Source organism: Notolepis coatsorum, assembly GCF_963971535.1.
Source record: "Notolepis coatsorum genome assembly, chromosome: 10".
In the NCBI taxonomy this organism is placed as follows: domain Eukaryota; kingdom Metazoa; phylum Chordata; class Actinopteri; order Aulopiformes; family Paralepididae; genus Notolepis; species Notolepis coatsorum.
The window spans coordinates 88532130-88653116 of NC_140174.1; the positions used below are offsets into that span (position 1 = coordinate 88532130).

Here is a 120987-nt window from a genome sequence, read left to right on the forward strand (position 1 = left end):
ATTCGTTACGGCGAAATCAATACTCCATTTGTATAAATTGCGTTAAACGGAGTTTAGTATTCCTGCCTGGCTGAGGAGCGCGTTGCGGCTCTTGCGCATGCGCGCGATCGGCCAATCAGAGCAACGCGGCAGGGCTTGTTGCTTGCCGAAAGTATTCACGCTGCCGGCGTCGGGCTGCAGCTGGATACTATTGGTGCCATAGATATATATTGATTGATTGATTGGAAACTTTATTAACAGATTGCAGAATGGGTACAGTACAGTACAGCTCAATACACACAATTTGTTAAGGGGATGCAGACCAGAGAAAGACTTTCGTCTTGTTTACATCAGGGTCCCCCATTTTCAATTCATCAGGACATATATGACATACATGACATGCAGATAGACAGTACTGCTACATCTATACATTTATGACATACCAGATTTGCAAATACAGTACTGTTTGTGATACAAAAAGAGTCAAGAAAAGGGAGTATATACATTTGACGTAGAAACTGTACATTGGAGGAGGTTGGGTGGGGGCCCGGGGGGTTGGGTACATTGGGATATTGACAACCATACTGGGTAATTTACATTGGAGGTGGTTGGGGGGGGGGGCACACTGTATAAACAAGTAAAACTGTACATTGAGGGGGGGGGGAGGAGACACTGTACATAGCATGGGCCGCAGCAACAAGCCTGCCCATATCTGATTGGTGCCGCCGGCGCGCTATAAAAGAGATAAAGCTGGGAACGAGGTTATATAAAAGACGGTATTATGTTCCGTGACTCTCCTTCTGATTGGGTGACAGTCAGTCTGCGCTTCCGGTTAGCACTCGTGATAATAATAATAACAATCATACCGAGTCGACTGAGGCGCACCGCGCACACACCTTACATACTGTCTGTTAGCTGCCTGCCACATCCATGCGCGCTGTCCTCTTTCTTGCAACATGGTTGTTTTTGTCTTTAGCCTGGCGATCTTCGTGGTATCACTAAACCCTGGTAAGATGACGGCTACAAACATTTACCTTTATTAACGTTTACCTCGTTGTCACCTGATCAACTGACATGATTATTTGCAGTGTTGTGCTATTTTTGGAAGTGGATGCGCTGTCTGAGTGACTGGGTATAGAATGTAGACTGTGCCTACATTTGGTTTCTCATTTGAAAACACTATTCTTGCACTCCCCCCCCCCCCCCCGATTTACTCTGCCATAAATCTGATTATTATTTAAGGATCTTTGATGAATGTATGTTTCAATAGTGTGTAGGAGGATTGCTGTAAATTCTTAGTCACGTGGTTTTCATTGTGAAGGAACTTTGCCATAAGAAACATTTGTTTTTGAAGGACTGACTTTGTTTTAATAAGCAACCACCCGCCACCATCCTCATCCCTCCTCCTCCTCTCTCTCTTCCAAAGGATATCCCAGGGTCATAAGTGAGCCTGCCTCATCCATATGGGACATCACGCAAAAATCTTTGGTGAGATGTTTTAATTTATTTTATTGTATTGCGTGTACAACTTTCTGAAATTATGAAACTGCTTTTTACTTGTTCAAATGCCCAACACACACCGGTTATGCCAACGATCTCTTTCACATCCACTTTTTCACATTGATTGAATTGATTGAAAACTTTATTAACAGATTGCAGAATGGGTACAGTACAGTACAGCTCAATACATACAATTGTTAAGGGGATGCAGACCAGAGAAAGACTTTCGTCTTGTTTACATCAGGGTCCCCCATTTTCAATTCATCGTAGTCTAGGTGACACACACCAGTTTGTTCAAGTTTAAAAACTAGTTTGATATATTTGATATTTTTTATTATGACGGGACTATTCAAGAGCAATTGTCATCAGCTTTGTCAGCATAGCCATATTCGGCTATTAGGCTAGTGTGTATAGCCTCATGGTTTCAAGGGGGGAAATGCTCTTCAGTGAACACTTTTTATAAGAAAACTCTTGAAAATACCGAATGCTGTATTTTGTATCCGCACTCATATTTAGTATGAATGCGTCAACACGGGGCACAGTGTCTTGAGGCCTAAACATTTCTCTGACCCATGACCTTTCCTTGCTATAGACATCGGACCTCTGCTCGGACTGCAGCCAGATTATAGAGCTGTTCACAGACACGCTCTCCAACAAAGACACCCAGGTGAGGATGCTGCACTGCTTTATGTTTCAGAGTAACTTGATGAAGTGTAAAGGTATTTATTATTAGCCATGCTTAAAACATTCAGCGGGAGGCAGGGGTGCAGTGCTGGGCAAACGCGGTCAAACGGCGTTTGGCCTTCGTCACTGAGGCCGAAGTGCGCGCATCCTATTATTATGCAAAGTCTAGGTGATAAAATGACTCGTCGCGCCACTTATCACCTAGACTTTGCATAATAATAGGATACCGACAACCAAATACAAGCCCTGTAGGTGTGGTGGGGGGTTGCTTGATCTCCCGACTTCACTGGAAGGATGAGACAAGGTGTATCATCTGTTTTGTGCGCAACAGAGGGAACATGTATGCGCGTGCGCGGGCGTTTGGCCTTCGCCCATATTACGACTGCACCCCTGGCGGGAGGCACGAGTGGCAAGATGGTGCATTTGATATCCAAGAACCTGAACCTGATTTTAAAAGTACACAAATAAATAAAAGAAATGCATTGAAATAGATGACTAATATTTAAATGTCGGAGCATAGATATATATTTCTTTAACTTAATTAATTTCTTTATGACATTCATCTACTGTAAAGGTTTGAATGAATAAAACGTGTCCTTATACCCCTCTGCTTCCTCTTTCACTTCTGCTTAGTTCTTCTGCTTATATTTACGAGAATAGAAAGGAATATTCTTGCCCAAATAATTTGACATATTACATGAACTATTTTGTGATTTATTATTTTATTACATGTGATTCATAGACATGCCACTACGTTACTCTGTAACAGAGCTTCTATGTCCCTGGTTTTACTCCAGGACCTCTCCAGCTCTGCTTGCCCACCATCATTGCATTCTAAAACGACCAAGATATATTCACTGTGGATCTGGACAAAACTTTTAATACACACAGCAGAACGGTAACAAAACAATCTGTTCCTTCTGGTCCACTGAACCACGCACTGCCCGTGCTGTTAATCAGTGTGTTATCCCCTTTGCTTAAAGCAGCCACATACGCACCACTCAACTGTTTGAAACTATGTCTCTTCAACATAAGATCACTCACTAATAAGGCCCTGCTGGTCTCTGATTTTATTGTGGACAGAAAGCTTGATTTTTTTTTATGCCTCACTGAGACCTGGCAACAGCCTAGTGATTTCTCCCAGCTCAATGCAGCTGTCCCTCCGGTATTCTTATATTGGTAAACCCTGTGGCACTGGAAGGGGGGGGGGGGGCTTGCTGTGCTTTACCATGCTGTCACTGTCCCCCACCACTCCTATTTTGAATGCTTAGCTGTAAAACTCACAGGCCCCAAACCCACCATCATTGTTACCATCTACAGACCACCAAAACCCCTGGGCGACTTTAACATCCACATTGACGACCCATCCAATGTTTTTGCAAACGATTTCACCTCACTCCTGGACTGCCTCGGTATCGCACAACATGTCAACCTCCCAACACATAACAAGGGTCACATACTGGACTTACTCTGCTGCACTGGTATCACTCCCACTAACCTGGCTTTCACAGAGATTCCCATCTCAGACCATAAAGCTGTGCTCTTTGACATTCAGGCCCCCCTTTCCTAAGCCAAAGAACAACAGCGCATCTCCTTCAGAAACATCAAACGCATAAACCCCACAGATCTCACCACCCTGATCAATTCCTACCTCAGCACTCCCCCATCCCCCTCCCCTGCTGACTTGGTGAATCGCTATAATAACTGCCTCTCCTCTTCCCTCACCGCCCTGGCTCCCCTGAAAACTCGCACGGTTTCATTTATCCATTCTGCCCCCTGGTTCACCTCTGACCTCCGGCAGTTTAAAACCACAGACCGTCGACTGGAGCAGCTGTGCACAAAGAAAGCGTATGTACTCTGATCACCTTCACCATTACAAGAATGCTCTCTCCACTGCCAAATCCTCTTACTACTCCAACCTCATCAGCGCTGGTAAAGGTAACAACAGAGTCCTCTTCTCCACAGTCAGCCACATACTACAAAATTAACACCATTAACCTACAGCTGGCCTCATCATGCACCTCTCCAAGTGATCCACCCTGGATGGTTACCACTGGCCAACAACTTCAGCTCCCTCTCCAACTTCACACCATCTCGGAGCTCATCCGTAAAGCCAAAACTAGGGATGCACGATATTGATTTTTTGACACCGATACCGATATCTTTATGCTCCTCAAGCCGATAACCGATATCGATAACCGATATTTATTGTATTGTAATTTTTTTTTTAAATGTATATATATATATAATTAAAAAAAAAAATTTTTAGTATTTATAAGCTCCGACGTCATCGGTACTGCTATCGGTACTCGAGAAATTATGGAGTTTTTTTTTTGAGGAATTTAAACGTCGCAAACTAATCTTGTTGGCCGTTTTCTATCTCTCCTCCCTGGGTCTCTCTCTGCCTACGCGAGCCAGCCGGCTGTGCTCTTACACTCACTCACTCACTCACACACACACAGCTCTGCTCTCGACAGCACCCGTGTGCGTGTGCGTGTGCGTGCGTGCGTGCGTGCGTGCGTGCGTGCGTGCGTGCGTGCGTGCGTGCGCGTGTGCGTGTGTGTGTGCGTGTGCGTGTGCGTGTGCGTGTGCGTGTGCGTGTGTGTGTGTGTGTGTGTGTGTGTGTGTGTGTGTGTGTGTGTGTGTGTGTGTGTGTGTGTGTGTGTGTGTGTGTGTGTGTGTGTGTGTGTGTGTGTGTGTGTGTGTGTGTGTGTGTGTGTGTGTGTGTGTGTGTGTGTGTGTGTGTGTGTGTGTGTGTGTGTGTGTGTGTGTGTGTGTGTGTGTGTGTGTGTGTGTGTGTGTGTGTGTGTGTGTGTGTGTGTGTGTGTGTGTGTGTGTGTGTGTGTGTGTGTGTGTGTGTGTGTGTGAGGCGCAGGCAGAGAGAGACCCAGGGAGGAGAGATAGAAAACGGCCAACAAGATTAGTTTGCGACGTTTAAATTCCTCAAAAAAGCCACAAGTGCAACAAGACATTTGCCAGTAATGTATAAGCGCTGGTACTTGTCAATGTGGCTGGCGGGGAGCAGCTAACGTTATAGCTCAGAGTAGAATAATGGTCGACAATCCGGAGGTAAATAAACGAACGAGAGCTTCTGATTGGTGGTAAGAAGAAGAGGTGGGTGCAAGCGGAGGGACGTAATTGGCAGATCGACTGTCTGTCTCCGAATGTAACGTGACTACGTCACAGCCAAGAAGGGGAGCGCTTGATTTGTGAAAAACTCCCTGTTCCTAAACCACACGCTATCAGTTTTACCACAGTACTGGCAAAACGGGAGGAGGCTATAATAAAAACAAGCGCCCTTCATCCAAATCCACCCACACCGGATTTCTTTTAACCAAAACATTTATTATGTTATCGGAGCTATCAATAACGTTATCGAGTTTATCGGGATGACGTCATAATTGCTGATATCGGCCCGATAATTATCGGCCCGATAATTATCGTGCATCCCTAGCCAAAACCACCACCTGTCAGCTTGATCCTCTTCCCACCACCCTCGTCAAAGCCTGTCTGCCATCCATTTCACCCTTGATCACTGACATAATAATTTCCTCCCTCACCTCTGGAACTGTACCCCCCCCACTCTCAAACTGGCTGCAATCACTCCCATTCTCAAAAAACCTGGTGCTGACCCAGCTAACTAAACCATATAGGCCCATCGCCAACCTTCCCTTCATCTCTAAAAGCCTTGAGAGGGTGGCTGCTGCACAGCTTCCGTCCCACCTTGACACAAACTACCTCCACGAACCCTTTCAATCCAGTTTCCGCCGACAACACGGTACCGAAACCCTTGCCCTTGTCAAAATCACCAACGGCCTCCATGCAGCTGACTCAGTCTGGACTTCTCATCCTCCTTGACCTCAGCGCTGCATTTGACACCATCTCCCATCCACTACTCCTGGACCGCCTGGCTGGCATTGGGATCACTGGTGTCTCACTCTCCTGGTTCACTGTCACTGACAGACAACAGTTTGTACAACTCCGGACTCACAAGTCAGGGTGTTCGGCTGTTTCACTGGGTGTCCCCCAGGGATCAGTATTGGGGCCCCTCCTATTCACCATCTATCTCCTCTCCCTGGGCATAATCCTCCGTCACCATGGGGTCCATTTTCACACACATTCCGATACACAGGTCTACATCTACTCCAAACCCACCACTGCCCTTCCCCCTACCTCCCTCACCACCTGCATTGAGGACATCAGGAGCTGGATGAGCAGAAATGTCTTGAAATTAAATGGCAGCAAAACTGAGGCCCTGCTCATCGGCTCCAAATCCACCCTCACCAAATCACAAAACACCCTAGTTCCGAACATCACCATAGACTGCTTCCCTGTACCCTTCTCCCCCCAAGTCAAAAGCCTCTGTCATTCTGGATGGCTCCCTCTCAAAAGTCTTAAATTAGTTTATCAACTATTAAGGCCTTAATTTGTCTTAAAATTTCTTAAATCCGACTTTCGGAGGTCTTAAAAAATGCCATAGACAGGAAAGATAAAATGCCATGTCATCTTATGTTTCATTGTGAAATCTGGGGGAAAACGGTTAACGGGAGATAGTTTGACTTTTTTCTTTCTTTCACACAGACCGCAGTGGAGCGGAACCAATTAAGAGGTCCTTAATGTTTGTCGGGAACTATTTCAGAGCACCGGAGTAATAGGTAACACGTTATCAAGCCGTAGCGATAACGCTGATGTTTAGTTTCATTCCTTTGTATTTATTTGCACTTGTTAATTTAATATCATGGGAAAGTGCAAATTTAATGAGAACTGGCTCGACAACCCTCTGTTTGTACCATGGTTGGTCCCAATGAAAGACATTTACGAGGCCCGCTGCAAAATTTGCAAAAAGGATTTTAAACTGGGGACGATGGGAATAAAAGCAATCGAGTCACATGCACAGCGCTAAGCATGTTACCTCTGCAAAAACCCGCCTGCAGACAACTACAATTTCACATTTCTTTCCGGCCCCTGCCTCCACATCAACTGCTCAGGTAGGTCTACCACCAGCGACACCAATTGTTGTAACATCTGCACCTGCCCGGGTAACGTTCGGCTCCACGCCAACGCTTGAAGCTGAGGTACTGTGGGTTCTAAATACGGTCGCAAAGCATCAGTCCTACAATGGAAATGAGGGACTAGGAGAGGTATTCCATGCGATGACTCGGAAATCGCTAAAACATTCACATGTGGCAAAGACGAAACGTCCTACAGGTTTGGATTGGCCCCTTACATCCAAAATAATCTTATTCACGGATGTATACAAGGACACATTTGTGTTGATGTTCGATGAGAGCTTCACCCCACCGTATGTATTTTTTTTGTCTCCCACCCACCCACCCCCTCCTAATGTACAGTCTCCTCCCCATCATATGTATATATATATATATATATATATATATATATATATATATGTTAGGATCTCTGGGTAACAGTACTGTATATTTGCATATCGTATATGTCACAAATGTAACAGTACTATATACCTGTATGTCCCTATGCCATAAATGTCATGATGTCATGTATGTTGTGTATGTCATAAATGTCACTATGAATTGAAAATGGGGGACCCTGATGTAAACAAGACAAACGTCTTTCTCTGGTCTGCATCCCCTTAACAATTGTGTGTATTGTATTGTACCCATTCTGCAATCTGTTAAATAAAGTATTCATTCATTCAACCAAACCACAAAAACAAAACAACTGAATGAATGAAAAACTTTATTTAACAGATTGCAGAATGGGTACAATACAGTACGGCTCAATACACACAATTGTTAAGAGGATGCAGACCAGAGAAAGACGATCAGGGTCCCCCATTTTCAATTCATAGTGACATTTATGACATACACAACATACATGACATCATGACATTTATGGCATAGGGACATACATGACATACAGGTATATAGTACTGTTACATTTGTGACCTATATGATATGCAAATAATATACAGTACTGTTACCCAGAGATCCTAACAGAAAATATTATATACATATGATGGGGATGAGACTGTACATTAGGAGGAGGGGGGGGGGTTGGACATTACGGTGGCCAGTTTCTAATTGCAGCCTCCCGTAGGTGCTCTTTAATAAGAGCGGTTATATAGTCGTACTGAGGAATCGCGTCCTGCTCTTTGCCATCGAGATGTACCTCATCTCCAGTACCTACTGTACTTCAAGCCGACAGTCTATCAAGGAGAGACTGAAGGAAAGCAAGGACAGCATCCAGGGGGCAGGACACTGGGTCCCGCCCCCCACCTTACACCACTCTTGGAACATACGCCACCTACCCGCGTAAAGCGCGATAGTGGAGGGAGCACGCGCATTCCGGATGGTGTCAACCACAGAAGGGTCCATCCTCTCCAGACTCACCCTCTCACCAGCCAAACCATCAGAGGCTGGCCCAGCACAGGGGGCTGCCACAGCGACCCGGCCGCTTGAGAGAGGGCCCGCGATGACCAAGGAACAGGCCACGGCGGGGCTACCAATAGCTGGATCAGGACCGGGAACCACACAGCTGTGCCCCGGTCCGGCGCAACCAGGATCAAGGTCCTGTGCTCCCACCGTACCCGCTCCAACAACTGACCTATCAGGTGTGAGGGGGGGAAGGCGTACAGAAGCCCGGGCGGCCATGGATACACTGAGAAGGCATCCACCCCCAAGGGAGGGTCGTCCTCCCAACTGACCGAGAACCACAAGGGGCACTTGTGAGATCGTCTGCTCGCAAACAGATCCACTGAAGCTTCCCCAAAGCGATCCCAGATCTGCCTGACTACGTCTTGGCGCAGTTCCCACTTGTCGTGATGAGGACCGCCCCGCGACATCACATCCGCGCCCACATTCTCCTTGCCAGGGATGTGGAGTGCCCTCAGACTGCGCAGATTGTGAGACGCCCATAGCCAGAGCTCGACCGCCGCCCGGTGCAGACGGGTGGAGCGTAGTTACTCCACCCTGTCTGTTGATATACGCCGCTGCTGTCATACTGTCCGTCCTGACCAAAACGTGCTCGCCTACCACCAAGTGGGCGAGCCGTCTGAGGACCAGGAGGACCGCCTTCAATTCCAACACATTGATGTGCAGGGCAGACCGGGCAGCATGGATCGTCCAGCTGCCCCCTACTGCGTTGGTCCGACACGTCCCCCCCCCCCATCCCGTGAGGGAGGCGTCGGTGAAGACCGTGACGTGTGAATGCCTGCTGCCCATGGGGACCCCATTGGTGAGGATACCAGTCTTCCTCCAGTGGGCGAGATCCCCCCGTATCGACAAGGGAACCGTCAACCGTTTCCACTTGCCCCTCACCGGGTCTATTTTCATACTGGAAAACCACCTCTGTATCCTCATCACCTGCAGCGCCGTGACAGTCCCTCCAGGACGGAAACCCCCGATAGACACTCTCTGTTGCTCCGAGAGGGTTGCCCTCATGGGCTTTGAACTTAGAACCAAGCCCAAGTACTCCACCTGTTGACTGGGAAGAGGCGTACTCTTCTTCCAGTTCACAGCAAAACTCAGCCTGGTGAGGAATTCCACCACCAGCCTGGTATGAGACCTGGCGACCTCCTCCGACCGGCTGAGGAGCAGCATGTCGTCGAGATAGAAAATAATTCGTATCCCCTGACGACGTAGAGGCTCCAGCGTGGCCTCTACCCTCTACGCACTTGGTGAATGTGCGGGGGGCCAGAGAGTAGCCGAACGGCAACCTCTGGTATTCGTACACTACGCCCTGAAAAAGGAACCGTAAGAACTTCCTGTGAGGAGGGAAAATCGGGATGTGAAAATACGCATCCTTCAGGTCTATGGAGATGAACCAGTCTCCCACCCTGACAGCGAGTAGCAGGTGTTTGACGGTCAACATTCTGAATGGTCTCGCCACAATCAGACGATTGAACGCGGACAGATCCAGTATAGGTCCGACACCTCCCATTTTTTTGGGCACCAGAAAATAACGGGAGTAGACGCCTGACATTGCGTCCTCTCTTGGGACCACGACTACGGCCTGCTTCACCAACAGAGATTGGATCTCGTCGGCCAGAGCTGTCACTGCTGCTGACCCTGACAATAGGGTCTGCACCAAACCTGAAAACGGAGGGTGGGGTTGTGCGAACTGCAAGACAAGCCCCCGCCTCAACGTTCTCTCCATCCATCTCGACATATGGCACTGTTGTAGCCATATGTGATAATAATCCCAGAGCGCACCCGTCGCCAACTGGCGCTGTGCCGCAAGGAATTGTAGATAGGCGGCCCGGTCCCTCCCGCTGTGCGTAGCCTCTGAACCCGCCAACCGTGTGGGCAGGGCGTTCCGTGGAATCGGGACAACTGTCCCTGATACAACCCACGAGGCAATCGCACCCAAGGGGGGACCCCGACAGAAAGGGCCCGTTTGATACGGGAGAAGCCGACATCAAACTAGGTGACACAAGCTCCCCCACTGAACACCCCTCCAGAACATGCTGAGGAGTTGTTCTGCAGCCGGACATGCAAGGCGGGAGAACCCCATGGGTTCCTACACACCGTAGCCCTGCAGTGATATTACTACCACCCAAATCACACGCGCCTCTTCTTTTCAGACCACTGCCGATCTCGCGGGAGTGGGAGGCATCAACGTGATACCCCGCCTGGCGAAGTCGGGGTAACCCGCGCTGAGCATTCTTTCGAAGAGGCCTCGAGTCCCCCTGCTGACCACCGTCGACAGTGGCAGCCGTAACACCAGGCTCACCAATCGCACAACGCGTGGCGAGGGAGCCACGTGACGGCACAACATTCTCACGGACAGACCCAGACTCAGCCATCAACTGGGTGTCAGCCCCTGTCCCCATGAGAAGCGAAACGTGGGGCTGCATGCGCTTCAACAAAGGCTTGCGGCCCGTAGCCAAAGGAAAACGATCAGAGCCCCTTTTCCGCTGGTGTTGGGGGAGGGAGTGATCGGGGAGCGGCCTGCTCGCGGCAGGACGGCGACGGCTTGTATATTCCAAGCCGAGCTCATCCAACATGGCCAATCCCTCGGCCGCCAAGGCTGTCGGCCTTGTGGACACCTGTTGACTCAACGCCCAGGGTACCACTGGCGGGGGAAACATGGCCGCCTGTCGAGGGCCTCGCCATAGTCGCTGACGAGGCCGTGCTCCAACTGCATAGCGTGAGGCGGTGTGGGACCTAGGTCAACAACCGCCCGCGTCTCCGCAGAACGACCAAAGAGTCCTTCCGCGGAAAGAGGAGCCGTGAGGAGAAGAAACCTTTCTTCCTCCCCAAGAGGAGACTGCTCCAACCAGAAATGCCTATTAACAAGTGTTGATAGCATCCTAATCCTCCCCGCAGTTATAGCTTGCGACTGATTCAAGATCTCTAACACCAAAAACATGCAAAATGTTTTCAGCGTCGGCTGGTCCTGTAGCCCCAATACCCGAATTTAGCTGAGCCACAACACTGGCCGCAGCTAAATTCCATCCTGTGGCAGTATAACTCATCAGTCCATACTGCCACCTGCCGGGCCGACCTGCTCTCAAGCGTCGGCTTCCGGGTGGGACACCGTTCAACCCCGCCGGGGCACAGGATCGATGCTACCTGGCTCTCTAGCCACGGCACACCCGCCCTGCGCCCTGTTGTCAACCCATTCACCCGTAAAAAGGGTAAATAAGTCTCAGCAAAACCCCCCACATTAGCTACCGACTGACCTTCATCAATGAACCAGGAGGGAAAAGCAGTGACATCCCATGGCGGGGAACATTAAAACAGTGACCCAGCATTATAGCATTAGTGTTAGCAGCGCGCTCCAAGATCGCCTGGAAAACGTCCAACTCAGAGGGACGTTCACCCAGACATCCCGCCCCTGGCGCCGACACACAACTCTGTTGTCTAACATAACAACAAGCAGCATTACTAACACCAGCGTTAATGCCTGATGACACAGAGCCTACCTGTGTGCGAGTCAGCTCGATAGCCAAACCTTGCACGCTGTCCCTCGAGCTGCTGCCACAAGACGAGGAAACACCATATATATGAATTGAAATGGGGGACCCTGATGGAAACAAGACAAACGTCTTTCTCAGGTCTGCATCCCCTTAACAATTGTATGTATTGAGCCGTACTGTATTGTACCTGTAACTGAGGGGTACAATTCCCTGACTGTATTGATAAGTATGGTATCATTAAACCACTACCGTCTTTATGTACATTCCTACTGGCCATACAGTACACAGGTATCTTAATGATGAACACTTCCCCACAATGAATCGGTTCTACACAAAGTTGTAATTAAGTATTTATTGCAGCAAAAGGTACATAATATACTTTACTACTTCACTTTGAATGCGCTTATAAGGCAAAGGAATGTGCGTAGGCAAATCAATTACGAATGTCCATTCTCTGGTTACGCAGGAGGTAATCATACAACCTGAATCTTAGGGAATTATATCTATGGTACACTAGTAATATAGCGGGAGATACTGGAAGGGTCCCCCCGGTTGTAAGCCAGCAAGGGTAGAGGATCTGTCGGTAGTAGAGTCTGGGTCAACGATGATAAGGAGACTCCGAGTACGGGAGACGGTGCAATAAGATCTTGATCCACAGACGAATACAGCTGTTCTCCGTAGCATGTAGCTCCACATGGAAGAAAGCTAGCCTGCCTCAGGCTTCTGAGGGGCAGACTCGACGTGGCTCCTCACAGGGTAAATCCCACACACTTGTGGGTGTCGGCGATTCTCCGCTCCATTAATTACAGGACCAAAAGCAAATATAATCCAGCCGAAAAGGGCTATGCAGTCGTCGGGTAGATAATCCAGTGTACATGTCCACACGATCCTCGTCTAGGGCCCCTCGGGTGAAAGCGCCATGATAAGCAGCCCAGCCTGGATAAGCACTCTAGCTGATACGAGGAAAACGTTGGTGATGCTGGTCACTGTAGAACTTTAGCCGCACGATACACTATACACAAATAGACTATTACTGACTTAATAGAATAGGTCGCACTCGACGGTACAGCGTTAACCCTTTTAGGTCGCGGGGCTTGTTTGGACCCGTGGGCGGAGAACAAAGGGATTTAGAATGACTCATAAATGCTCTGGAAGTCGCGCTTTTCAGAAATCTGTAAAAATAGAAAAATGACAATTTCGAGTGCTTTGAGATTTACTATATATGTCTCCTTACTTGCTAAACATAATACGATTTGTAAATACGTTTAATTCTTGCTAGATGTTATGCTTGTAATTATCTGCGTTTGCCAGAGAACTACAGCGCGTCACGAAAACGCACGTCACCCACGCGCGCACACACACAAGAGAAGCGTGTGCGCTGTGAAGGTGTTAGACCCCCGCGCAGAGGTGAGAGGTATCAGAGACTCGCTACCCCCCATCCAAATTCTAAACAACAGATCGGCATCGGCTTTTCATAATATGTATGAAATATCTCTTGCAATAATATCCACGGGACACTGAGCTGCTTCGCAGAATAATGTGGTGTGTGTGTATGTGTGTGTGTGCGCTGAGACGCAGCGTCAAGACGAAACTTGTGTCGAGTCTGCTTCTATGTATTCTGCTTCTTCTGCTTCGACAGTCCTGTATACCCACGTCGCGCTAAAACATTAACTAAGTATGGCAGAGTGCGTGTGTGTATATGATCAGCCACTGGCTACTGTGTGACGAGTTTGGTGTTTTGGTCACCCGCGCTGAGTAAACACGGTGCTTTAGTTGACAGCGCGAGTGAAGGAAAGATGACGTCGCCTCTCTCTCTCTCTCTCTCTCTCTCTCTCTCTCTCTCTCTCTCTCTCTCTCTCTCTCTCTCTCTCTCTCTCTCTCTGTCTGTCTGTCTGTCTGTCTGTCTGTCTGTCTGTCTGTCTGTCTGTCTGTCTGTCTGAGAACCCAGGTTGCTTTCTAACCTATATATATCTCTCTCCCTCTATCTCTCCCTCTCTCTCTCCCTCTCTCTATCTATATCTCCCTCTCTTTATCTTTATCTTTATTACGGATCCCCATTAGTCATCACCGCAGCAACAACTAGTCTTCCTGGGGTCCACACACAACAAAAACAGTACATACATACATAACATTATAGTAGCATACATTTAAAAATAATTATATTCCAATATTCCTACATATAAAAATATAAAAATATTTCCAAATAGCATTACAGTACACAAACAGAGTATCAGATCACAGACAATACAATAAAAGGGATTAAACTCTCAGACAGTCATTTCTTTACAGTGTAAACTACAGTATCTGTGTTTTTCTTTAATGTAAACTAATTTCTTTTTCTCTCAATGCTCTTTTCAAATTATTTTTAAAACTTATCTTACTGGTTATCTGAGTAAGATGTACTGGCAGTTTATTCCAATATGACATGGCTCTATATAACACAGTTTTCTTTGCTGCATTGGTTTTTGGTAGTAGCAGTGTGAACGTTTCCCTACAGGCATGCCTAGTATTATACTTATGTCGATCATGTGTACATGTTAGCTGTGAATACAAACAGATAGGTTCTCTTGAGATATATATATTCCTCATGAACAAGATCAGGCTGCAATCCAGTCTGTCTTCCACCTTCAACCACAACAGCTTGGTATGCATCCCCTCCACACTGTTTCTCATTGAGCAGTTCAGGGCCAGACGGGCCGCTCTGTTCTGAGTGAGCTGGATCTTATTGAGCTCTTGTCTTGAGGCATTAGACCAGACAGCTGGACAGTAGTCAAGGTGAGAAAGAACTAATGACTGTATCACTTGCTTCAATATCAGATCGGCTAGAAAATACCTACACCTTCTGATAATTGAAATACCTCTGCTCATTTTGGCAACCACATTGTTGGTGTGAGTTGACCATGAGAGTGTTCCATCAAGTGTGACACCCAACAGCTTTGCCTCTCTAACTTGCTCAATAGCTGTTCCGTCTAAAGATATACTTAGCTTCACGTTTTTCTTATAGTATGCTTGGATCCCAATATTAGGCTCTTGGTTTTTGAGATGTTTAACTTCAGCCTGTTTTCAGACACCCAAGTGGACACTAAGTTCAAATCTCTCTCTCCATCTCTCCTCTGTATCTCCCTCTCTGAGACTACTTCTGTGTGTGTGTGTGTAACCAAATGCATACCTACATGTATGACCTATATCTATCTAATACTTTTGGATATGAGAATTCTTTTCAATAAGTATGGAAGCCTGAACACAGAATGACACCAGTATCACTGACTACCACGGCAAGCCTATAGAAAATTATTCTATTTAATAATAATAATAATAATAATTATTATTATAAATGTCTCTCTCTCTGTTTCTTTCTTTCTTTCTTTCTTTCTTTCTTTCTTTCTTTCTTTCTTTCTTTCTTTCTTTCTTTCTTTCTTTCTTTCTTTCTTTCTTTCTTTCTTTCTTTCTTTCTTTCTTTCTTTCTTTCTTTCTTTCTTTCTCTCTCTCTCTCTCTCTTTCTATTATATTACTATTATATATCTATCTAAATATCTAAACCTCTGTCTATCTAGTGTGTGTATATGCATGGCATCAAATCAAAGTGTGTGTTGCCTGTATTGATCAGTCACACTATACCCCCATTCAGCTGTAATTGTTCCCTGCTGGGCCTTTGTTTCATGGTGTGAATTAGTCATTGAAATTAACATTGACATCACATTGAATTCTGGGAAGGAGTGTAGTTCCCTTATCATTAGCTGAATTCACTGAATTCCCTTCAGAGGCTCCTGCTGCAAATTGGTAATGACTGTACCAGAATGTTTGATAGGACATTGATTGAAAACTATCGTCTCAAATTTGACAATTGATGGCTTATTTTGAAGGTATGAATCTGTAATTTTATATTATGTAACAAAAAAAAAGGGGGAAATTCTCAGGAGGAGGAGCTATTTAGGTTAGACTTCTAAGGGTTAAACTATGACACTTCAGTTATTAATTCGCACGCGGTCTCAATGCTCTATTTGGGGCCAAACAGGCCATACTTCACCGCACGTTGTATCGTGGGTGAGGCTTCAACTTATTGGGTAACATACTTCTGTATTCACCTGCGCCGTATTTATACGCTTAGATGAATAAACTAGTACCAGCTTTATTCCTGTCTCATATCCTTGCGCAATACCATTCATGTCCAGGCATGTCCCCGGCGGTGACTTTGAACCTGACTTTGGAGGCATGGCCTTGGCGCCTGTGGACCGCTGTCCAATAGGAGAATGAAATATTATGGTCTGTACTAGGCTAAAGGGATATTCCGTGTATATGTACAAGGAATATACAAGGGATATCAAACTATATACAAATATTATGCAATATATATCAATCAATAAATATATATATTCGGTTTAATCTGATCCTTTGTAACAGCCGCCTCCTAATTAGTCCCACCTAATTAGCTAAGCAGAGACAGATTAACCGCACTGTCCACTACTCAATGTCTGTTGTGAGGGGTAGGGCAGTTCACAAAGTCATGGGGTCATGGTCGTATCGGGGAGCCTTGGCAACTCTATTAGCCTCGCCACGGGTCGGGTGTAGATCCGCCCTTGGACGAGCACTTCGGCTGCTCGGACCTTTCCGTCGGCACCGGTGATCACTTTGCTTACGCGGCCAGCCGGCCACATAGCTCGGGGTAGTGACTGGTCGATAATCATGACGACTGTTCCTTCTGTCAAATTGTCTCTCTCTTTCACCCATTTCTGGCGGGTCTGTAGAGACGGTAGATAGTGGAGTAGGAAGCTGTTCCAAAACTTGTCAGCCAATACTTGACTGTACCTCCACATTCTTCGGCCGTTCGCTTCTTCAGGCCTGTACACTGTCTGTGGTAGCGCGGGGTCCAGCCGCCCCATCAAGAGAGTGTTGGGGGTGACTGGGTCGACATCTGCTACATCACTTGAGACGTAACCGAGGGGCTTTGAGTTCAATACTCCCTCGATCTCCGTGAGGACTGTCATTAGGACTTCTTCCGCCACGGTCTGGGCCCCAAGCACGGCGTACAGGGCTGTCTTTATTGAACGTACTTCTCGTTCCCAAGTTCCACCGAAGTGAGGTGCATTCGGGGGATTAAACTGGAAATCAATCTGGGATGGAGCGAGGTGGGTCTTAAGTTCTGGGCCCATAGCTTGGAAGCTCTCTCTCAGCTCTCTTTCTCCGCCTTTGAAGTTTGTCCGCTCCATTAATTACAGGACCAAAAGCAAATATAATCCAGCCGAAAAGGGCTATGCAGTCGTCGGGTAGATAATCCAGTGTACATGTCCACACGATCCTCGTCTAGGGCCCCTCGGGTGAAAGCGCCATGATAAGCAGCCCAGCCTGGATAAGCACTCTAGCTGATACGAGGAAAACGTTGGTGATGCTGGTCACTGTAGAACTTTAGCCGCACGATACACTATACACAAATAGACTATTACTGACTTAATAGAATAGGTCGCACTCGACGGTACAGCGTTAAACTATGACACTTCAGTTATTAATTCGCACGCGGTCTCAATGCTCTATTTGGGGCCAAACAGGCCATACTTCACCGCACGTCGTATCGTGGGTGAGGCTTCAACTTATTGGGTAACATACTTCTGTATTCACCTGCGCCGTATTTATACGCTTAGATGAAAAAACTAGTACCAGCTTTATTCCTGTCTCATATCCTTGCGCAATACCATTCATGTCCAGGCATGTCCCCGGCGGTGACTTTGAACCTGACTTTGGAGGCATGGCCTTGGCGCCTGTGGACCGCTGTCCAATAGGAGAATGAAATATTATGGTCTGTACTAGGCTAAAGGGATATTCTGTGTATATGTACAAGGAATATACAAGGGATATCAAACGATATACAAATATTATGCAATATATATCAATCAATAAATATATATATTCGGTTTAATCTGATCCTTTGTAACAGTACCCATTCTGCAATCTGTTAAATAAAGTTTTCATTCATTCATTCATTCACCAGGACAGACCCGATGTGCCGTTGGAACATGCCGAGAAGATTCCAGGGGTTGGCAAATCTCTGGCGAATACTCAACATTGCGCAATTTCTCTATACTTTTCATAGCGCTAGTTCACAGGGTGCAAGCATCCGCCATGATGGAAACGAAATAGAGGAAGGGCGAGTGGTGACCACGCCTGCTGCCTTATAGTACGGCATTGGGGCGGGGCCTGGTCAGATGCTGGGTGCATTTGTTTTTTCGTTAATGAAGTACAGTAGGTACTGGAGATGAGGTACATCTCGATGGCGAAGAGCAGAACGCTCAGCCAGTACTCTTATATACATAACCTATCGTTTTGAATGTGGGCAGGGGTAAAGTGGGTTTTAGGAGTGAGGTTAAGCAGTAGTCTGACCAGTTTGTTTTGTGATGTTTGTAATCTTGTTTTTAGTGCCTTTTGAGGTGCTTTGGTACCATGAGGTGCAAGCATAGTCGTAGTACCCTTGGATGAGTGTACTGAGAGTACCCATGATTTTTGTTATTGTGAAATTGGTATTAAATGTAATTCTGAGTGGCATTAAAAAGTCTTAAAAAGCCTTAAATCTGACTGGGCTAAACCTGCAGATACCCTGCATTTGCACCACACATTAAAAACATCACCCGGACTGCTTTCTTTCACCTCTGTAATATCTCCAGACTCCACCCATCTCTGTCCCAATCTAACACTGAAACCCTGGTCCACTCATTCGTCACATCCCGGATCGACTACTGCAATGCTCTCCTCACTGGCCTTCCCACCAAACTCAACAGACTCTTAAGGGTGCTTTCACACCAGAGCTGTTTGGTCCGGACTATCGGACCAGAATTCGATAGTCCGCTTTTTTGGGGTGGTGTGAATGCGCAGTCGAACTCTGGTGCGGACCAAACACGCAAACTCTGGTCCGCCAAAAACATAGGTCTCGGTTCGCTTCATCGGACCAAACGCGGACCAAATATAGGAATTCACCTGATAAACTGTGCATCTTGGGTAGAAGGAAGAAAAAAACACAGCGGCTTATTATTATTATTACCGCGGCGTGCGGCATTCACTGCAAAACAAGCACACTGTAAACATGTCTCGTGGACAGACTGATAAACTGCATCTTGGGTAGAAAGAAGAAAAAAAACACAGCGGCTTATTATTATTATTACCGCGGCATTCACTGCAAAACAAGCACACTGTAAACATGTCTCGTGGACAGACTGATAAACTGCATCTTGGGTAGAAAGAAGAAAAAAACACAGCGGCTTATTATTATTATTACCGCGGCGCGCGGCATTCACTGCAAAACAAGCACACTGTAAACATGTCTCGTGGACAGACTTGGGCGAATGATGAAGTGAAAGCCCTGATCGACATATGGGCAGAAGACCAAATAAAACAGCTGCTTGTGAGCACTCACAATAACAACGAGGTGTACAAGTTGTTTAGCGAGAGGATGGCGGTAATGGGTTATAATTGAACGATGGATCAATGCCACGTCTCTTCTACTATCACGCTTCTTGCGGCTGTTTGTGTTTTCGCGGATTTCACTTCCTGAAGGGGAGGGAGTTCCACTCTCCATTGTGTCCAATAGACGAGCGCCCTTTTCGACCGCGTGACATTGTTCAGAAAGTTTGGTGCGCTTGACAAATTGCAATGTGAATGCAGACGAACCAAATGACTAATGCAACAATGTTGCAACTTCACCACCAGAACCGCACGAGTCCACAAACTATATGTGAAAGCGCCCTAAATCATCCAAAACTCTGCTGCCAGGATCATCACCCGCACCAACTCATCCGACCACATCACCCACATCCTCATTCAACTACACTTCCCCCCTGTGCACTACCGAATCGAATACCAAAACCATCTACTCGCCTTCAAAGCCCTCCACAATCTAGCCCCCATCTACATCACTGACCTCCAGGAATACACCCCCTCCCACACCCTCCACTCATCCTCTACTGAACTTCTATCCATCCCCAGCTCACACCTCAGCACTATGGGTGCTCGAGCCTTCAGCTCCCAGACTCTGCCCCAACATGTCGGATAGTCTGACTCCATCTCAACTAAAAACCCATCTGTTTAAACTTGCATATTCACTGTAACCACTGTTTTATACTCCCGGTTTGTTTTGTTTTGTTTTTGACTTGCCAAGACCACTATTAACTTTAACTGTCTTGCTTTGTGTTTATGACCTGTAAGGTGACCTTGAGTGTCTTGAAAGGCGGCCCCAAATAAAATGTATTATTATGCTGTGGCTTCAACTCTTAAACCTCTAGACCCGGTCTATCATTCTGCCCTCAGAGATTCATTACTGGTGACAGATATGATACCCACCACTGTGTCCTGTTGGATGGCCTTCCCTGGTTGAAAGACATGACTATCATTGGTATTTGTTTATTTTTAAAGCCCTATTCTACACATTCAAATGACTGGAGGGTTCTTAGGATTCCTCCAGTTTGCTCTGAACTAGGAAACTGCTTTTTCAAAAACGCATAGAATGCCCTCCAACTGACTCCGAAGCTGAAGGTTCTTCTTGCTGCATGTAAAGTATGCAAAAGTATGATCTCCAACCACTGTGTCGACTTGTAACTGTTCTCAACTGATTTGTATTGTTTATTCTTATTTGCTGTGCAGTATGATTCATGACTCTACTGATAACTGTCTTTGTTTTGTAAGCTCATCGTCACTGTAGGGTAACCTCAGTGTCTCACGATTTGAAATGAAATGTTTCCACAGGAACCAAGCAACGCCCTGCACGCTCTATGCACGCGCCTCCCTCCAGGACGTGGATCATACTGTATTTCACAAGTGAAGAAACATTTGCCCAAAGTCCTACAATACGTGGTGAGGGGGACTACATAGACATTTATTCAGACCACAGGTTGCCCTTTCTTTTACGCATGTGCAAACACGGTGCAACACTCGGGCTCCGATATGATAATCTTTCATGAAATATTGTCTCCATCCATCCAAACGTCTCTTCATCATTCCGTCTGCTCATCTGTAGAAACCGGTCAAGGCGTGCACGGCCCTGGGACTATGTGCCATCCAATCGGAGAGGGAACTGCCGGACCTTGTCCAGTCGACGAGGGAACTGCTGCAAGCGGTCCACTCTGTCATCGATACGGATATGGCACGTGCAGTGTCGGACGCTGGCACTAACACGCAGGTCGGTGGGAGGAAACGGCAGTGGCAGTCTTTTTTTTTTTTCTTTTTTTTTTTTAACTAGCTGAAGTGAAGGCTATTTTAACAGGGTGATGTGTGCTGCTAATCATCTGATCCTCTCTAGATGGATGATATTACCCCACAGTGCACCCTATGTTTGCTCGCCATCAAGAAACTGGAGGACATGTTACCCAAGAATAAGACTGAGGTGATTCTCATTTTCATCTATGACCAGCAATGTCACTAACTCACTCACGGTTATCTGCCCCTGGTCACAGCACACAGGACATGAGCTTCGCATCTATGACACTGTGTGTCCTTGTTCATATCACTAATATACATAGTATATAGATATTGCACTGTATATTAGCTAGATTACCATCGTTGTTTTATTAGCTTGATTTTACACTCAATATGAGAGAAAGCTAACCTTTAATTTAGTTTAAATTGTTCAGATTTTTGTTAATAGTCAAGAAATAATCATTTTAAGTCACAATTGTTATGAACTCAATTTAATAGATGTACATTCTGATTAAGATATTAAGTTATTCAGAATATTTGGGACATGGCTATTAAATGTTTCATATCTATGCTTTGGGACATGTGGTCATTCATGATATCATAGTATTTTGTCTTTCCTGCCGAGTGCCAACAAAGCAAAGACAAAATGCCCCTCAATACATTTGAGTGGGACTTAATGGGGTTTTAGGTGTACAGTGAACTCTCCACCAGAATTCTCAAACACAGTATGGGATACGTAGTTAGGTTGACTTCTGGGTGTAAATATAAACCATCACTAGAAGTGAAAGTACAAATGCAGTAGGTGCCATTTCAATGACGGAAAATAAGACGAGTCACTGAAATGGCACCGATCTGACCTCCTCTCTCTCCTTGCAGGAAGCTGTACTCAAGCTCCTGGGAGATGTGTGTACTCTTCTGCCTGGCAGCTACAAGGACCAATGTACTGATTTCGTCGTCAAATATGGCAAGGATGTCGTTGTCTTCCTCTTGTCGACAGCTGCCCCTCACTCCATATGTGCCATGCTGCACCTCTGTCTGCTCGGTGAGAAGCCTAGCGAGGGTAAGTGGCGTGTGTAGGAAGACCATATGTGGTGACCAAGTGCTGCACAATACAAATCACAAAAGTACTGTAAATACAATACTAATAAAATATACAACACAAGGTGCACAATTTACACAAACGGAAATAGTACTGCAAACGGTACTACAGTATAACAATACAAAGTCAAAATAGAAACATAGATTTTACAGCTCAAACCTGAATGAAAAGCCAGTGAGAAGAGGTGAGTCTTTAACAAATAAAAGTTTAACAAAAATAGCTTTGGTTGGGGCAGATCTAATATGTAAAGGTAAACCATTCCACAGCTTTGGAGCAGCCGCACCAAGTTCAACTAGATACTGAGGGGCCGGACCATTTAAAATCTTAAATACTAACAAAGGATCTTGAAATGGACAGGAAGCCAGTGCAGGGAGGTCAGAACCAGTGTAATATGGTCACACTTTCTTGTGCCGGTCAAAAGGCGAGCAGCAGTATTCTGCACTAGCTGTCAGTGTCGTTGAGAGAGCTGGTCTCGGCCCACATACAAAGAGTTACAGTAGTCAAGCCTAGATGTAATTAAGGCATGCATGACCCTCTCCAAATCAAGCCTCAACTGAAAGAAGGCACCTTTTGACTACAGAGGCAATTTGTTAAACTGCACAGGTTAACCCTTTCACTACCACACTCCAGACGGTTAACCTTTCACTAACCACACGTCTGTAGTGTGGTAGTGAAAGGGTTAACCTCTTATCTGGCGGCCAGAAAAGTGGCAATTTTTTTAACTTTAACTTGAGGACTGCATACTTTTTTTGAAAAGCGTATCTTTATACTTATAGCGCATGCATAAGCCTGGTCTCTTTTGAAAGTTTCTGATACAATAAAAGATCACTTTTGGTGCTAATGATATATTATAGAGTAACATAGGTCTGAACTTGAGTTGTAGAAAAACTTGTTACTCACGTTTTTCTGTAGTAGTTGCAATATCCAAATATAGTATTTCCATAACAATTGGTATGAGCTGGAAAACACCCTGGATCCATAGCCTGAAGTCTTATGTAGTTCAGAAATGAGTGATTAGGAGCGATTTTGGTAAACTGTGGAGAAAAGAAAAAGCTCTCCAGTAAACCATTTCCTCATTGACTTAAATTCATTCTGTGTTTTTTTTCTCCCTGTTTTCGCTCGTGACTTCTCACCTAGGTCCCTGATTCGCAGATCCCCTCTTGGGGTATCATTGGAAAGCCACACTCATTGGTTACAACCCTGTCCAATAATCTTTGAGATCGCCAAATGCTTGACAGAGCTAGAGCCCCGGGAGTCGGGGGTGGTCATTAAAAAAAAAAAAAAAACGCTGCTGTGTACTTTGGCACACGCCTCACATATCTGCATGTAACTCGAGAACCGCTGAACGGATTTTGTCGCCTGAAAGGGCAATGGACAGGCAACAAATAGCGATTTTATTCTTTATATATATATATATATATATATTATATTGTTTTTAAGAAATGCAGACCCGAGCCGCTAGAGAACGGCAAAGTGGCGCGTCGCGCCGGTGGGCAAATCGTCCTCAAGAGGTCCCAGGGCCGGGTCGGTGCCAGTAGTGTGGTTGTGAAAGGGTTAACCCTTTGTCATGTGGTAGTGTGAAAGGGTTAACCTTCTGTATTATCGCAGTGAAAGGATTAACTCTTTGGCCTTGTGGTAGTGAAAGGGTTAACTGAAGGAAGGCATGTTTTGACTACAGAGCCGATTTATTAAACTGCATGGGTTAAACCTGGTCCGTCTCTTGTGCTTCCTCAGTGTAGTGCCTCATAAACAACTGGTGCTGTTGGGAGGAACAAGAACCTCTGCTACTTATCTTTAGGAAGTGCACACCAACTTTATTGTAACTTGTTTACTTCTCACTCTGCAAACACTGCCCCTACTGGCCGCTTCACGCCTACCATTCACTTCTCTGTCAGCCATTCAGCTATGTGGAGGACATGTCATTCTATTGAAACAATGCTCCTTTTCTCTGAACTGAACAAAAATTCAGATTCACATACTTTGTAGACCGCTAGAGGCCTTGCACAGAATGTGTCTACTTCCTGTAACTACTTTCAAAAGAAAATGCCTAATTTCTGTACACAGTGGGAGAGTAGGTGAAACACTTGAAAAGCATATTACTATTCTACTGTGACTTGTTTACAATAATTATTGTGTTTTTGTTGGTATATTTCTCATATCAACCGCTGTCTTTCATTACCATGTACAAAACGATGGTTGCTATGCTACAGGTCATTACCATGTACAAAACAATGGTTGCTATGCTACAGGTCATTACCATGTACAAACCAATGGTTGCTATGCTGCAGGCGGCCATGCTGGAAGAGAGAGAACTACACAAGTGTTCAGTGCAAAGCCTCTGTTCCCGCCATACAGGAAAAGAAAAGTACAAACAACTGAAAGAGTCTGTGGTATTTTCCATCTACCCGCCAACTTCCTTTTTGAAGTATAAATGGCTCTTTAATGCTCTGCCTCACTCTCCTAGATGTGTTTCTCCCGTCCGACTGTGACTCGTGCCGTACTCTGGCTGTCCTGAGCCGCCTGCATCTGGGCCTCAACTCCACTGAGTCTCACGCCTCCTCTTTCCTCCAGTCTGTCTGCCTCCATCATCCCACTGCCGTCCCTAAGGTCTGGCCCTCCATTACTACTACCTCTCCATTATTACTATTACCACTACTACCTCTCCATTACTACTACTATTACCACTACTACCACTCCATTACTACTATTACCACTACTACCCCTCCATCACTACTACTATTAGTATTACCATTACTAGTATTACCACTATTACCACTCCATTACTACTATTACCCCTACATTACTACTATTACCACTACTACATCCATTACTACTATTACCACTACTACATCCATTACTACTACTACATCCATTACTACTATTACCACTACTACCCCTCCATCACTACTACTATTAGTATTACCATTACTAGTATTACCACTACATTACTAGTATTACCACTACATTACTACTATTACCCCTACATTACTACTATTACCACTACTATTACCTCTACTAAATCCATTACTACTACCCCTCCATTACTACTATTACCACTACTACCTCTCCATTACTACTATTACCACTACTACTATTATCACTACTACCTCTCCATCACTACTACTATTAGTATTACCATTACTAGTATTACCACTATTACCACTCCATTACTACTACTATTAGTATTACCATTACTAGTATTACCACTATTACCACTCCATTACTACTATTACCACTACTACATCCATTACTACTATTACCACTACTACATCCATTACTACTATTACCACTCCATTACTACTATTACCACTACTACATCCATTACTACTATTACCACTACTACATCCATTACTACTATTACCACTACTACATCCATTACTACTATTATCACTACTACCTCTCCATTACTACTATTACCACTACTACATCCATTACTACTATTACCACTACTACCTCTCCATTACTACTATTACCACTACTACATCCATTACTACTATTACCACTACTACCTCTCCATCACTACTACTATTAGTATTACCATTACTACTATTACCACTATTACCACTCCATTACTACTATTACCACTACTACCTCTCCATTACTACTATTACCACTACTACATCCATTACTACTATTACCACTACTACCTCTCCATCACTACTACTATTAGTATTACCACTACTACCGCTCCACTACTACTATTACCACTACTACCTCTCCATTACTACTATTACCACTACTACCTCTCCACTACTACTATTACCACTACTACCTCTCCACTACTACTATTACCACTACTACCTCTCCATTACTACTATTACCACTACTACCTCTCCATTACTACTACTACCACTACTACCTCTCCATTACTACTATTACCACTACTACCTCTCCATTACTACTACTACCACTACTACCCCTCCATCACTATTACCACTACTACCCCCCCATTACTACTAAACCTCCATTACTACTATTACCCCTACATTACTACTACCCCTCCATTACCACTACTGCCACTCCATTAGGGATGGGCGTGAGTAATCGATTATCGATTTTTGTTTCACATGTATGTGTAAGATTATAACTGTTTGTTGGTTTCCTTAAACACATACGTGAATGAACAAAATTAAGTAAAAAAAAAAAAAGATCTATATATAATTTTTTTCCCCCTTTACGAGTAATACACGATCACTCGAGTATAGCATGCGATCAATCGATCTGGATTTTTATTTAAAATGCCCATCCCCACACTCCATTACTACATATATCCCTCCATTACTACTAACACTACTCTCAAAAATGAAATTTAATAATATATCCCATCACTTTTTGGAATATTTTTGTGAATGGCCAGATTTGGCTTACAGTCCCTCCTTTGGACAGCCCTGCTTCAGCTCATTCAATTCTCCACGGGACACATAATTAAACCCCACACGCCATCAGTCACACATTCTGGTCACTTACTCACTTATGGACTGTAGGTGGACGCTGATTATGGGCTGTAGGTGGATGCTGATCTCGCTGCATTCTTAACACATTTGCGCCCTCTAGTGACGCCGGCGAGCATTGTTGTGATGAACCTGCCTTTTGCGCCGTAGAAGTGAATGCATTCAAGCTTGTTAACGTGATCATCATGTAGAAAGTGACTCATTGTCCCTTTGCTCATGCTCTTTACAGTGTGAGCTGTTTACTCAACTCTATGGCTCCCGGCTGCAGAAGGTTTTGGGAAACCAGATGAATGCTCCAGATGCCTGTGAGGTACAGTAATAGGTTGCTTTACCCTGGCTGACGTAGAGTACATTGACTAGGAGCATACTGCCCCATGATTGATTTGCATGGACTACTCCCCACATCCACACATTATTTGAAAAGCTAACCAGGGCCATGTGACGGACACAGGGCTCTGGAAGATCAGCCTACGAGTGACCGGCTGTAGTATATCTAGTATAGTATACTAGAGACTGCATATATATAGTATACTAGACTGTATAGTATATCTAGTATAGTATACTATAGACTGTATAGCTTATCCATCTGACTACTCTTAACCCTTTCACTGCCGCACTACAGAAGGTTAACCCTTTACTATCGGTTACCCCATCGGTAGTGTGATAGTAAAGGGTTAACCTTCTGTAGTGTGGCAGTGAAAGGGTTAACCTGCTGTCATGTGGCAGTGAAAGGGTTAACCTTCTGTAGTGCGGCAGTGAAAGGGTTAACGCCTCCCAGGGTTAACGCCACTAATATATATATATATATATATTAGTGCTGTCAGGCGATTAAAAAAAATGTATCTAATTAATTACAGGATTTGTAATTAATTAATCTAATTAATTGCATAACCATTTTATATATTTTATAATCATATTTCAAATTGCATGTGTCCGGATGGCAGAATTCAGTACTGTATCTACAAAACCTTCTGTTTAATCATCTTCCATCTATTAATTTGCTTAGATTTTTCAGGTCTGGTCAATTTGAGCATGGTGTTATTCAGTCAAAGATAAAAAAAAATTGATATTCTCATTTGGTTCATTACAATTTACTCAAAATAAAATTTGTATTCAATCAATCAGCGTGCAGATTGATTGATTGAATGCAAATGTTATTAACAGATTGCAGAATGGGTACAATACAGTATGGCTCAATACACACAATTGTTAAGGGGATGCAGACCAGAGAAAGACTTTCGTCTTGTTTACATCAGGGTCCCCCATTTTCAATTCATAATGAATTGTAAGTAAGGGTGCAACTTGCACCGTGCAATCCATTCTTTGTGGATCTAGCCCACAGTATTTCTGACACTGGGAATACATTCCCTGAGATTCATAGATGTCCCTAGAATCAGATACCAAGAACATGCAAATGGACCATATTAAAAAAAAGTCTGTAAATGTGTATTCTACATTCTTATGGAATGAATGAGATACAAAAAAGAAATATATATATTTGTAATTAATTTTGAGTTAATTTTCATAACGTGATAATTTGCTGTGTAATTAATTAATCTAATTAATGCGATAAACTGACAGCCCTAATATATATATATATTCATCCACACCTGTACATAATCCTTCTCTTCCATCTATATCTGTACATATCCCTTACAAGTTACGCTGCTGGCCAGTATGACTACTACCATACTGTATCACTGTATATATTATATTACAACTCTGTAAATTGCATCTGATTAGTACTAATTTCTATATTTTATACCCAGTTTAATCACCTGTACATTGTATATTACTATTGCACTTTACCGTTACATTAAAGTACAGTACAATACATTTAATCTAAATCAAGGAATGCCCAATTAACCGGTCTCAAACCCTGCCCTCTTTTCTTGATCCTCCAATCACAACTAATTCTTCCCTCAAAGCAACAGTTGTGATTGGAGGATCAAGAAGAGAGGGCAGGCTTTGAGATGGGTCAACAGTGTCATGACATCTCCGTTTGGTCTAGTTTTGTACAGCTTCTTTCTTCTGATCACCAGAGAGTTGATCTGTGTGTTGCTGTGAAGAGGCCTGAACACATGGGCGTCAACCCCTGTACCTGGGGACCCAGCTACTGGTGCCAAGACATGCCAACCGCCCAGAAGTGTGGTGTAAGTCATCTCAAATAGAATAATGGTTCCATTATCTGCTCAGTAAATGGCTTAAAAGCCATAACAACTTATTGAAGATGTAGCAATGCCCAGGTCAGCTCTGCAGGTCAGGTTCACCCAGCTTTTTATTATCTCTGCGACAACCACATCTCGGGGGAGATGACGTGGAAATCACAGCCCTCTGGTCAGGCTTTGAAGGCAGTCGACAGGAAATGGGTATTTAACCCTGCAGATAATTAACTTTTCATAAACAGAATGGTGTTTAAAGTCTTCATGAGAGGCCATGACTTTACCATAGTGGTGGCACAAACAATTTGTTGTGAATTAAAACTGGGTCTAATATAGCCTTTGCACAAGGGATTTGGAATTAATTTAATATTGAACTACTTGCTTAACTCCCAACAACCCTTCAAGGCTGTTTTGTGACCTGAAACATGCATAATACACCGGTAAGGTATAACTGCTTTGGATCAGGTGTCGACCAGTGCATCTCTACTGAATATGCTTTTATGTCTCATCTAATGCATTTACTTTTTTGACCCTAGAATGTGGCCTACTGTGAGGAGTCCATGTGGAACTAGAGTGAGAACCAAACTACCAGAAGCACTGAAGATGTAAACGCTACAAGATTCGTTTTTTTTTCTTTCACAAATGTATTGCACTGATGCTTTTAATGCCTTTAAGTGAATCAAGACATTTATTTCAACATTAAACAATTTGCATGAAAAATGTTGTATATTATTAGCAGACTGAGGCTGGGATTCAGTAAAAAAAGTCAGTTTCTGTCATGATGAATATAATTCTATTATGTATTTAAGCATGGGAATGTCAATGTAAAGTCTTAAAGTGCACAGCAAATAACTTTAGTCTCATCTGATGAGTGCACCTCATCTGAAATAAAGAGCTAACTGGACCATCGAGTATCCAAGTACTGTATGTACCGAGCTGTGTGATCGATGTACTGAAGATCCTTGAAGTTGAATTTTTCAAATGGGGAAAATATCTTTGGCCATCGATATGGAAAAACAAGTACAGGGGGAGGGGGGGGCACCACGTTAAGACGCGCACTGTGCGACCACAATGTCCTGGGTTTGAATCTCCTGTCTCTCTGACTGTCCTGTCCACAATAAAGCACAAATGCCCTAAAAATATCTTAAATGTCAAGTACATGGTGAGTACCAAATGTTGGATTCTGGCAAACCACAATCAGCCACTTATCACCTCTTTATCTGTTGGCTCAGGTAGTTTCTGAGTTCGTTTTATTTTTCCGACGTCTTCTCATACTGGCTGTATATCGTGGTCATTCCCCTTTAATGCAATCCGTAATCATAATAATTCACAGTCAGACATATTACCTTTCTCGGAACACGTTTATTACATAAACAAAAGCCTCAGATGTTACCCATTTCGTATAGTCTTTAAAGTCTTTGATGGAACACTAAATTCATTATTCTATCGTCTCGTCTGCTGTTAGTCCGATGGTTCTGGGCCTTGTCGGAGCCAACCACCATTTCCCGTTAGCCGAAGCTAATGATGCGTCACCTCCCCTCCCCCACCGGCGAGGGTGAGAGAGAGGGATGAACGTCTCTGATCAACGCGTGCGCTCTTCGGTGTGGTTCGTTTCTCATTCTAACGTACACCCGGAAGACACGCTCATTATAAATTCTCCCTAGCAACGGGGGCCCGCCCACTTTCCTCGTTACTATGTGATGCTGCCATGGCAACTGCTATTCACCTTTAAACACACTAGACGTCTGTTCTATGGATGTCAACCACTTTTCTATTCTGACCATTCTGCAGTCCTTATCAGTAGGGATGTCCCGATCTCGGGATCGGGGCCGATCACGTGATTTTCCGAAGATCGCGATCGGCAAAAAAAAGGATTTTTTTTTTTTTTTTTTTATTCAACAAACATGACCATGTTCACGTCTTAAACTCATACTGAGGCATTAGTTTTGGTTTTAAATTGCATATCATTCATTTATTTATTGTCACACAGAGCAGAAGAATTTTGCCAAAACAAACCAATAGTATCCAACGGCAGACCAGCCACACTCTCAGACCCAAACGCATTTCCTTTGATTTAATTATACATCAAATGATTTATGTCAAGGATTGCAATGCCTCGCTTGAATGAAGTTAACTTTTCACCTGGATAACGTCAACATTCAAGGTGAATGTAATGTGAGAAATGGGGATTACATTTTTTTTTTTTTATCGGATCGGGAAAGATCGGTATCGGTAGATACTCAATCATCGGATCGGGAGCAAAAAAATTTGATCGGGACATCCCTACTTATCAGTTATGTGCTCAACGACCTCGGCATGCACACACACTGCTTACTATCGTGGAGACAGACTGCCTGCTACACTCTCTGACCGCATCCTCCTCCACCACCTCTACCTCTCTGACCTGGCTGCTCTCAGATGGCTATAAGCAGTGCTGTCTTCGACCACAGCTATTTGACCCAGATCACTATAGCAACCGCTCAATTGTTGATATTATTCCCCCCCTAGTTCTCTCTGTTCCACCCAGCTGATAACGGCCCTCTGTCTGCACAGTTTTGGCTGGAAACACACATACATGATAATGATATTATCCTCTTAAAACTCATCTCTATATAGGTCAAACCAAATGCAAATCATCGATTTCCTTCACAAAGGTCATGCTTTAAAAAAGGTAAAACATAGAATGGAACAGACTAAGCTGGTTTATTCAGCAAATTCCAGACAGTCAAAAGATAAAACAGTGAAAGATTGACATTTACATCATTGCTTTTAAATGTATCCACAAAGGCAGGCCAGTCTTGTTTCCAGACTGTCTTCAGCAGTGGATGCAGCACCTGCAACGAGGCGCCCAAACTCCTGCGACTCCAGTCCTGCTCCACTTATGCACCTGTGTGGCTGTTTGTGTCGTCTTCATTCTCTCTCCTTTTCCAGATCTAAAATTATAAATAATTTGTTATCAAACTAGGGCCGATATTCATGAAACGTCTAGGCAGTAGTATGACCATAGGAACTTTACTAGGACCTGAGAGGCAAACTGGTGTCAGATCAGCATTTATATTTTTGAGACACGTGTACTCGACACTGGTATGTGGTAGGGATGCACGATAATTATCGGGCCGATATCAGCAATTATGACGTCATCCCGATAACGTTATTGATAGCTCCGATAATATGTAATACATTTTTTGGTTAAAAGAAATCCGGTGTGGGTGGATTTGGATGAAGGGCGCTTGTTTTTATTATAGCCTCCTCCCGTTTTGCCAGTACTGTGGTAAAACTGATAGCGTGTGGTTTAGGAACGGAGTTTTTCACAAATCCAGCGCTCCCTTTCTTGGCTGTGACGTAGTCACGTTACATTCGGAGGCAGACAGTCGATCTGCCAATTACGTCCCACCGCTTGCACCCGCCTCTTCTTCTTACCACCAATCAGAAGCTCTCGTTCGTTTATTTACCTCCGGATTGTCAGCCATTACTCTACTCGGAGCTAACGTTATCTCCCCGCCAGCCACATTGACAAGTACCAGCGCTTATACAATACTGGCAAATGTCTTGTTGCACTTGTGGCAACGAGCGTTGTCAGCATCGACTTTAGTAAAATAGACCCAGACTTTTGAACGTTTCGTTCTGTCCGCCATTATAAGAGCAGAGCTGTCTGTACTCGGCAGCAGCGGCACCCGTGTGTGTGTGTGTGTGTGTGTGTGTGTGTGAGAGTGAGTGAGTGTGTGGGAGGGGAAGAGAGGAGAGAGCACAGCACAGCCTGCTCAGGCAGAGACACCGAGGCAGGAGAGATATAGACAACGGCCAACAAGATTAGTTTGCGACGTTTAAATTCCTAAAAAAAAAACTCCATAATTTCTCGAGTACCGATAGCAGTACCGATGACGTCGGAGCTTATAAATACAAAAAAAAAAAACGATATATGGTACATTTAAAAAAAAAAATAATACAATAAATATCGGTTATCGGTATCGGTTATCGGCTTGAGGAGCATAAAGTTATCTATCGGTGTCAAAAAATCAATATCGTGCATCCCTAGTATGTGGTGCCACTAGCATTTTCAATTGGTGATACCAGCAATACCAGAATGTGTTATGCTGTATTGATTAGGGATGGGTACCTTTCACATTTGAACCGATACGGTACCGGTACCTGTGAATCGATACCGGTACCCAACAGTACCTTTTTTCGGTACTTTAGTCTCAAGAAATTTAATTTACCTACCTCAGTCGTGAAAAAAATCAAAACTTCAAATAACTACAATTTTGACAGTTTTCGGCTTGCCATTGCTCCAACTGCTTTGGTTGTTGAATCAAGTCAAATCCTAGGTAAGCATATATTGTGCGTGTGAACGTTGACGTTGAAAAAAGGTTAAAAAAAAATATATATATATTTTTTTTTCTGTATCACTTGAATCGATACTCTGTAGTACCGACGTGTTTCGGTTCGGTAACGTCACAGTGACCAATTGCAGTCACTCTTATTGTCTGGGACCAAATACGGCCACGCCCCACTCCCAGTAAAAAGTGGGAATCTCTAGAATGGGTTTGGGGCGACGCTAGTATACGGAAGTGGCTCAAGGTGACGACTTTACTGTCGTCAGTAGATGGCAGCATTGGTTTAAATTTAAAAGGTGAAAATGTTGAAAACTACAATAATGCATTTCCCAAGAGCGTTAGCACAGGTCGCAGGTCACTGGGATGTGTCTATTCTCCGACGTGATCTGAACAGCGGTAAACTAATACTGCGACCTCGGTATAGCGACCGCGGATGGTCAACTAATTATCTTACCAAAAGTGCGCTGGTAGCGTTACATATGTTGTCTAAAGGGGGACATATGGTACAATTTAAGATTCTAATGATAATCGGCATATAAAGGACAACATAGAGCATCGTTAATTTGTAAGAAACCTCAATGAAAACGGCGCAGGGTGCTATTGTTATGAAAATGTGATAGAATCCTATACAAATGTGGACGCATTTGGGTTACGTTCCGTTACCTCAAAAGTACCGAATTCGGTACCCATCCCTAGTATTGATTCAATACAAGTAAATAATTACAACTCAGTTCACACACTCCTTAAATATTTGTTTGTCATTAGTCAAGAATTTAAAACTTTAGGATTATCTTGAATAATGAAAAGATATCCCTCTTATTAAATATGGATCAGCCAGTGTACTTGAGCTTATCCAGTTAGAACAAAAAAAAAAAGGATCACGCAAACTTTTCCAGTCATAAAAGAAGATAGACACCAATTACCTCTCTGTGCGTTCAGTAGAAGGCTATCCAGCTGTAAGCTAGCCTAGTTTAGCACAAATTAATGAAAGTGGATATGGATCAGCTAGCCTAGCTGTTGGCCAAAAACACCTCCTGGAGTTTTAAACTAGGCTAGCTGATTCGTATCCGCTTCCATTAATTTGTGCTAGACTAGCTTGCAGCTGGGTAGCTTCCTACTGAACGCACAGAGGAAATTAGTATCCATCTTCTCGTCCGACTCTGGAAGAGACTATGTGCATTTCCCATAAAGTCGTTCCCTTAAGGGTTCTAAATGTGTGTGATTTTGAATCCTCTGGTGTCACAGTGGAGAGACACTCACCTGGATGTAGGCCTCCGACAACGTGATCATCTGGGGCAGGATGTCTGTCACCTGCAGGTCCTGCATCTCATACCATTTCCCAGTTCCCTGATGAACCAGAATAGCACAACAAATATCACAGCGTGGGTTTCTATGCACATTCATATTCTGGATATACAAGCCAATATCCCAGTTAAAGGTCTTATCCAAACATTACCATGGGAACAGAACTAACATGCCTCAGTATCCTGATTATTAATGACATTTCTCAGTGAGTGTTCATAATTGGGTTTCTCATAGTCGGGATATAAGCGGATCTCAGTTATTGTAAATGTGATAAAACGTGATATTTACATGCACTAAGTATCCTGAATAATAGAGCATAATGTGCATGTGAACACACCAACTGAGATTAAACAAAAAACAACTAAATAGATTCTGTAATAACTAGTCACTAACTTCTGCTTGGCCACAGAGAATAGTTCATACACACCCCCCCAAGTGACCTTATCTCAGTGCAGAAAAAAAAAAAAAAAAAAGGGAGTTGGATTAATTGAGACGCATGCGACCGCCACCTACGTGATGCAAGACGTGTATTCTGTACGCTCCCTCTGTGGGCTTCCCATCATGCACTACGTTGGCCACCAGGTCATAGGTTGTGTCCTTCTCCGTAAGTTGGGCTTCCTCCGTCAGATACTCACGCAGGTCTACGTTCCTGGAGGAGCAGAACACAAGACACACAGAAGAAACGACTCGACTCATTAGAGCCCTCACAGAGAGAGAGGAGACAAGTTCCATTCAGGGGTGTTAAGTACTGAAGTACAATTACTCAAGTACTGTTTTGGGGGATTTGTACTTTACTTGAGTATTATTAGGTTTGTATACTTGTACTTTTACTCAATTACATTTCAGAGAAAAACAATATACTTTTTACTCGTTACATTTAAAATGCAGACCTACAAAGTACAAATCTCGCAGGTCCAACCATTTTAATTCGTATACCGTACTTTTCGGACTATAAGCCGCGGCTTTCCCCCCCATTTTTCGACCCTGTGGCTTATATAACGGTGCGGCTAATCTATGGATTTTTACAGCTAACTGGGCGCGCTCCCTCAGCTCTGTGACCGTCAGATCAGACTCCTAAATCTGCTGCAGCAGTGCACGTCAACCACGTCAACAAACCATTACGGCAAGAGTCTAGTGTATGAGCAGCTCAGGGCTCCTCTTTCAACATGCTGCCTACCTACTGTACCCAGCGCTGCTAACTGGCTAACGTTATGAGAGCTAACGTTGCTAACTGGCTAACGTTATGACAGCTAACGTTGCTACCTACTGTACCCGGCGCTGCTAACTGGCTAACGTTATGAGAGCTAAAGTTGCTACCTACTGTACCCGGCGCTGCTAACTGGCTAACGTTATGAGAGCTAACGTTGCTACCTACTGTACCCGGAGCTGCAAACTGGGAGCTGCTAACGTTATGAGAGCTAACGTTGCTACCCACTGTACCCGGCGCTGCTAACGTTATGAGAGCTAACGTTGCTACCTACTGTACCCGGAGCTGCAAACTGGGAGCTGCTAACTGGCTAACGTTATGAGAGCTAACGTTGCTACCTACTGTACCCGGCGCTGCTAACTGGCTAACGTTATGAGAGCTAACATTGCTACCTACTGTACCCGGAGCTGCTAACTGGCTAACGTTATGAGAGCTAACGTTGCTACCTACTGTACCCGGCACTGCTAACTGGCTAACGTTATGAGAGCTAACGTTGCCACCTATTGTACCCGGCGCTGCTAACTGGCTATCGTTCCTGTTTAAACAAACATTTTAATAAATGGGAGCTTCCTCAAACAGCCATCTCTTTCCCGACAATCCCCTCTGTGCACGAACCCTTACATATGGTAATTAAACATTAAAACACCTGCGGCTTATAGTCCAGTGCGGCTTATATATGTACACATCATTCAATTTAGCTGCTGCAGCTTATATTCAGGTGCGGCTTATAGTGCGAAAAGTACGGTATTTGTTTCTCTGGCTGAACTAACGTTAACGTTATTAATCCTGCTGCCGCACTTTATTTAAAAACAGCCAATCAAATCCCCATCAATGGAAAATTAACCCACCCATACCCATGCTGATTGGTCCTTGTGCAAGACTAGAAAGCGGGGATCTTTGATTAAACCCCTGCTATCAGAAGAATACAGTCAGAAAAAAAGTTTAAAGTAGAAACGTTTTAACTTTTACTCAAGTGTGTTTTTAGCCAGATACTATTTTTTTTATCCACTTTTTCTCCTTATTTTCTATTTTTCTCCCATCCCAATTTCGCCTCGCCAATTCTCCCTTTAATTCTCCCCTCCCCTGTCTCGAACGTTGCTAGACTATGCCTCCCACTGGTCGGCTGCAGTGAGGACGAAGCCTTGCATCACGTGTCCCCTCCGGTACACGAGGAGGCAGCCGTCGCATCTTTTCACCTGTACAGCGCGATCTCTCAGTGGCGAGGAGTAACGTGTGGGAGGCTCACGCTGCCCCAGTTACTTCCTGATTCTGCTGTACAGGCGCACCAACTGACCTGTAGGAGTCGCTGTCCACAACGTCCAATCCCCACCCACCAGCTTTCCCACCCCTAACACTGCCAATTGTGTTAGTATGAACGACCAGCCAAGCTGGTAGCAACGCCGAGAGCTGGGCTCGAACCCAGCATATCCTGCATTAGTGGCGAGCGCCTTGCCCACTGCGCCACTTAGCCGCCCTTAGCCAGATACTCTTGAGTACGATTTTGAGACGGTACCCATACTTTCCCTTAAGTATAATTTCTGGGTACTTTTTACACCCCTGGTTCCACAACTAAACTCATTAGAGCCTCACAGACAGAGAGAGAGGAGACTGGAGCTCCATGACTAAACTCATTAGAGCCTCACAGCAGAGAGAGGAGACTGGAGCTCCATGACTAAACTCATTAGAGCCTTACAGAGAGGAGACTGGAGCTCCATGACTAAACTCATTAGAGCCTCACAGCAGAGAGGAGACTGGAGCTCCACGACTAAACTCATTAGAGCCTTACAGAGAGGAGACTGGAGCTCCACGACTAGCTTTACAAGCCACTGTTGTAGTGGGGAGCTGGGAGCTAATAAAGTGTGATTAAAGTGTAGCAATCAATCATTCATCTTGAAGGAACATTGAGAGCGAGCTCTCATTTACAATGACGTAGAGAAATACAACACATAATAAATAGAAAGAAAAGAAAATATAAAAAACAGAAAGTCAATCGCTTAAACTCAATTAACTGCAAACTGTGGTGAAGTGGTTTGCTATTAACGACTTAAACTGACCAATACATACTAATGAATTGAGTTTTAAAGTGCATTGCAAAACATTCCATGTTTCTGGGGCACAGAAGCCAAAAGCAGATGTTCCTAATTCACTGCAAACTCTAGGAACCTTAAGCGTAAGTCAATCACCAGAGCGAGTATGATAAGGCCCAGAGCTCCAATCCAGAAGTGAGGTGATGTAGGGTGGGAGATAGGGTTGGGTACCTTTCACATTTGTGAATCGATACCGGTACCCAACGGTACCTTTTTTCGGTACTTTAGTCTCTAAAAATGTAATTTACCTACCTCAGTTGTAAAAAAAATCATATATAATATTGCAGCAAGCGTTGTCTGCATCTAGCTTTGTAAAGTGTAACACTTGCGACCGTTTTCGGCTTGCCATTCCCCCCCCCCCCCCCCCCCCCCCCGACTGCTTTGTTGTTGAATCAAGTCAAATCCTAGGTAAGCGTGTATTGTGCATGTGAACGTTGACATGAGGCACACTTCATAAGTTTCATTTCGCGGTAAACGAAACATTGATGTCGTCGAACTTAAATTTTTTTAAATAAATGTAAGATTTTTTATTTTTTTTTGCAGTACCGAAATGTGGCACCGGCGGATCTCACGTGAATCGGTACTCGGTAGTACAGACGTGATTCGGTCGGTACCCTTAAAAGTACCTAATTCGGTACCCATCCCTAGTGGGAGATCACAAATAATAATAGCCTTCTACAGAAACAGATGCCAATGCAAGTCACGTCTCTCTGCCAGAGGACCACCCAACCTTATCATACAATGATGGGTACCATAACTGTCACCGGTGATGAATCGAAGTACAGAATGATGGAAAACTGGTTTCAATCATTTTGTATGCGGGAGAGTTGTGGCTACCTTCTTTGAGAATCAGTAGTTGGCTAAACGTTAGCAAGCAACAACAGAGACACTATATATAATGAGAAGATGGAGCACTGCAGTATTTTGTGGAAAAGAGAGGACGGCAACAACTAAACTTCTTGCTACTAAACAAACCCATTCAGAGAAGATTATTAAATGTGTTTACGTTGTGATCAAGTGTTCCCAATAGATGTAGAATAGCGTCTGCCTTCTTGGTTCTACACTGTGGGACACCATGTCACTAATTCACAGGATTCCCTACAGACACATTGGTAGCAAAAATCAGGCGATTGTAAATAAAAGGTGATCATCATTAAATGACAAACATGGCCAATGAGCTGCATTGAGCCATATTGGTAGGAGATGACACATCACAATATTACTATGAATTGAGTTTAACGGAATCATACCAAATAGGAGCAGAATAAAATGCATGCTCTTATCGAACTGCATCGAATCGTGACATGTTTAACTCTTTGCATTTGTGTATCATATCGCAGATCATGTATCGATTTGAGATGCACATCAAATCATCCGAGAGGTAAAGATACACCAGCCAAAAAAAAATCTAACCGTACTGTCATGCACTTGTCCTAATAAACTAACCTACACTGTAACACGCAACACTTTGATAAACATTGTTACTCAGCTGATAGAGTTGTACCCTTCTTGCTGTCTTGTCGTACAGAACTTGTAAGTCGCTTTGGATAAAAGCGTCAGCTAAATGACTAAATGTAAATGTATTAAATAGATCCAGGTATACATGCAATGGTTCAGAATAGCACTTACGTGATGGGGAAGTTGACAATGGTAGGGTTTTTCTCCACAAAGAAGTTGTTCTTGGTGAATCTTTTGATGCAGAAGATGAGGTACGGAGGCAGCTTCGTCAACTGGAACTTTTTGAGGAAATTCTCCTTGTAGGTCTTGTACTCCTAGGAGCAAATTATATGGAAATGGATGTTCAGTCTTTATTAATGCAGCGATTTAAGGCTTTGTTTAAATATCTACTTAATGTTAGTTGGTAATGCTCACATTTCATCCAATATGTGTTTAGTTTCCCCTAGAATTCCAGTGCATTTCGCCAGTTTAGCTCGGACATGGCTTACATGGGGTTTCCAGCTTATTTTGTGGTCCATGATCACTCCAAGAAATGTATTTTCATAAACTCTTTCTATGTGTTTGTTTATCATCATTACCTGTACATTGTGTTATGTTTTCCAAACAGCATGATCTTTGTTTTCTCCAGATTTAGTGATCATTTGTTTTTGTCTAACCATAATTTTAATATTTCTGTAGTGATCACCCCCAAAATCTCCTGCAAATTTTCCCCAGAACAAACAATATTTGTATTGTCTGCAAACAAGACAAATTTTAGAATTTTTTATACATTACATATATTGTTTATGTATAATATAAACCGTTTGGGCCCTAATACGGACCCTTGTGGTACCCAACAAGTAATATCCATCCATATAGTTTGATTTATTTTTTCACCTATTTGCACAAATTGTTTCCCGTTTCTTAGATAGCTCCTCATCCAGCTCAACCCAATCCTCCTAATACCATACTTTTCTAATTTATTGAATAATATATCATGATCAATGGTGTCGAATATTGTCAGAAAATTGTTATTGCAGCTTTAACCTCTCAACTCTTTCTCTGCCATACCCGAGATTTCTCTGGTTATCTCGCCATGCGTTGAACACCAAAACCAGAGATTTCCTTTGATCTTTTCCTTTGATCCCCATTCTATACTGTCAGCCGGGGCCATCTAGGTGTCTCCGATTCATATGCCTATGTTGGAATTGCAATGCCGATCGAATCTCACCAGGTGGCAGTATCGCCTACCTTTGAACTGGAATGGCTTGGTGTGGATACACGTTTTCCTTTTTTTGCAAGGGCTCATCCTCCTGCCTGAACAGAGATACACAGCGATCGCCTCGAGATTTTGTTGTCTGAAGCGTATTTACATTTACATTTACACATGCCAGCTGGACCAGCTACCCTCCCCACTCCTCCAGACCATAGCACCGGACATCCTCCCATTCCTAACTGCAACCATCAACTCCTCACTCAACTCGGGGGTGGTCCCCACCTCCCTAAAACAAGCCAGTCACGCCCCTCATAAAAAAACCAACCCTGAACCCCACCGTCATAGCCAACTATCGTCCTGTCTCTCTTCTCTCCTTCCTTTCTAAAACACTTGAACGTGCTGTATCCAACCAACTTACTGCTTATCTCTTATAGAATAACCTCCTAGACCCCAATCAGTCTGGCTTCCGGACTGGCCACTCCACAGAAACGGCCCTCATTGCGGTCACAGAGGCACTTCACTTAGCAAAAGCGAAAGGCCTCTCCTCTGTCCTGATTCTCCTAGATCTATCTGCAGCCTTCGACACAGTCAACCATCAGATCCTCCTCGCGGCCCTCGCAGGAATGGGAGTGGCTGGATCTGCGCTGATATGGCTGACATCATACCTCAATGACCGCTCCTACCAAGGGTCATGGAGAGAGACTCTGTCGGCCACCCGCCCCCTCCGGACGGGTGTCCCCCAGGGCTCGGTCCTAGGACCCCTTCTCTTCTCCCTCTACACTAAATCACTGGGTAACATTATCACGTCTCATGGCTTCTCATATCATTGTTATGCCGATGATACTCAACTCTTCCTCTCCTTCCCTCCCTCAGATATCCACGTCTCTGAGCGGATCTCGGCCTGTCTGTCCGACATCTCCGCCTGGATGACGACCAACCACCTCAAACTGAACCTAAGCAAAACAGAATTGCTCCACCTGCCGGCCAAATCCTCCCCCCTGACCGACCTCTCCATCACAGTCGAGAATGCAGCTGTGACCGCGTCCCCGACCGCCAAGAACCTTGGTGTTGTCCTCGACGACCAGTTGAACTTCTCTGCTCACATCGCAGCGACAACCAGAACCTGCAGATTCCTCCTGAGCAACGTCAGAAGGATACGCCCATTCCTGACAAAAGAAGCCACCCAACTCCTCGTCCAATCAACAGTCATCTCCCGCCTCGACTACTGCAACGCACTGCTAGCTGGCCTCCCGGCCACTGCCACCAAGCCTCTTCAACTCATTCAAAACGCAGCGGCCCGCCTGATCTCAAACCTACCGAAGTCGGCCCATGTCACCCCACTTCTTAGGGACCTGCACTGGCTCCCCATTGCTGCACGTATCCGCTTCAAGGCCCTCGACCTAGCATACCGTGCGGCAAAGGGAACCGCTCCCGCCTACCTCCGGTCAATGGTCTCTAACTACACACCCTCAAGACCCCTACGCTCTGCATCTTCTGGCCGCCTCAGATCTACTCCTATCCAAGCTCCCGGAGGGTCATCAAAGAGAAGCCGCCTATTCTCAGTCCTTGCCCCACAATGGTGGAATGAACTACCCATCCCAGTTAGGACAGCCGAATCCCGTCCAATCTTTCGCCGTCGACTAAAGACTCACTTCTTCAACCATTATCTGAAATGATAAAAAAAAAAAAAAAAAAAAAAAAAAAACCGACTAACCTTACTGTCATGCACTTGTCCTAATAAACTAACCTACACTGTAACACGCAACACTTTGATGAACATTGTTACTCAGCTGATAGAGTTATGCCCTTCTTGCTGTCTTGTCGCACAGAACTTGTAAGTCGCTTTGGATAAAAGCGTCAGCTAAATGACTAAATGTAAATGTATTTCCCATATAAACGAGTATAGACATATACACAGCGATGAGATCACTTGGAATTATTCTTTTTGGAATACCTTCTGGCTAAGGTAAGATAAATTCTATGTCTATTTTACCGAACCTGAAACATGATTTTGTAACGATCACAGTTTTGTGGTTTACCGGACGTAAAACATGCTCGACAAACACGATCACAGTTTTGAGTTAAAACGACCCCTCCCCCCCTTGATGATTTTGTGAAGACCCATATGTACATGGTATATACCTTTGATTTGGGAGTATTTGGGGCTTCAGGGGATCAACCAGAAAGATTTGGGCTTATTGCATATAATGTGTCATATCTCGCGATCTATGGAAAAATACTGGATTATTCCGGAAATGGGGCAATGTTTAGCATGTAGCGTGTAACAAACTACAGTGTGTAGAAATTAGCTGATTATATGAACAATGCCTGTCAAATGAGCCATACTATTGTCTCCATAGCTATAATACAGAACACACGATGGGTCTACAAACATCGCTAAAATTGTCAATACCACTGGCGCCATTTAGTAAAGATAGCGAAAGGTTATGGCAGTCAATGAGTTAAGCCCTAGCCATATTTTCTGAAAATCTGCCTAAAAGTACATGGAAGATTGCTCCACTTCTACAAGGTCCATGTTCCTGGTATCTAGGGACATCTATTAGGGGTGGGAATCGCCCCACCTCTAACATCTATGGACCTCAGGGAATGTATACCCAGTGTCAGAAATATTGTGTCCGTTACTATGCTTGAGTAAATTGTAATGAACCAAGTGAGAATATGGACAAAAAAATATATTTTCCCCATCTTTCACAGTGAATAACACCATGCCAACATTGACCAAAAGTGAAAGATTCTTCCTCATTAGGGTTGCAAATTGTAAGCACGTTCCTTACTCGATCATTGATAACGTTAACGGTCAATTAATCAATAATTTGTAACTAAGAATACCCAATTTACCAAACAATAACAAATGTATTCGTTTCCTCAATCAAAAGGTGTATTTCCGCAGCAGCGACATATTGCATTCTCGCAACATTGCATGGCATATCAAAGATAGAAATATAGAGGCCTAGACATATTAAAACACATTCGTCTCGACTTTAAGCGGGCGAGCTGCATATGTGGCAAAACTAATTTAAATCACTCGCCACAGCATGTATTTAACAAATGAAAAGAAATTCTAAACACTGTTTTATATTAACTTAATAAATAAACAAAAAATCTACTTATAATAATAATAATAACTTTATTTGTATAGCACTTTTCATACAGAGGTTGCAGTTCAAAGTGCTTCACGACAGTAAAAAATACAGGCATAAGCGGGCATAAAAAAGATACAGGTAGCAAGGTATGGCAAATCACAGTGTTTCACATTAGGATCTAGCATCCCAATAGGCTCTCCGCTTACAGTTTTCAGTAACACAAATAATAAAAATAGTTTAAAATGATTCAGTTTAAAAATAGTCTAAAAATTATAAAATAGAACGGACATAAAAAATACAGGCATGAGCGAGCATAGCAAGGTATGGTAAATCAGTGTTTCACATTAGGATCTAGCATCCTAATAGGCTCTCTATTCAGTAATACAAATAATCACAGTGTTTCACATTTGGATCTAGCAAATAATAAAAAATAGTTTAAAATGATTCAGTTTAAAAATAGTCATCAGTAAGAAGTAAAAAGTGCAATAACCGACACATGAATTTGATAGGCAGTGTATAAGAGTAGGCAGGGTAAGAATAGTGCAGGTAAGTACAAGTTGTGTCAGGATATCCCTGATGTTTCCTCTTGCCACTAGGTGGTAGCAGATATCTATCAGTGAAATGCCTGAGCAAAGAGATAGGTTTTAAGCCGTCTTTTAAAGATGTCTAGCGAGTTGGCTTCCCTGATGTTTTGGGGTAGTTTGTTCCATAGTTTTGGGGCATAGTTGATAAAGGCTGCATTACCGATCCTCTTTTGACTGCTTCTGGGAGCCTCTAGTAGTCCAGCAGCTGATGATCGCAGTTCTTGCTGGTGTGTAATTTATTAGAGTGTTGGCGATGTAGCTAGATCCCTGTCCATTTAGAGCTTTGTATGTAAGGAGAAGGACCTTAAAGTCAATTCTAAATGTTACAGGAAGCCAGTGTAAAGCAGCTAAGACTGGACAAATGTGCTCTCCTTTTGGTTCTAGTTAGCAGTCGGGCTGCAGAGTTTTGGATTAGCTGAAGCCTCTCTGTGGTTTTCTTAGGGAGACCTGTGAAAAGTGCATTACTGTAGTCTAACCGGCTAGATATGAATGCATGAATTAGCTTCTCAGCATCGTTCTGATTAATAAATGGTCGTACTTTTGCTATATTTCTGAGATGGAAGAACGATGTTTTCGTCACTTTGCGAATATGAGAATTGAAGTTCAGTTCTGAATCTATGATAACCCCAAGACTAGTGACCTCAGATTTGATCCAAGGGGTTAGTCCCCCCAGGTTCTTTATTAATGTTTCTTTTTTAGTTTTGGAGCCGATAATTAGAATTTCAGTTTTGTTCTCGTTTAGTTTCAGGAAGTTCTTACTCATCCATTTATTTATTGCCAGTAAGCAGTCTGTAATGGAGCTAATCGCTGTATCATTTGATTCAGCAGATATGTACACACAGTTGTGTATCATCCGCATAGCTATGGAAATCTACATTATGTTCTCTGATGATATCACCCAGCGGTAACATGTAAAGGGAGAAGAGTAAAGGACCTAAGCAACTCCCTTGTGCAACTCCATAGTTGTTGTCGTATATATCAGACATGTGATCTCCTAGTTTAACATAGAATTTCCTCCCTCTGATGTATGTTTTAAACCAGCCCAGCACATGTTCTGAGAAACCGACATGGTTTTCAAGACGATCGATTAGAATATCGTGATCGATTGTATCAAATGCTGCACTGAGATCTAACAGGATAAGGATGGAGATCTTATTCTCGTCAGAGTTTAGTCCGAGGTCACTGATTATTTTGGTGAGGGCAGTTTCAGTGCTATGATATTTTCTGAATCCTGACTGAAATTCTTCTAAGATGTTGTTTTCTTCAAGAAAGGAATTTATTTGGGAGCTCTAGTAGCTCACAGCGTACCTCGGACGCTATTTCGGCGTCGGGGACAACCGTGCGCGTCACGGATCTGGGGTAGCGAGTTCGACTCCCGGACTCGCCGTATTTCCTCAGAGTGTCTTTCCCCCGATCTATACCCCATTCAACCAACCTGTTTCTGTCGGTCATGCTTGACCAGAAGAAGAAGAAAAAAATCGATAAACGCTAAAAGAACCAGCCGACTGGTCAAAGTTTTAAAAAAAAAGAAAGGAATTTATTTGAACTGAAACTATCTTTTCAAGTATTTTACTAATGAATGGTAGGTTGGATATTGGACGATAATTTGCCATTTCATTACTATCCAAGTTAGGTTTTTTTTAGTAATGGCTTTACAACTGCTGTTTTAAAGGCATCTGGGAAAATACCAGTCCTAAGGGAAGTGTTTATGATATCTAGCACAGGGCTTGAAACACTATTAAACACCCTTATGTCCAATAGGCCTAACTAAATAACAGATTACATGCATAAAACTCTGAAAACAACTAACTGTACTAACGAAGCCAACAGCGGGACGCCGTCGGAACGTTAGAGATAAAAAAAATCAAAAGCATGTATTTAACAAACTCAATGTTCTAAATACGGTTTTATATTAACTTAATAAATAAAAACTAAAGATCTACTTGTGTCGATGAAAATGTCCAATAGGCCTAACTAAATAACAGATTACGCACAAACGCTGAAAACAATCAACGACGCAACAATAGTATTTTTAAATGAGGTTATTATTATTATTAGATAGCCTACATAGAACATAAATAGTCTGTCTCACATGCATGGTCCCAATTCCAGCATATCGACATGGTCAGACGGGAGCGCATCAGTCACAATCAGTCCAAAAACACTGGTGTGCCAGCTTTGCCAGCCTGGGGAATCTCCCCGCATTGACTTTCCAGTCGGATTTGTATCCAGGGATGGGGAATGGCTTCTTTTAACTGTTATGCGAGGTAGTCTGCCATATGCCGACCTGGTAAACTTCTAGTTAGCAACACAGCAGTGATGACTCGCCAGTCCTCTGTGATGTAGTAGCAAGTGACAGTAACATCGCTTCTGGTCGTCAGGGCAGTCCAGCTGTCTGTCGTCAATGCAACCTTGCGAGCACCGGTAACTAGGGTTAGGTACTGTTCACATTTGAACCGGTACCTGTGAATCGATACCGGTACCTTTTTTATGTACTCGAGTCTCTAAAAATGTAATCTACATACCTCAGTTGTAAAAAAAAAAATCCAAACTTCAAATTATTTATCATCATTATTATTCATTTAAAACAATTTGTTAATATATATATAATATTGCAGCGAGCGTTGTCTGCATCTAGCTTTGTAAAGTGTAACCACACTTGCGACCGTTTTCGGCTTGCCATTGCCCCGACTGCTTTGTTGTTGAATCAAGTCAAATCCTAGCTAAACGTTTATTGTGCACGTGAAAGTTGACGTGAACATGCGGCACACTTCATAGGTTTCATGGTAAACAAAACATTGACGTCATCGGACTTAAAAAGTATTACTACAATTGTATTTCTTCTTTTATTTTTTACCAAAAATTTTCATCAGTGGATCTCACGTGAATCGGTAGTACCGACGTGATTCGGTCGGTACCCTTAAAAGTACCGGATTCGGTACCCATCCCTACCTGTAACGTTAGCTAGCTTGCGCAAGCAACTCTGAACTTCGCATCGGTGTAGCTCTCCTCGATGCACGAGGTGGTTGTGCCTCAGGATGGGATATGGTACGCTGGCTCAAGCAGGTGTATCATTTGCCGAAATCCTTCGCCGTCAACCATATCGATCATGCCGTTTGATAAATGCGCGTCTTGGGTTATTTTTTCAAAATCAACGCTTCTTAGCCCGCTTAATTTTGCAAGTTGCCGTCGCTCGTGTTTTTTTCCCCTCGCTTATTTTCCAGACACAGAGGTAGTTGCCTCCTCGTCATAGTTATATTGCACCCTCTATCTGTTCATTGAAAGTTTGAAACATGCTTTGAAAATACACCATTCTACTGACGGCTACAATGTAATAAGAGACAGACAACATTGTAACATTGTTTGATAGTAGATAGAGTAAATGTCATGTGTTCGAGTAAATCCTTAAGGATCAATCAATCGATCTTCGATGAATTGTTAACATCCCTATTCCTCATAACATAAATCTTTCAAAAAGCTCATTCAGCACCTTCTTGAGATCAAGTGTGCTAAAAGTCTAAGCAAATGAACAAAGGGCAGATGATTTACACGGGTTTTTGTAGATACGGTACTGAATTTTGCCATCCGGACACATGGCAAAATTTGAAAAATGAATATAGAATATCAGGCCTATAAATTACCTTATTATGGCCAAGTCATACATCTATGGATCGGGCCAAATCTCCTCTTTCCAGTGGCAGAGTTAGATCTGGATTTAGTACCATCAGGCTCCCGTTACAGGGCAGCAAAGACCGTGAATGAAATCTAGTGTAAGTAGTTATATTATCGTACTTGGCCATCGCGTCCCGCTCTTAAGCCTATCGAGATGTACCTCATCTCATGTACCTATTGTACTCCACTAACGAAAAACAAATACGCCCACACCTGCCGGGTCCCGCCCCTATGGAGGCGTAGCCTATAAGACACTAGGCATGGTCACCAAACACTCTTCCTCTATTTCGTTTCCATCATAACGGTCGCAGTGCGCCTTATGTAACTAGTTGTTATGAAAATATTTGAGAAATTGCGTAATGTTGAAAGCTTACCGGAGGTTTGTTTACCCCTGGAATCTTCGGGGCATGTTTCAGCGACACGTCGGGCCTATGTTGATGTTTCCTCGTCTGACGGCAGCAGACCAAGGGGCAGCGTACAAGGTTTGGCTATCGGGCCAGCTTGTACACAGGTAGGTCATCAGGCATTGATGTTGGTGTTAGTAATGCTGTGAAGTGTGTTTCGGCGCCAGGGTGGCTTGGTGAACGTTCCACTGCAGTGGACGTTTTCCTGGCTATCCTGGAGCATGCTGCTTACACTAATGCTACTAATGCTACTGCTAATGCTAATGTTGATGCTGAAATGGGTCGTTGTTCTAATACTCCCCGCCGAGGGACGTTGTCGTTTTTCCCTCCTCTTGCCCGGTTCATTGATGAAGGTCAGTAGGTTGCTAATGTGGGGGGTTTCGCTGAGTCTTATTTACCTTTTTTACGGGTAAAGGGGCTAACAACAGGGTGCAGGCCGAGTGTACCGTGGCTGCATAGCCAGGTAGCTTTGATCCTGTGTCCCGGCGGGGATGAACGATGTCCCACCCGGCCGATGCTTGAGAGCGAATCGGCTCAGAGGGTGGCAGTATGGACGGATGAGTGGTATACTGCTGCAGGATGGTTTGTAGCGGCGGCCAGTGTTATGGCTCAGCTGGCTAGTTTCCTATCCACATTGACGTCGGGTAGTGGGGCTATGGGTCCAGCCGACATTGTGAACATGTTGCATGTTTGTGGTGTTATAGAGATCTTGACTCAGTCGCAAGCTATAACTGCGGGGAGGATTAGAATGCTATCAACGTTTGTTGTTAGGCATGTTTGGTTGGAGCACTCTCCTCTTGGGGAAGAGGATAGGTTTTCTCTCCTCACGACTCCTTTTTCCACGGAAAGTCTTTTTGGTCATTCTGTGGAGGCGCAGGCGGTTGTTGATCTGGGTGCCACACCGCCTCACGCTGTGCAGCCAGAGGTGGGAGCACGGCCTTGTCATCGACTGTGGCGAGGCCCTCGACAGGCGGCCATGTTTCCCCCGCCAGTGGTGCCCTGGGCGGAGAGTCAACAGGGATCCACAAGGCCGACAGCCTTGGCGGCCGAGGGATCGGCCATTTTGGGTGTATGCAGCTTGGATAAAACAAGCCGTTGTCATTCTGCCGCGAGCAGCCCGCTCCCCGTTCAATCCTCTCTCTGTTACCCACGGAAGCAGGGCTCTGATCGTTTTCCTTTGGCTGCGGGCCGCGAACCTTCTTTGAAGCGCATGCGGCCCCATTCTTCACTTCCTGTTTTTTCCTTCTGTTTGTTCCCCTTTAAAATGAATAAGGCATTAGAGTGCATCTATCTAGCCATACATACTAGATGTTATTTTTGTTTTATTTGTGCTTCTAGTATAACAACAATTTTATGTTTATATATTTTATATCTACATTTATTATTTCTATATTGTGGTAATTTTGACTTAAGAATGGACTCTTGGTATCAAAGTACTTCCTGGGTCAAATTCGACCTTATAGCAACTCTCAACACACCTGTGGATGATGTCACTTCCTGCTTTGCTTGGTATATAAACATTATTGTCGGTGAGAACATTTGCTAGCCATCAACACTGAGGAAGGAACATAAATTGTTCCGAAACATGTTTGTTTCAGGCTGCCATTAAATAATCAAAATCTGTGAGTGCTGGTCCAAGCGTATTGCTTTCTTTTTCTAATATACTCCACTGGATTTCAGCACCCAGTGTTATATTTTGTGAGCGCAGTCTATCTTGACTTACCCATTCTTCACTTCTCATGGAGACAGGGGCTGACACCCAGTTAATGGCTGAGCCTGGGTCTGTCCGTGAGAATGTTGTGCTGTCGCGTGGTTCCTGCACCACACGGTGTGTGATGGGGGAGTCTGGTGTTACGGCTGCCACTAGCTACAGTGGTCAGCAGGGGGACTCGAGGCCTCTTCTGTTGAATGCACAGCAAGGGTTACCCCGGCCTCGCCTTCGCCAGGCGGGGTATCGCGCTGATGCCTCCCACTCCCGTGAGAGCGGCAGTGGTCTGCAAAGAAGAGGCGAGCGTGATTTGGGTGATAGCAATATCACTGCAGGGCTTCGGCGTGTAGGAGCCCATGGGGCTCTCATGCCTTGCGTGTCTAGCTGTGGAACAACTCCTCAGCATGCGCTAGAGGGGTGTTCAGGGGGGGGTGTGTGTCAACCAGTTTGATGACAGCTTCTCCCGTATCAAACCGGCCCTTTCTGTCGGGGTCCCCCCTTGGGTGCGTCGCACAGCGGGAGGGACCGGGCCAACTATCTACTGTTCCTTGCGGCCCAGCGTCAGTTGACGGCGGGTGCGCTGTGGGATTATTGTCACATATGGCGACAAGAATGCCGTTTGGGGGTGTGGATAGAGAGAACGTTGACAGAGGGGCTTGTGTTGCAGTTCGCGCAACCCCAACCTCCGTTCTCAGGTTTGGTGCCGACCCTATTGTCAGGGTCAGAAGCAGTGACAGCCCTGGCCGACGAGATCCGATCTCTGTTGGCGAAGCAGGCCGTAGTCATGGTCCCGAGAGAGGACGCGATGTCAGGCGTCTACTCCCGTTATTTTCTGGTGCCCAAGAAAAAGGGGGGGGGGGGGTCAGACCTATACTGGATCTGTCCGCGTTCAATCGGTTGATTGTAGCGAGACCATTCAGGATGTTGACCGTCAAACTCCTTCTGCTTGCTGTCAGAAGGAGAGACTGGTTCACCTCCATAGACCTGAAGGATGCGTATTTCCACATCCCGATTTTCCCTCCTCACAGGAAGTTCCTGCGGTTCCTGTTTCAGGGCGTAGCGTACGAGTACCAGAGGTTGCCGTTCGGCTATTCTCTGGCTCCCCGCACATTCACCACGTGCGTAGCGACTGCGCTGGAGCCTCTACGTCGTCGGGGTATACGGGTTCTGTTCTATCTCGACGACATTCTGCTCCTCAGTCGTTCGGAGGAGGTTGCCAGGTCTCATACCAGGCTGGTGGTGGAATTCCTCACCAGGCTGGGTTTTGCTGTGAACTGGAAGAAGGGTACGCCTATTCCCAGTCAACAGGTGGAGTACTTGGGCTTGACGTTGAGGTCAAGGCCCATGATTGTAACCCTCTCGGAGCAGCGGCAGGTGTCTATCCTTCGCGCGCTCAGGGGTTTCCGTCTGGGAGGGACGGTCACGGCGCTGCAAGTGATGCGCCTGCTCGGTATGATGGCATCTGCTCACACGGTGGTTCCTCTTGGCCTCCTCTTCATGAGGAGGATACAGAGGTGGTTTTTCTCTATGGGAATAGATCCGGTGAGGGACAAATGGAAACGGTTGACAGTTCCTTTGTCGATATGGGGAGATCTCGCCCATTGGAGGAGGCTGGGTATCCTCACCATTGGGGTCCCCATGGGCAGCAGGCGCTCACACGTCACGGTCTTCACCGACGCCTCTCTCACGGGTTGGGGAGGGACGTGTCGGACCCACGCAGTGGGGGGCAGCTGGACGAAGGTCCGTGCTGGCCCGTCTACCCCGCACATCAATGTGTTGGAATTGAAGGCGGTCCTCCTGGTCCTCAAACCTGGTGGTAGGCGAGCACGTTTGTCAGGACAGACACTATGACGGCAGCGGCGTATATCAACAGGCAGGGTGGGACTCGTTCCATCCGCCTGCACCGGGTGGCGGTCAAACTTTGGCTATGGGCATCTCGCAGGCTGCGCAGTCTGAGGGCGCTCCACATCCCTGGTGCAGAGAATGTGGGTGCGGATATGATGTCTCGGGGCGGTCCTCATTACGACGAGTGGGAACTTCGCCCCGACATAGTCAGACATATCTGGGATCGTTTCGGGGAGGCCTCGATAGATCTGTTTGCGAGCCGACGCTCTCACAAGTGCCCCTTGTGGTTCTCGGTCAGTCGAGCAAATCATCCACCCTTGGGGGTGGATGCCTTCTTGATCTTTCTTTTTGTCTGTCACGGTGGTTCTCGTGCCGGTAAGGCACTATCGAAACAGCGCCTGTCCCATTGGTTGTGCGAGGGCATTGCCCTCTGCTACACGTTGGCCGGGCTGGATCCCCCTGGGGGCGTCAGGGCGCACTCCACTCGTGGGGTGGCTGCCTCTGCCGCTCTGCTGGGTGGGGCCTCAGTGGAGGACATCTGTGCTGCAGCTTCATGGTCCTCCCCGGGCCCCTTTGTAAAGTTTTACCTCATGGACATGACCGGGGGTTCTGTCTCCCAGGCGGTTCTGGGGTCTGTGGCCTTTCCTGCTTCCCGTCCTTTGGTAGGGTAGCAGGAGTGTGTGGGTATGGGCCACAGTGTGTTAGTTCACACGTGGTTCCGCCTGTGCTGTGTGTTCAAGGGGTTCTAGTTCCCTCTTGCTCGCACTCGGTGGAGTTGACTGCGCCCCCCCTTCATTAGGAAGGATGGGGTGACGGGACTCCCCAACCCCTTGATGTGGGCTTACGGGTCCTCAGGGGGTGCATTTGTCGGGCCTCGCGTCCGCTCTACCCCATATCTCGATAGGCTTAAGAGCGGGACGCGATGGCCAAGTACGATAATATAATGTAAGGTTATGTATATAACCTAGTTATATGAGTACTGGCTGAGCGTCCCGCTCTTAACGGCCCTGAGTCCCCGTTTTGAGGAATCTTTTCCTGGAAACGGGTTTTTTGGCGAGGAAGAGTGTTTGGTGACCATGCCTAGTGTCTTATAGGCTACGCCTCCATAGGGGCGGGACCCGGCAGGTGTGGGCGTATTTGTTTTTCGTTAGTGGAGTACAGTAGGTACATGAGATAAGGGATATCTCGATAGGCTTAAGAGCGGGACGCTCAGCCAGTACTCATAACTAGGTTATATACATAACCTTACGTTACTTTTGTATAATGTCCATAGCTCCGCCATTTTTTACCGGATTGCAATGCATTTTTTCCCTAGGCGTTCACAGAAAGGTATATTCCGTGAGATATAAATACGGAAATCACGCCAATATTTATTCGTTTACTTTTATTTATAGCATTTTCAGGTTTTTCTGGCCACGCAGGACCGATAGAGGGAGAACGGGAGGAGAGGTAGGGAAGACATGTGGCAAATGGTCGCCGGGACTGGGAAACGAACCCGGGACGACCGCTTCGTGACTCGGCACGCTATGTGGTGTGCTACTGGAGCGCCCCTCACATTAGGCTTGGGCGGTATGACGGTATACCAGGGTATTTAGAAATCCCGACGTATTGAAAATCAATACAGTCAAAATTACAGATGCGTTTCAGTTTATATTACACTGAAACGGAGTTGACAGTGGTTCGTTGTAGTGCACACGCGCCAGCAGAGGGCGAGACCAGTCCTCACTAGTGGAGCGAGCCGCAGAGCTGGTTGTCTTCTACACACAGGAGGAGGGGAAACCCGCTTCAGTGGTGGAAATTAAATGAGACACGCTTACTGTTGCTGCGGGCTAACTGGCTATTCTGAGAGCTAACTGTTGTGTATGTGGATCACAACGGCGTTCACGCTTTACGGTAAATGTTGCGACAGTGCTGTGAAAATACCGTAAAGCGTTGTGGTAACGAGAGTGCGTGTTGTTGTGCACTGGTGGAGCAAGCAAATAAACGGTAAAACGTTACGTCGCAGTCCGGTGCGTTTTTTAATACACAATACTAGAGCTGCCGCGATTACCGCATTACCGCGGTATCGCCGTTACATCACGGCCACCGCAGAGTAGGCTGAATACCGCGTCACCGCTGTTTTTTATAATAATAATAATAAATTATCCTCCTCTCGTTGGGCTTGCGGCTCTGCAGATATACCCTACTCCTCTCTCGAGGTTCCAAGCGACCCTATTGGGTACCAGAAAAGTCACGTGAAACATTGCAGACCACTGATTGGTCAGAAGAGAGTCGCGTCACACGTTGTAGCGTCATGCAGTGTGTTACCACCAATCGGCAAGCGAGTATTAGGTTTTTACTTCCTGAATGTCAAATCATCACAACACGGCTAATAACGTTAGCTTTAACTCTCCGCCGGAGTGGACTACGATCGCTCCTAAGGAGTACTAAACGAGACATAATGATTTTACTGTCTGCAACGAATGTTATAATAAAAGCCCTTCGTTCTATACACTTGTCTGATTGAAAACTTTATTAACAGACCGCAGAATGGGACAACTCGGCACGCTCTGAGCAAAGAAAGGAACTGAGATATGAATAGAGTATTGCTTGCCTTGCTATTGTCCGGTAAATACGCTGATGTTATTGAACGTATAACTATATAATGTTAATGCCACAAAACGAATGCCTTTATTATAAAGTAGTAACTTTATAGTAATAATAATAAGAAAGGGTCGGGGGGGTTAGGGGTAACCACCCCTGCCCGCGACACCGAGTGAACGGCGCACGACCAGAGGGTAAACCAGCGTTTCCGTTAGAACATATTCGTGCCGGTCTGAGTGTCCTGCAAGATTTCTATCACCGGACATATTCGAGATATTCCGGTCAGAGTTTTAAACAGCAGTCTATTATAATCACATTTTTATGAGCTAACGAATTCCGTTATAATTGGACATGTGTATTAATTACATCAAGCGAAGAATGAGAAATTGATTTGCAGAATCAAATTACTATCTCTCGCCTCTCAAGTTAGTGCGATACGCTACCAGCATCAAGCTCCCGCTGCAGCAGCTCTGTCACACGCACCCCCAAATGAATCTCGAGTCGACATCGCTTCACCTCGTTGTATCAGACACGTCACACATATCATAATGTTCAACTTCACGTATACAGTCATTAATATATTCCAAATAAAATAAGTCCCTCGATACTCCGTGCTGCTGCTGACTTGAAATAAAATAGACCGATACGCAGTCGGTCCGACACTAAACAGCAGTCTGTTATAATCACATTTTTATGAGCTAACGAATTCCGTTATATTGGACATTTGTATTAATTATATCAAGCGAAGAACTGAGAAAGCAGAGAGACGGCAACATTATCGTGGGTTTGCGTGACGACTCTCTCCACCTCGCAACGACTTATTTGCAAAGAGTATGGCGCTGCAGAGAAGCTGTTCAGCTGTTATTGGCTCTTTTCTGGGAACCGCACAACAGCGCCCCCCACCCAACATTGGCTGAAAATGGCTGAATTGGAGTACTGCTGGAATATTGCATTGTACTGCTGGTACTGCGGCTCTACAGCTTCAGAAAAGTCCGCACACCCGGCCAGCACTAAGCTCTCGCCGACAACGTCGTTGTCATTATTAGAAGCAACGAGGAAACAAATGTAATGATCGTTTCGTTCATCGCATAGGCTATTTAATTTTAGCCTATTTTAATACAATTCAAATAATCAAATTGTGCTTAGACTCAGGGAATTATTTTCACCGGACATTAAGACCGGAGAGATAAAATATGTCGGACTTAAACAGATTTTGCCGGTAAAATACCGGTAATTACCGGCTAACGGAAACGCGAATCCGTGTTTCACTTTCAATAACTAATGCGTGCTTGCCGAATCCCAAACAATATTCATGCTGCAAAGTCATCCTCTAAAAATAGACATTTAGACTAGAGGCAGGCTATATGCTATAAAGAGTAGACTACTACTAAAAAAAAAATGCATTCAAACTTTTTTTTTTAATTTTTTGTGTGCATGCGGTAATAACCGCGGCGGTAGGAAATATTTTGCAAATTTGTGCGGTAAGGAAATAATCAATACCGCGGCAGCTCTACACAATACTAACGTTACTAGTACTAGGGTGCTGTGGGCTTCTGGCTACCATTCTGAGAGCTAACGATAGTAGCACTCTGATGCTGTGGGCTAACTGGCCATCTCCGTGATTTGTTTACTTGGTAACACGGGTTCCCCCCCCCCCCGCTGATGAAAATGAAAGTCATACCGTCATATACCGTATACCGGGGTATTAGGTCATCAGAGTATGACGGTATGAAAAAAATTATACCGCCCAAGCCTACCTCACATCAATATATTATTTTTTATTTTTTTATCCTCTTTTTCTCCACCTGATTTTCTATTTTTCTCCCCATCCCAATTTTTGTCGTTATGCCAATTCCCCCCCTCCCCTACCTGGTTGTTGTGCGCATGTTACTCCTACTGGTCGGTACAAGGGAACCCTGAAGTCCACCACATGCTTCCTCCGACACATGTGGAGACAGCCAGTGGCTCTCTTCTCACCTGGCAGCGAGGACTCTCATTGGTGAAGCGTAACGCGTGGGAGGTCACGCTGCCTTCACCATTTCCTGCCTTTCGCTGAGCAGGCTCCCAGACCTGACCTGTAGGCGTCGCTGTCCACAACGCCAGATTACCACCCACGACTTCCCTCCACCTAACTCAGCCAAACGAGTTAGTATGACGCAGGGCAATGCTGACTCCCGGGAGTCGAGACCGCAGCCTCTTGCATTGGTGACGAGCGCAATCTCCGCTACGCCACCCGACCACCTCCTTCACATCAATATTTCTAAGAGAAAATGGCTGGACTTCCGTTGTCGGCGGCTGGTGTGAGCTGGGTAGTGTAGTTTTATGAAATTTTGTCGTCCATCGAAAGCCCTAGGTCTCCTCTTTCTTAGGACAACAACGATTACATACATGAGTGATTCTTCTTCTCTCGTCTAAATCGTCCGTTTTCCGGTGCAATGCATAGAGATTTTTAATAAGCTCATATTTTGCTAATAACACTTAAAATCATTGGTAAACAAACGTAGTGTAGGGCTGGGCGATATATCGAGTATACTCGATGTATCACGGCTTGTTCTACATGAGATGTAGTAAATTACTATATCGAGTATATGTTGTCACGTCGCGGCTGAGATGAGACTTGCTTTAGCGCAGAGCTGTCCTCTCATTTTCATTATAGACACAGACCAGCGCGGACCTTAAACGACATGCAATTGTAATTTCATTAGACACAGACTAGCGCAGACCTTTAATGACATGCAATTTAATTGACGCGAGCAATGGGCTAAAGTTAGCTGCTAACTTATCCCATGACTAGGCTAAGCTAACTAGCGTTAGCTGCTAACCCTGGAAACGCTCAAAGCGGACTCCACGACACTAGTTCCATTCGTGAGGAAAAGGGGTGGGTTATATTGACGACGCTTGACAACAGAGGTTTAAACATAACTTCATATTTATTGGTTATTCGTTTCTTTATATCGGGCATCCAGTTCCCATCTCCGTGTGTTAACATTCGAGTGTGACATCATCACCTACGGCAGCTTAGACGCTCAAAACGCAAACCTAGAACAAAACCCGAGGGGGCTGGCTGGCTGGCTGGCGCTCGCTCTCTCTCTCTCTCTCTCTCTACATTCAATGATTTAGTAGCCAAACGTTACAGTATAAATACTAACTGGATAGTTGATATAAACATTTAATTTCATTATCTGAAATATTCTAAAATCATTACCGGTAAGTCTGCTATAAGCCATTATCCCTTTGTGTGTGATTATTATTTTCTCACAGTAGTGTGTATATATATATATATATGTGTGTGTGTGTGTGTGTTTGGCTAAAGTGGATAGGTAACACAGTACTGTGCAAAAGTCTTAGGCAAGAGTTTATATAAATTGTCTTAGATGTAAAAAAACATTTCTTATTGGTGCATCAGTAGACTACTCTTAGTACATTTTCATTTAATAATTTTTTAAAGCATCTTCATGGTTTAATAATGCAAACATATGTTGCAGGGACTTATTATAATCATCATATTGGCGTGACTATATGCATCAAAGGGTTAAATGAAGCATTTTTAAGTGCTTTAGAGGAAATGTCAAAATATCGCAATATATATCGTGTATCGTGATATGGCCAAAAATATCGCGATATAATTTTGAGGCCGTATCGCCCAGCCCTAACGTAGTGCTGAAAATATACACTTTGACTGCTGTTTTGATAGGGTTAGGGTCTTTACTCTTGGCAAAATTTGAAAAATAAACGCAACATCACTTAATACGGACTGTATTGATCTATTTGGTACCGGTATCTCAAAGAATTTCATCCCGCCTTGTCAATAAATTAATTATCCATGCATTTTAGTCTAGTAGTGATTATCTTAAGTTCATGGTGTCTATATTGCGTCATCATCATCATCATGTAGGCTATAACATGTCACAGGAGGGAAATTTGTCATAATAATAACCCATCTCAAACCCTGCCCTCTATCTCTATCCTGCAATCACAACCATGGCTTTCCTCAGCACCAGTTGTGATTGGAGGATAAAGAAAAGAGGGCGGGGGTTTGAGAGATCAACGCTGGAGGGCAAAGCAGTACCTTCTCTGTGTTGCCGTTGAACTTGGCCAGGATGCTGAAGAGCGGGACCTGGGGGATGATGAGCTGCTCCTTCTCATCCTTGTACAGTGGAGCTGTGGGGAGGTCAAGGGTCAAGAACAGGAAGGTGGACTCAGACATCTCCTCCTGGTACTCCTTCTCCTGGAGAAGGGCCTCCTTCTCCTCTGGTGGCTGGGAAAAATATATAAAAACCACTTAACCCTTTCACTACCACACTACAAAGGATGTAAGTAAGTAAAACTTTATTTGTATAGCGCCCTTCTCAGCACGAGTGCACAGAGTGCTTCACAGCATTTTTAAAACATCACAACAACATGTGGGGGGGCTGCAAGCTAACCTAGCTTAGCACAAATTGGAAGCGGATACGGACTACTAGCCTAGCTTAAAACTCCAGGATAAGGGCGCGGCTGGGTAGCGCAGTGGACCAGTGCATGTGAGCGGATCGGAGCGTGAGCGGCGCGGGGGGTTTTGACGTGAGCGAGGAGTGGGTTTTAAAATGTGTCAGCGCGACGTCCGGAGCGAGAGTTCTCCTCCGCTCCAATCCACTCCAGGCCGCTCACAGTGGTTTAACACTGATGTTAATATACCGTACATGTAGTACAATGCCAAAGCAACAGATGGCGATGTACAAACATGAAGGCCATTTTCAACCAATGAGAAGGGTGAACCTGTGATATCCTGTTCAGGCTTTGTCACTCACTCCTGTTAGAAAAAGTATCGACACCATTGTTGTTGTCGTTAGCTTACATGCTAACGTTAATGGCAGCGACCATAACATTGTGGCTCGGCTAGCTATCATCGCTTAATAGAGCTAGTGAATGGATAAACAACGTTATTTAACATTGCAGAATGGGTACAATTACAATGCGGCTCAATACAAACAATTGTTAAGGGGCCCAGGGGGTGTAGACTGTTGTAGTTTGAGCTAATTTACACCATGCTCCAAAAAAAATTAAAAAAATCTGCCGAGCGATCTGGCGCGGGGAGCGGTCGATTCAAGGTGAGTGGTGAGCGAGCGGAGAGCGACTTGGGAGCGGGGTCAACATGAGCGATTAGCGGAGCGGACCAAGCTTTAAAGAGCGAAGAGCGGATTTCTCGGCCGCGCCGATCCGCTCACGTGGCCTGCAGTGGACTCCTACCACCGCAGAGACTCTGGGATCGAATCCAGCTGTCAGCTGTACCTCCGGCTTAATCAGTCATCCCTACTAACAGAATTGGCAGTGTTAGCGAGTGGGAAGCCGGTGGGGTATGTGTCCTGGTCTTTGTAAACTGCGACTCCTACTGGTCGGTCGGGGTGCCTGTCCAGCAGGGAGGGGATCTGGGGGAAATAGCGTGAACCTCTGCACGCGTTACGTTCCCCCAGTGAAACTCCTCGCTGTCAGGTGAAAAGAAACGGCTGGCGACTCCACATGTATCGGAGGAGGCATGTGGTAGTTCTACACTCTCCCGAGGCCGACAGTGGGGCAATGCGTGCAACGACCAGGAAGGGAATTGGCCCAACGACTAAATTGGGATGGGTGAAAAATACAGAAAGCCCCCCCAATTTTTTTTTTTAAATCCAGGATAGGCGTTTTTGGCCAACAGCTAGGCTAGCTGGTCCATATTATCTTTCATTAATTTGTGCCAAGCTGGGCTATCTTACAGCCGGATAGCTTTCTACTGAACGCATGGAGGAAATTGGTATCCCATCTTCTTGTCCGACTCTGGAGAAGACGGTAAGCACATTTCCCATTAATGTTGGTGTGTTTCTTTAAAATTATACATAATTAAAATAATAATAATAAATAAAAAGTAGTAACTCACCAAATCTGGGTGTGGAAGCTTCTTGGAGAAGATCCGCATGGAGCCTTGAAATGCTTTGGTAATGCTTGCTGAAATGACAAAGATAAGAGAACAATGTTCATCGGAGGAAGGTTCCTTCTTTTATGGAAGTACAACTGCAAATAAAATGTCCCAAGTGTTCGTGCTGAATGGAAGCAAGTTTTGGAGTAAGTGTGAAAGTGTGTTGCTCCTATGACTCATGTTCAATTAGCATTAGCAAGGTTTTACTAATCAGAAAACCAAACCATCCAATGCCCCCAAATCTCCCTCTGCCACTCACAGGGCTTTTTCTTGGTGCCTCCCAGAGCGCCGTGTAGGGCATTCAGGAACCACGACAGGAAGTCCACAGCATCCCCTGCAGGACAGAGAACAAACGGCCATGTGGCTTATTCTCCTAATTGTAACGCTGCCTATTAGTATTAAGTATTAAGATTCAATTCTAATTTATTGTCATCATACAGCACAACAAAAAGAAGTTTGGCATCCAACTAGAGTGGAAATGTAACAGTAAAGTACAGGGATTAAAGCAAAAAAAATCTCCTGACTGAACTTTTCTTCTGGCCAAGTCATATTCTTATTTTAACCTCCACTGTATTTTTTTTTTAATAGCGTTAGCGTTTTAAGGGAGCGTACTTGTACAGCCTACTATCCTGACTGTGACTATAGATAGACCCTACTGTTGTGGTTGTTGTGCCAGGCAGGGAGGCTGTGTGCTGGAGAGCGTGAATGCAAGTCTTGTGGCTAGCTTCTGATTGATGAACCAGCTTCTGATTGATGAACCAGATTACTTTGAACCATGAACTAAACGGCTTGTTATCATACAAACAAGGGACTAAACACGTTTCGCAATTATGCCACAACAACAATGGACAGTCTCCTCCCCACCATTTGTATATATTTTTTACCACCCACCCCCTCCTAATGTACAGTCTCCTCCTCATCATATGTATATATTTACTGTTAGGATCTCTGGGTAACAGTACTGTATATTTGCATATCGTATATGTGACAAATATAACAGTACTATATACCTGTAAGTCATGTATGTCCCTATGTCATAAATGTCATGATGCCATGCATGTTGTGTATGTCATAAATGTCACTATGAATTGAAAATGGGGGACCCTGATGATGTAAACAAGACAAACGCCTTTCTCTGGTCTGCATCCCCTTAACAATTGTGTGTATTGCTACTGGATTTACCAGATCCAGAGTGAATGAATGAATGAAAACTTTATTTAATACACAAGACCCTCTTCTTGGGACCAAGTAAGGTTTTCGTCGATAATCCAATGTACGGTTACAACCCCCCCCATCCCACCCACCCAACCACCTCCAATGTACAGTCCTCCCACCCCACCTACCCAACCTCCTCCAATGTACAGTTTCTTCATCAAATGTATATACTCTATTTTTTGGACTATTTTTGTATCACAAACAATACTGTATTTGTAAATCTGGTATGTCATAAATGTATAGATGTAGCAGTATTGTCTATCTGCATGTCATGTGTGTCATATATGTTATGATGAATTGAAAATGGGGGACCCTGATGTAAACAAGACAAAAGTCTTTCTCTGGTCTGCATCCCCTTAACAATTGTGTGTATCGAGTGTATCATACACGGAAAGCTGTATTGTACCCATTCTGCAATCTGTTAATAACAATCAATCAATCAATATTTAACAGATTGCAGAATGGGTACAATACAGTACAGCTCAATACACACAATTGTTAAGGGGATGCAGACCAGAGAAAGACGTTCGTCTTGTTTACATCAGGGTCCCCCATTTTCAATTCATAGTGACATACTACAGGTATATAGTAATGTTACATTTGTGACATATACGATATGCAAATATACAGTACTGTTACCCAGAGATCCTAAATATGATGGGGAGGAGACTGTACATTAGGAGGGGGTACTGTGAAGTAACACGACAATGACAAATGTGTTGTTTCCGTTTTTCTTTTTGAAATAGTTGCGGCACACGGAACAACTCACCACTACAGACAGCCCACAGTAGCCTAGGCCCGGGTTTCCGTTAGAAAAAATGTGTGCCGGTCTCCGTGTCCTTGAAGATTTCAATCTCCCGGACAAATGGGAGAAAGAGTTTATCGAGCTTAAAAACAATTGATAACGCAAATAACGTTCTGATAAAGGCATTCGTTTTGTGGCATTAACGTTACCTAGATTTATCAACATTCATATGTACATTTATCATACACGGAAAGCGAGCGGTGCAAGCACACACGCAACAACAACAACAACCCACTGGTTGTCACGTAAATAACGTTCTGATTAACAAAAGGCATTCGTTTTGTGGCATTCACGTTACCTAGATTTATCAATAGCAATAGTAATATATATGTTTCTTTAGACTAGAATAAGTAAAATGAACTTACTGTCTCGGAAAAGTTGCCGCATGTCAGTGTTGTTGAGTCAAATTTACTCTCGAGTAGAGCTAAAGCAATCGCCGACTTTCAGAAACTCAAAAAGCAAATAGTCGCTTCCCATTGGTGCTGAGCACAGCAGAGGCGGGTGAAAGCGCTGTAAACTCAGAACAATCTCGCCTTCTGGTTGGTTGCATTTGCCTGAGAATTTGCCGATTGCTCGCAAATGACTGCTTGGCGCAGCCACGGTAGGATTTCCTCCCCCCTTTTTCATGATATTTGACGCCTCTGATTGGCTCAGGTTAAAATCCGTCACGATTCCGAATCAAATGACGGAATCTCCTAATCAAATGGACGGATATCCGTCTCAAGACGGAACGCTTTAATGCCTGAAAGTGCAATAGTCATATTTTAACAATGTACAGGAGATTAAACTGGGTATAAAATATATACAACAGCGAATTTCCCCAAGGGGATCAATAAAGGAATATCTTATATTAGTAATACTGAGTGTAGTGCCAATGAGAACACTGATCTGCCAGCACAGGCTGCCCCACCTTGCTTGGTGATCTGGAAGTTCTTCTTGCTGCACAGCACCACGGCCTGCAGCATCTCATGAGGAGACACGTGAGCCTTGAAGTTCCTCGGGTTCCAGAGTTTGCGTATGAGCTCGCCGAACCTCTGCACCAGGATGAACATGATGTCACCCGGAGGCCTGCGGATCGTCCGGTAGTTCTCCACTTCCAGGAAGTAGTTCCGCAGCGGAGGCACATTAGACAGAGCCTGGGGAGAGGGAACAAAAGGATGATGATACCAATTAAGATAAGATATTCCTTTATTGCTCCCTGGCTTGAGGAAATTCGGGCGTCATAGCAGCATGGGGCAGGGGAAGTACAGGTATGGGCAGGGTAACAGTAGAGACAAAGGCAATACAAAAATAAAGGTGCAGATGAGGATCGGTATGCCAAGTAAAAGTAAGCAAGATACCCCGAATGCTAACTGGCATTATATACGTCATACATTGTAGTCCGTGCAGGTTTTGGTGATTAGGTTATCAGTGTGAGGTCAGAATGAGGGAGTGGTGGTGCCCGATGTCAGACCTACCTGTAACACCACATTGGCATAGTCGTTGGCCTTAATGTTGTTGAGTCCAACGATGCCTGGCAGGTAGGTGGTGCCATCATAGGCTCGATACAGCTTCCCCTGTTTGTCAAACCCCGAGATGTGCTGCTTGTTGAACGTGGGCTTCAGCACATACTATAGTAAAAAAAGAAAAGAAAAATATAGATAGATAGATAAGCAAAGTAATGTAATAAAAAGGAAAATATTAATAAAATATGCCCACAACAGCAACCACACGGCACACACTGTGACATACTTTGCAAAACCACAATGCCACCGTTGTAACTAAAGGGGCATTTTGACCATCGACATGAGGACATGTGACAACATGACCGGTCGCTCTGCCACACCGGCCATCCGAGAAACTCTGCCAGGTGATGTCATCTGGCGGAGACCAGACCTCTAGTGAACTGCAGACATTATTTCCTCAACTTTCATTGAGTTGGGCCCACTACAGGTCGAGTTGGGCTGACTACAGGTCGAGTCGGTCGAGTTGGGCCCACTACAGGTCGAGTCGTGCCCACTACAGGTAGAGTTGGGCCCACTACAGGTCGAGTCGGTCGAGTTGGGCCCACTACAGGTCGAGTCGTGCCCACTACAGGTAGAGTTGGGCCCACTACAGGTCGAGTCGTCGAGTTGGGCCCACTACAGGTAGAGTCGTGCCCACTACAGGTAGAGTTGGGCCCACTACAGGTCGAGTCGGGCCCACTACAGGTCGAGTTTGTTTATTATTTGTCACAACAAAATACAGAATACTTTATGATGAAATGCTTGTTTCTGTATGAATGAGGTATGAATGAAGTGCAAATCTCTTTAATAATAGATAAATATAAAGTGTGTTAAAGTGTCTAAAGTGAGTAAAGTGAGTGGTAAGGTGAGCGTTTGTTTAAAGTGAGTGTAGATGATGGATTGTTACATAGTGTCGTTGTCATTGAGCATCCTGATGGCCTGGGGATAGAAGCTCCTTCTGAGTCTCTCTGTACTGGCCATGAGACTCCGGTAGCGCTTGCCTGAACGCAGCAGTTCAAAGAGGCAGTTGTTTGGGTGACTAGAGTCTTTGATTATTCTCTTAGCCTTGGCCCTGCAACGTTTGTTATAAATGTCCTGGAGAGTGGGAAGCCCACCTCCAATTGTGCGTTCTGCTGATCGAGCCACTCTCTGTAGTCTGCTGCGGTCTTGTGCGGTGCTATTCCCAAACCAGGAGGTGATGTTACCAGTCAGGATGCTCTCTTATCGAGTTGAGTCGGGCCTACTACAGGTCGAGTCGGGCCTACTGCAGTTGAAAATAGTTGAAGAAATAGTATCTGCACTTCACTAGAGGTCTGCTCTCTGCTTGGTGTTGTCACCCAGCAGTTTCTCACGGGGGAAGATGCAGCTAGGCTCTCAAGACACAGAACATGGTACGTTTTATGTCCGATTATCATGTCCTTCTCCCAACATAACGATAGGATTTAAGGTAAAAATCGGTGAAATGCCTCTTTAAAACCATCACGTCTAGTTTATGAGAGTATCTCATCACTCACTGTAATGTCCTCCAGCGAAGAGTCAATGATCTCGTAGTTGTCTGGTAGACAATAGAACTTCAGTGTGTGTAGATTGAGGAACACATGATGGGTAAACTGTACACTGTGAGTGTAGGCATGGGACTTCAGACCTCTACCTGGAGGAGACACACATACACGTCACACACCATATCAAATCACCACTTCAGAGATCACCTCTGGGCTCTATGATTTCCAGCTGAAGCATCAAACATACTTACCTTGAAAGTATTTCCCGCATATGAGACAGGCATACACGTTGATATGGGAGAGAGAGATTGAGCACAACTTCTCAAAATCAAAATCCAGTACACTCCTATATAGGGTTGACAATAAAAACAAATGAAGGATTGAATGGAATGGCCTGCGATCTAAAGTTAATGTAATGTTAAGTCAAACAATTTTGGCCCAACTTTACCTGTTTATAGTGTCGAGATATGGACAGTGGCGGCTTCTACGGTCCTCTACGTCACGTCCTCTGCCTGTTTTGGCTGTTACTGTAAGGTCATGTTAAAGTTGAATGAATGAATGAAAACTTTATTAACAGATTGCAGAATGGGTACAATTACAGTACGGCTCAATACGCACCAGTGTTTCCCCTATATGCATTCAGCAGCGGCGCAGCATTAGGACCGCCGCTGCTATGAACTAGCCTATTTTTATTTAAAAAAGTTTAATATTTTAAGTTTTTTTTATCATTTCATTTGGGCTGTGGGGCTGGGGGGTGCTTAATATAAAAGACTGACCTGAGGAAAAGGCTGCAGGGAGAAAGCACTGCAGTCTAGTCGATTTTGTGTTTTGAGCACAAAGTTCATCATAGATCTAGTCTCTTTATTTTGCTCTCAAAATGCACCAGATTGATTTAACTTTAAAATGTAGGGGGGGGGGGGTAATCCGGGGGGGCATGCCCCCGGACCCCCCTAGAGGCACAGCACCGCTGCTCAGGGGAAACACTGCGCACAATTGTTAAGGGGATGCATTGCAGACCAGAGAAAGACTTTAGTCTTGTTTACATCAGGGTCCCCCATTTTCAATTCATAGTGACAAACAAACATAACAGAATGTAAGGTTAGTTAGCTAGCGTTCATATCTGTAAAAAGTTAGCTCTAGCGTGTAGCTCGTTTGGGGGGCGCTTGAATATGTTGCCAGTTGCGTCGGGTTGATGATGGTTGTCACGTTGTCTCGTTATAAACCAGGCGTGTTTGCATACTGGAACAGCAACTAGTACAAATCGAGCGCACCTTCAGTTTGCCACTATAGCTAGTAGCCAAGCTAACCCGATTAGCAAGCGTAGCCAACGTTACATTGTATTACTTGCCTCCTTCTTCCTCGTCGTCGTCCAATTCAATTTCTCTTTCTCTTTCTCGCTTCAAAGATGCCATTGTGACAATTAGTTAAACAAACGAGACGGAATAACGTTGTTTTAAGTTAACTGAAAGGGTCGAGCAGAGCTCTAGCTAACGTGATGTTGACTCCTATCTGCAGATATACCCTACTCGTCTGCACCCGCGTCGCTGGACGTAACACGGTAAATAATGGCCAACTACAACTAACCCGGGGTTTTAGGCCGTGTGGAGATAGCTATTTATTTCCAAATATACAACTCAGTTGCCGATATGGCGAGTTTTTAGTTGTTTTTTATAGCTGGTTTGGGACGTTTAAACGCCGATTTTTTTGCCATAATAATGTTGAATTTGTATCATGACTGTTCTGTGTTTGTTAACCAAGGAAGCATTGTGATCGGACAGCAATTAACGGCTGTGCTGCTTTGTGTGGGGTACAGTAGCCTGAGAGTTGTAGCAATTACTAACATTTCAGTTATCCCATCATCACAATGGATATTTTAAGGGACGATGAAGTGAACGATCTGAAATACAAACGTGGGGGTCGTTTGGATATGAGCCATGGTTTCGTACACCATATTCGGAGGAACCAGATTGCGAGGTGATGTCTTATTTTAGCTGTTTAGCTAACAACCTTTATCTTGGGCTAACATTGGCTAGTAACCAACCATGTTGTGAACCTTTGACATTTGGAGCACATGAGATATTTTGAAATATGAATTGATCTTATGTGGAAAAATCCAATGTTGAGTGAATCGATTGATAGACAAGCTGCACACCCACTCACGCAGGCTGCGCATGTACACAAAGTCGAAACATGACGGTGAGAGAGCTAGGCCTGCCTACTGGTGATGGTAACATTTGTTTTTGAGTATTTTGAGACTATTATGCTGGCACTTTTATTTAATTACAAATTGTTCTAAACAATTTGCATTTGATAACCAATTACATATTGTGCTAATATTGAATATTTTACTAATCAATACAACACAATTCAGTCTAATGTAAACATGTTGATTCCCTGTCTTTTTAGAGATGACTATGATAGGGAGGTGAAGAAAGCCAAAGAGCTTCAGAGGAGGAGGCAGGCTGCGACCTCTAGACGCCCTCGTCGACCCGACATCGAAGTGTACCATCCTCGGCGAACAAGTAACATTAACCTCCTTTCCTTTCAACCTTTTTATTGATTAAGTCGTGTTTACCATATAGATTTATCTGTTTAGCGAGATGCCACAAGTAGACTTCCCAAACTAATGGAAAACACAACTAATGTTTTTAGCCTTGCATGCACACACACACACACAGTCCTTTCCACAGCTCAGCTGTGTATAATTGCCCACAGACTGCCACCACCGCAAATAGCCTGACCTAAGAGGCTGTGGGAAGCACTGGAGTGAGAATTAATCTACCAACAATGTGTTTCCATGTCCAGATGGATCAGAGCCAGGGGCCGGTGCCGACACCGAGGAGTGGAATGAGAGCGGGTCAAGTACGGAGACGGAGAGCCATGGAACCGAACTGTTCTGGCTGGACTACCAGGCGGACTCTGGCGCCGTCACCTCCTTCATTGTACACAAGGTTTGTTTGTAACGTTTCACCCCTTCTGATTTAATATTTCTCTCAGTCTCTCACGGGTTCTCAAACTCTGCCCTCTTTTTTTGATCTGATTAACTGGCGTTACTTTCCTCCGACTTGAGACAGACTGTCTGAGGAAAGCGACGGTTGTGATTGGAGGGTCGATAAAATAAGGACATGGTTTGAGACGGTTCATTTGTGGTTGTGGAAGGCTGGAGTGGGTCAGGATATACATTGTGATCAATGGGGAAAAGCCACAGAAGAAGCCCCGTTAGTACATCACTGGAGATTCTGTTTGGGGGTGGCTCTGTGTCATAGTGCGGTGGGCCTACACAAATCAATTTAATTATTGGGGAAATTATCTGCAGGATTTTAAAAGTCTTAAAAAGTATTAAATTCATAATTCTCAATTTAAGGCCATAAACTGTATTAAGTCTTAAATTGAATTTGCACAGGTATTGAATATTTTTTGGGGGGGCAACCTGGCTGTCCGGATATTAAATAATATTGTTTTTCTATTAAAGTATTTTTTTTTGCAGGGCTATTCCATACAAGCATCTGGCGAGAACTTGTATGGAATGCGCAAGAATTTAAATTGGCGTGCAACCGCCAGTTCAGTGTCGCTATGTGTTTATTTAAAAATGTTTGCCAGTATGGTTGTGAAATTGGTATTAAACTTGGCTCTGAAGTGTTATTTAAAAGGTCTTAAAAGTCTTAAATGTAACTAGTTTAAACCTGCAGATACCCTGTTTATGCCCAGCTGCCTTTAGTACTTTCCTCCTGTTGGGACAGGCCTGCATTTCCTTTTACCTCATTTCCTTGATTGATTGATTGATTGAACATTTTATTAACAGATTGCAGAATGGGTACAATACAGTACAGCCAGTACCAGAGAAAGACTTTCGTCTTGTTTACATCAGGGTCCCCCATTTTTAATTCACCTTATCTCTCCGTATCTCAGGAGGACAAGCCAGAGAAGGTGGCGGAGCTTGTGGCAGAGAAGAACGTCCTGGACCCGGCCATGATGGCGGCGCTGCAGGCCCGGATCAGAAGGGAAATGGACAAGAGAAGAGACAAACGCTGAGCGGTGTTTTCCCACAAAACGGGGGAGAGGAGAAAAAAAAGTTACAGATGACATAGGATGCTGGAAGGGAAGTCCAGTGGAACGAGACGATGGTCTCCAAACTCCTGATGATCACAACCACATTGACTCCCATCTTGACGGGGCGTCGACGGTATGAATGAGATGCTGTCGGGCGACGAGGCGGCTGTGGTGAAGGGTGACGTCACACGAGCAGCCTGACGGGGACTGTGCTCATCCCTCACCGGCAGTGTGGATGAGACTTGGACCGCCCTCTCTGGAAAAACCTTGGATCCTGACCTGAGCTGGGACATTCGGTGACACCGATGTCCACCTTTTTTAAATGTTTTCGTTTGACTGGACCCTGTTGACCATTATTTGGTTGTTGATCCACTCGCTAAAGAACAGAGCAGGAGAAGGACAAGAACTATTTCTCTCTGATTTTAACCCATTCTCTGCCGGGCATTGTACCCATCATTGTACCCTCTCTGCCAGCGCTATAAGTCTATGGAGATGTTCACCTTCTTTGCAGGGCTATAACTTTTTAAATTGTATTGCTAAATTGACATTACTATGGCCCATTCAACATCAATTATCTATCGTTCAGGATGTAGGAACGTTTTACTTTTTCATTCACACATTCATACTAAAATACAGCCTAGAGTATAAATATGTTTTTATCGTTTTCTGCAGTATTTCATAGAACGTGAGATATAGGCATAAATGCATATTAGATGTAGGGCTGGGCGATATGGCCTCAACGTTGCAGAGTTGTGATGGCTCAGACAGCATCACCCAAGACTCCGTGGGTGAAATATGAATACCATGACGAAAATATGAAATATTGATCTCAAAAACGCCTTACAGAGTTATTGGCAGACAACGCATGGCGGAGAAACCCGCCTTAATGTGATTGGCGGAGAGATGGGTTAAAAAGAATAAAGGAATTCATGGTTGGAAATGACTGGGGTTCTCGGTTATCCTACTCCGTGGAATGTGTGCTGTGCGTTTACAAAGATGTGACATGTTTTTTTTTTTTATAGATGTGATTCAAATTATTTTCTTAAGGTGCTGTGAATGAAAACCAGGTTCTGAAAAATGTGAGCATTTCATTTTCCCTCCTCTGCGGTTACATTTAGTGTAATCTGTTGTGGCAGACATTTTCTTTTGTGGAGGAGAGTTTAGTGGATGTAGCCGTTGTTGTGTTTACTTTCGTGTGACAAATTTGTTTCATTGCATCCTATATTCTAATTTATTTGAGAGGTATATTTTTGATACTATATTTTTAAAGACATTGGTCCTTAGTTTCTGCATGTATGAAAGCCATTTATCATTTCAGGTGTCTGGATGTTTTATGTATGGAATTTCATGGCCATAGAGTGCATTATTCACTCCTTTCTTTTTTTAATGGATGTGGTATAAATGTTCAAACTCAGAGAATTTCATGATTTTTTTTACTGAGAATACTAATACAATTAGAGATAATACAATAGTTTATCAAAATTGTCGCAAAGCTATTCCGTCTTCTTAAATAAATAAAATATGAATACCTCAGACGAAGAACCATGTAACTCAGTTTTGTTTATGTTTTTAGACTAACAATGTTTACTTTTATATAAAGATGGCACGTTAGGGTGTTGTGTACATTCATAGTTAAAAATCATAGAGGTTGAGTACTTTTTCATGATGTATCACATTCACACTCAAGTAATTTGGCTTCACTTTACAAATGCAAATACATGGGCTGTGCAAATAATTTTCTAAACAGACTTTGAACAAAAGAAGTGCTATCAAGTGTTTCTCCACTAGGTGGCAGCATGAATCAGAATACTAACTCTAGAACCCATAGCCACCCCATTCCCTGCCTAATTGTCCCCCCTTCACGTGTTATCTTCAGAAGGGAGTTTGCACAGAATGATAGTCAGCTGTGTACAGCAGTGGCGTTCTTTCAGTAAAAGGCAAGGTATGGCGAGGAGGGGGGGGGGGGTGAAGGTTTTTTTTGTTGTCAAATCAGTTGTGCAATAGTCACTTTTGGTGAGTTGTTTCTATACAATTCAGTTATATGACATTTAGGTATGACACAGGAGTGGACTACACAAGCATTTTAGTGTAGAAATGTGTCAACAGACTAAAGCAGGGAACCACAATATTTTGCATACGAATTATGCAGAATGTAATATCATAACTGTCTATTACTTTTCTTGCAATTGAGCCAATTTTCCTTAGGTACGGTTTTGAGGTGTGTGTTCAACAGAATGTAGTATCAAAAACACATTCACAAAAAGTATGGGTTACTGAATGCTGAACTGCACTATTATAATCACTAAGCCAGACCTTACCTGTGTCCCTGTATCACTTGTCTCTGCTGCCCTTTGATAAAATAATTTCCCTATGTCCATTTTCCTTTTTTTGGGGCATATTTCAGTTAGTCACAGTAAAAGTCACCTAGTAAAAGTGAGATAATTGCTTCGTTCATAATGTTGACATTCGAATTATAAATCAACATAAAAAATTGTAAAAAAAAAAGGGATTTTTTTTTTTTTTTTTTTACATTTTTATGGACGCCCCTGGTGTACAGTGACATAATGGTTACACAACATTCTTTAAGTACAGATGATTCATTTTATTTTCCTAGAACCATATTCAGTGTGTGTACAGTATGTCATAAGATTAAACATGTCTCACTTTTGTTTTAGTATATAGTTGCAATGCCTGATTTAAATAGCAGCCCTAAGGAACAGAATGACCGCGCGACCAGCCAGGGTTGACCCTCCACGTGGACACAGGCACTAAAGGCACAGCAGAGGTCAAATGTGCTGATGTCCTATCTGACAGATAAGGGACAGCAAAGCTTTTCCCAGAACTGAGCCGGAAAAGACGGACAGAATGTCCCCCGTGACAGGAATACTCTACAATCCCCCCTATATAGAAAAGAAGAGGACAATTTGAGGAGAGATTTGGACGGACAAACTGCTCATTCCCACCATTGCAAGGATATTAAATTAATTGTTTTCATCAATGCATGAAAATATCTAATTTCATCCTGGGGTCCCCAGCAAGGAGGAGTGGTCTCTGTGATGCTATTGGTGGAATAGAGCGGCACACCCCCTCTGAACCCCCACCGTCTGATCCAACCTGACTTCTTTCCACGGTGGGCATGTGACTGATGTTGTGAGAGGGGAGTCTGGAGTTCCCACATCCTTCGGCCCCCCCCACGTAGGCTGGTAAAGCTATGCCTCCTAAAATGTGAATCGGAAATACAGAAATACCGGCTACAGGCTTTCCGGTTTCCGGGCACCCCCTGATCCGTTTATTCTCGAAGTCAACTTCCTGCCTGTTGTTGCTACGCAACTGCAGCGTGGGGGGAAACTGCCCCGCCTGGTACATTGTGTACGGTTCATTTAGTGCAGAAACGGATTGTTAAAGCGGCAAATTAAAGACAATCAAGCGGAATTTTCTTCAGTCCTTCACAATGCCAAAGAGCTGCTGTGTTACACGTTGTACTAATGACAAAAACAGAAATCCAAATCGCAAGTTTTATACCATCACGGAGGAAAAAGTGGCTGTGGCTAACTTTCGGCTAACTCGCTCTGCTGTTGTGGTTGTGGTAGCTACATGCTAAGCTAACGTTAATCACATCATATCGAACCGATAGGAGCTTATCTTATCTAATCTTACGTGGATGTTTGATCGGGTAGTGGCACACGTGGTACCACCACGTAAGATTAGATAAGATAAACTCCTATCGGTTCGATATGATGTGATTAACATTAGCTTAGCATGTAGCTACCACGACCACAACACCAGAGCTAGTTAGCCGAACGTTAGCCGCCAGCCACTTTTTCCTCCGTGATGGTATAAAACTTGCGATTTGGATTTCTGTGTTTGTTTTGTTATTAGTACAAAACGTAACATAGCAGCTTCAATTTGGGTATTCGAGAGTTGGCCATGTCTGTATGTGTTTTGTATGGACATTATGTCAAGTCAATCAGGGGGAGCTTCTTTTAATCATATCTCGCCTTAGAATCACCAGAAAGGCTTTCGAAATAGTGAAATGCCATGTTGGCCTCAATATTTTCAAAACAAATCGTATGAAAATGTTATGAAATGAACAAGAATGTGATAAAACATGTAATAAAAACGGACCTCAACACATGCATTTAATACTAGAAATCCGTATGGCCCCCCTATACCAAGATGGCGGCGGTCTCGTGACATCAGAGTGTCTTCGAGATAGCGAAACAAACAACAAGCAGGTCTGTCAGCCTGTCGAGGGAGGCGATAACGAGGTTGTTTCTGGGGGGGATACATTTTCATGAGCACCGTGTCGTGATTTCAGGGGCGGGACTTCCCATAGATATATATATAGATATCTATGGGACTTCCTACCTGATTCCCACTTTCGGCCGTAGTGCTTTACCAGGCTTTATCTCTCGAGATAAAGCTGGGAACGAGGTTACCCCCCACGCCCGGATGCCTGTAGCTGTTCCGCAACCGTTCCTATTTCCGGGGTAGGCCTGATTGGCCCCGACAGGCACGTGACCCGCCGCGGCCACGCCCCGCGGCAGCCCCAGGACGCGACGCGGCGGCAACGAGGCTGCTGTGGTTCACCTCACCGCCGCTTTCCGCCTTCAACGCCGCCCGCAGCATTAGGAAGGAGTTTGCGGCGCCTTTCACATCGCAGTCATCAGTCATAATAATATCATCAGTCATCTCTAATAATATTAATCACTGTTCAATGTACTAATATACAATACGGCTCACTTTTCCCACTTCAATGACAGAGCCGCTGTTTAATAATATTGTCGCGGCGGAGCATTATGTAGCAGTAATCCCCCCTTTTGTTTTGTTTGATTCCCTTAAGTTTTTTTTTTTTATTTTTTAACGTGCATTGCACTATAGCGTATTGTATATTGTATATTGTATGGTACAGTAACGGTCTCTGGAGCGCAACAGTAAGAAGCATTTGCACTGCAACGCATACACCTTACTGTAAATTGTACCATACAATATACAATATACAATACGCTATAGTGCAATGCACTGTGACAAAAAAAACTTGTCACAAACGGACCATAGGATCCACAGCCAAGCAGCGTTACCAATTGAGCTAGTTTGTCGATGGTAAAAAAGGGGGGATTATTAAATATTCATAGTTAATATTATTAAACAGCGGCTCTGTCATTGAAGTGGGAAAAGTGAGCCGTATTGTATATTAGTACATTGAACAGTGATTAATATTATTAGAGATGACTGATGACTGCGATGTGAAAGGCGCCGCGAACTCCTTCCTAATGCTGTGGGCGGCGTTGAAGGCGGAAAGCGGCGGTGAGGTGAACCGCAGCAGCCTCGTTGCCGCCGCGTCGCGTCCTGGGGCTGCCGCGGGGCGTGGCCGCGGCGGGTCACGTGCCTGTCGGGGCCAATCAGGCCTACCCCGGAAATAGGAACGGTTGCGGAACAGCTACAGGCCACCCGCCTCTCGGATTTACCCATCTCCCGATTGGCTGAAAGCTACTCAATCAACACCCACCCTCGTTCACCATTGTTGTAGACGTTCACATGGTGTGTTTATGTAACAAGAACTTCAAGTTTGACAGCAAGCCGTGTTGCCCTGTCTAATATGCTAATTGAGTACCTCAGATGAACCATATAATTAAAATTTTCATTTTCAGAGTAACAGTGTTTTCAAAATGTACTATCTAAAGATTTATTTAACCATTTAACCAGGAAGTCCCATTGAGATACAAGATATTTTGCAAGGGAGACCTGGCCAAGATAACAGCAATAATATGTGCGATACATCACACAAGAACATAATAAAAGTGCATGTATACAATATACAATAATAATAATAATACATTTAATTTATAACGCACCCTACATTCCTGAGAGTCTCAGAGTGCTACAGAGTTAGTTTCAAGTTTCTTTAATAGTTGTCATACAGAAGTACAGAATACTTTTATACAAAATGCTTCTTACTGTTACGCTCCAGAGACTGTGCTAGACAAGATAAGTATGAAATAACATAGTATAGCATGTAAATTAGAAGTAAAAAATTAGGTCACAGTGTTCAGTATAGACATATGTACAATGTTCGATGCAGAATAGACGTAACTGAGTTACCATATAATATACAATATACTATGCAGTGTACTAATATACAATACTATATAGTGCAAAGCAGAAATGGGATGAGGTACAATTTAGGTACAATTTACATTAAGGTGTACGAGTTGTAGTGCAAATCCTTTATCAATAAATATAAAGTGTGGAGAGTGGGTGCTGCAGTGTGTTTGTTTAAAGTGGGTGTGTGCGTGTGGATGTGTGTGCTATGTGCATTTGATGGTTGTTGTGTAGTGTTTATTGTTCGTTACAATACATCACATGAAAACACAAAACAGAATAGTCCACATGATAATAAAAGTATGTGACAGTATAATACAGGTTAATACAGTAATTTTGCAGTGGGGACCAGAGTACAGAAAGCAGTGACATTCTTCTTGTAGGAAGTTATGTAATAGAGATTTGAATTTGCAGAGAGAGACCAGGGTGTCTAAGTGGATATGGTCCTGTAGCCCATTCCATGCCCAAGGTGTGAAGCGAGAAAAAGCTGTCCTTCCTAGTTCAGTGTCTTTTTCTTAAGATAAAGATAAAGACAGTGGAGGTTGAGTAGTTTCTCGTGTTATTATCACATTCACACTCGAAGTCATTTAGATGAACTTCACAACTGAGAATACATGGGCTATATTTAAAAAAGGACATATGGTTCTTCAGTGCAAGATTGTTCCATATGCCTTCAATGTCCCCTGTTTGATATCAATCATGTCCAGGCCTTCCGTTACTCAAGATTTTGACACCCATACTCCCACCCCTCAGTCCGGGCTTGGGCTGAATGCCACACAATACACTTACTATCCCGCCGGCCATTCATGATAAAACTGAGGAAAACAAAAACAAACCCTGTGAGCTTTGGAAATTACTCAACAACCAACTAGGCTGTGGTAAGAAACTGAAAACCAGATTTACAAACATCAACATTAAGACAGATGACACTCTCATCACAGACAAGCTGGATGTGGCCAATCACAAAACATCTTCTTTACAAACATAGCCACAACACTGGTTAATAAACTACCCTCCCACTCTGGGCATTTTGGTGTAGAACACATTCTAGCCTTCTACAAAAACCTAGGGGTTCGCAAAGACGATTTCAAACTCGAAATGGTAACAACTGATGAGGTGTTAAAAAAACTGAGCGCCCTCCAATCTAACAAGGCCACTGGCTATGACAATATCCCCTCCAAATTCCTCAGAGACTCAGCAGCCACCATCCCCCCAATCATCACACACATAATAAACCTCTCCATAAAACAGGGACACGTGGGGTCGGCCGGGGGGGCGCAGCAGTCTAAGCGTCTGCCCACCACCACAGAGACAGTGGGATCGAATCCAGCTGTGGTGCTTCCGGGTTGGCCGACCGTCCATACTAACACAATTGGCAGTGTTAGAGGGTGGGAAAACCCGGCGAGGGTGGGTCCTGGTCGTTATAAAACAGCGACTCCTACAGATCGGTCAGGGCGCCTGCACAGCGAGGTCGGATCCTGGGGGAGGTAATGTCCTCCACACGTCGGCTGACGACACGATCAACGGCAAAATTCCTCCTCTACCACCTCTACAAAAGAACCCACGAGAGGCCACAGCGAGAAGGAATGAACCGGGGTTCACAATCGAGGCGCCCATCATGTCGCGGGACCAAAACAGCGAGGCAGCTCCCGATGGCCGGTGAGCTAGCCGGCGAGCTAACCGGGCTAACGGAGCTAACGGGGCTAACAACAATGGACACAGGACCCCATCCCCCCCTCCTAACAACAATGGACACAGGACCCCATCCCCCCCTCCCCACCTACCGCCACACCGACAACCAGACACCACAGTCAATCAACACTTTGAACTCGACGACATAAACCAAATAACGAACACAAATGGACTTCACATATTTCACCTAAACACAAACAGCCTGAGACCCAAACTGGCTGAAATCAGACATTTGTTTTTAAACGGTAAGGCTAACATATTGTGTTTCACAGAAACAAAACTTGACTCATCTGTACAGGATCCAAAGATTGAAATCGAGAACTATTCAATAGTCAGGAGGGATAGAAACCAGTATGGAGGTGGCGTCTGTGTGCATATTCACAAAGATACCAAATTCATCAACCGTACTGACCTTTACCATGACGAGATTGAAACTGTATGGATTGAAATCTTATTTGAAAGGGCGAAATCAGTACTAGTAGGCACAATCTATAGACCACCAGAACACAGTGGCTTCTATGACACACTTGATGGGTGTTTAGCTGGGGTGGAGGGAGTAAAAAAATCCTTATTGGGGACTGGAACACGGACATGCTACGCAAAGCAGCACCCGTCTTCAAGGCCTTCAGTAGGTTTTGTGATCTGCACGGCCTCAGCCAGCTAATCACCCAACCCACAAGGGTATGTGAATCAACTCAGACTACCATTGACCTCATCCTGACCTCTGACAAGTCCAAGATCTCCAATAAAGGGGTTATAGCATGCAGGTTAAGTGATCATTATATGATATTCTGTACCCGCAAAAAGCTAAAGCAAAAGGCTGGCTGTCACAAAACAGTCACATCTAGAGACCTCAAAACCTACTCTAGCGAGGCCTTTAACCTTGAACTGGAGAGCCTGGACTGGTCAGATAGATGAGCTCAATGGTACACTGGTTGAAGAAACCTGGCTTGGCTTCAAAACCAAATTTTCAACAATATTAAACAACATGGCCCCCCTAAGAACCACCAGGGTAAAAAATTGCACTGAGCCGTGGATGCACACTGAAATACTGACCGCTATGAAAGCCAGAGACAAAAAATGCTCTGAGTTTCGTAAAAGTCAGTCAAAGCTTACCAAAAGCACGAGCAGTGAACTCCAAGCCCACGTGACTGAACTCAAACTAGAAAGAAACAGACTAAGAAATGACGTAAACTCCATCACCCCAGTCATCACACACATAATAAACCTCTCCATAAAACAGGGACACGTCCCCAAGGACTTCATAATTGCGAGAGTAACACCCCTGCACAAAAAGGGCAGCAAATTAGACCCAGGCAACTACCGCCCTGTTTCTATCCTTACATCCATCTCGAAAGTCATGGAAAAAATTGTATACGAACAGGTCGAAAAGTACCTCACGGAAAAAAATCTAATCTACGAATTCCAATCTGGCTTCAGAACATCCCACTCCACTGACATGCCTTCTCTATTTGAACGACCACATCAAACAAGAGGTGGACGCGGGCAAATACTGCGGCATGGTCATGCTGGACCTACAAAAGGCCTTCGACACTGTCAATCACACCATTCTGATTGACAAGCTAAAAGCAATTGGTTTTGATAGTCTATCAGTGAGCTGGATACAATCCTACCTGGAGGGGAGAGAACAGATGGTGGAGGTAAACGGTATATCCCCCCCTCCCAGTGAGCTGTGGTGTTCCACAAGGAAGCATACTAGGACCGCTACTGTTCCTAATTTATGCAAATTACATGTCGTCAGCTTGTGACTGCAACTTGTTCCTGTTTGCGGATGACTCAGCCCTGCTGGTCTCTGACAAGAGCAAGTTACAGGTTGAAAAAACCCTCAGCTCGGAACTAGGCAAAATCTGCATATGGCTCGCCGACAACAAACTATCATTACACATGGGCAAAACAGAGTCCATTCTCTTCGGTTCAAATAACAAACTCAGCAAGACCGACGGCTTCTCAGTTACAGTGGGTGACAATATTGTCACAAGGAAAGATGAAATTACCTACCTGGGTTCCATCCTAGAGGCTAATCTTTCCTGTGACAAAATGGCATCCAATGTAATAAAAAAAGTCAACCAACGAACTCGATTCTTGTACCGGAGCTCCTCTCTGGTAAACAAGAATACCCTGAAGACTCTGGCAGGAGGGTACTACGACTATGCTTGCACCTCATGGTACCAAAGCACCTCAAAGGCACTAAAAACAAAATTACAAACATCTCAAAACAAACTAGTCAGACTACTGCTTGACCTGACTCCTAGAACCCACTTCACCCCTGCCCACTTTGACAACCTAGGATGGCTTAGAGTAGATGACAGAGTACAGCAACTTGCAATGGGCCTGGTCTACAAGATACACTACACGACCAAGGTACCCATGTACATGTCAAAATACTTCCCAAAGGTCAGTGAATACCACAATCACAACACCAGAGGGAGCTCCACAAATCATGTTAAACCCAGATTCGGCTCAAACAAGGGACTAAACACGTTTCGCAATTATGCCACATCAATGTGGAACGCCCTACCCAAAGCTGTAAAGGCATGTGAATCACTACCCACTTTCAAAAACACTCTCAAAGAGCACCTACGAGAGACTGCAATTCGAAACTGGCCCCTGTAAATGTCCTGTGGAATAATATAATGATTCCCCAACTCTCTCATGTAAAGACATCCCCCTCCCCTGATATTATACAGTAATCTCACCCACATTATGAAGAGAAAAGTGAGTAACTGTGGAATACTATAATGATTCCCCAACTCCCTCCTGTAAAGACATTCCCCTCCCCTTTCTCCCCAATCCTGTGTCCCCCCCCCCCCATTTGACCTATCAAATGGGACCACCTCCCCCCTTTTAACTATATAATGCTCCTCCCAACAACATTCCAGGGTCTCTTTACCTGGGTCATTTTCAGCTGATCACCTGGGGCGAGAGCCTCAGCCATCCTCTCTATGTACTATGTATATTTCTATCTGTTTGGTTAATAAACCTTTGTTATTATCCAAACCTCGGTTGACTGAGAACATTCTTCTTCAGGATATCCACGAATATCCCACAATTGGCGTCTACGAACTTGTGACGGACTCTTTGCGTCCTCCCAGCGTGCTGTATTGTTTCATCTATACAGAGAAAAGTGAGTATAATAGAATGGTCGACCAAAATGTATGGCAAGGAATTAAAACCTTCCCGCTTTTCTCTGTGCCAGGTGAATGTTACAGAATGTGGCTGAGTAAGAATAGCGTGAATTAAATCTGATCTGTATTGAGAATCGTTACCGGGGAAACGCATGTACCCGGGTCCTAATCAGGCGGTTCTGAGAGGATTTGCGGGGTTGTAGTGCTATTCCCGGATCGAGCTGGTGCCGACCAAAAGCTAAGGCACACCATAAGGTTGTTGGATTGCTAACCCTAGTCTAGCTGGTGCAGACTGAAATATAGGCAACAAGGTAAGATATGTGGGCTTATTAGACGTGATATCCTTGGAAAACGCTACTCTGTTAGAAACGTTCTGTGATTCTTCTGCAAAAGGCGGGAAGTAGGACCGAGAGCTGATAAAATCATAATTAGATTTACCAGAGTAACGTCATAATATTCATAGTTTCAACCTCAAACTAAGCCCACGACCTCTTCCATTCCTGAAAACGATGTATTCGGATTAGGTGAACCAATTGATCACTACCGATAGCGGGAAGCTGACTACGGGACGTCCCGGTAGTATATATACTACATTAAACGGGACATTAGTCGCGGGTTGAAGGGGCCGTGAGTGTGATTAAACAGTATATTCAAATCTAATATAGCGCTGTTAAATTTCGAAGTTCAGGTTCGGTCGTTATGCGTTAATAACGGTGTATAGTGTATATCGAGGGTATAAAAGCCTTATCGCAGCATGGTGCTGGTCGATTAAACGAACAGCGATCCGATACAGATCAGGTATACAAACACGTTATCTTGTATGTATTATTGTTTGTCTGTTTGTTTACGTTTCACATGGAACCGCATATGATGCACAGGCGCGTTCATTCGGTTACAAAACGCTGGTTTTAGGTGAATTCCAGGCTATTGAGAGCTTGCGGAAAAGTACTGCATGGATTGAAAAGCGTTATTTCCGAGGTGAATGGGAACGCATGAACGTCGCTTGGAGCGATGATGTCATACAAATGTGCGCCATGAAGTTATGATTTTGATATGAAACTATCCATGGGCGAACGTAAAGTTTAATATGCCCGAGGCCGAGGGTATATGAAATCCACGTGTAGTATATGTTTTATTTGTATGTGTAAATACGCGCTGCAAGGGGGTACGATAATATGGTTATTCAATAACTGAACTGAACTGTGAGGATCCGACGTGAACACAACAGCTTTTTCCGGTAAGTATGAAGTCCTAATGTAGCTGCATGACATAACTATCTTCTCATTTGCAGTGAATTACAGCTATCCCATATCGCTTGAGTGATTGTTTTTCATTACTGTACACGTTATAAGTCACATAAAGCTAACCTCAATGCCTGTTTCAAATTTGTAATGTATCTGTGGGCGCGCCGGTAGGCTCGCTCCTCATAAATAGGTTTCTATATCTTAGAATGTGCACAAGGCTAGTGATAAGGCAAACATGCTATGTTTATTCAACTAATCATTTCTATCACAATTTATGAGTAACACACTTACTCCCAGTATATGCGATTAGACTTTATAAGCTTTTACAATTATGAATGATCTTAGAGGAGTGGGAAATTAACATGTTTTTTGTGTTTACAGGAGAGGCAGACTGATTTAACTCTAAATTGAATTACAGAGCAGTGTTTAAACACTCACTCGTATCACAAAAGACATACTACATTGAAACTCCAGTGATTTGCACATTAACACAGACAGGACACAGAACCATTGAAATACCTGCTGCAGTCATGTAAATTGAGACCCCAAAATAATCTACATTTGAACACGAAAATCAGCTGAGGACGATGTGGAGCTGAAAGACAATGCAAATGCCTAGAGAGGACTCTGACCACACCTAGGGACTCAACTTAGTATCTCCACTATACTTAGTATAGTAGGAAGTATCGCTTTAGATGCAGATTTTCTCTTTGTTACCACCGAGACTCACCTGACAATGGATAACAACAGGGAACCACAAAACGCATTGAATGCAATGTCTGGAGATCAGCTTTGTGAGGTTTTTGTCCGCTGCTCACCCACTCGCTCTGTTCCTTTAAGATTTTCGGTTAATTAATTGCATTCTCCTCTCCACACGCTTCTTCCTGTAGATGCCGTTTGATTGGTGCTTCCCCAACCACACGCTTCTGGAGCAATGGTCAATCTCATCCCGCAGCTGTCACAGCTTGTCATTAAGCATCCCTTTTGCTATATATACCCTGATTCCCCATTTAGTGTTGTTGGATCGTTCTGATATATTCTCTGCATTTGCCGTTTCCTTCGGTCGCTGCTTTTCCCTGTGCTTTGCCTCCCAGGACTCTCGAGGAGTATACCGTTTGGTGAACCTGCTTCCCCGTTACGAAGCGCTCGCCCTGTTTGATCCGCTCGCTTCACGCACAGCGCTCTGGTGAGTTTTTGCAAGACAGTCTTTGGACTCAATCATTTTTCGTGTGTGTAAAGCACTGAAGAGATCCTGTTTTTCGTTCAGACTGTCTCTCACCCTTTTTGCCTGTTTTGGATATTCACTTGGATTTATTATTGTTTGGACATTGCTCACTGTGTGTCTCACACCGAAGATTCTGTCACTTGGATATATTGTTTTGGACATTGCTCACTGTGTGTTTCACACCGAAGATTCTGTCACTTGGATTAATCTGTTTGGACAAGTCACTTCACCTGTCACCTGTCAGTTTCCAATTGTTCACTGAGCTAACCCGCTCTCTCTCTCTCCCTGTTCCGCCACCACCCCGGAGTACATGCTGGGAGGATTCTGCAGAGCGGCTCTGACGTCACGGACAGATTCCTCAAACGTAACCCCCCCGGGAGAAGCTGCAGAGCAGCAAACATTCCTCACATGCTTGTTTCCCAGTTTGTTCTGTTCTCCACCAAGTCCTTTCTGTTTACTCAGTAAATAAACAAGCCCTAGATTTTGGCTAACTCTGAAACTACTCTCTCTGTGCCGTTTGCGTTTGGGGTCGGTGTCAAACCATAACATTACGATCCAACCAATATGACGACCCCAGCCGACACAGAGAGAGTCAGAACAGCACTAGCTGGCCAGATCGAGTTAACCAAGGATCACAGTCTCCAACTAGACAGGGCTGCGGCTGCTGTACAGGAACTCAGGGAGCAGGTCCAGCCAATTCAAGGGTCCCTGGCCGCTCTGGCAGGACAACAATCAAGTATTCTCCTCCATCTACACACGCTGAGCGACACCGTTAACGCCTTGCTTGTATCCCCACTTCCTTCAGGAACATTGGCAGGAGCATCCCCCGCAGCCCTGGCAGGTCCCGCGCTTCCCGATCCCACACCTCGGGAGCCCCGTCTCTCCGAACCACGGCTGTTCGACGGCAACTTCGAGGATTGTGCCACATTCATCATGCAATGTAAGTTGGTTTTTCGTCATCAACCCAGTCGTTTCACTTCAAGAGGAGCCCAAGTGGCCTATATGACTAACTTGCTCTCAGTCCGGGCAGCCCAGTGGGTCACTTCCTCCTGGGCAATGGAGGCAGACTTCTGTTTCTCCTATCCAGACTTCGTGGCTGAGCTCCGCAGGGTGTTCCACCATCCAGCCCGTGGTCTGGACCCTGGAGCCCGGTTGGGTACCTTCCGGCAGGGCAGCGGCGGGGTTACCGACTACGTGCTGGAGTTCAGACTGGCGGCGGTGGAGAGTGGTTGGAACGACCAAGCACTTCGTCTTACCTTCATGAGGGGGCTCAGTGACGCAGTCAGGGACCAGCTCGCGACCCGGGAGGAACCTGAGTCCCTCGAGGACCTGTTCAGCCTCGCCATTCGCATCGACGGACGCCTCCAGGAGAGAAGACGTGAGAGAACCCGACAGGGACCTCCTGAGGGACTCCGAACCCCCCGTACTCGTGACGTTACTGCTGGTCGCCCTGCCCCCAACACGACTGGTGGTAGCTTCCCCTCCCGTTCGGTTCCCGAGGAGGAACCCATGCAGCTGGGACGTTCTCATCTGAGCCAAGCTGAACGTGAGGCGAGGTTCAGGTCCGGTCTCTGCCTCTACTGCGGTCGGGAGGGACACCGAATCGCCAACTGCCCCACCCGGCCAAAAGACCAGGCTCGCCGAGACCCCGGGAGATCCTGGTGAGCCGTTTTTCTCATTCCCAGAGCCGTGCACCACCTGGCCATCTGATGAGCGTCACCCTGGCCTGGGCGGACCAACGGGCCACGGTGGAGGCACTCATTGACTCGGGGGCAGACGAGAGTTTCCTCGACTTCGAGTTTGCTACCCGGGCCAACATTCCACTTGAGGACCTAGTGAGGCCTTTGGAGATATTTGCATTGGACCAACACCGCCTGGCCGACATCTCTCAACGCACCTGCCCTGTCATGCTGACCATCGCTGGAAACCACGTTGAGAGACTCCAGTTCCTTATCACCAGATCCCCTCTTGTCCCGGTAGTCCTGGGTCGGCCCTGGCTCACGCTGCACGAGCCCCACATCGCCTGGTCCTCCGGTACCATCAAGGGCTGGAGCTCCTCCTGTCACGGCCAGTGTCTACAGGCGGCGTCCTGCCCCCCGCCCCGGAGGTCCGTTGGTGAGCCGCCTCCAGACCTTTCGACCATACCCCCCGAGTACCACGACCTCATGGAGGTTTTCAGTAAGTCCAGGGCTCAGTCGCTGCTTTTCCCTGTGCTTTGCCTCCCAGGACTCTCGAGGAGTATACCGTTTGGTGAACCTGCTTCCCCGTTACGAAGCGCTCGCCCTGTTTGATCCGCTCGCTTCACGCACAGCGCTCTGGTGAGTTTTTGCAAGACAGTCTTTGGACTCAATCATTTTTCGTGTGTGTAAAGCACTGAAGAGATCCTGTTTTTCGTTCAGACTGTCTCTCACCCTTTTTGCCTGTTTTGGATATTCACTTGGATTTATTATTGTTTGGACATTGCTCACTGTGTGTCTCACACCGAAGATTCTGTCACTTGGATATATTGTTTTGGACATTGCTCACTGTGTGTTTCACACCGAAGATTCTGTCACTTGGATTAATCTGTTTGGACAAGTCACTTCACCTGTCACCTGTCAGTTTCCAATTGTTCACTGAGCTAACCCGCTCTCTCTCTCTCCCTGTTCCGCCACCACCCCGGAGTACATGCTGGGAGGATTCTGCAGAGCGGCTCTGACTTCACGGACAGATACCTCAAACGTAACCCCCCCGGGAGAAGCTGCAGAGCAGCAAACATTCCTCACATGCTTGTTTCCCAGTTTGTTCTGTTCTCCACCAAGTCCTTTCTGTTTACTCAGTAAATAAACAAGCCCTAGATTTTGGCTAACTCTGAAACTACTCTCTCTGTGCCGTTTGCGTTTGGGGTCGGTGTCAAACCATAACAAGCTTGCCATAGCGAACACCATGATTCACTGGTACTTGATGAATACAGTCAGGAAATTACTCACAATTCTATTTTTCCACTAACTAATAACATGCATGACTCTTCTTTTAACAAACGAATACATTTCTATGACTGCAAATATCAAGAAACACCAGTTGGAACATCAATATAATCATTTACACAATGATTATCAAAATGCACAAGATGTATTATAGGATAATTGAATTAATGCTACTTAAGAGTAAATGAGAAAACGAATGATTGTTTTTCATGCAAAATTAACTGGCTGCCTAGATTTTTATGTTTTTTCCCCATGCTAATATGAAGAGCCACACTAGAGGTGAGAGGAAAGCCAGAGAAGGCGTGACGAGGTAAGTATCCTGAAGTACACCCATCGCACGCAGCCTGAGGTAAGATCAACTTCAATTTGACATCACAGATTATAAAGATAAAAAGAAATTTTTCTGATTCCATGCAAAGATCGGATCCAAACGATATCAAATGCATGATGGTACTACACAATGAATTGAATTAACCCAAAATGATTTTCCTCTTTAGCAGAAAGGCGTTGAATCATTTATGTGAGGAGGTTTTCTAAGGCAATTTTCATCATCCTCAGATCATAAATTAGTGAGAGGACAGGACGAGTGAAACGACGCGTGACCTGAACCACGAACGACGGCGGGACCAGGCAGAGAGGAACACAACCCAGAGACCTGAGCGACCCACAACAGCAGAGGGCCACGAGGGACGCCGCCAAGGAGCTGCGGACACAACCTGAGAGAGTGTCCTACTGACTAGCCGCTACACCAGCAAACCCTCGCCCCTCTGGTACCGCGATGACGGGGAGCGGGGGACCAAACACCACACAGCACGTTCAAGACCACCCTATTGCCATGTCTCTGGGCCTGATAAAGGCCAAGCGTGAGCACAGCAACAGATGAAGAGCAACACAGGCTCCGGGAGGGGAATCTACAGCGTCCCCGTGGACAACCACCCCACCACTCCCAATAACCCTGTGACCTGTGACGAGGTACACAAGGAGTGGATGGCGACCTGAACACACGAGAAACGCCTAACACTTGCAGTAAAACAGGCCTAGCACACATTGTCCACATTGTTATTTTTTTTAGATTACTGTCTTACTGTATGGCGCTGCCACACGACAGACTCACAGAAACATCAACTGAATGTACGTTACATTCAACACACATCAAGACCACCACAGAAGGACGCACCCCTGGCAGAGAACAGCTTGTCAACAGCGAAGCAACAACTGTCAGATTCACAAACAAGAACTGTTTCACAAAGTTCATATGTATCTGGAAAATTATTAACTAAGAATATGATGAAATACAATCAGTAAGATTGAATTAACCAATTTTATAATAACAATAAGGAATGATCACAGAGTCACATTGCAAATTATATTGTTAAACAGGACAGAACCAGTTGGTTTGTTCCAAGACACCAAGTTTTGTTTTGACCATTGATAGTATGCACCACAGCAAAATACTAGAACAATGCATAACGATTATCATAATCACCTTTTATATCAGTTTTTTATACAAACCACTAGGTTAACGGTTTTTAAATGGTTTTTATACATTAGCCACTAGGTTAATGCCTATTTGTAAATCCTATTCCTGATAATTATGCACACGATTTTGTGTTTTCACCCTGTGCACTCTGACCACACAGAGACAGGGTCCACATGTGTTCAATTCGTTTATTAATATGTATGTGTGCGACCATGATCTTATGTGGTTAAATGGTTGAGTATTAATGATCTTAACTCCCATAGATATTATCATAAAGACACATAGTTACCACTTAAATGTCTGAGTCACGACATGAGCGACTGGAGGTATGCCAGATATGTGCACAGCTATAGCTTCTAATGAGTATGTTAATTGTTGTTTGATATCAGAGTTGAGGACCACTCATTGATATAGATATTTGAGTGGCTAAATCAGACCATTATTAATAAAAGAAAAGGGTGATATTCCCACATCCCACATCTCTGATATCAAAATAACACAGACTTTAGTCCAGTCAATCATGTCATGAATCATGTATGTAAATAGTTCTATTTTAAACTGTTATGCCAACCAACAGATCACATTGGCCAAAATTTAAATTTTTTTTTATCCACTTTTTCTCCCATTTTCTATATTTTTCTCCCATCCCAATTTCGTATCATCCAATTCAACTCTCCCCTGTCACGAACGCTGTTTCTTGCCTCCCACAAGCCGGCTGCAATGTGGACTAAGTCATACATAGCACAAGTCCCCTCCGGTACTTGAGGTAACAGCAGTCGCATCTTTTCACCTGCGCAGCTCGATCTCTCAGTGGCGAGGAGTAACGCGTGGGAGGCTCACGCTGCCCCCGACACTTCCTGATTCTACTGCGCAGGCGCACCAACCGACCTGTAGGAGTCGCTGTCCACAATGCCCGATCCCCACCCATCAGTTTCCCACCCCCTAATACGGCCAATGTGTATTAGTATGAACGACCAGCTAAACTGAAAGCAATGTGGAGCGCTGGGCTCGAACAGGCAAGCCCAGCGTCTCCGTCATTCGTGGCGAGCGCCTTGCCCACTACGCCACGTAGCCGCCCAATTCTAATTTATTTTAATTGTTTTCTATTTTATTCATTATCTGATAACCGATGGATTACATCGGTCCCATTCTTTTACCATATCTATTCACTCTTACCTGTTCCAAATAATCCTGATATTATACAGTAATCTCACCCACATAATGAAGAGAAAAGTGAGTAACTGTGGAATAATATAATGATTCCCCAACTCTCTCATGTAAAGACATCCCCCTCCCCTGATATTATACAGTAATCTCACCCACATTATGAAGAGAAAAGTGAGTAACTGTGGAATACTATAATGATTCCCCAACTCCCTCATGTAAAGACATTCCCCTCCCCTTTCTCCCCAATCCTGTGTCCCCCCCCCCCATTTGACGTATCAAATGGGACCACCTCCCCCCCCTTTTAACTATATAATGCTCCTCCCAACAACATTCCAGGGTCTCTTTACCTGGGTCATTTTCAGCTGATCACCTGGGGCGAGAGCCTCAGCCATCCTCTCTATGTACTATGTATATTTCTATCTGTTTGGTTAATAAACCTTTGTTATTATCCAAACCTCGGTTGACTGAGAACATTCTTCTTCAGGATATCCACGAATATCCCACAGTCCTAACGCAACCCCCTCCAATGTACAATAAATGTCCTATTAAACCCAATAATACATGAGACCCTCTTCTTGGGACCAAGTAAGGTTTCGTCGATAATCCAATGTACAGTTACCCCCACCCCTCACCCCACCCCACCAACCCCCCCCCCCCCCACCCCACCCTAACCCTAACCCCCCCCCCCCGCCCCCCCCACCTCCAATGTACAGTTTCTCCCCCCACCCCACCCCACCAACCCCCCCGTCCACCCCACCCACCAACCTCCGACCTACCAACCTCCTCCAATGTACAGTTTCTTTGTCAAATGTATATACTTTTTTAGATTATTGTATCACAAATAGTACTGTATTTGTAAATCTGGTATGTCATAAATGTATAGATGTAGCAGTACTGTCTATCTGTATGTCATGTATGTCATATATGTTATGATGAATTGAAAATGGGGGACCCTGATGTAAACAAGACGAAAGTCTTTCTCTGGTCTGCATCCCCTTAACAATTGTGTGTATTGAGCTATACTGTATTGTACCCATTCTGCAATCTGTTAATAAAGTTTTCAATCAATCAATCAATCACATGTATATTAGTGTTGACTGAGTCTTGACTGAAGAAGTCTTGAGACTCCTTTATAGCTTTGAACCAGTATAAAATGTAATAATGTTATAATAGACATAATTGGAAGGGCAGGTTGAGTGACTATTTATGTAAAATCGTGTTTCTCTGTCACGTCATGAATGCTATCACTGTCTTTGACGTTTCTTGTGTTAAAGGTTGATTTGGGGTCTAATAATTAAATCAATGTGATTGATTGATACAGACCCCCCATCTGCTAAAGCTAGCTCCATTGACAAGATAGCAGGTTCACTCTCTCAGTATTCTTGATTGGTTGAGTAATACCTCTACCTCAAAGAGGTTAAGTGGTAACCTAAACATATGACAGCTGATTACTGAACCCCCCAGGCCCAATCTGAAAAATAACTCTAGGTCCACCCTAATTGATGAAATTTGTTTCCAATAGGAGTGATACAATTATAGCTTGTGGTGTCTTTGATTTAGGATTTAGTGACCATTGCCCTATGTATTGGAAAAACTCTATTATCTATTAGAGACTATTATCATAATATGGATTATTTTCATAACATAATCTTTCAGTTATTAACAGACAGTATAATCAACTTTATTTAAGAAATGGAACAGAGCCATGGTCACTTGTCATGGGATCCATCCCATTGTTCTTCATTTAGACAAATTAGAAATAAATACACATACTCCGTGAGGAATGCCAAATGGAATTATTATTATTTAATCACTACCTCGTATTCAAATCCTACAAAGGTTTTGGAAGGGAGTAAATTCTAACAAAAACAAAACTAATATTTGTTTACATGTCAAATGTATTGATTGCTTAATATCTGAACAGAAAGAGATCTGCTTAGCCTTTAATAAGCACTTAGCTGATGCTGGTCATTTGTTTGATCATAATTATACAGGATAAAAGTGATGCACTGCTCTGTTGTAAATGTTATTGTATATTTTTATTGAACTATTTTATCACACTTTTTTACTCTGTCTATTCTATTTTATTATTTTTATTACTGCCTATTTTTAAACTGAATGAAACCGTAAACAGAGAACTGTGCTGCTAGGATCCTGATGAGAGTGCGGAAATATGAACACATCACACCCATACTCCATTCCCTACACTGGCTCCCCGTCTCCTTCAGGTTTGAATACAAGGTCTCCCTCCTCACCCATCAGTGCATCCACAGCAACGCCCCCTCCTATCTAAAGGAACTCATTGATCCCCCGACCTCCACCCGCTCCCTCCGCTCTGGATACTCAAACACACTCCAACCCATACACAGGACACACCTCCGCACCATGGGCCGAGCTGGCCTTCTGCTCAGATGCTCCTCAGCTGTGGAATGCCCTCCCTGACCACCTGAGAGCACCACAGTCCCTTGAGGCTTTTAAAAGGGGTCTAAAACATTTCTTTTTAACAAGGCATTCGCCTAAATGGACCGACCGATGCCTTGTGTTTTTTTTATAATTTTGTTTTAGATTTTGATCTGAATGTTTCTTCCATTTCATTGGTTGTTTTATTCATTACATTTTTTTTTATCTTTACCTCCTTTCATGTAGCACTTTGAGATTGTCACAAATATAAACTGTGTTACAAATTGAATTTATTATTATAATCTTGTCAGTAACCTGTGGCAAAAGAATGTCCTCTTGTATAAGAAAAGAAAATAAATCATTCTCAAATGATTAGCAGAAAGTGGGTCGTTGAAGCAGTTTTTAAATCTGTCTTGGATTATGGAGATGTGATTATAGACATGCTAGGGCGGCTGGGTGGCACAGCAGAGATTGCGCTCGTCACCAATGCAAGAGACAGCCGTCATACTAACTCATTGGCAGAGTTAGAGGGTGGAAGTCGATGGGTGGTGATTTGGACGTTGTGGACAGCGACTCCTACAGGTCGGTTGGGGGATGCCTGCACAGCAGAGACAGGAAGTAGCGGGGGTAGTGTGAGCCTCCCATGCGTTACACCTCGCCAATGAGAGTCCGCGCTGGCAGGTGAAAAGATGTGACAGGCTGCCTCCTCGTGTACCGGAGGGGACACGTGATGCAAGGCTTCTATCCTCCCTACAACCGACCAGTGGGGGGCATAGTCGAGCAACGTTCAAGACAGGGGAGGGGAGAATTGGAAACTCGAAATTGGGATGGGAGAAAAATAGAAAATAATGAGAAAAAGTGGATTAAAAAAAGACATTTACATTTAGTCATTTCGCTGACGCTTTTATCCAAAGCAACTTACAAGTTCTATACAACAAGTCAGCAGGAAGGGTATAAATTTGGCAGCTAAGGGTAAGTAACATTGATTGTCAAACAGTGTTGAATTTGAGTGCTACAGACTTGAGTGCATATTAGCATAGTAGGTAATTATATAGGCAAAGTAGCTTCCTTAGTAGCAGAGGGCATACTAGTAAAAGACAGTACAAAGTATATCTATTATTTTTCTTTTCAGATATTGATTGAAGAAGTGTGTTTTTAGTTGACGATGGAAAATTGGTTGAGTTTCGGCTGACCTGGCTGTGGTGGGAAGTTTGTTCTACCATTGTGGAGCAAGGATGATGACCCCCCAGGAGCTCAGATAGGAGTGGGTCTGAGGCGGCCAGAAGATGTAGAGTGGAGGGGTCTTGAGGGTGTGTAGTTAGAGGTAGGCAGGAGTGGTTCGCTTTGCTGCACAGTATGCCAGGTCAAGGACCTTGAAGCAGATTTGTGCTGCAATGGGTACATCACTCAGCCCTCATAATTATCACCAGCGATAGTTATAATAGCCCATTGTATCCTGTACAATACGGTTGGATGGTCCTCTCTGGCAGAGAGACTTGATTTGCACGGGTATCTGTTTCTATATAAAGCCATTGTTGGAGATTCTCCCACTTACTGTATATCACTTCATTATGAGACTTGACCTCTGGACCATATCATACTCGCTCCAATGATTGGATTACACTTCAAACCCCCAGAGTCTGCACTGAACTTGAGAAATCTGTTTTTAGCTTCTGTGTCTCCTGACACATGGACACGTGGAAAGCTCAATGCATTAGTATCAATTGGACAGTTTAAATCAAACCATTTCAGCCCAATGTTTTTTTTATTTTTTATTATTATTATCTTTTTTCCTCCTTCTTTTTCTGTTTTTCTCTCCTCCCAATGTTAGTCGTTATGCCAATTCCCAATCCCCTTCCTGGTCGTTGCGCACTCTACCCCCTACCGTCGTTCTGGGAGGGCGGAGACTATCACATGCTTCCTCCGACACATGTGTACCCAGCCCACCACTTCTTTTCACCTTGCAGCGCGGACTCTCACTGAGAGAGTGTAACGTGTGGAAAGTCACACTACCTCTCTTAGATCCTTCCCTCGCTGTGCAGGCGCCCCGACCGAACTGTAGGAGTCGCTGTCCACAACGACCCAGACCCACCCACCGGCTTCCCTCCCACTGACTCTGCCAATCGAGCCAGTATGACGGCCGGCCAAGCCGGAAGCAACGCTGACAGCTGGATTCGATACCAGTGTTTCTTGCGTTGGTGACGAGCGCCTTGTCCGCTGCGCCACCCAGCCGCCTACAGCCCAATGTTTTTAATAGTTTCATTGAACGACTTTCTTGATGGATTTCACCATCTGGAAATCCATAACCCTGGATTTCCAGATGGTCCAGAGGTCAATTCCCCACCATAAGACAAACGGTGAAGCACAATTACACAAAAATCCAAAACAAAATCAAAGACGACCTTGATAGGTGGGCAAAACTTAAAAACTCAGTACAGGCACGGATATCAATAGTTAAGATGGACGTACTACCTAGAATCAACTTCTTCAGCTCAATGCTACCGTTACCCCCTCCAGAGGGTTACTGGAAAAAATTACACTCCTCCACATACAAATTTATTTGGAATAACAAACCACCACGTATAAAAAGATCCACCGCACAGAGAAATAAAGCAGACGGTGGCATGGCATTTGGCCCTATAATTACTCATGCGATCCGGATATGGCGTGAAACACAAAAAAAATATCCTAACCCACATAAATGGCACAATCATACTCCCTTATTCAATAACAATGCACTCTTGATTGGAAAACGACCTATAAGATTCCCTATATGGGAAAAGCAAGGCATACACTCATTAGGGGATGTTTTTAACAAACAGGGTTTTTGTAGTTATGAAGAAATACGGAAAAAATTTAATCTCACCAAGTCCACACATCTTTTTTACATACAGTTATTGTTATGTTTGAAGACTCAAGGTGTTCCATTAACGAAACCAATTGAACACCATAGATACCACAAATTCTTCTATGAAAGAGAGACATCAAGAGGTTTTGTTTCAGATTTTTATCATCAATTACTAACGTCCTCATATGAAACCCTCCACCTAGACTCCGTCTGGAGGAGGGATATACCAGACCTGGAAAGTGATTATGATTGGCAAGAAGCCTGGGCAAATGTTCGACTCACATCAAGGAACCCGGACCATCAACAAATCAATCTTAACTATATTCACAGGACATACTTGACTCCTATAAGACTGAAAAAAATGGGTCTTATACAAGACTCCAAATGCTCCTTATGTACAAATGGGGACGAGGGGACATTTATGCACATGTACTGGGACTGCCCACCAGTTAAGATATTCTGGAAAGAGGTGACCCAGCAATTATCAAATCTCTTAACTTGGAATATACCTGTACACCCCTCTGTATTACTGCTGAATGATGTTTTTGAGTGTGCAGTACATCCACAGCTAAAGAGATTGGTTTTATCGGGTATCACAGTGGCTAAAAAGCTGATAGCATCACGATGGTTCCAACCGGAAAAAATTTGCCGAAAGGTCTGGATTATTACATATCTCGATGTGATCTATCAAGAAATATCTACAGCAAGAATTTTGGGTCTCAATGAATCCAAAATGACATTGTGGTTAGAAGTGGTGGAGAAAATAAAAGCTAGCATATAATGGTAATGTCTGGTTAGGAGCGAGGGAAAATGGATGGATTATCCAATGGGGGGTCCGGGAGGGGGGGGTACGAGCTGGAGCATATGTGTGTACAGGTTTTTAGATAACAGGTATTAAGGGTATATCCTATATAAGACAATTAACTAAAATGTGATTTCATTGGATGTGCACTGTCAACTAATGCTTGTATATCTTATCGTGTGTTGTCATGTTTGTTTATGTGTTTGTTTAAAGAAATGATAAAAAAATTAAATCAGACGGGGCAATGACGGCACTTTTATATCACACTACCTCTCTTAGATCCTTCCCTCGCTGTGCAGGCGCCCCGACCGAACTGTAGGAGTCGCTGTCCACAACGACCCAGACCCACCCACCGGCTTCCCTCTCAGGGGTAGAGCAGTCGCCTGGTGATGGGAAAGTTCCCGGTTAAATTCTCGCTCCTCCCAGGCAGTGTGTCAAAGTGTCCTTGAGCAAGACACTTAACCCTTAATTGCTCCAGATGAGCAGGTTGGCACCTTGCATGGTCGCCTCCGCCATCAATGGGTTGAATGTGAGGAACAAAATTTTTTAAAGCGCTTTGGATAAAAGCACTATATACCTTTAACCTTTTGTTTTACCACATTACAGGTTTCCTTTTGAGTAACAATGGTCTTGGGAGTTGAATTTGGTCTTGCTTGTGGTCAAATAAATACAGATCTTAAAAGGAACATGCCATTCAGTAGAAAGCTATCTGGCTGCACGTTAGCCTAGCTTAGCACAATGAATGGAAGCAGACATAACCTAGGCATTGTCCAACTAACACCTCTCCCGAAGGCTAACCAGTCATGCCTGTTGTATCTTCGTTAATAAGAGACCGTGGTAGTTCTCAGTCGTGCTTTATTCACAGTTCGGTAGATTACATGTCTACAGTGGAACCGTAGGCAGTCCCTCTATCGGCTGCCTGACACTGACCCAGAGCGCTCCTTGGCGCATCTGGTTAACGGAACAGTAAGCAATGACATGCAAGACACACGTGACACAATAACCATGGGAGTTGTAGTCCTACAATACACTACACTCCTCCCCTACTCTGATTCCTGAAATTTACAAATCTAACCTGTCTGGGGGTTTTGCATTTCGTTTTGGTCTACTACTTCCCATGACCCGAGGACCAACAGGCCCTAGTATTTCTGCCAGTTGTGTAAAAATATCCCAGAAGAGATATGTGGAAAAAATCCTGAAACGTTTTGACATCCAAGAATGTAGAACAAGGGAAACACCATGTGATCAAAAACTAGACTACCAAGAGGATGCTCAGAAATTGACAGATGTAAAAATGTACAGAGAAGCTGTAGGTAGCCTCATTTATTTGACAACATGTACTCGCCCTGACCTATGTTTTGTAGTGAGTAAATTGTCACAGCATTTTGCTGATCCCACAGAGGAGCACTGGATTACAGCAAAACATGTTTTTTGCTATCTCAAAGGCACAGCAGATAAACAGCTTTGTTTCAGAAAGAGCAGCGAGGGCTTAGGGCTTAAAGCCTATAGTGATGCAGATTGGGCGGCAGACGCCACAGACAGAAGAAGTACCACAGGGTATTGTGTGAGTTTGAACACAAACAGCTCACTGGTTTCATGGAAAACAAAGAAACAGCCCACAGTGGCACTGTCAACTTGTGAAGCCGAATACATGGCTCTAGCTATGACAATACAGGAATGTATTTATCTAGAACAACTGCTTGAAGGAATGGATACCTATGTATATAAGAAAACTGTTGTTTATGAAGACAACCAGGGAACCATTGCAATTGCTAGAAACCCTGTGTGCCGACAGAGGTGTAAACATGTGGATATAAAATATCACTTCATCAGATCTGTCATCAGAGAAGAAAGGATGACACTTGTTTATTGTCCTACAGACGACATGGTAGCAGATGCTATGACAAAGCCTGTCTCCAAACTGAAATTGAGAAGATTTGCAGAGGTCATGTTTGGTGTGTAAATATTGCCTGTTATGTAATATTGACTGCCATATTCTTTTTGATGTTCTGAACTGTATTATTTTCTTTGAAAGATGTTTTTGAAAAAGTTGTACAGTATACACGACAGCCGTAAGTGGGAGTGTTGAGGTTATGTGTTATATACGATTGCATGTAACTGCTTAACTGTTTCCACAAGAGGGCGCTATAGGCGCAAGGGGACGTAGCTATTGATGCTGACGTCAGGTAAGAGGTATAAAAGGAGTTGTTACCTCCCCCTCGATCTCTTCCTCCGTCGCCTCTCACGAGAGAAGGTCTCATGTGCATAATGATGTGTGAATAATAAACCATGTCAAAGGCTAAAGAGAGGAACCTTGTCGTCATGGCCAAATTATTGTCGCTCCCCAGGTGACTCTGTCAACACAATACATTTTTGAATTGTAACCCTTTAAATGCCAGTTTGTGTGATGGCATCACAAATTATTGTTAAAAAAACACAAAAAGTTAAATATTTTCAATATATCAAATGCAAAGTACATTTTTCTGGGGGGGATTATTACAGCATGTGTCAATGATTAGCAACAACACAGATTTTGATGGATTTTTTGTTTTTTGTAATGTCAGATTTAACAACAACTCTTTTCAGAATATATAGAGTATTTCATTTTTTATCTGACATTACAAAAAATCTAAAAATTAAAATGGTTATGATCAGGGCTGAAGTTGAATAAAAGATTTATGACTGTTTAGACTGCAATACTCTCTGTCACAGTGATCTCCTGGTTGTTCCCCACCTAGGTTATCTAACTATAGCGCCGCCGCAACAAGAAACACTGGCCTGGCCTGCTTCTAAGTTCAGTGGCCTGACTGCAAATATATATATATTTTATTTTCAAGTACCACCAGCAGTACCACCAAGTACCACTAGTGGTACGCGTACCACAGGTTGAGAACCACTGGTCTAAAACAGACTACACCATCTAACCCCTGCAGCACTTGATCCATTGTTCGTTGAAATATGGCTGGAGCGCTGGCTACACCATATGGCAAGCGATTGTATCTGTACAACCCTTTTGGTGTGTTGATTGTTAAGTATTGCTTGCTCTCCTCCTCGAACTCCATCTGCTGATATGCCTGTGTCAAATCTAGCTTTGTAAAATGTTTCCCTCCTGCTAACTTGGCAAATAGGTCTTGTGTTTTGGGAAGAGGATATTGATCTACATCCAGAAATGGATTTACTGTTTCTTTGTAGTCCCCACATATGCAAACTGTGTTGTCTTTCTTTGGTATATTCACTATGGGTGCTGCCCCACTCACTGTGTGGCACTGGAGAAATAACCCCTTGCTTCTCCAAGTCATCTAGCTGTTTGTTTACGGCTTCCCGCAAAGCATAGGGAACCGACCTGGCTTTGCAAAACTTAGGTTTTACATGTGGGGACACATACATTTTAGCCTTAACCCCTGTCACTTTACCCAAACCATTGCCAAATACCTGCGTATATGTCTGACACAGGGACTCTACTGGATCCCCTATCCTGTTGACCTTAGACCAGTCTAGGTTTAATGGTCTTATCCAATTATGACCCATGAGTGCTGGACCCCGCCCCCTGGCTACCACTAAGAGTAACTGCAACTTCTGTTCCCCACACTCAACTGTGACCGCAGTTAAATCATTTTGTGTCCTGTACTGTGCAGGACAGTGATGAAACAGTAGCAGGACAGTGCATCACTGTGATTAAACAGTAGCAGGACAGTGCAGGACAGTGCATTACAGTGATGCAACAGTAGCAGGACAGTGCAGGACAGTGCATCACAGTGATTCAACAGTAGCAGGACAGTGGATCACAGTGATGCAACAGTAGCAGGACAGTGGATCACAGTGATGCAACAGTAGCAGGACAGTGGATCACAGTGATGCAACAGTAGCAGGACAGTGGATCACAGTGATTCAACAGTAGCAGGACAGTGGATCACAGTGATGCAACAGTAGCAGGACAGTGCAGGACAGTGCATCAGAGTGATGCAACAGTAGCAGGACAGTGCAGGACAGTGCATCACAGTGATTAAACAGTAGCAGGACAGTGGATCACAGTGATGCAACAGTAGCAGGACAGTGGATCACAGTGATGCAACAGTAGCAGGACAGTGCAGGACAGTGATTCAACAGTAGCAGGACAGTGGATCACAGTGATGCAACAGTAGCAGGACAGTGCAGGACAGTGCATCACAGTGATGCAACAGTAGCAGGACAGTGGATCACAGTGATGCAACAGTAGCAGGACAGTGCAGGACAGTGCATCACAGTGATTCAACAGTAGCAGGACAGTGGATCACAGTGATTCAACAGTAGCAGGACAGTGGATCACAGTGATGCAACAGTAGCAGGACAGTGCAGGACAGTGCATCACAGTGATTAAACAGTAGCATTACAGTGGATCACAGTGATTCAACAGTAGCAGGACAGTGGATCACAGTAGCAGGACAGTGGATCACAGTGATTCAACAGTAGCAGGACAGTGGATCACAGTGATGCAACAGTAGCAGGACAGTGATTCAACAGTAGCAGGACAGTGGATCACAGTGATGCAACAGTAGCAGGACAGTGGATCACAGTGATGCAACAGTAGCAGGACAGTGGATCACAGTGATTCAACAGTAGCAGGACAGTGGATCACAGTGATTCAACAGTAGCAGGACAGTGGATCACAGTGATGCAACAGTAGCAGGACAGTGCAGGACAGTGCATCACAGTGATGCAACAGTAGCAGGACAGTGGATCACAGTGATGCAACAGTAGCAGGACAGTGCAGGACAGTGCATCACAGTGATGCAACAGTAGCAGGACAGTGCAGGACAGTGCATCACAGTGATTCAACAGTAGCAGGACAGTTAAAGGTGTATTCCACCCAAATGGTTAGCAGGACAGTGCATCACAGTGATTAAACAGTAGCAGGACAGTGCATCACAGTGATTCAACAGTAGCAGGACAGTTAAAGGTGTATTCCACCCAAATGGTTAGCATGACAGTGCATCACAGTGATTCAACAGTAGCAGGACAGTTAAAGGTGTATTCCACCCAAATGGTTAGCAGGACAGTGCATCACAGTGATTAAACAGTAGCAGGACAGTTAAAGGTGTATTCCACCCAAATGGTTAGCAGGACAGTGCATCACAGTGATTCAACAGTAGCAGGACAGTTAAAGGTGTATTCCACCCAAATAGTTATAATACCCAAATGTGTCTTCTCCGAATGATTTTAAAGGTGTATTCCACCCAAATGGTTTTAAAGGTTATAATACCCAAATGTGTCTTCCCTGAATCATTTTAAAGGTGTATTCCACCCAAATTGTTTTAAAGGTTATAATACCCAAATATGTCTTCCCCGAATAATTTTAAAGGTGTATTCCACCCAAATGGTCTTAAAGGTTCTAATACCCAAATGTGTCTTCCCTGAATCATTTTAAAGGTGTATTCCACCCAAATGGTTTTACTAATACCCAAATGTGTCTTCCCCGAATAATTTTAAAGGTGTATTCCACCCAAATGGTTTTAAAGGTTCTAATACCCAAATGTGTCTTCCCCGAATCATTTTAAAGGTGTATTCCACCCAAATAGTTTTAAAGGTTATAATACCCAAATGTGTCTTCCCCGAATCATTTTAAAGGTGTATTCCACCCAAATTGTCTTAAAGGTTCTAATACCCAAATGTGTCTTCCCCAAATCATTTTAAAGGTGTATTCCACCCAAATGGTCTTAAAGGTTCTAATACCCAAATGTGTCTTCCACGAATCATTTTAAAGGTGTATTCCACCCAAATGGTTTTACTAATACCCAAATGTGACTTCCCCGAATAATTTTAAAGGTGTATTCCACCCAAATGGTTTTAAAGGTTCTAATACCAAAATGTGTCTTCCCCGAATCATTTTAAAGGTGTATTCCACCCAAATGGTCTTAAAGGTTCTAATACCCAAATGTGTCTTCCACGAATCATTTTAAAGGTGTATTCCATGCCTCCCACCCACAAAGCAGGCAACTCCTTGGATCTCATATTTTCACGTAACTCCAGCATCATTAACACCACGGTAACTCCCCTACATGTATCTGACCATTCCTTCATATCCTTCTCACTAACTCTCATGCTTAACCGAAAGGTCTTCACCCCAACTCAAACCGTCTCACTCAGACGCAACCTGCCCTCCCTATCCCCCTCCACCCTCTCCTCTGACATACTATCCACTCTACCTTTGAGTGACACCTTCTCTGCTCTCTCCACAGAGATGGCAACCTCCACCCTCCTCTCAGCCCTTGCAACCTCCTTCGACAAGCTCTGTCCCCTCGTTGAGAAACCTGCCCGCCGTTCCCCACCCAGTCCATGGCTGACAGATCCAGTGAGAGAACAAAGACAGGTCCTGAGAGCAGCTGAAAGGAAGTATAGAAAGTCACGCCTCACTGCTGACATCGACACATATCACAACCTCTTGTTAACATTCTCCAAAACCATTACTAATGCCAAAGCTTCTTTCTTTCACCATAGGATCGAGGCCTCTGCCAAGAATCTTCGCAAACTGCATGCTACCATGTCCTCCCTCCTCACTCCCCCCCCCACCCCCCCCTCCCTCATCTTTCTCTGCCGAAGACTTTGCGATCTTCTTTGAGGAAAAAGTGGAGAACATCCGCAGCTCCTTCTCCCAACCCCCACCCATTCCAAATGCTGAATCGAGAACCTCATCCTTCACTCTGTCATCTTTCTCTCCCATTACAGAAGCCGAGACCCTGACACTGGTAACGTCGAACCGTCCGACTACATGCCAGCTGGACCGGCTACCTTCCCCACTCCTCCAGTCCATAGCACCAGACATCCTCCCATTCCTAACTGCAACCATCAACTCCTCACTCAACTCGGGGGTGGTCCCCACCTCCCTAAAACAAGCCAGAGTCACGCCCCTCATAAAAAAACCATCCCTGAACCCTACCGTCATAGGCAACTACCGTCCTGTCTCTCTTCTCTCCTTCCTTTCTAAAACACTTGAACGTGCTGTATCCAACCAACTTACTGCTTATCTCTTACAGAATGACCTCCTAGACCCTAATCAGTCAGGCTTCAGGACTGGTCACTCCACAGAGACAGCCCTCATTGCGGTCACAGAGGCACTTCACTTAGCAAAAGCGAAAGGCCTCTCCTCTGTCCTGATTCTCCTAGATCTATCTGCAGCCTTCGACACAGTCAACCACCAGATCCTCCTCGCGGCCCTCGCAGGAATGGGAGTGGCTGGCTCTGCGCTGACATGGTTGTCATCATACCTCAATGACCGCTCCTACCAAGTGTCATGGAGAGGGACCCTGTCGGCCACCCGCCCCCTGCGGACGGGTGTCCCCCAGGGCTCGGTTTTAGGACCCCTTCTCTTCTCCCTCTACACTAAATCACTGGGTAACATTATCACGTCTCATGGCTTCTCCTACCACTGTTATGCCGACGATACTCAACTCTTCCTCTCCTTCCCTCCCTCAGATATCCACGTCTCTGAGCGGATCTCGGCCTGTCTGTCCGACATCTCCGCCTGGATGACGACCAACCACCTCAAACTGAACCTAAGCAAAACAGAATTGCTCCACCTGCCGGCCAAATCCTCCCCCCTGACCGACCTTTCCATCACAGTCGAGAATGCAGCTGTGACCGCGTCCCCGACCGCCAAGAACCTTGGTGTTGTCCTCGACGACCAGTTGAACTTCTCTGCTCACATCGCAGCGACAACCAGAACCTGCCGATTCCTCCTGAGCAACGTCAGAAGGATACGCCCCTTCCTGACAAAAGAAGCCACCCAACTCCTCGTCCAATCAACAGTCATCTCCCGCCTCGACTACTGCAACGCACTGCTCGCTGGCCTCCCGGCCACTGCCACTAAGCCTCTTCAACTCATTCAGAACGCAGCGGCCCGCCTGATCTCAAACCTACCGAAGTCGGCCCATGTCACCCCACTTCTTAGGGACCTGCACTGGCTCCCCATTGCTGCACGAATCCGCTTCAAGGCCCTTGACCTAGCATACCGTGCGGCAAAGGGAACTGCTCCCGCCTACCTCCGGTCAATGGTCTCTAACTACACACCCTCAAGACCCCTACGCTCTGCATCTTCTGGCCGCCTCAGACCTACTCCTATCCAAGCTCCGGGAGGGTCATCAAAGAGAAGTCGCCTATTCTCAGTCCTTGCCCCACAATGGTGGAATGAACTACCCACCCCAGTTAGGACAGCCGAAACACGTCCAATCTTTCGCCGTCGACTAAAGACTCACTTCTTCAACCATTATCTGAATTAAAAAAAAAAAAAAAAAAAAAAAACTAACCCTAACTAACCATACTGTCATGCACTTGTCCTAATAAACTAACCTACACTGTAGCACTCAACACTTTGATGAACATTGTTACTCAGCTGATAGAGTTGTGCTCTTCCTGATGGCTTGTCGTACAGAACTTGTAAGTCGCTTTGGATAAAAGCGTCAGCTAAATGACTAAATGTAAATGTAAATGTAAATGTATTCCACCCAAATGGTTTTACTAATACCCAAATGTGACTTCCCAGAATAATTTTAAAGGTGTATTCCACCCAAATGGTTTTAAAGGTTCTAATACCAAAATGTGTCTTCCCCGAATCATTTTAAAGGTGTATTCCACCCAAATGGTCTTAAAGGTTATAATACCCAAATGTGTCTTCCCAGAATAATTTTAAAGGTGTATTCCACCCAAATGGTTTTACTAATACCCAAATGTGTCTTCCCCGAATAATTTTAAAGGTGTATTCCACCCAAATGGTTTTAAAGGTTCTAATACCCAAATGTGTCTTCCCCGAATCATTTTAAAGGTGTATTCCACCCAAATTGTTTTAAAGGTTCTAATACCAAAATGTGTCTTCCCCGAATAATTTTAAAGGTGTATTCCACCCAAATGGTTTTACTAATACCCAAATGTGTCTTCCCCGAATAATTTTAAAGGTGTATTCCACCCAAATGGTTTTAAAGGTTCTAATACACAAATGTGTCTTCCCCGAATCATTTTAAAGGTGTATTCCACCCAAATGGTTTTAGAAGGTTCTAATACCAAAATGTGTCTTCCCCGAATAATTTTAAAGGTGTATTCCACCCAAATGGTTTTAAAGGTTCTAATACCCAAATGTGTCTTCCCCGAATCATTTTAAAGGTGTATTCCACCCAAATTGTTTTAAAGGTTCTAATACCAAAATGTGTCTTCCCTGAATAATTTTAAAGGTGTATTCCACCCAAATGGTTTTACTAATACCCAAATGTGTCTTCCCCGAATAATTTTAAAGGTGTATTCCACCCAAATGGTTTTAAAGGTTCTAATACACAAATGTGTCTTCCCCGAATCATTTTAAAGGTGTATTCCACCCAAATGGTTTTAAAGGTTCTAATACCAAAATGTGTCTTCCCCGAATAATTTTAAAGGTGTATTCCACCCAAATGGTTTTAAAGGTTCTAATACCCAAATGTGTCTTTCCCGAATCATTTTAAAGGTGTATTCCACCCAAATGGTTTTAAAGGTTCGAATACCCAATTGTGTTATGGTGTCTTCCCCAAATCCTTTTAAAACTTATAACCCCAAATAGTTTGAATGAATGAAATGGGACTATGAAATCTTTATTTGTAACACATGTGAGATGGGCAGCACACATGCATTCCTTTGGGGGGGTTGCCATTGAAATGTCATCTGCGCTTGACCCATCCTGTCGTCCTTCATCCTGTCGTGGGTCCGCACCAATACAATACCTTGCCAATCCAAGTGCTCCTGTCCATCTTCATCAGGGATGTGACAGCATTAGCGATCAGTTCTGCATGTTTTTCCATAGTTTCGTTTTTATTTTTGTATGTGTATTCCCACAAATAGCTTTAAAGGTGTATTCATCCCAAATGTTTCTAAAACTTTATTCCACCCAAAGTTAAAATACTACTTCATGTTCAACTCCTAAAGGTATATATGCTTGAATTACATTCAAGTAATCTCATGACTTCCAGCTTGCTAGCCCATACAATTCCTTCAGGAAAATGTTTGCTGTTTTAAGGAATGCCACGTGACAACTTAATAGTAAAAAAACTTGTATTTAAGGAATGACGGTGACAACTTAAAGGATAACTCCACTATTTTGGGAAATTAGCTTATTTAACATCTTCCCTGGAGTTAGACAAGAAGATGCATACCTTTTTTGTCTCTGTGCGTGCATTTTAGCTTTGGGAATAGATGCTCCGTTAGCATAGCTTAGCTTCATCACTGGAAGTGAGGCAGGACAGTAGCCTTACAGTGCCTTACAGTGTATTGCAAGGTCTGACATTGACCAAACTTGATATGCATGACCTTGGTGGGCTCTAGGTCAACTCCTGAAAAGGGGGTCAATGTCAGACCTTGCAATCAAAAGTTAGGGGCGCACTGAAATTATGGCAAGGGTTATTAGCCCCCTAACTTTTGATTGCAAAGTCTGACATTGACCCCCTTTTCAGGAGTTGACCTAGAGCCCACCAAGGTCATGCATATCAAGTTTGGTCAATGTCAGACCTTGCAATACACTGTAAGGCACTGTAAGGCTACTGTCCTGCCTCACTTCCAGTGATGAAGCTAAGCTATGCTAACGGAGCATCTATTCCCAAAGCTAAAATGCACGCACAGAGACAAAAAAGGTATGCATCTTCTTGTTTAACTCCAGGGAAGATGTTAAATAAGCTAATTTCCCAAAATAGTGGAGTTATCCTTTAATAGTAAAAAACTTTTATTTAACATGAAAAAATCAAAAAAGATCTATATACATCTAAATGGTAAATGGCTGCATTTATTTAGCACTTTTATCCAAAGCGCTTTAGAATTAGTTCCGCACATTTTACCCATTCACTCACACTTTCACACAACGATGGCAGAGGAGACCATGCAAGGTGCCAACCTGCTCATTTGGTAATGCACGCATTGGAATGGACTCAATGAAAATGGATGAGAAAAGAAAAATCCGGAATCCACATTTTACTTCTCAGGCAAGTAACCCGAGCCGATCGGACTCATTGTGGACCATCAGAACAGCGTGGAATATATATTTCCAGTACCCAGCGTTGGATCAATAAACGCGATCGATATTTGGAATGGCGATCAGGAATTGGAATAATCTTTTTGGAGAACATCTGATCCGAGGTAAGGAATCTATTTTAGCAGTATTGGGATAATCAGAGCTGTTTTCATATCAGCGTGTGCCATATGTGTGTACGTGTGTGTGTGTTTGTGCGATCAGGAAATAAGAGAATCGATTTTTCAGCCCGCTTCTATAGCGTGCATAAGTACACATATACTATCGATAATCTAGCGTTTATTTGAAAACGATTCATAAATAGGCAGAAAAATTACAACGTGTTTTGTGTATTCCAGTAAAGGGCGATTATCACAGAATCTTCTTAAATCTTCTGGAAGTTTCAAGAAACAAGCTTTTTTCAAAATGGTATATTATCATCCCCAGACTAACGGACAAACAGAGAGGATGAACCAGAGCGTGGAGTCTGCTCTCCGTTGTGTGGCTGCCGAGAGACCCGCTTCCTGGAGCCGGTTCCTCCCCTGGGTCGAGTATGCCATCAACTCCCTGGTCAGTTCCGCCACCGGCCTCTCGCCTTTTGAGGTATCCCTGGGCTACCAACCCCCTCTTTTCCCTGCACAGGAGTCGGAGGTGGCAGTTCGCTCCGTGCAGGACCATCTCGACCGGTGCCGACAGGTCTGGGAGATCACCAGGACTGCGCTGCTGGGTAGGGCGTTCCACATTGATGTGGCATAATGTGGCGAAACGTGTTTAGTCCCTTGTTTGAGCCGAATCTGGGTTTAACATGATTTGTGGAGCTCCCTCTGGTGTTGTGATCGTGGTATTCACTGACCTTTGGGAAGTATTTTGACATGTACATGGGTACCTTGGTCGTGTAGTGTATCTTGTAGACCAGGCCCATTGCAAGTTGCTGTACTCTGTCGTCTACTCTAAGCCATCCTAGGTTGTCAAAGTGGGCAGGGGTGAGGTGGGTTCTAGGAGTAAGGTCAAGCAGTAGTCTGACCAGTTTGTTTTGAGATGTTTGTAATTTTGTTTTTAGCGCCTTTGAGGTGCTTTGGTACCATGAGGTGCAAGCATAGTCGTAGTACCCTTGAATGAGTGCTCCTGCCAGAGTCTTCAGGATATTCTTGTTTACCAGTGAGGAGATCCGGTACAAGAATCGAGTTCGTTGGTTGACTTTTTTTATTACATTGGATGCCATTTTGTCACAGGAAAGATTTGCCTCTAGGATGGAACCCAGGTAGGTAATATGTTCTTTCCTTGTGACAATATTGTCACCCACTGTAACTGAGAAGCCGTCGGTCTTGCTGAGTTTGTTATTTGAACCGAAGAGAATGGACTCTGTTTTGCCCATGTGTAATGATAGTTTGTTATCAGCGAGCCATATGCAGATTTTGCCTAGTTCTGAGCTGAGGGTTTTTCAACCTGTAACTTGTTCTTGTCAGAGACCAGCAGGGCTGAGTCATCCGCAAACAGGAACAAGTTGCAGTCACAAGCTGACGACATGTCATTTGCATAAATTAGGAACAGTAGTGGACCTAGTATGCTTCCTTGTGGAACACCACAGCTTTGGTGAAAGGTTAGCATTCTGTAGTGTGGTGGTGAAAGGGTTAACCCTTTGTGGTGTGGTAGTGAAAGGGTTAAACACCGCAAAACATAAAATGTTCAACTGATTAGTCTTCAGAATGTCTTGCTTTTATCAAGTCAAGTTCACCGGAAAAGCCCATCGTCACGGTTACACGTCTCAAAGGGGCTCGTCGGGCCCACGTTACAATGACCCCTGATCTTACCTCAAAGACTCCCACAAAACCTTAACAGGATAAAGAAAATTAAAAAGAAGAAACCTCAGAAGGGCAATTCCTGACCTGCATCCTTCCCTTTGATACTAAATAATGCCTGGTTTTGTTCCCAGCCTCGTCTTTGTTGTGGGAAAGGTTCACTATTATGGCTACAGCACAAGGGTCCCTCTGTCTGTTCCTTCTTATTATGGGAGAACATTGCCAGTCTACTGTATCTAAGCCTTATCTGATGGACGGAGAAATGTGACTTTGCAATATTGCGGATACAAAAGACAGCAATAGTGCATTATATTATATATTCCTGTATTTATTATAATATAGTATGTATTGTTAATGTAAAATTATTAATATGTTATTGTTAATAATGTTATATTATATTTGTTTTCCTGCCTGTACCTCCCCTCCCCATGCTGCTATGACACCTGCATTTGCCCAATGGGATTAATAAAGGAACACTTGAATTAATCAGGAGATGAATCCCAACATGTTTGCCTTTACATTAAGGACGCCAGAATCTGAGCTACCTGTTGGTGTTGTGGGCCTAACTAAACAGAACGTCTGTGATGGGATTTGGGAAGTGCCCTCTTGGTCTTTCCAAATGACATACCATGCCCAGTGTTGGGGAGCAGGTAACGACAAGTTCAATGAGTTTAGTTTAACCCTTTCATTGCCACACGACAGAAGGTTAACCCTTCACTATCACACTACAGACGGTTACCGTCTGTGTATTGTTGCAGTGAAAGGGTTAACCATTTGGTAGTGAAAGGGTTAACTACTTTTTGCAGTAGTTGTGTTGAGATCAGAGACTCTGTATAGGATTGTTAGTAACTGTCTAACTGTACATATGACTGTTTACACTAGTAACTGTTTACCTGTGTAGACAATTGTCTTCACCAGTGATTGCCTAGTTGCATATATATATCTGTCCCCACTGGAGGGCGCTCTGGGCGGAGCCACCCAGGTATTCTACCTTAGGGCAACTATAAAAGGAAAGGTGCCCACCCCTTTCGTTCTCTCCCCCAATGTCTCTCAGAGAGAGAAGAGTTGTACTACTGCTGCTGACATGTGAATAAAAGAAGCCACGCCAGTTCAGGCACAAGATAGAAACCATGCCTCTTGACCACATTATTGTCGCCCTAAACTGAGTTCTGTTAACAAGTGGGATGGTAGTTCAACTGCCTTCAAATCTCAGTAGCTTTTTCAGTAGTAGTGACTACTTTGGGTCATGGAGTTTAGGTAGTTAATTAGAAACTACATATTTTCCAATAAATGTCAAATTTTTCAGATTCCACATCAAACAACTGCTCCCTGTCCCCTCCTTAAGTGAGGATTAGCCTGCCCTGGGTCACTAAATCAAACACACCCATTTTCTCTCTGCCAGTTCAGTTCTTGATCCGTGTAACTATGTGAATTTCCAGACATAGAATGTGATCATTTCCTGCAATGTAGTTTAGATGTAGTTGAACTACTTTTTCAAAGTAGTTTTAGTTTCTTTAGAGTAGTTAAGATTTAGTTTAATTACTTTTCATTGTGCAGTAGTAGTAGCTAGTAGTTTGGTAAAATACAGTTTTAGAATAGTTTCCCCAATACTGCCCATCCATACACTACATTTTCTCAACCTAATTGAGCGCAAAACTGAAATAATTTTATTTGGAAACGCTTCCGTTGGCCCTACTGTCCTAGGTCCTTTGGGCTCCAATATCCGCTCCTCCGTCAGAAATCTTGGAGTGATCTTCGATAGTGCTTTTAAATTTGACAAACAGGTTAGCTCGGTGGTTAAAACCAGCATTTTCCACCTCAGACTCCTGGCTAAGACCAAAGCCTATCTCTCCCAGAGAGGGTAATCCATGCTTTCATTACGACTCGGCTAGACTATTGCAATGTGCTGTATGTTGGCATTGACCAGTCGCTGCTCCGTCGCCTACAATTGGTCCAAAATGCGGCTGTTCGTCTTCTCACCAGTACCAAAAAGCGTGACCACATTACACCAGTCCGGGCTTCACTCCATTGGCTCCCCGTCCATCTCTGTATTTATTAGGGATGTCCGATATTATCGGCCGATATCGGCATTAAAATGTGATATCGGAAAATATCGGTATCGGTTTTCAAGATTTATTTATTTATTATTATTTATTTTTTTTACATTTCTATAACCTTTATTTACCCAGGCAAGCAAGTAAGAACAAATTCAGATTTTATTTATTGTCAAAAGTATGCATAATGTTGTGTTAATTCCACAACAAGATATATGTAATGTTAATTACCTGAAATTATTAAATATTTGGGGGGGGGGGGGGGGGGGGGGGGGACCCTGCATATATCGGTATCGGTTGATATCGGTATCGGAAATTAAGAGTTGGACAATATCGGTATATCGGTATCGGTAAAAAAGCCAATATCGAGCATCCCTAGTATTTATTTAAAATGACTGCTGACTGTTTTTAAAGCTCTGAATGGGCTGGCTCCATTGTACCAGGCTGAGCTCCTGCGCCACCACACTCCATCCAGAGCCCTAAGATCTGCTGACCAGCTGCTGCTGGAGGTGCCCAGGACCAGGCTGCCTATAGCTTATTAACAGCGGAAGAGTGCTGCCGAGTGCTTCCGCGTTTTCCCTGATTGGCTGCGACACGCCCCGCGGCCGGCAGAGCGGAGCGGCAGAGCTTGCGGCATTATGTAGCCATAATCCCCAATGTTTTTCATTCGACGCTTAGCTCAACTGGCAGCGCTGCCGTCCATTGGTGACAAGTTCGATTCCCTTCAATTTTTTTTTTTTTTTTTTTTACGTGCATTCTTTTGCCAGTTAAGTTTAGGCATGTTAACTTTAAGCATTGTTTCGGAGTTGGTTATGGTTAAGGTTAGGCATTGTTTCGGAGTTGGTTAAGGTTAGAAGGGTTAAGTTTAGGCGCTGGAGCTGGTTAAGGTTAGAGTTTGTCTTAGAGAATGGCAATATTCTTTCGGAGTTGGTTATGGTTAAGGTTAGGCATGGTTAAGGTTAAGGTTAGGCATTGTTTCGGAGTTGGTTAAGGTTAGAAGGGTTAAGTTTAGGCGCTGTTAAGGAGCTGGTTAAGGTTTGTCTTAGAGAATGGCAATAGACAGCCTATTTCCGCGCTGCAGCGCGAGGCAATAGACAGCCTATTTCCGCGCTGCAGCTCTCTCGCGCTGCCGCGGTCACATGGGCGTCATGGCCAATCAGAGAAAACGCGGAAGCACGCAACGCACTCTTCCGCTGGGAATAAGCTACACGCGACCAGGCTCAAAACCAGGGGGGACAGAGCCTTCGCTGCTGCAGCCCCTCGGCTCTGGAACAGCCTCCCCCACATTAGATCTGCCCAGAGCCTAGAGGCCTTTAACCACTGCTTAAAACACACCTTTTCTCCCTGGCTTTGGATCAGAGTTAGCCTGCCACGTGTCAACTATGTTTGCTGTTATTCTGGACTTTTTGTATCTATTTTATTATCTCTTTTTATATTGCACCTTGCTCTTGTTTCTTAGTGTACTATACTTATTTACTGTCATTTTAGGGTATTTTATTTGTTACTGTACATGTTTTTGATTGTGTTCTACCTGTAAAGCACTTTGGGTGGCTTTTAGTCATTGTAAACGTGCTATAGAAATAAAGCTGACTTGACTTGACTACATGTATCCTATGTATTTACTCACCAGAATCTATGGCACAGGGGATAATTACATCATATCCAGTGTATTGGAAGATGTCAATTCATCCTTTATACAAATTTTATGAACTGGAAAAAGGTCCTGAGAGCGGCAGAGGGGAAGTATAGAAAGACACGCCTCACTGCTGACATCGCCACATATCATCACAACCTCTTGTTAGCTTTCTCCAAAACCATTACTACTGCCAAAGCTTCTTTCTTTCACCGTAGGATCGAGGCCTCTGCCAAGAACCTTCGCAAACTGCATGCTATGTCCTCCCTCCTCCCCTCCCTCCTCCTCTCTCTCTGCCGAAGACTTTGCGATTTTCTTTGAGAAAAAAGTCTGCAGCTCCTTCTCCCAACCCCCACCCACTCCAAATGCTGAATCGTGAACCTCATCCTTCACTCTTCTTTCTCTCCCATTAGAGACGCAGAGACCTTGACACTGGTAATGTCGAACCGTCCCACTACATGCCAGCTGGACCAGTTACCCTCCCCACTCCTCCAGACCATAGCACCAGTCATCCTCCCATTCCTAACTGCAACCATTAACTCCTCCCTCAACTCGGGGGTGGTCCCACTCCCTAAAACAAGCCAGAGTACAAACAAAAACCAACCATGAACCCCACCGCCATAGACAACTGTCTCTCTTCTATCCTTCCTTTCTAAATCACTTGAACATCATACCTCAACGACCGCTCCTACCAAGTGTCATGGAGAGGGACCCACGACCCCCGCCCCCTGCAGACGGGTGTCTCCCAGGGCTCAGTGCTTGGACCCCTCCTCTTCTCCCTCTACACCAAATCTCTGGGTAACATTTTCAGCCCATGTCACCCCACTTCTTAGGGACCTGCACTGGCTCCCCCTTGCCGCACGAATCCGCTTCAAGGCCCTCAACCTGGCACATCGTGCCGCGAAGGGAACGGCTCCCGCCTACCTCCGGTCAATGGTCTCTAACTACACACCCTCAAGACCCCTACGCTCTGCATCTTCTGGCCGCCTCAGACCCTATCCGAGCTCTGGGAGGGTCATCAAAGAGAAGCCGCCTATTCTCTGCCCTTTCCCCACAATGGTGGAACGATACTTCCCACCAGTTAGGACAAGCGAAACCCGACCAATCTTTCGCCGTCGACTAAAGACACACTTCTTCAAATCAATATCTGAAATAAAACATTTTAAAATAAACTAACCTTCTTACCGTCATGCACTCTTCCTAATATACTAACATACACTCAACACTGTAGCACTCAAGTCTGAACACTTTGATGAACATTGTTACTCAGCTAAAACCCACCTTACCCCTGCCCATTTTGACAATCTAGGATGGCTTAGAGTAGACGACAGAGTACAGCAACTTGCAATGGGCCTGGTCTACAAGATACACTACACCACTAAGATACCCATGTACATGTCGAAATACTTCCCAAAAGGTCAGTGAATTCCACTAACACAACACGAGAGGGAGTTCCACAAATCATGTTCAACCCAGATTCGGCTCAAACAAGGGACTAAACACGTTTCGCAATTATGCCACAATAATGTGGAACGCCCTACCCACAGCCGTAAAATAATGTGAATCCCTCCTTCAAAACCACTCTCAAAAAGCACCTACGGGTGGCTGCAATTAGAAACTGGCCCCGGTAAATGTCCAAATCCCCCCCCCCCCCTCCGATGTACAGTTTCTTCCCCTTCGGATGTATATATTTGTCTTAAGATCTCTTTCTTTCTTACACAGTACTGTATATTTTTATGTCTTGTATGTCATAAATGTCCTGATGAATTGAAAATGGAGGACCCTGATGTAAACAAGACGAAAGTCTTTTTCTGGTCTGCATCCTCGTAGCAGTTGTTGCAATCTGTTAATCAAGTTTTCAATCAATCAATCGAGTTGTACCCTTCCTACTGACTTGTCGTACAAAACTTGTAAATCACTTTGGATAAAATTGTCCGCTAAATGACTAATGTAAATGCATAACAAATACTTTATTTTCTCATATTCAGTTATATTGTTTACACTGTTTATTAAAAAATAATTTCTCATAAATTTCTTTACATTCAGATACAATTGTATTGCCTATATTTATGTCTTTCTGCTCTTACCCAGCCCATACCTGTACCTCCCCTCCCCCATGCTGCTATGACGCCCCGAATTTCCCCCAGGGGAACATCTTATCTCGTCAGGTGTAAATGATCTTGATCTTTGATGATCTTGGCCGCCAGAAGCTCCTGAACTGTGGCCCAAGTGCAGAGTTACATATAGAGATAGTAGTAGCCAACTGGGCAGGGCTGGGCAGGGACAGCTGTCCCCAGTGATTCATTTCAGAGAAGTTTGGCTCCGACACTCAGGATCTTGATGAATAGCTCATTATTTAACGGACGCACTGTAACCGTAGTAACGAACTGGTTTCCAAGAGCTGAGATGAGCTGAGGTCATAAAATGTCAATAAATGTCTAATGTGCGCACACAGAACCACAGGGGTGGAACTAGCGATGACGATGTGAAGAGATGACTGTGATCCCAGCTAGGTAAAGCTATACCAGTCTGATGAGCCCCAAGAAGTCTTCAGTTTTTATCATTTCTTCTGCACCATTTTTATTCCACTGTACGTTAACCCTGGCAGTGAAAGGGTTAGCCCTTTGTAGTGTGGCAGTGAATGGGTTAACCCTTTGTAGTGTGGTAATGAAAGGGTTAACCCTGTGTAGTGTGGTAGTTAAAGGGTTAACCCGTTGTAGTGTGGCAGTGAAAAGGTTAGCCCTTTGTAGTGTGGTAGTGAAAGGGTTAACCGGCTGTAGTGGGGCAGTGAAAGGGTTAACCATTTGTAGTGTGGTAGTGAAACTGTTAACCCTTTGTAGTGTGACAGTGAGAGTTAACCTTCTGTAGTGTGGCAGTGAAAGGGTTAACCCTCTTTAGTGTGACAGTGAAAGGGTTAACCTTATGTAGTGTGGCAGTGAAAGATTTAGCCCTTTGTAGTGTGGCAGTGAAAGGGTTAGCCCTTTGTAGTGTGGTAGTGAAAGGGTTAACCCTCTGTAGTGTGGTAGTGAAAGGGTTAATGTAATCCAGAGCTGTAGCAGAATAATCTGAATCTCCCTTTGTGTGGCTAATATTAGGCACCGACATAAAATTGATACCTTGGCGTTACAGAGATAGAAGTGGTTGCCAGACAATGTTATGTGGCGGTGGCGGGGTATGTACCGACGTCAGTACGAAAAAAAATAACATTTGATATGTTCAGAAACGGCATTCTTTTAGACTCGAGCATATGACGTAGTGGAAGCAGGGGGGGGTTTCCGACGCAAGTGAATTCTGAAAAATGTGCAAAGCAAGCAGATGGCCGCCTCCTCTGGACTAAATATGGCCCTCCTTAACGTTTCTCTTTTACTTCTCGGACCAAGTGAGTTCAATGAACTCTGATCTTTGGAGGAGTAGAGTGTCATCTGTATATATCCACAAAGGGGGAGGGAGCTCGAGCAAATAGCAGGCCACTAGAAGCGGAAACATTTGCCATTCCCCAGCACCCTACAAGCGTAGATGCCACGCCCACCGTTTTAGGTTTTGAAATGGTCTGCCAGAAAGGAAACAGATTCACAAGACAGAAACATGCAATGGCAGAGATCATTGCATTTTATATTTAGTCATTTAGCTGACGCTTTTATCCAAAAGTTCTGTACAACAGGTCAGCAGGAAGGGTAGAACTCTTTCCGCTGAGTAACAATGTTAGTGTTTGTGATCGTGTTGAAACCCGTTTAACTATTTTATGTTTTAATTGTATTGCTAATTACATTCTGTATTTGTTTTGTTGTATTATTTTCTTGTGGGGGCCCTATGCAAAATCTTGTTTAGGGGCCCCCATATCTAAAGATGGCTGCAGTGCTACAATATCAAGTTAACTAGCTAACATCTATTATGAATCTTTTCTTGTTGTTTCCTGACAAAGCCGCGTTCTGCTAGTTAGCAGATAGTTTATGTGCAAGGCAGCGCATAGTCCACATAATAGCCAGAAGCGGCCCTGGCCACCCAATTATGGAAAGGACTGAAAATTGATAACAGAAAAAGCTCGATATTCTGTGCTGAAAACAGGATTTATCATTGTTATTTCTGAAAGCTTTTTCTTAAAGTGTTACTGAAAGGTGCACTATGTAGTTTTGTGAGAGTCGGAGAAGTGAATAATTTAATTTCTATGGTATATTTTGCGCAACTGAATAAACAAACTTCTCAAGAGGAAAGTTGGATCCCTGGAACACTGTTTGAAGCTATAAAGCTTTTACCAGTTACCATTTAATTTGTTTACAAAGGCAGGGACTGCAAGTTTATTAACAAACATATTCTAGGCTTACATTTGGTTTACAGTGCCCACAAATTATTTATGATAACATAAGACTCCACTGATTGTGGGTTTTAGGAGGTCTGGGCCGGGCAAGGAACTACAGCCCCCTCAGCATCTATGGAGCACCGGTCGAGAGTGACCAATTTCAAGTACCTCAGAGTCTACATAACAGAGGACTTGACATGGACCACACACAGTCAAAGACTCCAGCCACCCAAACAATGGCCTCTTTGCACTGCTGGGGTCTGGCAAGTGCATACTGGAGTCTCGTGGCCAGTACAGACTCAAAAGGAGCTTCTATCCCCAGGCCATCAGGATGCTCAATGACTCTATGCAACACTAACCCATCCATTCTACATTCATTGCACACACATCCACACACTCACTTTAAAATTCACTTACACTTAACACTACACCATATTGTATCCATTAGCAAAAGATTTGCACTACATCTCTACCTATTTTTTGTATTTTGTACTTAGTTTTGTATATTGTAGATTTGGTCTTTATTTTTTAAAACTTTATAAAGCACAATCTTAGGGGGCTCATACAGATCCAAGCATTTCACTGTAATGTACATGTACCTTGTACTGTATGTGACAAATAAATCTAAAATTGAATTGTATGAATTACAGTAAATGTATTTTGCAGGCTCTGAAATTGTATAGTGCAGCTTTAATCAGGTTCTCAAATAAACATGGAATCTGAGATATCTGTACCGTTATGAACTAAATCAAACGACAAAGAAAATACCAACAGGAAGAAAACTTAAGAAGTTAAGAGTCTAATATTTGTTGCCAGAATCAGCTAGTTTGTACAAATTTGATAATAAATCCCTAACACTGCATTGTATTTGCAGAGTAGAAAATATATGATAGGGCACACAGACCCTCTCTGCACCTTTGATCAGACTGCCTATTTGCTAAGATGCGTATATTCAGAGTTAATTGTATTGTTTACATCATTTTATTCATCTTTACACTACAGAGACAGGTTAACTTGACATTTGTGAATGAGAAATGCATCTTACATGGAAATGTACTAATTACCCAAGAATTATTCAAATGAAAAACTATACTTTGCCCCCCGTTTACAGTAAGATGTCATGGCTCATGATCATCTCTGGTGGGATACCCATTTGGATCAGACTGGGCCCTTCAGTGAAAGAGGGTGCAGATGAGGACAGAATTCTGAATGATGTCATGGTGGAATGAATTCCAATCAGTTCATTATGACCCAAATGGGGCACTGCATTAAAGATTGTTCCCATCTTTGGCTCCATGTGACAAGACTCCACACAGTTTCTCTTGTTGATTCAACCAATCACAATGTGCCCCGGATACAAAAGGTGTATCCAATTCAACACAATGTTCCGACCACACCAATGTTTACCAATATGTCCACTAGAATGCATTTGTTGCCAAGAATTGCCACTCGTAATGAAGACACCCAACATTGCATGAGCAGTAGTTTTCACCATCAAAGGTGGGTTGGCCCTCTCTGATGGAGAGGTGGCCCTTATTAGCAAGCTACCTCCTTATAATACATCATTATTGCAATGGAATTTTGGAACCCGTTCTAGTGACTGGCTGACTCATGGAATGAACTCAAAGTCCTTAAAGCTTAACACATTCATGGCCAACCACGTATATTACACGTGTTTCGGATCCAACCACGTATATATACGTGGTAAGGTTGTTTTGGCTTTTATTCCATTGTAATATCCTACTCAATGTCACGAGCGGCACTGCAGATTTACCCTACTCTTGGAATTCGGAAAAGTGCATTACCGGCCAGATCCTCGTAGGGGCGTTGTCTCGATAATGCAGTGTTCGATCGATAACTGGGAAATCCTTTTTGCAGTCCAACCGGCCACAGGTAAGAGCGATTTGACGTTAATTTCAGCCTGGTCGGGCCTTGCTTTGATAGCCATCCACCCAGTCAGCGTATGAGGCTAATGGCGTTATTGGTAATCAATCAGAAACGTCCCCCGCCCCCCCTTTCATGCATTCATGGTGGACCATGATACCGATAAGATGCATTTTGAGTTTTAGCTCTAGCTTGTGTATAGCCGAAACACCATTCGATGTAACGTTATTAGCTTAGCACCCTATATCTCACCTTCCAGGAAATACCCCAGAACATTGCGGTATATAGTTCATATTCACAACGCTATAAAATGGGAGCGTATTGATGGGAAAACATTTTTATTTAAAGGAAAACTCCAACATTTTGGGAAATTAGCTTATTTAACATCTTCCCTAAAGAAGATGCATACCTTTTTTGTCTCTCTGCATGCATTAGGCTTGGGGAACGCCCGCACCGTTAGCGTAGCTTCATCACTGGAAGTGGGTCAGACCTTTACCCTGAAGTTCCCTAGTCACGAAATACACTCCAAAACGTTCCTGTAAACATGTTGTGACCAGTGTATTTACCACGTGGAGAAATAAAAAATAATTGAATTCGACATTTACGTTTTCTAAGCAAATATACTCCAGAATTTTTTTTTGCCGAACCACTCCTCTGGGCTCAGTGATTTCACGTTTATTTGTTTTGGTTCGGCAAAAAATAGTTCAGAGTATATTTGCTTAGAAAACATAAATGTAGAATTCAATTATTTTTTATTTCTCCACGTGGTAAATACACAGGTCAGTCACAACATGTTTACAGGAACGTTTTGAGTTGTATTTGGAGTGTATTTCGTGACTGTAGGGAACTTCAGGGTAAAGGTCTGACCCACTTCCAGTGATGAAGCTAAGCTACACTAACGGTGCGGGCGTTCCCTAAGCCTAATGCATGCAGAGACAAAAAAGGTATGCATCTTCTTGTCTAACTCCAGGGAAGATGTTAAATAAGCTAATTTCCCAAAAAGTTTTCCTTTAAGGCATATTGAAGGGACGGTTTATAGTGTCAATTGACAATGGACAGATAGCAATAATATAAAGTATAGATGTAGCTCTACAAACAGCCTCATGCACAATGAAAGGTTGTTATGATAAACTGGCCTTATAGAGCAAGATTAGACGGATCCCAATGGCCCCGAATGTGTTAAGATTCTCCCTCCTGTTGCAGAGTTTAAAACCATGCCATGTTCCATAGTTATGATTTATATGCTTTTTTCCCCCTGTACACTTGACGTGACTAAATACAGGTTTGAAATGAACACAGACAAGAGTTGAGGTGTGGCTTCCTGATAAACCATTAAGTAACACTACAGTGAATAAGACACCAGAAACAAGATTAAGGTGTGGATTCCTGATAAACCATTAAGTAACACTACAGTGAATAAGACACCAGAAACAAGATTTTAAAGGAAAGTAGCAGTTTATTACAGAACATAAGGAAACTGTATCAGATATCTTAACAAAGCAGAATACAGTATCGGCTACTTGTTCCTGTGGATGTTGGACGCATGTTGATAGTAGGGGAGGAAGTGGTTCAGCATTGGGGTTAGGGGGATAGAGGAAATAGAAAAGGCACTCTTTACGCTCACCGTAGCCAACAGGATGACCTCCGAGTGGCAAAAGGAAAACAAACAAACCTTGAACCCCCCGTCCCGTCCAGTCACTCAGGGTGGCTTGTAAACAAGGCTGGTTTCTCTGTACAACACCAGCCAAATGTCGCCACCCATCCGTGAAGTAAGGAGCAGGAATACAGTACCAGACTTGTATGATGAAATAACCCCCCCCCCCTCCTCCCATAAACAAAAGAACAACATTGTTGGAAAGAAAGAAAAAATGCGGTCCAAAAATATTACATCAGCCAGTGACGACTTCTTGTGGAGGCGAACCAAAGCTTTTCTGTAGGACACTTTGGAACCACAAGAGAAGACACTGAGGAGTATAATAGTTATCAAAAGGATGCAAGATTAAGGACTAAACCTTGTGGTTCGTTTCAAGCTGCCTTCTGACACCTCAGCTTCTGTATCCACGCTGAGGTTCAGAGAACAAATAAAAATAAGGAGGTTGAGTTTTAATAATCTTGGCCAATAAGAGCTTAGTTGTGACCAGAGACACAGTGCTCCTGGAAGATAAGGATGGGACCCAGGTCTCTCTGTAGCTACACCTGCCATTCATATACTTCAGGAACATCTGGATCTCCGGTCACTTGATCATATAAGACAAGTGTAGTTGCCATTAAAAAAAAGGGAGTGGATTAAAATTTAAACATTAAGACAATCCAATGTGATCCAGCGGTCGAGTATAACCATTGCCCTTCCAGACCCGAACACTGTTATAGCAGCTTCTGACTTTTCTGTAGTACGCCAGAAAACAGCCACGGTCTGTTTCAGGGTCACTGGGGACTCAAGCTTGATCTTCCAAGAATTTTACTATAATAAAGATTGGGTTCACACTCTTCAGCATGTAATGCATAGCATTATTTTTGTGTGTGGGGAAAAACAACCTCTGACCCTTAATTGATCCCTCTTAAGCCCCACCCTCTTTTCTTGATCCTCCAGTCACAACAGTTGCTTCCCTCTGACAAACTTTTGTCTGAGGAAAGCAACAACTGCGATTGGAGGATCAAGGAAGGAGGGCGGGTTTGAGATGAGTCAGTATGTGCCATTCTAGTGTCCTCCGCAGATAATAGGGGAACAGAGTTAACAAAGGGGACATAGGAGGAAAAGGTTAGGGGACAACTATAACAGACGGACATAAGGGGGGAGGGGAATGTTTAGAGCGAATAAACCGGATTGGGGGGAAGTTAGGTGGTCTGACAAACTGCACCCCCTGAATTCATTATGCTTCCACTTAGCTAGGGGTATACAGTTGTCCAATATAGAACAATTACTTCAGTAGCACCAGTAAATGAAGAGGGCATCGTTTATAGCCTATTGCAGCAACACAATGACACTACATCAAATAACACCGGTACCGAGACGACCCCCAAGCTTGTGGGGAATGCCTGCACAGAACAACCAAAACAGCAGTTGTGCAGCAGGGTCCGTTAACTGGGTGGTTGGGCTCACTAGTGCATAATAAAGTTCTGATTATCGTGGGGGGGAAACACCCTACTAATTATTTCAAAAATCACTTTTGTGAAAACACGTTTCCTAGGATAAGTTACCCCAGGGCTCTAGACTAACTTTTATCATTAGTGGCACTGGTGCGAGGACATTTTTCTTTTTCTGTGCAACTTAATTGCATGCCATTTATTTATTTTATTCCTTTATTTTGGCTGGCATTACAAGTGAAGTAATTTAGAAAAATAAATATACCAGAGCGGTAGATAAATAAAACCGAGGAGAGTTCCTCTTTCAGTGATGAACTGGACGCTCAGTTCACGGTCCTCCGAGCCATATCCAGGCGCTGAGAAGCAGCCAGGAGAGGCTCAGTGTTCTGGGTCACGCATTCAGTCGCTGCAGGTTTTCTATTTGTGACCCGTCTTATGTGCCGCTTCAAATTTCTCAGTTAAGAGTTGCCTACAGTAGACTTAACCGGCGTCTGGGCTATATAGCAGTCACAGGATGGGAGAATAACCTTGACAAGTCGGGACGAAACTAGAGTAAAAACACCAGGGACGCACACTCATCATCAGGAGCAGGGGTGGGCAATTCATTTTTACAAGGGGCCACATGAGAAACCTGAACTGTGTTGGAGGGCCGAACCAATGATAACTTGAACTTAATTCTGCTCAATATTCATTATCTCCAATTGTAAAAATGTACCGCGGGCCGGACACCCAAAGGGCCGGAAGTGGCCCGTGGGC

General features: G+C 44.2%; 3 protein-coding genes across 3 annotated transcripts; 2 read left to right on the forward strand and 1 right to left on the reverse strand.

Annotated features, from left to right (window-relative positions):
* Positions 1-800: 800 nt before the first annotated feature.
* sftpbb (surfactant protein Bb) lies at positions 801-29852 on the forward strand. Its single transcript, XM_084322890.1, has 11 exons — positions 801-987; positions 1406-1467; positions 2072-2146; positions 20786-20893; positions 21057-21218; positions 21339-21422; positions 22112-22295; positions 24799-24941; positions 27015-27095; positions 28828-28938; positions 29484-29852. The coding sequence occupies exons 1-11, from the start codon at positions 936-938 to the stop codon at positions 29517-29519; spliced, it is 1098 nt and encodes a 365-aa protein (XP_084179016.1). The 5' UTR covers positions 801-935; the 3' UTR covers positions 29520-29852.
* Positions 29853-31636: 1784 nt separating this feature from the next.
* usp39 (ubiquitin specific peptidase 39) lies at positions 31637-66884 on the reverse strand. Its single transcript, XM_084322733.1, has 13 exons — positions 66717-66884; positions 65817-65895; positions 65620-65714; positions 65381-65517; positions 63840-63992; positions 63293-63518; positions 60622-60696; positions 60324-60391; positions 58503-58691; positions 39510-39652; positions 35100-35235; positions 34542-34628; positions 31637-31880 (listed from the first exon to the last, which is right to left on the reverse strand). Exons 1-13 carry the CDS (start codon positions 66778-66780, stop codon positions 31827-31829), a joined length of 1506 nt encoding a protein of 501 aa, XP_084178859.1. The 5' UTR covers positions 66781-66884; the 3' UTR covers positions 31637-31826.
* Positions 66885-67178: 294 nt separating this feature from the next.
* On the forward strand, positions 67179-70928 carry cUnh2orf68 (chromosome Un C2orf68 homolog). The gene is made up of 4 exons (XM_084323455.1): positions 67179-67342; positions 67775-67890; positions 68174-68319; positions 69278-70928. The coding sequence occupies exons 1-4, from the start codon at positions 67233-67235 to the stop codon at positions 69398-69400; spliced, it is 495 nt and encodes a 164-aa protein (XP_084179581.1). The 5' UTR covers positions 67179-67232; the 3' UTR covers positions 69401-70928.
* The last annotated feature ends 50059 nt before the right edge of the window (positions 70929-120987 follow it).

Bases quoted from the DNA above. Each gene is read 5' to 3' on its own strand.
- cUnh2orf68 (XM_084323455.1), top strand. From the start codon at position 67,233: ATGGATATTTTAAGGGACGATGAAGTGAACGATCTGAAATACAAACGT. The intron at 67,891-68,173 runs GTAACATTAACC...TTCCATGTCCAG, and splicing joins GTACCATCCTCGGCGAACAA to ATGGATCAGAGCCAGGGGCC. The intron at 68,320-69,277 runs GTTTGTTTGTAA...TCCGTATCTCAG, and splicing joins CCTCCTTCATTGTACACAAG to GAGGACAAGCCAGAGAAGGT.
- sftpbb (XM_084322890.1), top strand. From the start codon at position 936: ATGGTTGTTTTTGTCTTTAGCCTGGCGATCTTCGTGGTATCACTAAAC. The intron at 988-1,405 runs GTAAGATGACGG...TCTCTTCCAAAG, and splicing joins CGTGGTATCACTAAACCCTG to GATATCCCAGGGTCATAAGT. The intron at 27,096-28,827 runs GTACAGTAATAG...TCTGATCACCAG, and splicing joins ATGCTCCAGATGCCTGTGAG to AGAGTTGATCTGTGTGTTGC.
- usp39 (XM_084322733.1), bottom strand. From the start codon at position 66,780: ATGGCATCTTTGAAGCGAGAAAGAGAAAGAGAAATTGAATTGGACGAC. The intron at 65,518-65,619 runs GTAAGTATGTTT...TGTCTCCTCCAG, and splicing joins ATGCGGGAAATACTTTCAAG to GTAGAGGTCTGAAGTCCCAT. The intron at 63,519-63,839 runs GTAGGTCTGACA...CCCTCTCCCCAG, and splicing joins ATGCCAATGTGGTGTTACAG to GCTCTGTCTAATGTGCCTCC.